The 144,179-nt window shown below is 41.4% G+C and overlaps 6 protein-coding genes across 15 annotated transcripts; 1 reads left to right on the top strand and 5 right to left on the bottom strand.

Moving 5' to 3' along the window:
• Positions 1–12,251: 12,251 nt before the first annotated feature.
• ddx54 (DEAD (Asp-Glu-Ala-Asp) box polypeptide 54) lies at positions 12,252–21,891 on the bottom strand. Its single transcript, XM_010877813.4, has 19 exons — positions 21,612–21,891; positions 21,155–21,284; positions 18,359–18,429; positions 18,086–18,274; positions 17,897–17,946; positions 17,763–17,804; positions 17,425–17,642; positions 17,259–17,320; positions 16,978–17,109; positions 16,689–16,899; positions 16,390–16,521; positions 16,080–16,301; positions 15,822–15,895; positions 15,515–15,721; positions 14,838–14,989; positions 14,591–14,704; positions 14,183–14,293; positions 13,940–14,040; positions 12,252–13,351 (listed from the first exon to the last, which is right to left on the bottom strand). The coding sequence occupies exons 1-19, from the start codon at positions 21,726–21,728 to the stop codon at positions 13,056–13,058; spliced, it is 2,631 nt and encodes an 876-aa protein (XP_010876115.2). The 5' UTR covers positions 21,729–21,891; the 3' UTR covers positions 12,252–13,055.
• Positions 21,892–37,384: 15,493 nt separating this feature from the next.
• Positions 37,385–54,648, top strand: rab14l (RAB14, member RAS oncogene family, like). The gene is made up of 8 exons (XM_010877812.5): positions 37,385–37,697; positions 46,234–46,292; positions 47,055–47,108; positions 50,105–50,282; positions 51,105–51,171; positions 52,742–52,829; positions 53,085–53,115; positions 53,216–54,648. The coding sequence occupies exons 2-8, from the start codon at positions 46,241–46,243 to the stop codon at positions 53,391–53,393; spliced, it is 648 nt and encodes a 215-aa protein (XP_010876114.1). The 5' UTR covers positions 37,385–37,697; positions 46,234–46,240; the 3' UTR covers positions 53,394–54,648.
• Positions 54,649–56,586: 1,938 nt separating this feature from the next.
• On the bottom strand, positions 56,587–90,616 carry abl1 (c-abl oncogene 1, non-receptor tyrosine kinase). 2 transcript variants are annotated; one of them, XM_029125302.2, is made up of 11 exons: positions 88,706–90,616; positions 65,954–66,118; positions 62,754–63,049; positions 60,785–61,057; positions 60,441–60,525; positions 60,187–60,364; positions 59,683–59,867; positions 59,403–59,555; positions 59,102–59,191; positions 58,775–58,900; positions 56,587–58,639 (listed from the first exon to the last, which is right to left on the bottom strand). In XM_029125302.2, the coding sequence occupies exons 1-11, from the start codon at positions 88,836–88,838 to the stop codon at positions 57,018–57,020; spliced, it is 3,306 nt and encodes a 1,101-aa protein (XP_028981135.1). In that variant the 5' UTR covers positions 88,839–90,616; the 3' UTR covers positions 56,587–57,017. The 2 variants fall into 2 exon arrangements, with proteins under 2 accessions (XP_028981135.1, XP_028981136.1); XM_029125303.2 differs by lacking the exon at positions 88,706–90,616 and adding an exon at positions 69,581–70,232.
• A 1,871-nt stretch (positions 90,617–92,487) lies between these two features.
• On the bottom strand, positions 92,488–96,947 carry exosc2 (exosome component 2). Its single transcript, XM_010877809.3, has 9 exons — positions 96,812–96,947; positions 96,266–96,367; positions 96,083–96,128; positions 95,900–95,989; positions 95,642–95,707; positions 95,433–95,501; positions 93,570–93,746; positions 93,234–93,362; positions 92,488–93,009 (listed from the first exon to the last, which is right to left on the bottom strand). Exons 1-9 carry the CDS (start codon positions 96,937–96,939, stop codon positions 92,929–92,931), a joined length of 888 nt encoding a protein of 295 aa, XP_010876111.1. The 5' UTR covers positions 96,940–96,947; the 3' UTR covers positions 92,488–92,928.
• A 3,513-nt stretch (positions 96,948–100,460) lies between these two features.
• On the bottom strand, positions 100,461–106,428 carry LOC105015014 (PR domain zinc finger protein 12). Of its 2 annotated transcripts, XM_020053184.3 has the most exons (6): positions 105,851–106,407; positions 105,640–105,758; positions 103,688–103,878; positions 102,565–102,720; positions 102,092–102,206; positions 100,461–101,755 (listed from the first exon to the last, which is right to left on the bottom strand). In XM_020053184.3, exons 2-6 carry the CDS (start codon positions 105,713–105,715, stop codon positions 101,307–101,309), a joined length of 987 nt encoding a protein of 328 aa, XP_019908743.1. In that variant the 5' UTR covers positions 105,716–105,758; positions 105,851–106,407; the 3' UTR covers positions 100,461–101,306. The 2 variants fall into 2 exon arrangements, with proteins under 2 accessions (XP_019908743.1, XP_010876109.1); XM_010877807.4 differs by having other exon boundaries at positions 105,640–106,428.
• A 4,316-nt stretch (positions 106,429–110,744) lies between these two features.
• Positions 110,745–143,040, bottom strand: fubp3 (far upstream element (FUSE) binding protein 3). 8 transcript variants are annotated; one of them, XM_010877799.4, is made up of 19 exons: positions 142,807–143,040; positions 136,859–136,970; positions 129,343–129,376; positions 124,980–125,029; positions 124,587–124,658; positions 124,209–124,266; positions 122,749–122,911; positions 122,249–122,347; positions 121,880–122,087; positions 121,573–121,697; positions 121,326–121,466; positions 120,870–121,011; positions 117,852–118,012; positions 117,527–117,600; positions 117,194–117,267; positions 116,540–116,608; positions 115,606–115,677; positions 112,442–112,575; positions 110,745–112,202 (listed from the first exon to the last, which is right to left on the bottom strand). In XM_010877799.4, the coding sequence occupies exons 1-19, from the start codon at positions 142,903–142,905 to the stop codon at positions 112,194–112,196; spliced, it is 1,896 nt and encodes a 631-aa protein (XP_010876101.1). In that variant the 5' UTR covers positions 142,906–143,040; the 3' UTR covers positions 110,745–112,193. The 8 variants fall into 8 exon arrangements, with proteins under 8 accessions (XP_010876101.1, XP_010876102.1, XP_010876103.1 ...); XM_010877800.5 differs by having other exon boundaries at positions 121,579–121,697; XM_010877801.4 differs by having other exon boundaries at positions 121,573–121,679.
• Between the last annotated feature and the right edge of the window lie 1,139 nt (positions 143,041–144,179).

Below are 144,179 nucleotides of genomic sequence, written 5' to 3'. Positions count from 1 at the left end.
AAATGCATTAGCATTACTACAGCTTATGTAAATGAACCCCTTGTCCTTTCAAACAGAAATCAACAACTTCATTTTAATGGCTATTTTAGATGCTTTTTCATTGCAGCGATACTCTATATTGAATGGCTATTGTGTATACAATTAAAGGATATGCCCGTGCAATACCTAGTCAATTATGTTTTTATTATATTATGTATCTCACAATCCAATCTTGTTTCAGTGTATTCGCTGAAAGTAAAAGTGCCCTTTAAATGTTTCATCTGTGTTGAAAAGTGATCTGGCATTCAACTTAAGGAGAGGACAGATGAAGATGGATCGATGCATCTGTGTCTCAGTGAAACATAAAGGGAAGTCTAGATAAGCAAGGAGCACCCCTTATTCATCAGCGGCCAGACTGACTGCCCATGAAGAGCTGTCATACACCAGGCAAACCGAAAGAGATGGTAGAGCCACTCACCAGAACACACGTAACTACACTTGCCTACCATAAACTGGAGTCACAACACAGAGGGCAACTCGGGCAAGTGTCTGTTTGTGTGTGTGTGTTGTAACTGTCTTCCAGTCTGTTTCTGAGTATGTACATCTCTGTTGTGTGTGTGTTGTAACTGTCTTCCAGTGTGTTTCTGAGTATGTACATCTCTGTTGTGTGTGCGTGCGTGTGCGTGTGTGTGTGTGTTGTAACCGTCTTCCAGTCTGTTTCTGAGTATGTGTATCTCTGTAGTGTCTGTGTGTCACGTCAGGGTCACAGCAATAACTGCAGTTGATCCCCCTCCCCTTCAGAGAAAGACAAATGAATAGTATTGTTATCTATGATGCATTTGTGTCTTTGATGTGGCCAACTCTGGCCCCTGAGTCATTGGACCCAGAGCACTGACTTTGGGTCCTGTCAGGAGCGCTGGAAGAGGAAGGAGGGGAGGAGCGGAGAAGGGATGGATTGACAGCTCGGCCTGGTCAATGTCTCCTAACATCCAGACCCGCACTACCCCACACATCCCTCCATCCCTCTCTCTCCTTTCCACTCCTCTCCTCAAGGGAGCAGCTTTTCTCCGGGCCCTCCCTGACATGAGCTGCAGAGCCTGTACTGTAGGTAACTCACAGCAGACCCCAAACCTTGTTCCAGTCTTTACGTTTATCCACCAATTCAGTCTCCATCGCGCTCTTTGTTCTTGCTGCATGCAGTCAATTGTCCATAAATCAACTGGCTCCTGGTGTTTGATGTCTCTGCTCTGGATATCATTCCATCCTGTTATTACAACCCTGGCAATACCTGCTGGCTCATGTACACACACATACACACACACACACACGCAAACAGAGTCTACTACTGATCAATCTATAGCTGGAATGTTGATAAATACATACAGTATAAAACCTACAGTACATTGAGCTTTATGGATTTATATAGCCCATAGGCTATACATCATATTAGGAAGTATAGGTTCAGACACCACACTTCTGAAGCCAGGCTGACTCTGAGACCAGAGAACTCAGTGGTAGTGCAGTTGTCATGTATCCTAACGTGTAGCAGGATGTATGGCTGGCAGAACCATGTATGGGAAATAGTGACTCTTTACTGCACACTCACAGTCTCATGAATGAATGATGCAGGAATAGCTGTGGGAGACGAGGCCGGCCCTGAGGAGTTAGAGGAGGACACATTAACAATGTCGCTAAGCGCTGGCTCCCTTCCGTAAGTGACAGTAGCCAAGGTGACAGAGAGAAAGGGAAAATCTCTTCCATATCTTGGTCCATTATTGTTTCAGCTGGATGTTTTTCCAAACGGATTCTTTTTGCTTTGCGGACGCCTGCTGTGAATATCTGACCCAATTTGCGGATCATTCATTAATGTAGTCTTCCATCTAAATCACAGTCAGAGTTTCATCTTGATGGGATTATAAAATTATTTGAGGAATAAACTGTGTGGTAGGGTATCATGCTTGGAATATTAACCATGCTTAGTACACTAATCAATCAATCAAATGTATTTATAAAGCCCTTTTTACATCAGCAGTTGTGACAAAGTGCTTTTAAAAAAGACCCAGCCTGAAAGCCCAAGGAGCAGCAACAGTGTTGGAGCACAGTAGCTAGGAAAAACTCCCAACAAGGGGCTAGAATACTAGAGAGGAACTAGGCTCGGAGGGATGACCAGTCCTCCTAGATAGATTCATACCCTAGTCCTATCAATACACTACACAGCCCTATTCGTACCCTAGTCCTCTTTATACTCTAGTCCTATTCATACCCCACGAGTCATATTCATACCTTAATCCTAGTCAAACCCAAAGGAGTCAAATTCATACCCTATTCCTATTTATACCCCACCCAGTCATATTCATACCCTAATCCTATTCATACCCCACCCAGTCATATTCATACCCTAATCCTATTCATACCCCACCCAGTCATATTCATACCCTAATCCTATTCATACCCAACCAGTCAAATTCATACCCTAATCCTATTCATACCCCACCCAGTCATATTCATACCCTAATCCTATTCATACCCAACCAGTCATAATCATACCCTAATCCTATTCATACCCAACCAGTCATATTCATACCCTAATCCTATTCATACCCCAACAAGTCATATTCATACCCTTATCCTATTCATACCCAACCAGGCATATTCATACCCTTATCCTATTCATATCCCAGCACCACTCAAGGGAAACAAGGTCCAGATGGCCTGCAGGTCCAGCGGTCTACCTCTTCCACTGGCCAGCTTATCTTCAGCTTCACTTCACTTCAAGGGATCAGTGACAGCCCTGTTAATTAACACCTTTAGCCTGGTTCCCATGAAGGACGGACAAACCTATAGCAGCCTAACAAAATACATCCAAATTCTGTCCACATGTGAAATATATCCAATCAGTGAAATATCAATTTCTTAACAAGGAATGCACTTCTGTATTCAGTTATTCTATCCTTCGTCATCCTCTTTACCATCATCATCAGTTCCAGGGAGATTTCCTCACAGCTGCGTGATAGCCCCACTGGGGTGACTCTAGCCTCGTTCTCTGCCCTCACCGGAACTGAGTTTCTGACCTTGTGGTCATTTGTCCAGGACCCTGCCTCCTTGTTCTGACCCTTTACAGCCCGGAGAAATGAGTCTGCCCTTTTGATCTACTCTGGGTTTGCAGTCAGTGGGAGTCATTTAGTCAGCCAAATAAATTGCAATGGTTTTCAAAAAAGAAATAAATAAGCAAGATGTCTGCCAATTACAGGTGGCTACACTGGACTTAGTTCACATTCTCCAATTACCCAGGAACAGAAAAAACGAATGGATGAAATACAATAGATTCAAAGTAGCAAGGTATCTACTTTAAATGATTTAAGAAACTCTGGAAATTGTGTCTTCAGCATAACATAACGTTGTCTGGATAAGATGAATGGAGGCTGAAGAGGATGTCTGCCTTTTGTAGCTTTCTACTTTTGTTCTTCTTCTAAATGGGTGCTTGGAATGCATGTATTGCTGGACCAGTAGGTCAACACTGAAATATAATGATAATGATTCATAAGATCACCAGGAATTGCCTCATTAAATCAAGGCCAAATAGGAAAATAAAATAAGTCACTGCCTTACATTTTTGCCTCTTCCTGGATCATTGATGTGGAGGGCCATGGGCGGGTCCAGGGTGTTTATTGATGGATCTTCACCCTATAGGGCAGTGTGCTGCGTCCGATAGGTCATGTTCTGTCCACTGCACACTTTCCGGACATGTCCGGCGTCTCTGCCCTCGCCCATGCGGTCTTGGCCTCCTCACCCCTCCGTCCAACACCCCCTCCTAGCCCCCTTGGCGCCATGCTGCACTGGTGGTCAGGGCCTGCGTGCCAAGAGGCGGAGTGGGGGAGGGGACAGTGGGGAGACGGGAAGAAGGGGCCAGTCCATTTGCTGCACTAAAGTTTTAAAGAACTTGAATTCTAGTTCCTTCAACTGCAGATACATGTGGCTGATGATATACCCCTCATTTACATAATGTAGTTTGCTTCCAATGCCTGATGCTGCCCACACAGGGCTACTACAAAATAACTGGACATGTTGCAGGGTTGAAATGAGTGCCTTTCGTAGCCATTTGATCAATAGAAATTGATATATATTAAATATAGTTTCCTCTAATATAAACCACATGGACTATTTTATATTTCAGATTGTGCAGAAATTAACTGCACAATGTATACATTTCTCCTGGTTTTTCCTAATTCTGTGAAGTTAACATATTTCATCAAAGAAGGTTTACAATATGTTGGACGTCATTCCTAAATTATTATTTAATCCTGTTATTTCGGATTAATTTAGTATGTCCCATTTTAAGTCAACCATGTTAGGTACGTGAATGTTTTTATTCTGAATAAATATTGCACACCAAATTGACAGATACTAGTTTGAAAACAAATAACCTGTCAGTTTACTCATGTTAGTATGGAAATATAAGTGTCAAACGTATAACATAAACCAAGTTATACAAACTTAAACAAGCTAGAAATTCATTGTACCTACATTTAATTTAGCTATTGGACTTCATTTTTAAGTTGAAACAAAAAGACAAAAAAAGGCCATTACTGTACTAATTTCAAAAAGCACCCAATTGGTTGAACGACGTAGCACTGCACAGAGTGGTTAAACATGTTGTTGATGTGACCTGGGGTTGTCCAGGTGTATAAGGTGGTATATGTATTGCTGCAGCATAGCTTTGAATCTGGCCCGCTGCTCTTTCAGCAAAAACCTCTACACTTTTCCACTTTCCTGTACATTACAGCTTAGGAAACGCCTGAAAAAATTTTGTTCACATCTTTTAATCCATGAAGAATGACACTTTTCCACTACAAATTGTTGCTCTGTCATCATTTATAGAACCAATTACAAACATCCAGAATCTGAAAACAAAGACACCAAAGAAAAGCTCACCAGTAGTCAACTTTCTCTTAGTGGGTTGAGGCAGAGCCAATGATTACAGCGCCACCACATGGAAACATTCACTGCAAGGCTGCATAGAAACCATGGCCTGAGGCAATAGTCAGGACAATAAGTGTTCCTTAGATAGACCTACATTATCGTACCTTAAGAGCACAGCGTTCCCTGGTCATCCTGATGAATTACCAAACGTACTACGTAACGTTCAAATAATACTGTACAACTGTAAATATAATTAAAGATGGTTTATCATTAGGGTTAGCTTTAGGACTACGACTAAGATATTTCATACATGACATCTGTAGAATGGTGACTATTTAAAAGTAAGGACTTTATGTTTGTTTATGTTAGAATGAAAGTTGCATAAACTCTGACTGATTTTAAAACTGATTTTAAAATTTAAATTGGTTAATGATGAGAAAAATATTCAAAGGATACAAAGAACCTCAACATCACTTATTCCTAGCAAACGCAAGATAAAATAGCAACTTGTTGTGCACCAAGATTCAATTTAATAAATGACTCTAAATCTTGAATTCATTTTTCTAGATTTTCTATTGCTATTTCATGTGCCTGGATGTATTGTTATCTTGGCTTGCTGTCTTTGTTGCGCTATGTGAGGTCAGTGATTATTTTGATTTTCAGTGCCTCTCTGATCCTGGAGAAGACAAATGAAGTGCCTAACCACGTAGAGGCAGGACGTTCTGAGAGGGTGAAAAGAGAGTGGGAAAACATTCCTCACACGGAAAGAAAGAAGGAACCATATTGACAAAATTTTTCTAACATGTGCAGATATGTGTAACATCAAACTGAGATTAATTATATTGTAAACATAAATAGATGGCACGCCATATATTTCTATCTACAGTGTGTGTTTATTTGATTCATTACAGATTTTTCGAAAATGACTTGTATTATGAAAGTGGGGAAGAGAAAAAATGGAGTGAGCAGCTTGACATCAACTATAAATACTCTTAGACTTTTGAGGGCCTTTTTCATAAATAGGATTTAATCAACTTTAATATCAAATAAATAAGAGGAGTATTGTCCTTGTGACATTTCGGTAATGTAATGAAAGAAACCTACATCTTTCATGCCACATAATCATGGGAACAAAGGGCTGGCATTAAAACTAATCACACACACACTGAATGTGTCCAACTAGGGGAAGATGTTTGAATATCTCAGTCGTAACAATGATTAGGACTTCCCAAACCCTGGAATCCCATTAACCTACCAGCTGCTCCTTGATATGGCCAAGCCAAAACACACTTGGGCTTTTATTTCTCATAAATAATACAAAACACATGAGGAAGAAGGTGGAGGGACCAATGGGGAAAGGGAACCTTGTTCATTTCTAAAGCACTCAAGTAGAACCCGATGTGTTAGGAGTGTTCGGGAAGCCAAAGGGTCGCTTTAGGAAGTCAGGGTCGGCTCTGCCGGAGAGGGGAGGAAGGTGTTGACTAGATGCAAACGAGTTGGGCTTGTGAATAGTGACAGTGGGACTGATAACCTACTTTCCACCCATTGAGTGGGACGTCTTTATATGGGCTTTCTGATCGGGCCTCAGGCACCTGAGCCTCCCCCCAAAATAACCCCCAGTGTATTGCATTGGTTCCCGTCCAGACTTGCCTTCACCTACTCCAGCAAAGACGCCACGTCTCTGTTCAACTGCACATGCAGCTCGACAGCTTCAAACTAGGTACAGGGGCCAATCAGCGTCAATGTTCAATAAATGTGAGAGCCGTGGAAGATTCGGATTCATTTTGGTTCCTTGTATGTTCAGTTATATTCAGTTATGTTCAGTTTCAGGTGATTATTTTCTGATCATGTTTTTAGTGATGTGGGCATCAATATATGCGGCAGGTCATATTTAAGCCATAAGACACGGGTGTGATATATGGCCTGGACAGAACTTAGCCAAGATGCATGGTTACTAATGCAATTAGAGCAGATAAAAGGGGATGCCAGGATTCAACCCTCTTGATTGATAATTGACCATCTATTGCATCATGTAATTTCTTTGCAGTTAAAATATTTATTTATTTCTAATTGGCTGCACTGTACCAAACATATTTTCCTTTTATATATGTGTTTATCCCTTTTCATTATGGATTCAATTCATCTTCAGCACTTTTATCTACCTTCTTGATCCTAACTAGTTTTCTCATGGCTCTACAGCAAACCTATAATATATGTATAAACAAACAATATCATATCTGTGTATAGAATAGAATAACACTATTAAACCCCAAGGGAAAATGCAGGTGTTAAAGCAGCAGCCACATTTACAATGAACATATCACTAAAATACAATATAACTAGATATGGATACAAATCATTTCAAACAGAAGAATAGCAGAAATAATTATATATTTAAAAGTGCCAATATACAGATGGAGAAATAGCACCTATTGTGTTTGGGGGATCACTGGCTGATGGTGGGGCTGGTGGTGGTATTACGGTCACTGGCTGATGGTGGGGCTTGTGGTGGTATTACGGTCACTGGCTGATGGTGGGGCTGGTGGTGGTATTACGGTCACTGGCTGATGGTGGGGCTGGTGGTGGTATTAGGGTAACTGGCTGATGGTGGGGCTGGTGGTGGTATTGGGGTAACTGGCTGATGGTGGGGCTGGTGGTGGTATTAGGGTAACTGGCTGATGGTGGGGCTGGTGGTGGTATTGGGGTAACTGGCTGATGGTGGGGCTGGTGGTGGTATTAGGGTAACTGGCTGATGGTGGGGCTGGTGGTGGTATTGGGGTAACTGGCTGTTGGTGGGGCTGGTGGTGGTATTAGGGTAACTGGCTGATGGTGGGGCTGGTGGTGGTATTGGGGTAACTGGCTGATGGTAGGGCTGGTGGTGGTATTAGGGTAACTGGCTGATGGTGGGGCTGGTGGTGGTATTGGGGTCATGGGTGCTGTCGTTGTACAATCTGATGGCTGTCATACAATACATATCATATCTGTACATTCATATAATAAAGTTTAATTCTTAATTGGAGCCATGACAATGTCATAAACAGTTTGATTAATAATAATAACATCTCACTCATCCACCTGCTGAGCAAATGTTCAAATTTGCCCAATAAAAGATTCACACTAATGGTCACAATGATGCAGCTGTACTGTCAGGCAATGAGTTAGACCACTGGCCCATTCAGCGCCTCAGTGATCATCATGGATAGTGATGTTTCTCCCCCTGATTTACTGTTCTGATGGGAGCAGATGACATGTATTCCAGAGAGATTTACTTGTCACCGGGGGTTAAAATATTTAGCTTGAAACATTATAAAGTTAGAGACACATTTGTAGGTAGAGAACAGAAACCATTCAGTTTAATTCAACCACAGTATGTGTCTTTCCAGTTCTTTGTACAAATTTTTTTATGAAAATGTATGCACAAACAATACAATGTACTGGATAAGAGGTAAATGACTTAAATATGAATCTTCTAAGAACCTTTGTTGTTCCAGTTTCTTTTGCAACCCCATTTTCAAATCAGGGTAGTCTCAGAAAAGTTGCTTTAGGAGATCCCATCCTAACCATAACTGTCCATTAAGAGGGTTTAAAAACGTTATCCCTCTCAGCAAATGAATACATAAAATAGACAAAGGAGGTAAAGAAGGAGAAAGGAGGTGCAAAATGAGCCCTAAATAGATCCCTTTGCATGCAAAGTCTTCTTCCCAGAACCAGCAGCAGCATATTTTGCTGCAGTATGGTGTAACTGATTGGCTCTGCTGAAAATACTCTTTCCTGTCGGTAAGAGAGTGCATTGAGATTTACTACATAGGGTCATTTCTACAGTAAGACCTCAGCCCATTGCTCCTAGATCACCGCCAAGTGGTTGTAGTGGTGCCAGGACAAAGGAGTTAGTTCCATTGTGCTTCATTAGAATGGATACGAAGCATCACACCACCATCAGACATAAGTCAGGGCCGTAGGAAGAAAAGAATGTATTAAGCATTTAAAGTAGCAATGTTACCAACACATTGGTGGGTTAATTCAACCAAACACAAATTGGAGTATTGACAGAGTATGCCTTTTTCCATGGCCAAAACAAAAGCTCATATTTGGTACTGTATATATACTGCCTTTATGCAGTACAGTACTACTCCCTGGAAACATCCCTCATAAGATAAAGAGGTCAATAGAACACACACCGTGGGGAATAAAACAGGGAAGGGGTCATTGGTGTACACTTCCTTTTAACTTCTTTTAACAGGCCCACAATGGAGTTACTGAATAATAACTTGAAAATGCCAATACATTGGCATGCAATGCTATGATATACAATTAAAATGACAAAATAATTAAGAAAAAGGCAAAATAGATGAAAATGTATGAAATAATAAAAGGGCTATCCTGACAGTTAAGGAGCACCTCTCAAGACCCATATTTGACCATATTGCTGTTTCCATGCTTGTTAATAATTTACATCTTTATTAAGAAATGACATACGTAACTTCAACCAGTTCCTGAATATCATTACGTATCACAGAAATAATTTCAACACCTCTGTGTTCCTCAGTGTAACAATGTTTTGTAAATGCAAATTATACCAGTGGAATCTCAAGTGTAATGGTCACTGAGCTAAAAACAGAAGTCACTATCATAAACATAGAAGGAGCTATGTACGTCAAAAGTGATAATGTCAACCTCACTCCAGAGGGTTGACCTTTTCACAGCATTGATCCGTTTCCTCTTTTGAATAAGAAGTGTGTAGGCAAGAGATGAACATATCTGAATGAAGACACATGGCATGGCGGGTTTGAATGAACCTGACTGGTCATCATTGGAAAGCCATTAGATGAATACGACAATCCTCCACACACACAACCCCTTCATCGAGCCTCTCAAACCGAGGTCAGTGTCCATTCAGGATTGATTGGCTCGGACAGTAGCCCATCAGTATGTTTACGAAATGGCATGGGACCTCACAATACAATATCATCACAATACTTAGATGCCAATTCCATATGTATCACAGTTCAGATGACTGTGCATGTATTGTGATTTGATATTGTGATTTTGTCTACCACAACTGAAATCCCCAGCTGGGACCTGAGGCCCTTAGTAGAGCCCAGTAAGGCACACCAACGGTGGCAGGGACCGATGAACTTCCAGGGCAAGACAGCAGATGAACTATGGGAGGTGGATACATTTGGGATATGCTTACCAGCATCCTTCAATATTACCTCTGAATGGTGTGAGGGGGGATGTTGTGATTTGGGGGAATAATGTCATTTGCCAGAAGAACTAGGACTACTCTATGCCTTCCTTGCTACATTTTATGTCCAACAGTGGATGTATCTTGCGGTTAAGAGTTAATTCAAGACCATTTTAAAGACCTGTGAAAAAGCTTGTGCCAAATGTGTTTTTACACTCCTATTTCTAACACACAGTCACCCTAATTACAACACAAAGTTAAACCAACCGAACACTGCAGCAACCGTAGAGAATACAGAAATATTCTACTCCAAAACAGTCCCCCCCTTACATAGGCCAATGTATAGGAATGTCCAGGGTTTATGGTTGAAAAGCTAACCATAATTTACCAAAGCTGATTGAAACTTAGTTGTTTTGTTAATAAACAGATAATTTAAGGCAACCTACGATATCTTTGGTCATGTATACTATGCAACGGTACCACTGGTAATACCCAAAGTCTGTGTTGTTTTCTATGTTGTAGATTCAAAGTGCTGAGGAAATGCTGTGCTAATGCCAGTCATATCTGTCTTGTCATTCCAGTAGCGCCCTTTGCCTTGTAAGTGATGAGAAAGGGCAGAGGATAGACAGCCCTTTAGGGTAGTCCATAGACTCAGGAGCATTAGGACAATGGGGAGGCTGTTTTGGTTCAAGAGTACGCATATTTACAAGAATACATTAACAGCTGTCAGATGAAAAGTGCACACAATATTAAAAACAGTTCCATGTCATACAAACATCTTTTTTATGGTGTTGATGAGAAAGACAGAACTGGGTGACAAAACTCTTCGTCCTTTTTTGACCAGACATACAGGGCTGGTTTCACAGACAAAGATTAAGCCTAGTCTTGTCCTCTTATTTTTAGTCCTAGAATAGGCTTAATCTTCATCTGTGAAGATTAAGATTAAGTCGGCAGATAACTAAAACCCTCGTAGACGAAAGCCGACTAAACCGTCTTCCTCCGTAATGGTAGGCGAGTGTTCCCATGGAAGTGGTTCGGTCGGCCAGCATCTGCCCCGGTCATCCCCATGCACCTAGTACCCAGGCCCTGGTGTGTCACATGACCTGGCGGGGCCTTCAGGCTTTAGTCTCTATGGACAGTCTCAAGTGGATGCTGTGTAAGGGGCCTGCGACACAGATAAGACTGCTGTTATTAGTCGTCTGTGTAGTCGCTGCTGTGGCGCACTGGTGCGGCCATCTGATAGGGCCGGTCTGTATCTCCACAGGATTACCTCCTATCACGGACACGATTCCCATCCCGCCCTGGAGCGGCCATCTGATAGGGCCGGTCTGTATCTCCACAGGATTACCTCCTATCATGGACATGATTCCCATCCAGCACCGGAGCAGCCGGCGGTGTCCTATGTCATACTGTATCGGCGCTATGCGTGCTGTTCAATCAAACAGGGAGGATCCTGGGTCTTCCAGGAAAGTCAGAAATAGTTTTCTTTGAGCCGGGCCAGAATGTATGTACAGTATGCACTGTCTGGTTTACTGCTGATTTCCTCTGGATACATTTAAAATGTTTGCTAAATAGGAGCCACATTTCAAATCTGTAAAACATTTAAAGCTACGTACATGTATATTACCAAGTGTATTTCCATTAATGCCCGTTTTAAATGTCTCAGCAATGATATATTGTCAATTAAAACCTAGCACCTTGAGTAAATTAACCAACAGAAACCACAAATGTTAATTCTGTTACAGTAGACCTCAAGATCATTTTGACCAGATAGCATGATAGCTTGAACACATATTAAACAACTTGCATCTAACCATATCCAGATGGACTATACTGTCTTTCCAAACACATGCAGCACAATGGCAGGACTTAAAACACAGCACAGTCAAACCTGTCTACTTACTTTTCATGAACCATAGAGTCACCACAGCTTCAGACATTTGTTTAACTTTGTTCACACATTCTGTATATCATTTATTCTAAATGCAGTTAACTGTCATTCAACAAACCGGATAGGGTAAAAAAAAAAAAAAGAGGGTACATATTGTTTTTATTTAACTAATTTAAATTCAGTTTTTACCAAACATTATGAAAACTTGGAGAAATGAAACTGCATAAATAGTTTTGATTATTACTTTGTGCTACAAAGACATCCAAACATGCCCCGTTTAGCATTCAGAAAACAGCCATTTTATTGTTGATCAATTGGGGTCAATAATGTGAGTAGAGACAGCTTTGCGGCTCTTTGCGGCTGTTTGCTGACAGAAACATCTCCTTAATTCTCCCTATTTTAGCAAACCTCCATCTTCACCACACCCTTGTCCCAAGGCAAATCCCTCTGGCTACACTGCTGTCAGCTGGATCAAATGAATACCGATCTCTAAAACGAAGTCACAAGTTCTTTTGGCTGACCTCTCTCTAGGCTTTACTGACACCTTGTGGTAAAGCTTGGCAGAAGTTTATTGTTTTCACTATGTGGGACATCGGTTTGACTTGCCATAGAAAGCACCGCTCATTGGGCAGCTTTGTATGACCTCCTGCTGTGACTATTTTTTGCCTAGTCATTACTAATGGAAAAAATGACAGTCACAGAAAATAATCACATTTGTATTTGCTTTGAATATTATACACAAACTAGTCACAAATCTATAAAACACAGAACTTTGTCTCTGCATTGAGGCGAGTGGCACAGAAAACGTAATTACAGATCTTCGGACAACATCACACTGCTGTGACATGCATGGAGCTCTGAGATCACCGTTTGGGATGTGGTGCAAATTAATAGCCTCCAGTTGTTTCTTCTTGTTGCTTTTATACGTCATCACAGCAAAACCAGTACAGATGGAGGACGGGTCTTCTGCAGGTACCCATGTACTCAACCCTCCAACTGGGCACCAAAAAAAGCCTCTCCAATTTGTTGGATTCTCTCACCAGATTCTTCTTCACTGCCTCCACCTGTTCTCTCCGAACCTTACAGTCTCTTCTTCATCTTGCCCTTCTTGTGGACACCTCGGCCAAAGCCAGACCTGCTTTGATCTTTGAGGCTCTGCTTGCCCTTGGTCCGGAGTTTCTTCAAGCCTCCGCTCTGCAGGAATCTCTGTTTCTCTGTCTTCTTGCGCTGCTTCAGGATCTGGTCACGGCTCTTCAGTTCTGACCGCGGGCCCCGGGAGCCTGTGCTACCACTCCTCTGATGTCCTGGGGGACCCAGGGGCGTATGGTTGGGGCCCCTGGATGGGCCACCTCGGCCACGGCCATGCCAGCCTCGTCCTACAAGAGAGGATACAGTGTTAAAAGTACAGAAAGACAGGCCAACATTTCAAACGGTCAGCATTATTTGAACAAACTGTATTATAATAAAACATGGAACTTTAGAAAACATATTTTGAGTGTTTTGGAATAGCACTTGGGTGGTAGAGCAAATGTAAATTATTGATGTCTGCTTGAACTTGGCTGCATTTAAACAGCCAGACCAGTAACGAAGATACACCCCCTTGGTCTTTTGACCAATTAGATAATCAGCTCTTAAAAACATCAGATACAAAAAAATCTTACCTGTGTACTATATTAAACAAGTTACTGGCAAATACATGTCAATTGGGCTGCCTGTTTAAAACCACAGCAGCATTTTCCTAAATGACTCCACAGACATTTGCATTGCAAACTATCCAAGTGGCCAAAAATAGCATTCCGTGTTGCTGAGTTCAAATGTGAATTTTGACTCATGAAGTCAGTGACTTGAAGTAACAAAAGTGGGGAAGAATCAAAAACGTGTGCATAGTCCTTGGAGGAGCACCTGAATGCCCCTTTAGATAACCATCACAACCAAACAAACACCTCTGATGATTCCACTCCTACCTCGGCCGCCTCCCCTGTGTCTGCCTCCACCTCGAGTCTCTTCATCAGAATCACCACCCCCTCCTTCATCCACCTTGTACTTCTTCTTCCACTCCTCATAGCTGAGACACAGTTAAGGACAAGCAACATCCTAATAACACAACACGTGTCATCTCCATGTACAGCTGGTGCACACAATAAGCCGAGGCTACTGAAAAGAAATAACCCATCACAACAGATCCACCTGAGATGGCAAAGGGATACAAGTTCTTCTTGTTTTTGTTATTGACCATCTGTCCACTCTCCGTTCTTATCTTATTCTTCTTGTCGGCTTCCTTCCCAGATTCTTTGACAAAACGCTTTCTCTTGCGATCCCTGCAAACAGATGGAGTAGTGAGTTCACCTGGCGTGTGATACAGGTCTAATGGTACGTGTGGGGTATATCTGTGTCCTCAACGATCAAAAAGCCTGACAAGTCACTCCCCAAGAGGAAAAAATTATATGTACTAAGACAATTGGGTTTAGCGTTAAAATTGGAGTTAGGTTTAAGGATTAGGTTTAGGTGCTGGGGTTAATTCAAACGAAGGCATAAAGTTTAGGTCATGGATGGGATTAGGGTATAAGGAACATGGATTTCTGATCAACACAAGATCAGAAAAACTATTCTCTTACCACTTCATCATGTGTTTGTGCTGATTGAGTCTTTCCCCTTCATCTCCCATTAGGTCCAGAACAGCAGTGGAAGCTTGCTGCTCGAACGCGGTTCCTTCAGCCCCCAGAGTCAGTCTGTAAACACCATACAAACGTCAGTGTGTTTTCACCATAACTCAAATAGACCATTCTCTGAGATTCACAGAAGTACTATTTGTGTTGTTCAAACTAAGCCAATTGGCCTCGGTAGTAAGCCTCCATTCCATACCCCCTCTCAGAGTTGAAGTCTTTGGGTCTGTAAGGGATGTAGTTCTCCTCATCGCGACCAGTCCGTTTGGTTTTCTTGCTGTCTGGCCTTTCATTCTCCCCATCCCCATGGGGTTTCCTCCTCTTCCCCCCCACCACCTCAGAGAACACTCCCTGGTGGAGAAATGACAAGTACAGCATGAGAGTCGTTAAGGTGTGCAGGCCCTTTAACCCAGGTTTAACAGGGTTATTGAAATATTCTAAACAAAGTTTACATTTGGGTACTTACGAAGTGCAACACAAACAAATAGGCCTGAAGATACTTTTTCTAAAAACATTTGAAATACCAATTTAAAGTGTTACATACGAGGATATAGCATGACATTTTAAATTAGCAATTTTAATTTAAGAACAGCCATAGAGCCCATATTTTATGACAATGACAGTGTACCCCCATCTGTTATGTAGTAGTACCGCGCTTGAAAACGTACACCAGGAACTTTTAACAACATGTATTTGGAATATCTGAGAAAAATACAAGATACCATTCAAGTAATTAAATCCTTTCCAAGACAATTTCTTTTTATGAAAACTCCAGTCCAATCAATACCAAATTTATTTGTCCAGCAAATTGAAATTCTATAAAGAAAACTGAGGGTTGCCACCTTTACACTAGGTGATTGTGGTGATAGTGCTAACCTGAAGGTCCTCCTCTTCGCTGTCCTCCTGGCCGGCCATGTGGTGCATGGAGGGCAGAGGAGTAACAGGAACATGACAGCTGCCCTCTGCAGCCTGAATTCCTCTCTTGTGTGTGAATTTGTCCACGAGCCGCGAGTCCCTGGAGCGCTTGGCTCGCATCACCACGCTGGCATTGGTCTTGCTGTTGGAGTTGATCTCAAAGATGGTCTGAAAATAGGTGCCGAGGTAGAATTCAGGATCACTACAGGTTATTCATGTATTAGAGCCAAAGCTTCCATGTCTCCATTCATTTCCCAACCAAACTCACAGCACGAGCCTTGTAGCCCTTAATGCAGTCCACCATTTGAAGGCGCTCCAGTTCCATTTTCTCCAAGCCAGACCCTGAAAATAGACCAAAGAAATGTGGGTCAAAGAGTAAGGTAGAGTCGTTGCAATTTTCACGACAGAACCTGATCTGAGGAAAATCCACTGAGACAGAAACAGCCCTGATTAATGACACATTTAAGGACCATCTGCAGCGTTCTGGAGAGTACCATACTGTGGTTAGCCGGGTCACCTCACTGACCTAGCAGGGGGTGGACAGCCATGCCGGGGAGCTCTGTGTTCTTCACACGTTTGATGGACTCTGGCGAGGGCATGGGACGGGACTTGATGTACTGCTTGTAGGCGTTGTCCGCAATGCGACGCAGGTTCTGCAGGTCATCAGAGGTCTCATGGGCTGTGATCAGCTGGGACTCCTCATCATCCAGGATGCTCTGGGGAACCCGACCAAACACACCGTCTGAATCTGGAGAGGAGGAAGAGGAGGAGAATGAGGCAGGAGGAAGGGACAGAAATGCATCCCTGATGGAGAAGGAAGTGCCCACAGCTGGTACCTGGATGGTGCTCGGGCGTGGCCAGCTGAAGGGGTCTCCCCAGGAAGAGATGAAGGTCATAGAGAAACGGTATCTCGTCTGTACACACAAGGCTGTAGGAGGCGCCACTCCGGCCTGCTCGCGCAACTCGACCTGATGTTGAAAAGGCACAGATTAGCCAACACCAAGCAAGATATTTCAATCAGTTGTTTGGGTTGTTGGCCTTTTCATTTCACATACACAAATGACTTGTCAATAAGTCAAGAAAACCAAACACTGAGCATAATTCTGGTCAAATCTCGCCCATTTTGGTTACCTACCAACTCTGTGCAGGAAGAGCTTGGCTTTTGAGGGGAAGTTGTAGTTAATGACGTTGTCCAGCAGGGGGATGTCTATGCCGCGAGCAGCCACGTCTGTCACGATCAATACCATGGCCTTGCGGTGAACAAATTTACCAATGTTGATCTTCCTGGCAGTCTGGTCCAGAGCGCTGTATATGTAGGCGCACTCAATGCCCTCAGAGGTCAGTAGCTAAACATAAGCCAACATAGAGTCAGACAAGAAACAAAGCAACCAAACCAAATTCCTGATTCATTACGCGCAACTCACCTCTTTGAGGTACTCCACATGGTGTTTGGTGGCAACAAAAACCACTGTCTGCTCCTGGGGCTTCACCACATTCCTTAGAAGGTGAAGCAGCAGAGCTGGCTTGTCATCCATCCTCAGGTGGAAGAATCCCAACTAGAAGAGAAGCCAATACAATGTAATGCTACAACTTTTATCCTCACCGAAACAAGCACAGGTCTCACATGTGGAGACGTCAAGGGATTCCAACAGGGAGTAGCTTCCAACTTTGTTAATATCGATTTTACAGAAACTTCTAGCTCTACCTTCAGCAGCTCACTCAGCTTGCTGTCCAGGTCCAGACGAATCAGTACTGGCTCAGTCAACCCTGAACAGAACACCAGTTTCAGATGGCTACACATTTTGCTGCTCAATATTATGATGGGTTGTGTGTGCTCAACACACCGCCTGAGACGTTTAGGACATGCTTACCAGCTCTAGCAAACTCCACCAGCAGTTTGGGCAGGGTGGCAGAGAACAACAGGGTCTGTCTGTTGTCTGGGAGCCTCCGGATGATCTCTTGGAGCTGGTCAGCAAAGCCCATCTCAAAGAGCCTGTCAGCCTCATCAAACACAACGTATTCCACACTCTGTAGCTTCAAGTTCATATCCATGACCACATGCATCAGACGACCTGGGGTACCAATGATTCTGCAGGCAGAAGAAATACATCTATCTCAGAGAACAAAAACAACTATAACCCTTGTTATGGTCTGAAAGGGAATTATGGCGAATCACACAGATACACGGTCAAGGCCAGAGTCTACCTACATGTCTGGGTTTTCATGAAGTGCAGCAAACTGATCATCCATCCTGAAAATAAATAACAGGTTCAGCGACCTAGTGATGCTTGAAAGCACAATTATTATTTGAAACATCAGACTGAAGAATAAATGAATGAATACCGGTCTCCGCCAAGGATTAAAGCTGTCTTAAGGCCAGTAAATTTTCCCAACTGAAACAATAAAAAGTATATTAACATGTGATGGTACATCCAAAAAACAAAAACATAAAAAATAGATGAGTTTGTTTAGGAACTAATGTATATTATATTGTAAAGTAATGGATGACTAATATTAAAAGACAATCCTGACCTCCTTGGTGAACTTCATGGTTTGTAGAGCCAATTCCCTGGTGGGGGTCAGAATGAGAGCCCTGGCCCCCGTCTGGGCCTGGGGGGCCTTCAGCTTTTCAAACATGGGCACCAAGAACGCCGCTGTCTTTCCACTGCCTGTCCTGGCCATGGCAACCACGTCCTTGCCATCTAGAATGACTGGGATAGTCTGGAAAGAGAATAGAGGTCTCCTAAACATATATGACAGACACACAGACCAGTGAAATGGAAAAATCCAGGGCCATTGGCATACCTTTCTCTGGATTGGAGTAGGGACTTTGTAGCCCTTCTTCATGACCCCTTTAAAAACAGGGTAACTGAGACCTGCAACCATCAACATACGGCGGTTAGGACACTCAGGTCATTATTGTAAAACAGGGTTTGTACACAATCCCACAACATCATTCTCTCTGGGGACATGAACTGTAACTCGGGCTGCATCAATTCACTTAAAGACAGTAACTCTAACAATTATGTCAAGTATCCAACGCACACTGTGCATTCACGTTTGCCCTCTGCGGCTGTGCTTTGCATTTGATTTCATCTATATTTATTAAACACAAATGAAATAAAATGTAATCATTATCTCAAACGCTAATGAAATGCAATTGGATCGTTTTTACCTATTTTGACCAAAAGGCCCTTTCAAGACCAAATAATTACAAACTATCACAACTCGAGTAAGCAGGGGTACAAGTGAAAGCCTGGAGCACCCAGTGGGACTCCTGTTCTTGTTATCCCCACAGTGAAGTGTGGCGCATCCAAGAGCTAAAGGTTATCAGAATTCAGGGCCTCTCACCAGAGACTGGGGTACACAGCAGGCTGGTAGAAAACCAAGTTGATTCAAAATGAGATTATCCTCCAATTCAAACTTCTACACATAAATATTCAAGGGTCCTAGCTAGTTGTTACCCAGATAAATATATCGGTTTCTTTGGATTAATGATCTTGATAACTGGTGAGAGAAGATGTCAGTCTCATTACGCATTAAGTATTTCATGTGGTACATGTCAAACACAAAAGACAGCAGGGTTTATAGATAAGCTCCAAATGTTCAGTAATTATCGACTAGTAGCATGGGAAGGTACTGGTTACACAGGGAGGACATTCATAAATGCTTGCTGGGCAGTGAATAAAGGATCAAATGTAACTTTACAGACATTACCTGTGGAATGTGGGGATTGGGGTGGAAAACATCTTGCTATACTGGGTTTTATGGCATTCAATATGCCAAGGCAACCGCCTTCCTGAAATCTTGCACAGCCTCTGTGTCAGCATGGTAAAGCATGATTTTGAGCTCATACATCAAAAACCTGCGAAAAACTGCAGCCAATGTGACGCCAGGAGGAACATTTTTCCATATTGGCAGTGTTGCCAGATGGGGACATTTCCTCCACAACTGGGATATATTTAATGGGCTTTTGCAGGTTTATTTTGGTATAGTCCGCGGGGGATATTGCAGTTTAGCCTAACGTAAAAAATCTGGCAACCTTGCATACAGGACCACACCGGTCCTGACATTGCAGAAATGAGTAACATCGGAAAAACAAGTGGATCCTATCTTTTACACCCAAGCATGTAAAAACATTTCAATAACTTCATTACCCTTAAACTCCATCCAAACCGCATTTTTAACATTTCAGATTACTTCTACTAGGCCAAGCCTATAATACAGATATTTTTTAAAGAGTGTTTGCGAGACAAACGAACATGACTGGTGAAAAGTCGATCAAATTAGGATACATTCTGTCCCCAAAAATACTACATATGCAATATACATTGTAAAATATTTACAATTAACATATTTAAGTCACTAACAATATAAACATATGAACGTGAAGACGCTGGATCAGTGCAAGCAACAGGGCCTATTACAGCAAAATGAAGCCGAGAGAGGAAGATAAACGATGTGGCATCAGGGCAACTACGATGAAAAAAACACCACGACAAGGCTGTAATATACACAGTCCGGTTGATGTTGTTTTTTACGCAAGTCTAATGAACAGGAACATTGCATAACAATGAAAATAAACAACAATAATATTGACTAAGATTAATTATAAAGCTGATGAGCAATTTCTTTTTTTAAATATGTTAAGAATAAATACAGTGCTTGTATTTGAGTCGCTATTAGGGAGGACATTGTAGCGCGCATTAGCTGCTTAAAAGGACATGGAAAAAATGGCAGATTTAATACTATAATAGTTGTCTTTTTCAATGGTGCAGCCAGATATTATATTAAGTATTTCTGAGAGGCATCTTGTAGAGCACGGGTTTGGGGTACCACCTTTACAGTTCTCTTTAAAGAGAAATGTTACTACTGATCTATTTTCCTTTACGGTACATGTCCAATAAAATAGTATTCACATATCACATGCAATCAAAATTGTGAATTTCCTCACGAGTACAAACCAGTGGGCCACCTATATTTCCTGGTTGTAAGCAAAATTCATAGGGATTTCTCAGTGATTTTCAAATCATTCTAAGTAGCAATCTCAAAAAGACTAGGGATCTACAGAGAACCTATAAAAACAAATACCCCATTTTGTAAAAAACAGACTTTGACAAGAAAGTAAAGCTTCTGTCAGAATGTAGTCTTTACAAAGCCAGATAAAATTAATGATGTCATTGTTTGACCTCTCCCATATTGACATAAAAAAAATAATCTGCTGTGGTGCATAAGAAGCCTATGTCCAAAATATCTCAGATCATTTATTAGTACCCCAAAGACACCCCAAATAGTGTCTAGCAGTGGAATTTCTACATTATTGCTGTAACAATTATTTCAAAATGTGTTGACAAAAATGTAATGCTGGGGTACTGACATATTCTATGTAGAAAATGTGTCTCTGAATAGCCCTGACACAAGTGAATCTCAATTTTTGAGAAAAAGTCAACGGTCAGTAGAATAAGTATATTGTCTGTTCAATTAAAACATATAAATTAATGTATCCATTCATGCAGCTACAGTGGCTAAACATTGGTACGAAGCAAGTGTTTGCTGCATATTGATAATGTTTGATGTATTGCACTCATGTTCAAATCTTACCCATGGACTGGAATCCCCCGGACTTCTTTTTCTTCTTATTCTGAGCTCTGACCAGCTCCCTGGTGTCTGGTTCCACATCAGACTGACACTCTGTTGAAGCAACTGGGAACCGGGGTAACTTTGTCCCAGCCTGAAAATACGTTCAAAGAGATGTGTAACTTAGTAGACTCATTTCCAGCTTCAGTCGATGTTACGCTCTTAATAACCCCCTCTTGTCTAGAGCGAATTTAACAGGTTTGTATGACTGGCGATACATACATCTAGGCCCAACTTTCACCCAGCCCCAGAAGTTGACACCCAATGATAATTGCTAAATAGTGTTACAGATAGCTAGGCAAGTACAATCATTTTATGCATACCATATCTCAAAATATTAGATCAAATAGTTTACCCAATAGTTTACAACAGGCTAGATAACGTTAATAGTAACAAATTGGTGATTGGTTGTTACACTTACAGAATCGTCATCCCGAATTGTAGCAGCAACTTCGAAGTCACCACCGTCCGAGTCGTCAGGGTCCCGGTGCCCAGTGTGTCTCTTTTTCTTCGTCAGCTTCTTCTTTCTTTGAGCCATTTTGATGAGTGTCGACGCAGTTTAAATATGAATCTCTATTCAACCGTGAACCGTGGGTTCACAATATTTATAGATCTAAATTAAATGAGTTACTCAACACACGACAACAACATAGAAAGCAGACATTTTGAAACACGTGTGATTCTACACGAAAGACTCCTGCGTCGGCGCATGATATGACGTCAACGCGTTTCTCCCATTTTTGGGGATTGCGTTTTTTTATTGCAGAAATATGCATACAAAATGTAATTGTACTGCTAAACTGACTAAATTATTACGATATAAAACAGACCAACACCAATCAATTAGAGAAAGAGAAAATATATGAAATAACATTGAACAAATATATTTTGAGTCTGCCAATGTCCATAAGTTCTCTTGCATTTTTCCATTCCTTATCTTCCAGTGTTGAGAAATTGTACATTCCTTTTTTGTTCATTTTTTGTTTCTACACTGTGTATCTGTATAAGCACAGAATGGCTTTTTGTTTTGGCTATGTCTCTGATTGATTTATCATTATAATTATGATGAATCTGCATCATGATGGCCATTAGCATTTTGGTCCTATTGTTGTCAGACAAAGACAAATGCAAGTGTAAAGCTTAACAGCAAGAATAAACCGTGACAGCTCTCTTATGCATGCCCCAACGTTGCAAGCAAATTAATCTGCCTAATAAGAAACAGTTGTGAAGTCATTGTCCAATAATAGTGGTAACTTGAAAAGGGGCTAGTATTTAAAAAACATGCTGTCATTTCTAAATGGTTCAGCCAGTATGAGCTCACAATCTGTACCTTAACACCATAGTCATTGTATTATTTAAAATCCCAAATGATGGAATACAGAACCCACATTTGTTTACCACTGTCCAAATACATGGATTTTCAGTGATGTACACATTTAGTTTCAAAATAGTCTATCATGACCTAAATACATTGATAGTTTTGATTGTTGTACAGTGCTATTTAGTTATCAGTTTGTACGTGGATGTGTTGAGATGGATGGTTGGTTGCTAAGGTCCAAAGCCCAGGGGAAGAAATCGTTCAGGTGGGGATATTTTTGTACCTAATCCAGTCCAAAATGGCGTTCCAGTACTTTTAATTTGAGGGAAACAGCATTCTGGTTCCTTTTTTAGGCAAAAGATCAAGCATTATTGAAACAAGTCTTATTAACACATACATTTTGATTAACAAAATGTGTGTTTTGGCAGTTCCTGCACTTTATCCCAAGTTAAGCGTTGTCCTAATCAACCCATTCTGAAAACCATACAATAAATTGTAGTTTACCTCTGCAACAGGTTGACACATACTTAAAGAGGAGAGGATGGATAGATCTATTTTTGTTTTCAACTGCCACATCTGCTGTTGTGCCTTCTTGGTGATTACTATGATGTTGTCCTTCCACCTGACGTTGTAGATGATTGTCTCTAGAAAATTTGAATGATTCAGTTGACTACAGCTGAGTTCTCAATTGAGAAAAAGCTCTGGTGGACATTCCTGCAGTCAGCATGCCAATTGCACGCTCCCTCAAAACTTGCAACATCTGTGGCATTGTGCTGTGTGATGGAACTGCACATTTTAGAGTGGCCTTTTATTGTGGCCAGCCTAAGGCACACCTGTGTAATAATCATGCTGTCTAATCAACATCTTGATATGCCACTCCTGTGAGGTGGATGCATTATCTGGGCAAAGGAGATGTGCTCACTAACACAGATTTAGACAGATTTGTGAACAATATTTGAGAGAAATAGGCCTTTTGTGTACATAGAGAAAGTCTTGGATCTTTGAGTTCAGCTCATGATAAATGGGAGCAAAAAGTGTTGTGTTTATAATTTTGCTGAGTGTAATAAACATGTGTATCAGGAATGTTGAAATCTGACTTCTCGATGGGGCCGCTGGGAATTTGTTCCTGGGCAAGACGTCAGTCAAACTGTAGTATTGTATTGCCCCTGGGTGCAGTGGAAAGTGAGCTCCAGACCGGAATCCTGGCCCTTTGGTCCCACTTCAGGCTTTGTGTTGTGTAATGATATCCAGGTATTCTACATCTGCTAACTGACCTTGGAACAGCTTTCCGACCCCCAGTTGTAGATTTAAATATCGCTGGGAAGAATGCTGCACTGGACCAAGATCACCATTTACAAATGTATTCACTGCCAGACCAGGTGCTCACAGACAGCTGTGCCAGACATCAAAAGCCCCATTGAAGCCCCATGGTTCCTTGCTCATTAGGATCTGCACAGGAAGACTACTTGCAAACACAAGGTTTTCTCCCTGTTCTCCATCTGGTGGACATGTTTTTGTTTGTTTTCTCTGAACGGCTATGGCAAACCAATTTGACAAATTGTTACAGTACAATAAGTCTTGGTTGACCTAGAAGTCAAGTGTTAATTTTTCAGATGTTCAATTTGTTCACATTGTCTGTCCAATACAGTTCGTAAAAGAAAATATAGAAATAATCTGTAATATCAAATGCAAAGGGAAAATATTTATTTGAAGACAACAGACTAAATGAGTTACCACCATGGCAACATCCAGGCCTTAATTCCATTAATATTTCATCACAGAGGGTTGGCTAGTGGTTGGACATTACCTAATACATTACCAGCCCTATGAGGGTGAAAAACAGTGCTGAGGACTAGCTTACTTATATACTACGGTGGAACTATTTTCAAAGCTGGAAATTATTCACATAAAAACTGTAATATGTTGGTATTTTACCTAACATACTGTAAGCTTAACATACTGCCTCTGTGTTTCCAGATTAATAAAACCAACCTAAAATACAATATGAATTAAATAGTTTTCCTTCCTAGTTTTTAAACTTACGTTTGTTAAAGAAATTGCTTTTCAATGTAGGAATGATGCTGGTGTACCCAAAACTTGATTGGTGTGGAGCATCTCAAAAAGAATGAAGGTAGACCATTTTTTACGCAGCCCATCCTTCTCTAGACTGCTGATAGGCCAATCAAAATATGTCTGATTGACAATGGTTACTATTTCCAATGATGTTCCTCAAAATCATCCCATAAACACATTTTAAATGGATTTTTTCCCCCATACAGGGACTGACACCCACAGCTCTACCATCAAAACCAGTCTCAATTCATTTCTGCCTGCACTCCTCACTCTGTTGTTGTTTTTGTTCTAATGATGATGTTCATTAATTATTCATGAGGCAGGTTTTCATGCTCCTGTGTGTCATACAGCCTACCACTAGGTGATGCAGCAACCAATGACGTGTCATCAAATGACAAATTGCTATAAGCAATTTAGCAGATTCACTTATCCAGCAGTGATTTCATACATTTTCATACTTTGTTGTCTTGTAACCCCCCCCCCCCTCCCCCAAGTTAGTCACACTTCTACATTAAAATCTATATTATCTGACTGATAATGGAGATAGATTGTAACATTAATATATGGGTTGTGGTTCACAATGTGGGTTGTGGTATACATTTCACTGTTGTGGCATGCATTTCACTGACTGACAGCTTTCATGAAAGTCATTAGCAAGACAGATGTCAGCATGTCTCCAGTTGCATCATTACGTTTTTTTTAATAATATGTTGTCAGGCAAGATGTGGTGCATGTGTTGAATGTACTCAACAAAATACACACTAATATTAATGTTAAGCCTGTGAATGGGTGTACTGGTTCAATAATCTTAAGCCGTATCTATGTCATTTTAAATTATTTAAAAATCAGTCCTTGCTTTCAGCTAACCTTTTTGAAAATAGGCCGAACATCTAATTAGTATTGAGAGCCATGCTTGTGGGTGAATCAAAGAAGCTTGTTTACTGGCAAGGCATTAGACACTGGTATGTATATATAATGGAGTTACTCACTCCAGTTCCTTAAAGTAAAATGACAACACTCTGACAGATACAAATTCCATAGCAGACACAAATATACAGCAGAACTTTTTTTAACCTTAAGTCCATCTGCAGTGGACTAGCTATGAACCTCTTCACAGCCCCAACCAAAAACACCCTGGGCTTCCCTCGACCCAAACAACCTATTTCTGCTTATCATCCTTTTCTTTATGGATCATACATCTTTAAATTGTGCATTAATGTTCAACATGTGATCAGAATGCATATTTAAGTATTGTTCAGCAACGTTTAAGTTACTGCTTCATACAAGAGCCAGAAAATATTTCAAGTAAAAAGCTTGTTTATTACTTGAAAATGCAGTGATTGACTAGCAAATAACAATTTCCAATTTTGAACTAGGTGTGTAATACATTGTTTTATTAACTGGGTGTGTAATACATATCCCAAAAAAGTAGAATTACTAGCATAAGTCTGAAAGCAAGTGGTTTTGATTATATGGGGCATAACATTTTCTTTATTGCATAATTAGTAAAAATACAAGCAGGTATAAAGTCTTTACATGATGTAGTACATCAATTTCGAGCACCCATTTTGGCTCATCAGCGCCGCTTGTAGAACTAGGTGCAAAAAATCTTTAAAATGTGCAGTTGATTTTGAGACAAACTTGAAAAAAGATATTTACAAGCTTACCTTTTATGTATTTATTTTCCATAGACACTATGGTAATAATAATGCATTTTATTGATTTTGTTGTTAGGATTGCATTGAACATCACTAATTTTAAGTTGCTCTGAATAGCAACATGTGCTAAATGACAAAAAATGAAATGTTAAATATAGGCCACTGTAGGCTATATCATAGAAATCAAAAGGTGAACATTTTATGGGATTTGCTCAATTGGTTTTGTTAGCAGAGCACACTGAAAGGCCTAGTATATTATGCTCAGAAAGATATGGTAGCCCATTGGCTCCTGTCTAAAGCTATGGCATCCAGTTGATAACGTCTTCTTTTTAACCACATAAGTCAATTGAAGACGAATTGTCATTAACAACGATTACCTAATCAAAGGCATTGAATTACAAGAGGACAAACACGTGCCAGAAATTGCACAGAATTCTGCAATTGTCAACAAATGTTTTAAAATGATCATGTAACTTCTCTGCAAAATCTCCAGAGCTGAGATGATTTTCTGCCCCATATATTTCAGATGTTGGTGGCAAGAATTCTGTGCAATCATTTCAACTGAAAAGCAGGAAGTGTTGAGGCTTACATTGTCTTATATGTCCTGGAAATGGAAATCTCTTTGCAGTCTACAGTATATGGCATGGTTTGCTAATGTCATCCTGGTTCTCAAATGAAACGGGTGTACTTGCCTATTTTTGTTTCTCCCCTCCCCGGCCCTTTAGTCTGGCATGGCAGCGTGAACGTGACAGTGCCACCCGACGTCAGGACAGATGGTGAGAGGTCCCCTGGCTTTACCCCCAGGCTCCCGGCCAAAACTCGGCCAAGCACAAGATATCTGGGCTGTGATTGGACCATGGCTCTCAGCCTCCCCGGGGCCAATAAGACGCTGTGAGAAGCAGCGAAAAACATGCTTGAGAACATGTGTAACTAACTATGTTGACCCTGTGGTTTCCATGCTCTTTCTACCCCCCTAGATGTCAGATAGGATGTATTACCATGGCTACAATATGTTAGTGCAGTGGGCTTGAATAAATAATAACCCTCATGGTGATCTGTATGCTTGGAATGTTCCATTGGCCGGTTTCACTAGTCCATTCATATGGTCCAAATTCTAAATTCTGAACAGTGTGCATTTCTCGATCTTAAGGAAGCTTTTAAATGGAATGTCCCCTTTGCTGAATAAGGAGATTTTGGATTTTAGGTGCCTTTTTTGTCAAAACTGCAGAGGCCCAAACATCCGATCAAAACTTTCAATTACTTCAAATTCCAGCGTCAAAAGGCAGTTTCCCTTCAAGCCACCAGCCTTTAATCTCACAGATAGTGCCAGCATTAAAGCGATCACGATGGCACGTGACAAAAGCACAAGAACTGTCCCTAGAGGACATTAGAGACAGACCTGAGAGGATTTCTTCCACCAGCAAAACCAGCTGTGAATTCCCCGTCACCCAAACTTAATATCACCCTCAGTACTCTACTGTAGGCTGTATGCAATTCATATAATTTTTTGATTCAAATGTGTTACACTTATTGTAAGTGATCAAACACTGTTGGATTAATGTTAATTAGCATTGCACTTTTTATACATGATTCTTAATGGCCATTTTCAGCCCCATCCTTTTTCCTGTTCTTGGGGATATCCAAGATGACAGATGCCCAGAATTAAAGCCTTAGAGCATAATTAACTTTTCATGCATTATGCCCTTCTTATCATTCCGATTGTTTTTGGAGGTGCTGCCTGCAGTTGCCAAGTCCTTACATCTTGCTCTCCCTCTGTGGTGCCTTTTTTAATTGCAATTTCATCAAGAATTTACAACAGCCAGCGCTCTCTATTTCTGTCACTGCCACTCGGCTTCCTTAAGGGACTTAGTGAATTTAAAGGGGCCATTGTGTGCCATTAGATAAGTCCGGAGCTGCTCGGGAGACTTGCTTTCATTGCCGTGGGACTACTGGACACTTTTCCCGCTCAGCTCTCAAAGCTTTATCACTCAAAGGCTCAAGCAGCTCACCAGAATACAAATTAGCAGTGACGGCAAGAGAGGAAAGGGACAGGGTGTAGAGGCGACATGACGCGCAAATCTGTACTTCTGTACATATTACATTTTTTATATGAAGAAACTTATTGGGGTTTTCTACGGTCATATTTGTTTTAACGATACTAATGTGTACATGCATTGAGTATTCATAACTCAATAGACTTGATTGTTTTGGCAATGTAGCCTTCCATGTAGCCTTCCATTTCAGCTCTGTAAATACCTGACAATACCTGATAGAGGCCAACATGGGGGCTTAATCTACTGACAGATAAATGACTCTGGGCTGGGAAGTGTCTACTGATTTCACACTGCACACATCTTAGGGGAATTTCGATGTTTACTATCAAACAGTGCCTCCTCTGAGATCTCCAAATGATTCTGCCAGGAACCTGACAGAGAGGATTTAGTCAGAGACACACTTTGACACACCGACAGCAACATATTTACACGCTGATACAGATTGAGGTACTTAGAACATTGAAGATCATTCCAAAGATGGACACACACACACCCACACAAAAACACACATACCAAGATTCTAGCACATTGGGAAGAGGGACAGTTTGCTCCAAATACCCATTGTAGTTTGTAAATAAACAATGAATGTGAAAATCTACTAGTCACACACTCAGTACGTCTCAATATGTGTGACAGCGTTGCTGGCAGTTGTCTATCAAGCCAGACCTTTGGGTGGGGAGGGAACAGAGGTTTACAGCAAAGCCTGCCTTATCCCAAGCATTACTGGCTCTAAGAAAGGATTTACTGTTTAATTCTTGATTAGACAGAATTTCTCCACAGAGCCACAGCACAGTGATACACTGACAAGAACCTGAGTGGACAGGGAAGTATTACGTGGCTCAGTAGCTACTTACTTTTCATGTGAACCGAGCAGGCCGACACTAAAAAACATTTCGTAGCACTGCTATTAGAAGCCATGGATTATCGATCAGGAGTGAATCCTACTCCAACGGAATGGCTACAGCCACTGCTTCTGATGAACTGTTGATGCAATGGGGAGGTGAGTCAGAGTGGTGAGTCAGGGTGGTGAGTCAGGGAGGGGAGTCAGGGAGTCAGGGAGGGGAGTTGAAGGTGTGGATCCAGTGCTCCCCACTGAACCACAATACCTACGACAACAGGTGTCTTGCTGTTGCTACTCATGCTCTGGACATGCAGACTGGTGAAGAAGACTGATTTATTTAGTTCCTTCGCTCATCTATTTTCCTCCCCCTTCTGCCTGCCTGACTGACTGGGGCTCACACTAACTGGGCTCGCAGCGAGTGAGGTTGTGTGCTGGTGTGTTTCTCACAGGCTGAAGTGGAGTGCGGCCACGCTGTGCAGGGCTTTGGAGTAGATCTGCACTGTTCCGTTCCTAGTGGAATATTGGATGAGAACGGGGGGGAGTCTTTCTTTCTTTCTTCCAAGGCCTGAATATAGACTGTCACCTGTGCTGCATCCATGACTTTTCATACGACGCTGGTGTATGGGATGGGATTTACTTTGATTTCTGCTTTCTTCATCACACAGGGTAAGTCTTGATATACTGAGGTCAGGTGCATAACTTATTTTTTATAGCCAAACGCTTACATTAGATATTGTGTGTGTGAAGGGGGAGGGGGTGGGGGGGTCTGCATACATGTAAAATAATGAATGGCAAGCATATGGTGAACAATCATATTTCCTTTCTGTGGCCAACAATTGATGTGGGGGAACAATCCATTAACCTGACAATGATACTATAACCAAAGGTGTGGAAATACATTTTACTGAAAGGGATGAATCTATTGACCTGCTGAAAAAAAGATTTTCCCTGATGATTTTTACCTGCCCATTCCTCTCACTCTCACAATGATTATAAAATAATCTCTTGGACAGATGACAGGTTAAGTATTAATATCTAGAGGAACACTCAACTTAGTGATGTGGTCAAAATCCTAGATGTGTATTTTCTTCCCAAATGTCAAGATTATCTAGGGAGTTTTTTCTATGTTCAAACACAACCCAGTTGTAACTAAAATCTTTCAGTTTTTCAACTAGTTCATTTCCATATAGACAGTATCACAGAACAGTGTCTCTCAAGGAATATGGTTTGAGAGCCATGGAGAAAAAAGTATACATTAGAGGAAAACAGTATGGTTTGATATAATGTTTTTGGAATAAAATGATACTGGACATATTGTATTACAAAGTACCAATTTAATGTGTATATATGCACTGGTAATATGTCATCATACATGCTAGAAGTGCTCTTACTTCATGAGCCTGATCAAATGGCGTGACTGCATATTTTCTGAATCAAGCAATGAGTCCGGAGGTAACACTAACTGAAGCTATATATTTAGCCTGATTTCTTCATTAATGTGATAGATGGCCACATAGAGGACCCTTCTCAATGTTTAATGAGTACAAGAAAAACAAAAACCAATCACGCAAGCTTAGTTCTGCAAATCAAATCGGCACCAAACAGCCATTGAGTATTTTACTGCCATTCATTCTCATTCCCAGCGCATTTACTCTGTGGATGAGGGCTTTCTCTTCACTAGTGTAATGTTACATGTTCTCTGACAGCTGGCATGTGTTTTCTGTCACTCCTGAGGCTTTACATTGATTTTTCAACAGATTTCTAAAGTGATTTGTGTAAGAGCATTTGCATGAGATTAGTTGCCTCCTGAAAGCTACATGAGAGCTTTTGGTTGGCTATTTAACAGAGGCAGAGCAGCATTACCTTACTGGTCCAGCTCTAAGCAGCACTAGACAAGGGGATGGTGATAAACAGGGGATTGCTGTCAGGCAAAGCTGATCACCCACCTTGTGTAGAGGATTTTGTAGGTCAGCTACAGAGGCACCAGGGTCCAGTCTCATGAACAATCCTCCAGGACTAATAGAGTTATACTTAAAAGCTGCACGACACATCTTACTGAACTTGAAAACAAGTGAAGCCATTTACGAGTTCAGAGTAGAGAATGGGAGGACATGACCTTGTGAACTCAGCATGTTAGTGACCAGAAGACATGATCTATATGTGGACATGTTTTTGGTAATCTGTTTGTAGTTCTCCGTTTGATGGACCTGTATCAATCAGGCATTTGAATTGCACAACCAGACAGTGATTACTATCTTTTTGCTTACTTTAATAGCTAACTCATAGGATAAAGTATGGACAGTAACAAGTCACAATTCTGTGATTAGTTACTGTCAACATGGCTGGCAGAAAAGGCCGTCCCACCAAAAGGTCATAGTAATTTATAACAATTGACTTTTGAGGACCTTTCTAGAATTAGTGCTGATTCCTAACAGTGTTAGACTTTTCTCCAGGGGTTTACTGAGGTATGGTCATCCAAGTTACAAGAGTGGGTAACACTCCATGTATGTCTTAGTATGACATTAAATGCTCATAGATGTCAATGCAAAATAATTATATGAAACTATATGAACATTGCATTGCACACTAATACATTGCATATCACTAGGTGCACTGCACACTAATACATTACATATCACTAGTGCACTGCACACTAATACATTGCATATCACTAGTGCACTGCACACTAATACATTACATATCACTAGGTGCACTGCACACTAATACATTACATTTCACTAGTGCACTGCACACTAATACATTACATATCACTAGTTCACTGCACACTAATACATTGCATTTCATTAGTGCACTGCACACTAATACATTGCATATCACTAGTGCACTGCACACTAATACATTACATATCACTAGGTGCACTGCACACTAATACATTACATTTCACTAGTGCACTGCACACTAATACATTACATTTCACTAGTGCACTGCACACTAATACATTGCATATCACTAGTGCACTGCACACTAATACATTGCATATCACTAGTGCACTGCACACTAATACATTACATTTCACTAGTGCACTGCACACTAATACATTACATATCACTTGTGCACTGCACACTAATACATTACATTTCACTAGTGCACTGCACACTAATACATTACATATCACTTGTGCACTGCACACTAACACCTTATACATACAGTATCTACCAGTCCACACTAACAAGAACACATATCTACTGATTCACACTAGCAAGGAAACATAGCAACCAGTTCACACTAACCAGTTTACATGCCTCCCTTTTCTCCCCTAGTCCATGGGCTGCAGTGCTATGGCTGCAATATCATCCAAGGCCAGAGGTATGTGGACATTGGCTGCTCCAACCCAGAAGTCATCACCTGCACCCACTCACACAAGGGCTTCAAGCATCGTTTCTGCATCAAGACTGAAAGCAGTGAGTGTTTTTCAAATGTTTGTGAACGGATGGCTGGCTCATCAACTTTCTTATCTGTTCGTTAATGAATGTGTATTTTTCAAACTGCCCCTTAATGTTTACGCTGTAGTGCCTATGACCAGATTCTCTGCATTCTTTAGTTATACAATATAAATATTATCGTCATTTGAAGATTCCATGGCATCTTACTATTTAACTACCAGAGCTTAATTCCACCAAATGTGTAATTCAACAGTCATTCATGTAGTCATTCCTGTAAAATCCAAAGACTGCGATACGTAACATTAAAGACTGCTTGATGACCAGTTAAAGAGTTCAGCTGACATCCATGCATGTTAGATCCAGCTGTTCTGCTGAAGACAGCTGAGTGAACGAGTCACGTAAAGGGCTGATGTGACACTGCTTTTCATTGGCTCAGGGAAATTACAGGGTCAGAGGAGACTGACAACAGCCTGTCACAAACACACAAGATGACAGGGCTGTGCTGAGATGGGACACAGAATCATTTTAAACAGCACCTTGGGGATCATCTAAACCTGTTCTTCACATTAATCCTGTGGGCACAGGTCCGACCGACGGCTGCTGTTTTATAACCAGCTTTGTTTCCCACTCCCCTCCCTTTGTCCCCAGCTGGGGAGATCTGTCTGGTACTGCTGTTCCACACCTGGACTGTATCCACTGTCCAGCTGTCTTTTTCTGATGACTGATGGGGAATGTATAGCTCTTGATGGACATAAAAGTGGTCTGCTTGGACTTAAAGAGTGCATTCAGGCGGCTGTTTTTTCTCAAGTGCTGTCGACAAAGTGTTATAGAGTGTTTGCTGGCTTAGATGGCTTAGCTGGAGGCCTCTACCTAGTTGTACAGCAACACATTTCGGTCAGGGGCCAAGTTTTTACTTTTTTTGCATTGACTTACCGACAGGTAGATTTTTCAATCTATTGTACACACATGATGTGTCCTCCTAACCAACCATCACATTCAGTCATTAAACACATTTGATCACAAAGGAAATACTAGGTATGCCATTCTGTTCTAGTACAGCATCCCTCCCACACACACCATCGACTCAACAATAAAACCAACACAAAAACAACCTGTTGTCCTTTCCTTCAACAGCCTCATTCCTGCTGACCTCACTATCTACTCGTCAGTCTTTTCTGACTCTGACTTCTGTCTTGGTCTTCCTGTCATTTCAGCGGCCCTTGGAATTGTCCTGACCAGCGGATGTGCCACATCAAGGCACTGCCAGCAACAAGAGCTGCCTGGCGTGCGCATCCACTGCTGTGCCGCAGACCTGTGTAACAGCCTCCCCTGCTGTCGAGCAGGCACACTGCATTACATCTGCGCTCTGGCTAGCCTGCTGCTGCTGAGGCTGTGGTTGTGATAGGGAGGTCAACTTGTACAGGGACTCAACAACCGGTCGAATGCACAAATGGAATACTGGACGAACTACCTACAAATCACACTTTACATGACTAGCTCTATGTGACTCCTCTCGGCTCCACGCGTCTTAAGGGTCCGCGACTAAGAGTGTTGTACAACATTGTCAGAGCAATGTGCAATAGCAGCTTTTGTGACAATGACTTTGTGCTGGTTTCCAATGTTAGAAACAAAAGCAAGTAACTAGTCTAATGTTATCTCATACATTATTGTAATTATGCTTTCATACAGTCAATAATTAGTTCCGTAAGTTTCCCAAACAATAAAATATTTGGTATGACAAAGGAGAAGAAAGGCTGTTGGCTAGAAAAGTATTAGAATAAGTAACATGGGAACTGAATTACAGCTATGACAATATGTATTTACTCAGTCAGTACAACTTTAGGGTTTTCAACCTGAAGAAAGCAGTTTCTGGTAAAGTGCGAATGTACTGTGAATCTAGGTCATGTTTCTTCAGGCTTGAATCCAACATAATTCAGTACAATAAGGTTTAGTATAAGCTGTTTTGTTTTTTCTTATGTTTTCTCTGATTCAACCTTAGCTTGGAGGTGCATGTTGCATGTGCCATTTATTTCAGATTGTAAGAAATAATGTACAGTGCAAGTACATAATGTTAAATATGTATTAAAGTGAAAGACTATGTTCTTTATCCTATAGCACACACATTTAGATTTGTTTATTTACAAATTTGGTATAAAAATGTCATAATATTGGCTTCAACATTTATTTAGCCCACAAAGTGGCTAAAAAGAAGAAAGATCAGTGGACACAATTAATCCTAGAAAAATAATCACCTCTTTGAGAAAGTTTTGCTTCTAGCACAGAGGAATACAATACACTGAAAAATACAAGTTAATGTAAAGTGTTTTCCCCATGTTTCATGAATTGAAATACAAGAGTCAAGAAATGTTCCATATGCATAAAAATGTATTTCTCTAGAAGTGTTTGAAAAAATGTGTTTGCCTCGTTAGTGAGTATAGATAACCGTGTCAAGATAGTATATCCACCTGACAAAGGTGGCATAAAGAAGCTGATTAAACAGCATGATAATTAGTCTGCTGCACCTGGTTCTGGGGCAAAATAACCACCTTTGAAATGTGCCTTTCCCTTTCTATAGTCACTTCGGTGCCACTAGGGGGGAAACGCAGGAGTCAATCACACAAGGGGGAAAAAATACAGACAAGACAGATAAGGCCCTACAGGTGTGTAGCAGCCGGTAGCCCCACTTCCAATGGTATAAATACCCAGCACACACATGCATTCATTGATTTACCCTTCCACATATAGTTCTGCCTTTGGCCATTCTCAATTCTGCTAGTATTCTTCTGGTAGAATAGGAAGGGTTTTTTCTTACCTTTCTAACTCTCTGCAATGTAACTGTCCATTCTGGGTCATATTCCCCCAGGTTTTGTGGTTTCTAATTTGTGACGGCAAGGTTACGTTCTGCACTCTGTTGATATCCAGAGACCGGGCTCTGTGGGTGGTAAGGTAATTGCTTCACTACTGCTGAAACAGGTAGTGCATGTTCTGTCCCAGGCTGAGGGTCTGTGCAAGTTGGTATATAGCAGTAACCTAAAAAGGTTAGGGCTCCTCACAGTGTTTACTACTATAGTCAATTCAGTGCACCGATTGGTGTACGTCTATCGGTTTGGAGGAAGTTTGCTTCCATGTGTCAATCTAACCCCCCCCACACCCTTCCTGGTCTTCCCTTTCAGCCTGTGCCTGACTTTCCTCTCCTTTCCCAAGGTGGTCGGATGAGCTCTGTGGGATCAGAATACGGGTTTGTTGGGCAATTGTCTGATTCCAGTAGAGTCACACCAGCAGGTGGCAGTGTACACTGCTCTTCTCTGATACATTTATTCTCTGGGGTTCTGAGTAAATTTGGAGAGTTGCTTGATTGCAACAAATTTGGGTTTTGGGTCTCAAGTTGATTTTTCGAAATTGTGCATTTACGTCCATTCACAGATGCTATTTGTTTGATTTCTCAATTCCATCTCTGGGTGTCAGTACACATTTGCAGCTGTCTTCGTCTACTGGGAATGATGGCCATCGTCCCTCCCAGTCTGTGATGGAAGTGGCCGGTAGAGTGTTGCTGTTGCCTGATCCATCCACGCCACCTTGATCAGTTTATAAAAGTTGTTTAACTTCTGCCTCAGGTCACTGGCACATTGGGGAGGTCCCTGTCTGTTTTTACAGAGGGCTCCATTGGACCAAGTCTTGCATAATAATATATTTAATTTCAATTGACTGATTTCCTTATATGAAATGTAATAACATTATTATTTTTTTCCCATCAATCTATAAATAATATCCTATAATGAGAAAACTGAAACTGAAATAGCTTGAGCATTCATTCCCGTTGACACTCCATATGAAGGTGAGATGTATCCTGTGTCCGATCATCTATGAGATGTCTATAGAACTTGACTGGAGTCAACCTGTGGCAAATTCGATTGGACATTTAGAAAGGCACACACCTACATTTCACAGTACATGTCAGTGCAAAAAGTCCATATATCTCGTAAATATTGGGCTGGGCTATTTATATAACATATAATCTATAAGTAGAATCACTATCATATAAGTAAGCCATGAAATTACAAGTTTAAAAAAGTGGTTTTGATGTAATGAGCAATAATCCGCACATACATGATACAGTACACACTTTTTGGTGAAAATTTTAGCTCGACGGAGCCACTTTAAAAATCAATGACGAGAAATTGCGGTCTGCATCTTTAAGTCGTGTTTAGTCAACTGAGGACAGTAAGAAATTCCATTAAGTTTCTGGTTATTACTCCACAACATTATGTCCCAATGTAATACAAAAAGTGGAAATTGTGTCTTTAGAACCATACGAAAACAACTTTCAAGTGCAAGCAGAAAACCATTTCAAGTGCAAGCAGATGAAATGCTCTCCATGGACTGGGAGCAATATGAAACGATGGGGTTAACTGTCTTAAATTATCAGTTATTAAAATAATAATAATTATTATTATTATAAAAATGAACATAATAAGCAGACTCAAACTTGCAGCAGCATGCCTTGACAATTTCATTTCCAATGAGAGGAATCAAATAAACAATATACTGTCCTCCAAAATTAAGGCAACCTTGGTAAAAAATTTGCTACGATCGGATATGAAACAAATATTGTTGCTGATCAGCTTGATCTGACACAAAAACTTAGGGAATGTTAACATTAAACTGAAGTAAAGTTCCACGGAAAATATAAAGACATAAATGAATGAAAGATACTTTTGGTGATAGATAGCCAATATATGGTATTTGAGACCGAATTTGTCCAATTGTTTTGACTTAACGTTTTTCAACTAAAACGTTTGTTTTTTGGAATGAATACACCCATGTACTAGAGGCCTTTTGAAGCAGCACGTCATCAAGGGTGACCAAAGCATCTCTGCACCAACCACTACAGTCAATTTCAGCGCACACAAAACGGAATCGGTTAAATATAATTCTCCTTTCAGTTAATTTAATGCATAAGGGTTTTAACTGTATTCACTTTGTTGCGCATTTCAAGTCAGTGAAAACACCGCAAGTCGTATCATATGAGCGTTGCCCTTTGTCCCAGCCCATTGTATACAACAGAGGAAACCCTGTGCGGTGCAAGCAGCCATCTTGGATATAGGCAGTCAAGGCAGGTCCCTTCTGAAGAGCTCAAGACATAAAACAGACAATTCCAGGTAAGAACATATACGTGGTCGTATTGACATATAACACATTTATAAAACTGTAAACATGCTGTCTTACAAATTACTGTAAGCTAACACTTAACGTTAATGTTGCTCGCCTTTAACTAGATAGCTAGCTACTACTAGTGCTACGCTAAGGGACTAAGTTAGCTGTCAGTGTCAAGCCTATTACAGTAGTAGCGAGCCAGCAGTGGTAGTGTTGTAGCTGTAATATATTACTGCATCTTGCTACTACTGTATATTGTTAAACACATGCCGTGGTTTAGTAACATCGTGCTTTCACAAACAGAAACTCATTTGCTTAAGAAACACCGCAGTGATACTGTTTAGCCACGGCACTGTGGTTTTGTGTATACAGTCAGCACATTACAGAATACCAAACAACAGTGATGTAAAATATTTAGTTAGCTAATTATCTTTTTGGGGTAACAGGCTGTACTAGATTTTAACAGGCTTGCTTGCTGATACACGCCGTCTGTATATGTAGTAGTCAGAATGTACTGTACAGTATAGGTAAGGCAGCTACGTTACTGTAACGTAGTAGCTTAACTACATTGGATGGTATTTAACTTAGCAAGGTTATCGTACTGTCTGTAGTATCACTATCAGGCCGATTACTGTGGTTAACGTGACCTAACTAGCTGACCGTAACTATGTAGACTATAATTGAAATAGTTTGACCCCAATATTTCACACACAAGTCAGAATTTAGTTGCTTATTACGCCTCACTGTACTTGACTGCGTCGCACAAAACAATAGCTATTTTGCACAAAACAATTTGACACTTTAATTATGATTAGTTTGATAGACAACTAGAGTGTATTGTATCTATGCAGATTAATGTGTCATGTTTTTATCTTGTTGGTTATCTTGCTAGATACAGTGCTTTGGGTTCGTGAAGAAAGCTAACCAGCTAGCCGCGTCTAGGCCCGGTGTTTTGCCGGACATGACATAGATGTAGCCAGTTAGCTAAAGTTACAGTAACTGCTGTTACATTAACTAAAGCTACAAATCCATATATTTCTACACTTTACAATACACTTATTTTAGTTAGCCAAGTTTACGTCCCAACTGAAAACCAAGCATAGAGATGTAAACAAATTACGTTAGCTAATTTGTTAAAAGAGACCATCTTATGATGATGCCATCGTTTTTGTAGATAGCATCTCGTTAGCACCAGTTAGCCTGATGTCCTAGTTCGTCTGACTGGCTTTGTGATGACTATTTCGGAGTGTCACAAACTAAACAAACCGTTGTCCAGTGTCGTTCCGTTTGATCGCTAAATTTAGAAATAATCCCTAAACGAAAAACAGTTTTCCTCTTCACAAACATAGAAATTGCGTTGCAGATTACAGTTGTCAAAACACTTTGTAAATTATAGCCTGACAAGGCAATACTCTTGTCATTGAATGTATAATACAAATAAAAACCGTTAAGGTGCATTTTAGGGTTGTTTTGGGGAAGACATTTCCAGATTATCAAAACATTCCAAATCATTAGCATGTTCCCACCACCTCTTCTCTGGCTCACCTGTTAACCAATGAGTTATTGGCTTGTTGCTTGATGACGTTGTGTGAGCAAGTCAATCAATTGTGAAGTACAGCTTTAGATTACTATTAGATGGGATGAGACAGCGTGGCTGATCTGTCTCTTGCCCTACCCTCTTTCTTCCTCCCTAACTTGGTAAGAAATATTCTTATCTCTTCCTCTTTTGTTGACAATACCATCTATATATTTACATTTTTCTCATTTCCGCAATTTGTTGAATCCAATTGTAATTACTACCCTGTCTCATTGCCACCGTGATGAGAAGGCACCATAGATGGATGCTCACTCTACCAGGACCCAGCTGACAGTACTTTTGGCTGGTAGTACTTTGTTTTTACTCTAAGACGGTAACACGTTATCCTTGCATGGGTTTGCTTCAGGCTGTTTTTGTTGAAGCCATTGGACCAAGACATTGGAGATGTTCATCGTTGTGCTTGAATGCTAATAGTTGTTGCAGAAATTGAACCATTATAAAGCCTACTTTCTGCATCAGTGAAGAGATTGGAACAAAAACCAAAGAGCTCCACCTCTTTAAAAATTACAAGCTATTCAGTGGACTAAGTGTGCCCTTAATGTATATATTTGTAGAACCCAACAAAGTTGAATGAGATGCCACATTTTTCTATGAATAGGATTTATTCAAATTCAGTTGTTTTAACATGTTCTCTAGAAAATTCCTCAGGCTATGGTGTAATATAAGCAAGAGCAGAGACTAAAAACATGGATTGGCCATACAGTAAATGTACAACTCTTGGCAAAAGTGACATCTATCTTTTATTACCGACTGTTAATGTTCTCATTATTGTACTTTAGTGAACTCTTAATGCACCATTTTGCTTACTAGTGCACAACTAACATTTTGATAAACTTATAGTTGAACAAACCATTTAGTAGGCATTACTTTCAAAAGTGTTCTCTCATGAGTACTGTGATATATTTTATATTATCCTACTATAACATAAGCATTTAAATAATACAATACTTAATTATTCTTTGTTAGAAGTGTAGTTCTATGCAGGGCAACACATTAATGGCTTATGTTATCTGGCACACCTGTTAAAAAAGTAATAATGTTGCTAGCACAAGCAGGGATGAAGCGTGTATGACAATGTGATTATGTCACGCCGTCCCGCTTTGAAGACAGCACTGTGGACAGTTAACCTGCCTTAGAGCTGGTTAGTTCAGACTATACATTGTCATTGAAAAAAACTGGTTAAATGGTCAGTGCTTTTGTTGCACCAGTTATCTCCAGTTGTACTGAAACCTGTTTTGTTGTATAGGGCTCTGGTCTTCAATTAAAACAGGAAATACCTGTGGCAGGTGATAAGGATTGCCTTATCTATCATCTGATAGATTCTTGTCTCCTCTTTATGACAACCTCAGAGGCATTTATAAAAATTTTTTGCTTTGAAATCATGTTCAAAATTCATTGAATCCATCTTTTGCAGGTGTTTTGTTCAGTACATTTTTTTCCTTATGGTATTTTTGAATACAATGAGTCAGAGAAAACCAGCAGGGTCCATGTGTAACACTGATTATATTTGTTTAACAACAGGAAATGGATGTGGTAAACGTGGTGCCAGCGCTCTGTTTTATGAATCAGTGTGAGGGTATGAAGAAGTGCTGAGACTGCAGTCTGGTCACAAGCCACTCTCAGTGGCCCTCTCTTTTGATGGATAGCTCCCATTTTTCCCTTACAAGAAAGGTATTCTCCCCCCATAATCCCCCAAAGATCTAGTACACTGTGTGTGTATGTGTGTGTGTCAAATAGACCTATAGTGTTTGCCTTGTGGATCACCTCTCGCTCATGAGGTCTGGAGGCACCACATGACAGGGTCATGTGAGGGGAAGCAGGCAGTCAGGCTTTAAGACACCAGACAGTGACCAGGGTTACCAGCAGTGGTTTTACAAGCACCCAACTAAAGTTTCCTTAGAAAAGGAGTCAGGCCAGGTCATGACCTGTGTATCGAATCCCTCACCGGAGCTTATACCACATGCTAAGTACATTACCCACAATTTCCCCTACCTCAGCTCCTTGTTTACTCCACTACATCTCTACTTGGTCTGAACTTGTTTTCCAAGCAGATAGCACTACCACAGGGAGTGGTCTGCAGGGTTGTCTAGTGCCCGAGAGTCACTGACCAAACCCATTCAGAGAGGAAAAGGCTTATGTGCCTTGTTAGCCAAATATAAACCATCAGCTGATTAGCATTGGTGTTCATTTCTTTTGTAAATATTGCCACAAAAATACTGAACAGCTATTTTTCTCTGGTGATTTATGAGACAAAATTGTTTATTTGCTATCTTTACATTTTAATGAAATGATGACTTAATGATTTAATTTTTTCTTAATGTATTCAATCATTTGAATGCATGACAACTTTAACATTAAATGTAACAAATCGTTTAGGTGCTCATCTTCACAGTCCAGCTTGCCCTAGATGTCAGGGATGTCAGTGTTTTGGACAGACACATTTAAATTACTGTATATTCCAGAAGTCTGTGACCAGTCACAGTTGAGTTGATAAAAAATATTAATATGTTGTTGGATTAGTCTTTAACAACCATGAAGCCATGTCTTCACCAAGTTTTTGAATCTTACAACCGCCACTTTCAATTTAGGTAATAGCATACTGTACATAACCTGTTGGCTGGCTCCAATTTCTCAAACTTGTATGAGCTTAGTTCAGTTAGTTTAGGCAGGAGGAGAAAAATGATCAAATATGAAGCTGGGGATCCCTGGGGCAGAGAAGGAAAATAAAAGGTGTTATGTTACTGCCAAATGATTGAAAATAAAATGTGACTAAGAAAATAATTATTAAATTAGACCCATTTCATGATTTCTCATCTCCTGAAAGCAGACTAAAGCTGAGGAAAGATTCTGCCTTGAAATGTTCCCTTTGTCTAGTATGTCTGCCTCTGTACTGTGTCACAGAGCATCCCTAATTCACCCCTATAACTTAAATGTCTCTTTCTTTTTATGTATGTACTACCATCTCTCAGCCCACTCTAGCTGTAAAGGGCCGGAACATTTCTGAGTTATTTTACCTGGTAGTTAACTGCCTTCCCCTTACGTCCCAGTTCTGAGTTATCTGCTGATTAGAACGATACAGGACTCAGATAGTTTAGCCCCGGACGCTGTAGACAAGTGTTTTTGCATAAAGCGTGTTATGTATTTGACCTGATGAAATAGGATGTGAACTTCTAGTTGGTCCAACAGCTAGGAGGAGGACCTGCACTGAAGTAAGAGAGGGCGGGGATTGTTGTGTGTTGAAAGCAGCCTCAAGAGGAGAAGGGAAAACCTGGAGTGAACTATACAACTGACATTGTGTGCGTTTCCAAATATTGCTTTTCCATGCCGTATGAATATTGCGCATGTCAGTATTTAGATGTGAATTTGGTTAAATATGGTACTGTACGTAGTGCTGCCCTGTAATGTACTCTGTTGTATCAGTTTGTGGGTGAGGGTTCTGGTTACAGGATGAACACCATACTGTCAGCAATTAAAAATGCCTTTGTGTACAGCCCAAACCTAGAGGGAAACGTTTTCTGGTATTTGTTCAGTCAGATCCCATTGTTTCCCTTGTCTTTTGCTTAAACTGCGTCAGGTCTCAGATGCTACACTGTGAGACAGCATTATTTTGCAATGAGATCAGTTCTTGTTAGAATGCCGTCATCTTTTGCTGAATTGTTAATTCTGTGATGTGATTAAGTCACATCATGTTTTCATAAACAAGATTGACTTAAACTTCAGAACAGTTTTGTCAGTCAATGTTCTCGATCAAAGACCCCCTTTTTGAGGACAGCGTTCTTCAGATGTGCATGACTGTGCGTCTGTGCATTTCTTGTAGTCAACCATGTCTATTGAAGATATTCCCATTTGAGCATCAATGGATAATGTTTCAGAAAGGTGTTTGTGCCAGAAATAGCAAGTAGCTTCTAATGGTGATGCTCTGCTTGTGTAGGTATGTGTTTGAGCCTTTCCGTCTTTGTGTAGGTGTAGTACGTTATAATTCAAACCCATATCAAATTTGCTTAGGTGCTGCTTCGCAGTAAAACAGCGTCATGGTGGCCAGAGGTTCCTGTTGTGGCATACCAAAGATGCCTGGGGCGTAAAGAGGCCCAATCTGCCACGGCACTTCCCCTTCGGGCTGGATAGTTGGATGGGACTGTCTTGACACATAGCTCTCTAGCGACTGCTTGTGTGTAGGTCGGATGCCTGCGAATGTTTGTGTTAAGGTTGAAGTCCATTGTGTATGTGTAGTTGGGGAATGTGTGGCCTTGGTGTATGTGTACCAATTAAAGGTTTCCGGACTGAGTGAGTGTTGTGATAACTATCAGAATGGCTTGGCAAGATCTACTTTGAGGAAGTACAGTCATATGACAAACACAGTGTTTGGACAAATGGATGTTTGAGTTAATTCCATTATTTGAGCAAAACTATATTGGCCTATTTTATTTCAAACCTCAATGTACTGTTACATGTAAAGCCCTGTCTATGCTACCAAAATGTATCTACACAATACTTTGGGTTAGCCTATATAATTAATATGATTTATAGATATTTATTGATTGTTTCTTTTGTAACAAGTTTTTGTAGTGTAACTATATAGTGCTTTATTTTTGCGTGTATTCCTTCCAGTTTACCCCCTCTGTGTGCACATGTTATGGTGGGTTGAATAAACCCTGCTGGGGTGAGGCCTGATCATAGTCTTTCCACCAGGTTCATTCCAGTAATATCCCCTTTCTGTAGGAGAGTACGCCCGTAACCTTGACTAGTTCCCCCCAAGCTGAAAATATGTCATTGATGTAAGCATGGGTTAGAGGAAGTTTACCCCATCTTTATTGTAATGGTCATTTTCTTTCCAAACAATGAAGGTCAGTGAACAAGTTCACATGTTTGTCGGGATGTAAAGATAATTGGGACTTCGAAAGCAACGGTTGGCAGAGAGTTGACTTCCTCATACTTATTTTGACAGCAGTTGAGTTAGGCCCTTTAGGTTAATGTGATATAGATATTGTAGTTACAACTGTGTTGGCTTTGTACGTGGGTAGATGCATTACTATCAGATGGTTACAGATCCCAGTTTGTTTGAATCTTATCTATTGATTAGGGTTTTATTTCAATAGACACTTGGAACAGAGGTTTTATGTTGCTGCCTAAAACATCATATCCATATGAATAACATACAATATAGTTGCTAGCAAGATGGATGTGACTCAAGTCCTTTATTCTCACTGAAACCAATTCAAAGGTTTTGCCTGTAGACTTGTGATGTTTTGGCATGTGAGATTTGAAGTTTGCTTTATGGCAAGTGGCAACCTGGCAGCTGGTTATAACATTGAGCTGTTCTGTACAACATTGTTTTTATACTCCATGGTTTCATTTTCTTTGCCATCATTCTACTAATGATCGAGTGGCCAGAAATTGAACAGGGCTACGGACTTTACATTTTCAGATTTAGTAGAACACGACATTACCATTTTCGCCGTGTCAAAATGTCACAACGCTACTTTAGTATCAAGGACGATTGTTTACTTTGGTGCCACACTCAAGTAGGGTGCGAGCTAATCTAATTGCTAGATGGGTATGTTCACTATAATTCTGGTGGCTAGCTAACCACCTGAAATTAACGAAAATGTGATAAGGACGTCTTTCTTGAAGTGTACTTTTTAAGCTTGTTGAAAAAAGCCACTCGATGTCCAACAGCCATGGGTGCATCCACTCACATTGTGATGTATGTTCACTGAGCATCCCGTGGAGCGTGGTCTTGAAACCATTAAAAAAACCAGAAAAGGAACCAGGCAAGCCTAGTTCAGCTGGCCCGTAATTAAAAGGGGTTAAACGTTGTTGCCCTCTTTGGGTTTTAACCCGGGTCTCCCATGTGAGAGGCTGCGTATTTAACCACTACGTCGCGGTGCTATACATTCGCCCAGTCGCTAGACACCATCAAGCATTGTGTTAAACTGACTAAAGTTTCTTATTTAGTTTACATCATCTAGGAACTGTATGGTTTTTGCCAATTGTCAATTTTAACAGCTTATTAGCCAGTAACTGTCTGTCAAGAGAAAAGACGAGAGAATCGTGGAAACCCCTACTCTTTTACTGCCCAAGGGGTTTTGATCTAGCCTATATTACCACCAAAAGCATGCACAGATACGTACTTCGAAAAGAAATAGTTGCAATACTATATAACTGTAAACAGTTTTATTTTGGGCTTACTATAATTTAGCTGCTGAAGTTTGTATCCAGCGAAGTGTTTGTCTGTCCTGAACAATCCTAATGCATAATTTGTTTTGACTTGGAGGAGATTCGAACGTGGGACCTATAGTTTGCAGGTCCGCTTCTCTTAACCACTACGCTATTTAACAAGGGGTAGTCAGTCAGTCAGTCAGTCAGTCAGTCAGTCAGTCAGTCAGTCAGTCAGTCAGTCAGTCAGTCAGTCAGTCAGTCAGTCAGTCAGTCAGTCAGTCAGTCAGTCAGTCAGTCAGTCAGTCAGTCAGTCAGTCAGTCAGTCAGTCAGTCAGTCAGTCAGTCAGTCAGTCACTCACTCACTCACTCACTCACTCACTCACTCACTCACTCACTCACTCACTCACTCACTCACTCACTCACTCACTCACTCACTCACTCACTCACTCACTCACTCACTCACTCACTCACTCACTCACTCACTCACTCACTCACTCACTCACTCACTCACTCACTCACTCACTCACTCACTCACTCACTCACTCACTCACTCACTCACTCACTCACTCACTCACTCACTCACTCACTCACTCACTCACTGAATTGGTCAGGCTGTAAATGAGACTGTGAGACCAAATTGAATGTCTGTTTTCAACATGATGTCCAGATAAGTGATTCATAAACTTAGAGGCACAACCCTGATTCATCCAAAAGACAGGGAATTGACACTGATTCTGATTCTTTCAGTGACTGAATGATCTCTAACCTATTTCTCTTTCTTCTAGAGCCACGATGGCCACGGCACCGTACAACTATTCCTACATTTTCAAATACATCATTATAGGTAAGTTAGCTGTAAGCAAGGTGTGCTGACTGGTGGAATGGCCTGGATAAGTGTGTGTGCATGTGTGTGTTTGGACAGTGCTGTATGTGGGTCACCTAATGGGTGCAGTTAGAATACAGCTCATTGAAATGCTGCTGCTTGCTTTCTTAACACAAGGCTTCAAAGCAGCATCCATCATAAGAACCAAATCCCTGCCCGGGAGTTTTTACCTGTCAGTAAATGCCTTAAGCCATACCTGAGACCCTATCTCTGTGAATTCCTGATTAACTGATTTGCACTGAACCTGTCAAACCTAATATTTTAATGAATTAATTAAACTATTTGAAGCCAAGCAAAATTTCAGGAAAAATAAAATCAACATTTAGGATTGTTTTATAACCCGTATACCACAGGTATGACTCATCATGTTTTACTGCTCCATTTGCATTGATAATTGGTTCATTGGAGCAATAAGGATTCTCTGGGGGTTTGTGATATATTGCCATTATACCACGACAAAGCACTCTGCAATATGTTGTGCCTAAGGGGAGCTCTTAGCCGTGTTATATTAGCCATATTCTAGGTTCCCTTCTGCCTTACTGCTGACACTTATCTTCAGGATTCAGTGTTCAAACCACTACTGGTTTATAATACTCTGGGATTCTCTGAAATAAGTACCGTGGCAGCAAGATGTTTTTCCCCCCTCGCCACTGTATTTTAGGTTGATTTGAACATCCATCCTAACCCCTCTCTCTCTCTCTCTCTCTCCTACTTAATTCGTAGGGGATATGGGGGTAGGGAAGTCATGTTTGCTTCACCAGTTCACAGAGAAGAAATGTAAGTACATCCCTGGCTCTCAAACTAACTCCAGACTGACACAACCTTCTTTCCCACATTGTAAAAATGCAGTGTCTGACTACACGCATTGGAACGAATGCACAACTCTAAATCCTTCAAGATAGATCTTTATGGTCCCTGTAGCTATTAACGTAATTAGTATACATTTACCAACTTCATGAAGCAGTTGCCTGTCAGCTACCATTAATCAGTGACGGGGTGTTAGCCTGCTAGTCAGCAAGCTGTTACTTGTTACTGGGGTTGTTACAGTCTATAATTGTAATTACATTACAATCAAGACTAGGCAAGACCGGTTCATTGTGCATACACTAATAGTGAAAACAAACATGCCTGCATATTGAGAGACAACCGTGAAGCCTGTTGTCCAAATACTTTTGGTCCCCTTAAATGGGGGGGAGGGGAGGACTTTGTACAAAACGTTGTTTTTCAAAATAATTAATCCGATAAGGATGAAACTTAAAATAGCTTTACTTTTAGTTTATCATTGATAAAGCGTGTTGGCCATTAGCCAATCCTACATCCCAACCCAAGTTCTATGCCTTCTCTATTCTCTAAAACATGAAAGATGTTGAGTTTGTACTTACACTACCAAAGTATGTTCTGTGCACAATTAAATGACTTAAGCTGTGAAAGGGGTAATATTAAAAAGGTGAAGTTATTTTTTGCTGCTCTGAAACACTTTCTTTGTGAGTGAAACCTCAAAATGCTTTTAACTTAGTTCTTGTGAGTAGGGAGGCGCTTTGGGTGGGTGTAAATTGGAAGATGCACAGAGAAGCACAGGCGACAAGACCAGGAAGCGGCATGTAACTCAAGCAGGCATCACCTAATAAAGGCTTGGAAAACAGAAAAAAAGTGATTCATCCTGCACCAACATACAGTGAGATAAATGTGATGTAATACCCAGCCCTACCCCTACACATGCCATCCCCACTCAGCCCAGTCAAAGCTCTTCTCTCTCCTGGCACCCCAGTCCTACCTTTTCCTCAAACAGCCTGGGACAAAAACTACAACCCCGTTTCCAGAAATGTTGGGACACTGCTTAAAATGTTATTCAAAACAGAATGCAATGATGTGCAAATAATTTTAAACCTATATTCAATGGAAAATATTACAAAGACAACATATCAAATGTTGAAACTGAGACATTTTGTTTGTTGAAAAATAGTGTGGATGGGGAGGAGTTCACCACTATGAAAGACTGTGTGGGCAAATAGTGCAACAATTCAAGAATATCATTTCAAAGAGTTGTCATCTACGGTACATATATTATTAAAAGATTCAGAGAATCCGGAGAAATCTTTGTATGCAAGGTACAAGGCCAAAAAACTGTTTTGGATGTCCATGATCTTCAGGGCCTCAGGCAGCACTGCATTAAAAACAGACAGGATTCTGTAGTGGAAATCACTGCATGGGCTCAGGAACACTTCTGAAACCCACTGTCTCTGAACACAGTACGTCCCAGCATCCACAAATGAAAGATAAGTATGATATGTTGTCTTGGTACTATTTTCTGTTAAATAGAGGGATAAATGATTTGCACTGCATTTTGTCTTTATTTGCATTTTACGTAGCATTCCATTTTTAGGAAACAGGGTTGCACTAACAAAAAGACAACCTAAGTAAACAAGATGTTGCCATAACATTTTGTGTTAGAGGTTTGGCTGGACTGCGTACTTTGAAGATACGCATCACGTCCAATTACAGACAAACAATGAATGTCAAAGCAGAGTGAATCCATTGTGTCTAATCATTCTAAACCCATCGCTAGTACACAGAAGGTAAGACAGTCTCACTAGTATAGAGCAGACCATCCTTGATATTTGTCCTCCCAAACAATGAATCCCCAGAAGCATCTAGACATATTCACACCACTGAAGGCCAGCCACATACACCACAGTATATCCACGTAACTATAACAGTCCTAATAATCAACACGATACATCCTCATTTCCGTCTCTAATTCTGCATCAGCGTTTAAATATCAGGTGGATTGTGCGTAGAGCCCGTGACGCCAAAGGAAGTTCCTAGATAGAGAATTTCTAAAATGGTAACAATATGATGGGCTTAACACCCAGGCTTTTTAGTGGCAGGGATGGCAGTTTTAGGGACAGCGTGTGCGGATGCTCTGCATCTCATTCATCGGTGTAGCATCACATCCTGCATGGCTCATCCACAGTCCTGTAAGTGGCCCATAGACGTGGCTCTGAACAGGCAGCTGCTGTGTCAATGCTAAGCCCTGTCTGTGGTTAATATTGAAATGTGGGCGGTAAAACTCAACCGGCATGCTGATCTGCCAGTCTGAATCTGATACTCAAACCCACCTGCTCTGTTTGTTTGCTCAGAATAGTGACGGCGGCGTGTGTATACATGGATGTCCCTTTGTGTGGGATTTTGTAGGGATATGCATGTCTTATGCACTGCGTATTGCTGCCGTTTTTTACATATTCAGACCTGTGCCAATGGAAGGCTCCTCTGTGTTGTAGAAAGAGCAGGGGAAGGAGGTGTAGCTACAGAGCCATCAGATGAATCACTGTGGAGGCGATCGAGTAGTTAGGGAGTGGAGCCGGAGTGGAAGAGTGGAGGAAGTCATCTGATGGGATCATTTTCAGTATTTAGAAATAAAAAAAATCCATTGACTATGTTTACAAGGAAAACAAAATACATTTATTTTCCTCTATTGTGTGAGAATTGTTTGGGAGTGCAACCAAGTCACCAAATCATGTTCTGGTGCCACCAGCTGAAAGACTCACCAGTGGAAAGGGTTAGTTTGGTGCCCTGCCATATTCCATCCTCCTAGTTCAGTTACACGGTGTGGTTATGGACACATGGAAACCAGCTGATGTTTTTGACTTGGTCTGGAATGAAGCTTCTTGATAAGTGGCAGTGCACTGTTTGATTCAATACCAATCTGAGTGATTAAGAGAAATGTTCCCTCAGATTGGACACAGCTGTTCTAATGACCCGTTGTTCTCCAGTCATGGCAGACTGCCCCCACACGATCGGCGTGGAGTTTGGCACTCGGATAATCGAGGTGAGCGGCCAGAAGATCAAGCTGCAGATCTGGGACACGGCAGGCCAGGAGCGCTTCAGGGCCGTCACACGCAGCTACTACAGGGGAGCCGCGGGGGCACTGATGGTCTATGACATCACCAGGTACACACAAACACAGTCTGTCAAACTGGAACTGTACACGGGGGGGGGGGGTACAGTAGCTACAGTATTTCTGTCTAGAGAATGCCATAGGATTTGCTAAATAACCACTGTAACTTACAGCCTTTACATACATACATCCTTGGTGTTCCCACAAGGTAACACTTCCTCAAAATGAATGACCTTTCTATTCAAAATAGAGTGGTTTGTGAGACAACTGTGACGTCATTTATGCCAACATGTTTCTACTGGAGCCGTGACATCGGGCCTTAAAAGGGCAGTAGAAGGTGTTGTCACCTGATCACTCCGGTTATTTAGGGAACATTGTTTTAGTGAGAATGGGAAACTCTACTTTTTTTTCATTGACTATTAGTAATTTCATATAATTGAAACACAACTTTTATTGTGTTGTTAGTTTTATGTGCTTCAGTTAAGAAAATCTTGTGCTTCAGTATTTTAAAGAAAATACTGCTTAATCAAAACGGTCTAACTTGTAGCAGGGCTTCATACCCATTCATTTCCCAGTCTCTCAGTTGCTTCTGGTTGCTTTTTTGTGCTACAGCTTATCCCCTTTTCACAAATAACATTGATCGGTTTTATACCTGTTCCCTAGCAACCTTTTACTGCTGCATATTGACACCTCAACGTCAGACTGTAAGAACAGCTGTCAGAGCTGAAGACGAGTCAGTACACAAAATGTCAGTGCAGCTTCTTTGATCCCACTTAGGATGTGACACAATGTTTTGTCCCTGCATGTCGCCATAGAAACTAACTCCCTCTTGTGTGTGGTGTGGTTTATGTGTGTGGTGGGTGTGTGGTCCACAGGAGAAGCACATACAACCACCTCAGTAGCTGGCTGACTGATGCCAGAAACCTCACCAACCCCAATACTGTGAGTATGGTTTCACACTGCTACTCCCTGGCTGGATAACACAATCTGTCTAACAGTGTCTTTGTGTTTGTTTGTTTGTCTGTCTAATAGTGTGTACTGTAGGTCTGGCTGTTTCTGTCTGTCTAACACTGTGTGTGTGTCTGTCTGTCTAACACAGTGTGTCTGGCTGTTTCTGTCTGTCTAACACTGTGTGTGTCTGTCTGGCTGTCTAACACAGTGTGTCTGGCTGTTTCTGTCTGTCTAACACTGTGTGTGTCTGTCTGTCTGTCTAACACAGTGTGTCTGGCTGTTTCTGTCTGTCTAACACATTGTGTCTGGCTGTTTCTGTCTGTCTAACACAGTGTGTCTGGCTGTTTCTGTTTGTCTAGCACACTGCGTCTGTCTTGCTGTTCGACTGACAGTGTGGCTGGCTGGCGGTTTTTGCTGTTTGTCTGGCTGTCCGTCCGACACAGTGCATGCGTCTGTCCATCCAACACAGTGTATCCGTCCATCTGACAGACTGCTTTCATTCATTGAGCAGAATATGCTTTTAGGTTGTTGAAACAAAGGCAGCATCTTAAACTCACCAGACAGTTTACTTGCTTGTTCTCAGACAACTGAGTGTCACAGTGAAATTGCTTTGCCCTGGTGAATATAAGGCTGTACTTTCATATCTACATCTTACATAATCTCATGGAAATAGTGCATGTATTAAGGAATCTGTTTATCTCAGTGGTGAGTTTTAGGATGAATTTTTGCATAGGTCTATTTTCATTTTGATAGGGAGTTGTATGGACAGCTACCTATGTAGCTGTCCTGAAATGATAATGGAAATTATTTGATAAGATAATCAGTGTGTTTAGTGTTATTTAGAAAAATGTTTTGCTTATTCCTTACTGCTTTGCTTATTTTGTATCTAAAAGATGAGTACAAAAATATTCATTTTTATTTTGTTTGAGGGGGAAAATTAGCCTTATTTTATTTTTTTCCCACAGCGCACTGTGCTTTGTCTTACTGTTGTAGATCAGCCTGTGTGTGTCCTAGAGCAAAACCAAAACCACCTACTTCCAGACATTCTACTGAATACAGAACATATTTTAATTATTTTGTCAGCTCATAATTGATGAGGAATTCTGCACCCGATGAGGGAGATTTTGCACTGACTCCTTAGCTTAGCTTTAAGTGGACTGCATGGTTTGTGGGTTTACAGCAGAACACATTTCATCCATGTGTTCCAGAGAATCCTGTTTCAATTGGAGTTACTTATGAGTTAGGGTTAGGGTTGACCAGCACGTTCCCCCGGCTCTCCCCTTTTGATTGATTTATATCACGGTTCACTATTTACCAATGTCTTAGTGATGTCTGTGTAGTTAGGGCGCCCCACCTCCACAAAAAGATGAAATGAAGCATTCTGGTAATGCATTTACCCTTTGCCTTATATCACCTTGTTCTCAAGATTCTGTTAAACACAAACAACGGAATCAGGCCACACACAGTGACATGACCATATTCATTCACACCCACATTATACAGACGTACAGATTAATGTCTGGTACCTGGAGGACTGACTGAATCGTTGTATCCTCCCCAGGTCATCATCCTCATAGGAAACAAAGCAGACCTGGAAGCCCAGAGGGATGTCACATATGAGGAGGCCAAACAGTTTGCTGAGGAGAACGGTGAGCCTGAACACCCTCAGATGCAACACAGGTTGAGAGAAAGGGCCGACTGAGTGCGATGGAGGAGTCGCAACTGGTTTCTGACATTGGGGAAAGAGGTCAAAGTACAAGTCCTATTCATTCTGGAATCAAGGCAGCGGGCGACACCGGTGACACATTCATAAAGAGTGTGAGGGAGGGAGACGTATGAGTGAGAACTGTGTTTTTCCAGTGCTGTAGTCTGACTCTATCTTGGGTTCCATCCTTGTGTAACAGGTCTCTTATTCCTGGAAGCCAGTGCAAAAACGTAAGTAAACTGACCTCCGTCCAAAATGTCCTTGAAGGCTCTGATTTTTCTCTGTGACTTACTGAGTCTTTGTGGGTGACTGGCTGTGTCTTCTGTCCAGGGGTGAGAACGTGGAGGACGCCTTCCTGGAGGCGGCCAAGAAGATTTACCAGAACATCCAGGACGGCAGTCTGGACCTGAATGCTGCGGAGTCGGGCGTCCAGCACAAGCCCTCCGCTCCCCAGGGAGGCCGGCTAACCAGCGAACCACAGCCCCAGAGGGAAGGCTGTGGCTGCTAATAACCAACGCCTCTGTCCTCCTCCACCCCCAATTTCTGTCTCTCTGCCTCTCTCCCCATCCTCCCTCCATCAACCCTGCCCCAGCCCCCTCCACTAGGGCTGCATGAGTGTGGGGCATGGGTGGAGGGAGGGAACGAGAGATGGGCTGGCTGGACTGGGTCGTGTTATAGTGTCTACATCCTTCGGCCTCCTGTTTGTCTGTTTATTATTTTATTTTTTTCTCGTTTTCATTTCAGGCCTCCTCTTCCTCATTTTCACATTGTCTTCTTCTGACTCGTTCCCTCTCCTTCTCTTCATCTCTTCCTCCTCCTCCTGCACCATTTAGTCCAGCAAACTTTGGGATCACACACATTGACATATAAAGACATGGGCTACTGAAACATACGGCCGATGTTCGTAACAAAACCAGAATAAATGCTTTTTTAACGTTTCCTTTTTATAGCTTCTACTAAATAAACACCCGTCAAGTTTCATCCAAAGTCGATAACCCTCACTGAGGTTGCACTGTCGAGACCCCCACCCCACCGCTCCTGCATGGTTTCCTGATCTAGGACTATTTTAATTGAATTACATTTGTATGATCCTAGTTGTTCCTTGATGGTTTGAGCTCTTCCACTCGAGGAGGTTAGTGGAAACCCTAACGTCTGCTCTAGTTCCTGGTTCTTAACAGTGTCATGGCAGGTGTGTGGCTTGGTCCCGTGGCCTGCTCTATAACAGGTTTCCATGCTCTACCTAAAGCTTTCCCCCAGTCATATGGTAATGCTCTGATGGCTGGCAGAGGTCAAAGATGGTGTCATGTAGTTCACCTAAGGTTGGCAACACTAGTCAAGTAGAGAGAGACACTTTAAAGCCCCAGAGACCTCCCAGAAACCCCTCCCCCTTCTTGGCGCTTCCTTTCTAGGTGATGTCACAGGAAAGGCTCTGGGGGTTATCCTGTGTGTGTGTTTGTGTTTGTTTGTGTGTCTGTGTCTGAGGCAGGAATTGCTCAACTAAGTTAATGATTCATGAAAAAAATTAAACCCAGTATCCTTAATGGGAAGGATTCTTTCAGATCATTCACTGCACAAACCTCCCTTCTTTTCCTCTCACCAGCCCTGGACCATAGCAGTAATGTCTGTCCTTACAAGCATCTTTGTCTTTTGTTGCCTTATTGTTATGATTATTGTGAATATTATTACTGTTTAATCTTTGCTGCGCTTACTCCGCATACTGATGTTGGACTACATTCTTGTCAAATAAACAAAATGTTTTACAGTCTGGTTCTTTTTCTGTGGAGAACATGGGAACTGGTGTTACATGATGGTGTAGGTGAAAAGCTGTTTGGGAAAGACTGGTAGCAGTCCACATCTAGGATCTGTGTACCCTATTCTAGTCATTACATTAACTCCAGTCATTACATTATGAAATGAGGAATTCAACACAAGATCAACACTAAGGGTGGCGCAGACAGGTCTACTGTAGGGCTGGACAGGAACACCTAGCAGAATGCCCCACCTTAACTCACCCAAATGGAACCCATTTCTGTAACATATGAATTATTCCCCCAATTTGGCAGCTGTACATTGCTTATCTATTGGTAACCGCTAGTTGAAGGATGGGGAAATCCTGCTGGCTTTGTAGAGATATGTACAGTTGTGTTTGTGGGACGCTTGTTTTTCATGCTTGGGAATTCTGTAACATAGTTTGTGTGAATAAATGTGTATGGACAGGCTCAGCAGATACCTGGTGGCTTTCTCTCTTATTTGTTCACTCTGTTTAAAGGATCGGAAGGGTAGTTTTTTGAAAAGGAGAGGGGAACTGTCTTGCAAGCTCTGTCCATGAATCTCATGAACTTTCATTTGTATGAGAAGTGGAGAATGTCACTGTCTTAGTATTTGTTTTTTTATTCTCTAAATGTATTATCAACCATGTCATGGTTCCTCCAGAGGAAGGGGCCTGTGTTGTGGTCTTCATTTTGGGGAGGGGGGATCGGTTGGTTCAGCGGTGGGCCCTCCTGTGTCCTGCCGGTCTGCTATCGGAGTGACCACTTTTTGCTTTCTGTCCACAAGTTATAAAACGTACATATGTATACATTTTGAAGGAGCTATGCTAACATTTAAGTGCATTCTTGCGTGTATATGATTTAAAAATTATTTTTTTCGATTTTAATAATAATAAAATGCTCTAGACAGGAAAAATCTGCTTGTTATTGTCCTGTGTATTTTTGCATACTTTGTCAATACTGTGCATGTACAAGTAGCACAGCACCCTCTGTCCCACTGCTGGTTTGCCTCTGAAGCGGGTTGGTCTCTGCACTGCTGACATTGATGTAGGGGGTACTCGTCCTTCTGTTCAGATTACATTTAAATGATCCCAGGGCAGTGAAGGGGACATTGCCCTGCGTAGGATGTCATCTTTCATCTTTTCAGGGTGTCCTCACTCTCTGGCCATTTAAGATCCTGTGGCACGGACTGAAGGGGTGTTAAAATTGGTGTTCAGGCATTTCTAAACATGGACACTAATCACCAGCTTTAATGTGTCAAATGCCTGCAATCACATTTCTATCAGTATGTATAAGTTACTATGGATATGAGCATCAGCTACATGAACAAATGTAAAGAGCAGGGGCAACTGGTGGGTTTCAAGTAGCAAAATTGCTTTGTATTTTAATGCAACAGAAATTGCACTATGGTTACACAGAGGAACAAATAAAGAAAATGTATTTACAAAGAAGAGCAAAATTAGTGAAATATGTGACATGGCTCGGATAAAGTAGAAAATAGTGGCATGATTTTTATGGGGGGGGGGGTGGGAGTAGGTAAAACAATTTAAGTCAACATTAAACAGTACCATGTTGAAATAAAGACAGCTTGTAGGTCCTGAGGGCAGTTCAGTGCCCCCAAGACCATGTCCTTAGTGAAGACGGGTTGGACATCGCAGTCAGACGGCAAAGGTGTGGAACAGCACAAACTAACACTGAAAACAAATGTATCGTTTCAACAAGAGAAGTTGAAAAAACACTACAACTCCTAAGTCACCCCTTGACTACACAGTGGAATTCCATTGGTTTGAATCACTGAATTCTAGAGACAATGTGCACTTCAGACACTGTTTCTGACTCTAGTGCTAGAAGGCTTCCTCACACATGAGGCTTTAGGTTTGTGGCACATTGGTAACACTGCCAGAATGCAAAACCCTGGCAGTAAAGTGAAAAATGGAAATGCTTCTTTCTACAATACCATAATAAAAAGAAAAAACAGGATCCTTTCTAAAAGACAGGATCCTTTAGAAAATGATTGATGAAGAAGGCACGTGATGTAGAATAGGGCCATGGACTTTCCCGTTAAGGTAGGAACTAGCATTCATAGTAAAGGCTTTTAACAGACAATGTTCCTTTGATTCTTAGCAAAGTAACCAATGTTTAGTGTTCAAAGTGTCCTCTGACATCCTGTAAGGCTGCATAAAGTATACTTCTCAGAGGTGTTCATTATGCTCAAACTGTCCTGTAGCACATCTGCTTCCACCTCAATGTGAGTTCAGCATGACCACGACTGAGGAGACACAACCGTGGACCATTTCATGCAGTGAGAGGATGGGGTGAGGTTAATTAAGCTTCATTTCCCAGTCAGGGTGGCCTTTTCTCCGCTACCTCTGAACAATGTCACTGATCTCTTTGACGGACGAGAGCAGCTTGCTGAAGTCCTGTTGTGCTCCGCTGGCGCCCCCGGTGGCAGCCGGGCAGATCTGCAGCTCTCGCAAGCTGCTCTCCAGCTTGTTGATGGCTTCGCGGAAGGCGAACTTGTTCCTCATCTGCTGGATGGACTCCACGTAGCTCATGCAGTACTTGGACAGGTTCTTCCCCGCCTCCAGGACTGCGCTGTGGCTACCCGTCTGCTCCGAGTTGCGTCCAATGGCAGTGCGCAGCAGCTCCGTGCCCTCCAGGACCATGTCCCTAGTGATGGCGGAGTTGGGCTGGCGCTCCGGGGGCGCGCGTGTCTTCCTCAGGGAGCGGCGGGTGTTCATGAGGGGGATGAAGGCTGTGGGAGAGGACTGGTCTCCTGGGGAGGTGAGGGAAGAGAAGCCCAGGGGGCTGGATGTGGAGCCCGACATTGAGGAAGAGGAGGAGGAAGAGGAGGTGGAGGTCTTGGAAGGCTGCGGTTTAGAGGAGGTGCTGAGTTTCTTGAGACCCTCCAGGGGAGAGCGGGTTGGGTCACAGGGGCTGGATGGCTCTGAAGCCTTGGCTCTGTTGTCAGTGGGAGAGGCCAGCTCCTGAGTGGGGCTGCGTGAGACCTTGCCCGTCTTGGTGCTGGAGACGGGGGGAGGAGGGGGAGCCGGCTTGGGCTTCTGGAACTTGGCTCTCTCCCTGGCACTGGATTGGTCCGGGTTGTGTTTGTGTCGGCGGGCCCTGCACTCGTCCCCGGCTGCCCCCAGAGCAGGAAAAACATTTGGCTTCAGCAACTCGGCCTGCAGAGCGTTGGTTTTGGAGCTGTCTGGTCCCTGCCCCAGAGGCCTCCTCTCTGCCTCTTTAAACACCTCCGCATCCTTGAACACCTCATCTGACTGGTCCTCTGACTTCTTGGGCAGGCGGGGTGGGGGGGTGAGGGTCTCCATACGAGGGGTGCTGATCTCTGGCTTCTCATTGGCCCTCTTGCGGGGCAGGGCGGGCTTACCAAAGGTGCTAGAGTCAAAGTGGCCTTTGTGCAGGTCCCGGGGCAGCGTGACGGACTTCCACTCTGTGCGCTCCGAGCCCGGGGGCATGACGGAGGCCGACGAGGAACGCAGAAAGCGTTTGGAGTTGGACACTACGTCCTCCTCACTGGGCGGAGTGGTGGCCATCTTCCCTGCCACACTGGGCACCACTGGCGCCCCCTTCTTCCTGGCATGCTGAGAGGGGAACAGGAGGCCCGGGTAAGTGGGGGCCCCGTTGGTAATACCGGCTGCCCCGTTGTTGTTGGCGCCCGGAAACTTGCTGAGATCGTTGTGCGTTTCATTGAAGGCTGTGGGGCCGTTGTTGAAGTCGTTGTCTCTGTGGTCAGGCGCCAGGCCTCGTCTCTCCGGGAGCACGTCCGTCTCTCGGAAAGAGCTGCTGCGTTTGGGCGGCGTGGGCGCCAGCTTCTTCTTCTTCTTGATGAGGTTGAAGAGGCTGGTGCGAGACTTGTCCTTGTCTTTGGGCAGGAGGCGGTCGTCCTCGTTCAGGTTGTTGTCCAGGAAGGGGCGCTCCTTCCTGGGAAGCATGGGCGACACGGCCACCTCCGGTTCCACGGTGTCTGAGTGAACACAAACGAATGCCTCAGTTGTCTGAACAACACTCAACACACCAGAAATGATCACACAATCATTTGGGGGGGGGGGGGGGCGACACTTTGCGGGTGCAGTGCATTAGAGAGGTGGGGGAATCTGACCAGGGTTGTCTCCGTCTCGGTCCACAGCTCTCCGGAGGGTCCGGGTCTTGGTGGGTAACTGTGGAGCCTGCTGGGTGGGGCCCTGCAACCCCTTCCTCCCTTTCTTGCCCAGCTCCTTCTCCACCTCTGTCACACAACACACACGCACATCCTTCTAAACTACCCGAAACACTATCACCCAGATCCTGTCAGGGTTTTATAAAGCCCTTTTTTTCCACATCAGCTATTATCCCGAAGTGCTTACACCGGCACTCAGCCTGCAAACACACAGCGCAATAACAAGCCTTCTAGTTGTCTTTCAGCCAGAAAATGTCATTGTGTCCCCACCGTCGGAGATGCTGGATTCCTGGAACATGGTCTCAAATGCCTGGTGGGTCTCAGCAAATGACGGCCTCTCTGCGGGGTTCCACTTCCAGCCTGGGGAAAAGAACTACAATGGATGTTTGGCACCAATAAAAACAAGCCGTTCATGACATTGATTTCTTGTAATGGCACATTCAGGGGATTTTTTAAATTAAACGGGTGCTTTGTAACTGAGCACTGAATGATTTCATTCCACAGAAACGGGATCATTTCGGAACTGGCTTGCAAATGCAATTTAGCCATTCTAAGGTTTATGTCTACTCACAGGCCCTCATAAGCTGGTAGACCTTCTCTGGGCATCCCTCGGGCCGATCCATGCGGTAGTCCTTCTCCAGGAGCTCATACACCTGGGACAGGTCTATGCCCGGGTATGGAGACATGCCATAGGTGGCGATCTCCCATAGCAACACTCCGAATGCTGGACGTTTGGGATAAAGTAGAGAGATAAGTTAACTGGTCTACCAAAACATGACTACATACATGTTTCGCGCGTCGCTGAAAATACCAACAACGCACTTGTAGTCGGGTGCCGTGAACAAACTCACCCCAGACGTCTGACTTGATGGAAAACTTGTTGTAGGCCAGGCTTTCGGGGGCCGTCCACTTGATGGGGAACTTGGCTCCGGCGTGCGCCGTGTACGTGTCGCCCGTCATCAGCCTGCTCAGCCCGAAGTCTGCCACCTTCACCAGGTGGTTCTCCCCCACCAGGCAGTTACGGGCGGCCAGGTCCCTGGAGCACGCGGACACAGGAGGGGCGAGGTGTCAAAGGAAGCACTGTGTTGGTCTCTTGGAGGGCAATTCCCCTTCAAATATCTGTCTAAGTGTCGGCTGTTGCGTGTGCACTTAAGCTAGGAGCCGCGTCTCGACAAGCAGATTGGGAAATCAACTGGAGGACGCAAAACAATTTCACCTTCTAGGCCAACGTTAAACATGCTGGGGCAAAGATCTGCTCTCTGGGGAGGGGAGAACTAGTGATGAAAGAGACAGGGCAGGGAAAGCTGAGTGACTAAGGAGGGGAAAGAGAGGAGCAGCTCATGTCACGTGTTAACCTGTGGATGAAGTTCTTCCTCTCCAGGTACTCCATAGCGGAGGAGATTTGCGTGGCCATGTAGAGCAGCACCACGGCGTTGACCTCCTCCCTGTTACACTCCCTCAGGTAGTCCAGCAGGTTGCCGTGGGTCATGAACTCCGTGATGATGTAGAACGGGGGCTCCCTCGTGCACACGCCTGCCAGAGAGACAGTTGTTTACAGCAACGACAGCGTCTCGGACCCCGCTAAGACTTAGGTGGCTCAACCACTCACCCAGCAGCTGGACCAGGTTGGGGTGTTTGATCTCCTTCATGACAGCGGCCTCCTTCAGGAACTCCTCCACCTCCATGGTGTCCTCCTGGAGGGGTAAGGACAAGGGGTGGGGAGGTCAACGACACACATTCCAAAACAGGGTCACATCTAGGTGACACACAGCCACCCATACACGGCTTCTACAGACTTTACCACAGAAGGTCCTACCAGGGGTCCTCTGCTCTACCCTAATAGGCCACCAGGTGGGGGCCAACACAGGAACTCCTCTGTGTTCCCATCACATCTTCTGAAATCCATCCCAGCCCCTAATTCCCAAGCAACCCCCTCACACCTACTCCGTGTACCTTGAGTGTCTTGACGGCCACGGTGAGGTTGTACTTCTTCCAGACCCCCTCGTAGACCTCCCCGTACTGGCCCCCGCCCAGCTTGTGCTTCATGGTGATGTCGGTGCGCTCCATCTCCCACTTGTCGTAGTTGGGCGACACGCCGTAGATGGTGGGCTTGTTGCGTTTGGGCGCCGGGTAGTGGAGCGTGGTGATCAGGCCGTCGGCCACCGTGGAGTGGTGGTGCACCAGCTCGGCCAGCGTGTTGAAGCGACTCTCAGAAGACACGTAGAGCTGGAGGGAGACGTTACATAGGTCACTGAAGGTGTCGGATGAGTGAGCAGCGTATCTTTATGCTGCAGGAATGATTGAACATTTAGAAAAGAGGATTCGGGAACCAACTGAACTGGCAGTATAATGCGGGGGGAAAAACAGCACTCTGTAAGAAACGAGAAAAGCAAACTTCTTTCTCCTAAGGTATGGAAGACTAATGCTCCAACTTCACTCCTCAGATAGCCAAGGCCTGCCTCAGTAAAAACTGTCCCAGCAGGAGATCTTTTTCATTTATCTCAGCTAGTCAGAAAACCACTCACCGCCCATGGTATGTTGTGTGGGGATGTTGTAACCACAGAGGCATGGCTGAGCATGTCCCCCCCCTGGGGTTACTGTAGAGAAGGTCAAAGGCTTCAAGGCCCCCTGCATTACGGAGGACCAACCACACAGACACCACTGAATTATGGTCCAACCACACAGACACCGTGGTCATGCAGCTATAGACATGTCCCTGAGGATCTCCAGATGCCTCCTGACTCCCAGGTTGTATCACTGCCCGCTAGTGCTCCACAACGCCACCTGCCTTCCAGGACATTTACTCCACAAGGTGGCAAAGAAAAGCCACCAAGGTCATCACAGACCTCAGCTAGCCACAGACTCTTACCTCTGGTACAGACAAAAGCGGTTCAGGAGCCATACAGCCGGGACAGGACACCCACACACTTGCATTCACACACACACACTCACCTAGCACATAAGCGCACACACTCCATAGCTATACTGTCTCTCTCACTTAAATACATACACACACACACACATATTTATATTCAGCCAACCACATACACACATTGAGTCCATGCTGCAGTCTCCTGTTCATTGTGAACACTGCTGTTGAACCGGTCAGATGTCAGAATAACTTTCTTTAATCAGCTGCAGTAAAGAAGACAGGTTGTGGTATTGGGAAGTCTGCATTCCAGACAGCTGAATGTGTGCACAGTAGGAGATAGGAGACCTACAGGGGGTAACGATGGAGAGAGATTGGACATCTTTGTGTACGTTAAAGTATGAGTATGTGTGTGTCATAATGCCCGTCTGTTTATGTGTGAGCTCTGTCCTTGTCTTTAGGGAAACTGTTTGGTGTTTCTCTCACGCCTGCCCTTCCACTCACTCACATTGGTGCAGTGAGGAATGCTGGGATGCGGACGATATATAAAAGACAGCACCTCTCCTGCGATGAACAGTGATGATCTCAGCTGGATCACGACAGGGGAGACGAGGCTGTGGCCTGACTGAACCCTACCACCAACACCCTTCCTGTCCTCATGACCACTAACAAAGCTTAGGATAGAACACTAAAGGGAGTGTCCAAACAGACCCCATTTAAACAGTCCAGAAAGACTGTGTTTAATAATGCATTTCACCTTGATTTGGTCACCAACATCCTTCCGGCAATAATTACGGTCAGTGATCATGAAGGAGATGAGGCCATTTCTGAGTGTTTAGAACATGGGCCTGTAATCTTAACCAGCTCCAGACCTGTTCAATCTAAAGAAGCCTTTCCTCCCAGAGGGGTTGGATTAAGCCACTCTGAGGACGGCTACGTCTGCCTCAGCTAGAGTGTATGGAGCTGTACAACAACATTCCTCAGAGCGACCATCAGACCGCCACTGGGTGTTGAGGTTGGGGAGTGTGTTGTCGGTGTGCCCTGTCTCCTCACCTTCCCGTCAGACGCCGTGTTGATCCTATAGTGGTAAACGCGGCCCTCGTAGCGCAGCGAGATTGACCTCTGACCCGGGCTGCTCTCGCTCTCCCGGACCAGGAAGCTGCCGTTGATCCCCGAGCTGAGCAGATACTCGGCGGCGTTGCGCGACACGGGCCCATGGTACCAGCTGTGCTTCTCCAAACTGTTGACCGGGGTGATGTAGTTACTGGGCACCCAGCCCTGGCCGTTCTTGGTCTGCGCTTCGCACCACTCCCCATTATGGTTGTAACCCAGGACTCGTAGCTTCTCTCCTGCAGCACGGGGGGGGACATGCCATCAGGGTGAAATCAGGGGGAACTACAACGAGACCTTTTATGAGTAGGCAGGCGATTTGTATAGACACCATTCCGAGGATATTTCATTTTGTTCCAGGAAAAAGGGTGCGAGTAAAATAGACTTGTTATACCAATGTTGGAGACTTGCTACAAGTAACCAACTAGTATAGCGACTATACTCTAGAAATGTCTTGTATTACACACAGTTGAGGATATGCTTACGAGGAGCATGCGATTCCTGTTTCCAGTTGCGTCATAGACAAACATGAAAGTGTTGTTAGTCTGAGGTGACAGACATTATGCCACATACTCACTATTCCGAGTGGTCAATCATTAACTCAGACATGCAGGAATCCACTGTATCTAATGCAATGTTTACTCAGATTGTGACACTGGGTTTTTTTTCATTGGTCATGGGTTAGCGGGGTTGACATCATCGTCTGCTCTCAGTTTTAGACTGAAGTTTACATAGCAAAAAAGCATGCAGATGAGAGGACATTTTAATGCTATAGAGTTCAATAATGTTTATGTATATTACATAAATTACTTTAACTCACAGAACCTCTGAATTTTGGAAGAATGAGGCCAGTTGCTTGTTTTTCAGTTTAAAGTATTATTTTATAGGCTACTAAACAATGGATATAAAAAGTCTACACACCCCTGTTAAAATGCCAGGTTTTTGTGATGTAAAAGAATGAAACTAAGATAAATCTTGTCAGAACTTTTTCCACTTTTAATGTGACCTATAATGTGAACAATTTAATTGAAAAACAAACAAATCTTCGAGGGGGAAAATGAAAAATAAAAACCTTACAATAACCTGGTTGCATAAGTGTGCACACCCTCTTAAAACTGGGGATGTGGCTGTGTTCAGAATTAACCAATCACATTCAAACTCATGTTAAATAGAAGTCATTACACACCTGCCATCATTTAAAGTGACTCTGAAAACAAACATCAAGTCTCCCAAAAGCACGTGGGAAAATGTGTTATGGTCTGATGAAAACAAGGTTGAACTTTTTGGCCATAATTCCAAAAGGTATGTTTGGCGCAATAACAACACTGCACATCACCCAAAGAACACCATACCCACAGTAAAGCATGCTGGTGGCAGCATCATGCTTTGGGGCTGTTTTTCTTTAGCAGGAACCAGGGCCTTAGTCAGGGTGGAGGGAATTATGAACAGTTCTAAATACCAGGCAATTTTGGCACAAAACCTTTAGGTGTCCGTTAGAAAGATGAAGATCACCTTTCAGCACGACAACGACCCAAAGCACACATCCAAAACCACAAAAGAAGATTAACGTTTTGGAATGGCCCAGCCAGAGCCCAGACCTGAATCCAATTGAACATCTGTGGGATGATCTGAAAAGGGCTGTGCACAGGAGATGTCATCGCAATCTGAAAGATTTTGAGCACTTAAGAGTGGGCAAATATTGCCACGTCAAGATGTGCCATGTTAATAGACTGCAGGAATCAAATTTAAAGTTGCTTCAACAAAGTATTAGCTTAAAGGTGCAACCAGGTTATTGTGAGTTTTTTATTTTTCCCCCTTAAAGATTTCAGTTTGTTTTTCAAATGAATTGTTCACGTTATAGGTCACATTAAAGGTGGAAAAAGTTCTGACATGATTTATCTTTGTCTTATTCTTTTACATCACAAGAACCTGGCATTTTAACAGGGCTGTGTAGAATTGTTATATCCACTGTAACTAGCAATATTTTTACATAGCCTACTATCACTATTAATATTGTTTAACAGCCTACTATAATTAGCAATGTTGATTTATTACCCATATACAGTGTTTGAGACACAAATGAATTACATTTCGTTATTACACAAAAATATATAAATAAGAATTGTAGTCTAGAAGCACTAAAAGAGTGAGGCCAGATGTAAGGAGGTAACCATGAAAAGAGCTGTGTCAACCATTACAGGCTTAAGACAAACGCCTTGTATTGTATAAAGTAGGGTCTGAGTTTCAGATTTAAACACTCTCCGCCGGCTAAGAAGACAGTGTGCACAGTGTTTCTCAAGTCGCACATGAATATAACAGCACCAGGAGCTCAATAACCTTAACAACAGCGTTGTAACTTCGATTATCTATATATAACAAGGAAATGCAATTCAAGTGTCCAACAAAAAGTTAATGTCACAGATGGTAATTTTTCTCACTGTGGCATGTATGGTTTTGCCATGCCGGAGCAACATGGTAAAGTGAACGCAGCAGAAAACGCTGGAAAGCACAAGTGGTCTGAAATATCAGGAAGATTTAAAGCTACCGATACCTGGCCAACATATAGGTGCATCCCTAAATTTAACATTAAAACCTGTCAGCTGGAGCTACTGGATCTTCTGCATTGTTTACCAAACGCTCCAGAGGAAAGAAGTCACATGTGACCTAACAGCCAAGCGATACACACAGAGATAGGAGAACGGACCCAAGCGTGTTGGTTTCCAGTCAGCCATGTCCCATTGTGAAGCTCCAACTCCCCTGGGAGGACATTGCCTATCTCAGCAGTCACAACAGGAAGGAACACTACCACCATGCATGGCACACAGCCACTGGCAGTAATGGGGTTAAGTGTTGACCAGTGACCCCATGACCACTGACTGATCCTGGATAATTGGAACCCTGAAGTGGGTTCGTACGCCGCCTGTTGATGCTCTGGTTTATGGAGGACAATTTTATTGGTATTAGTTTCAGAGGAAAATGGTTCCCAGACAGCTGTCCGGGTGAATGTGTGCTCCCAGAGAGCGACTCGCAGCCCTGATCTAAGGACAGTTCAAGTCACATCATAGTGCACATATTATATAGTATTCCCAATTCCCAACTCTCTGTCACGTGCATGTATGTGTGCACAACTAGGTTTCCCTTACCTTTAGTTATGCTGAGTGTGTTATCCCCACTGGCCACAAAGTCATAGAGGGCAACAAACAGGTTGGGGTCATTCTCGCTGGGTCCAGCTAAAAGATTCTCTTTGGAGTTCCAGCGTGCCGCTTCTGGCAGACCCTGGGGCTCAATGTCTGGTCTCTGGAGAGCTTCTGGAAAACAACAGACAGTTTCAACATTAGAACAAACCTCTTTCTACTGAATAATTCGAAGAACAGTGACTCTCATCGGTGGTGAATCCATCTGGCGTGTATTCATTACATTTTAGTGGGGAAAAGTTTAACCAAACAACATTTCTAATGGACAAAATATGGTATCTTCAGGCTATACCATGAAAGACAAGCAGACACTAACAGTTATTTTCAGTTGTGTCCTTTATTCTTAAATTACCTTCGGAGAACCAATTGACCTACAAAGGAAAATTTTCCCAGAAAAGTTTCACGGTTGCACTACTGACCTGCCATGCACAGTGGCTGTGCTTTTAACTATAGTATAAAAGCCAGCTAAGGTACTGTGCAAAAGTATTAGGCACCTGAAATTCTAACTAAATTCATTTATTTGGATAGCAAGTGTTTATATGTAAAACAATAATAATATATATTATATTAATGTATTTATATGTATATATTTTTTTATTAAAACACATACTACCCAAATAAATGGCTTTAGTTCAACTTTCAGGTGCCTAAGACTTTTGCACAGTACTGTATATGAACTAAGATTTTTAATAAAGACAAATCCAATAACATCGTCCATCTCGGCCCAACTTGCAGCCTTCATTTCCTGCAGCACTGCAGTTTGGCTTTACATTTTAAGACTTTGCTCACAATAACAATATGCCCATAAGTTGGTGAATCATCGCCTTTTGCATTTTGTAGTGAAAGAGACATTTCTATTTTCGATAACCTTTCAATTGATTACAGTCATCCAGAACTACAAATGATTGTTGTTTACTGATATAATGGACATTTGAGAGATGCTACACTATAAAGAAAAAAACTAAAAGTTTGGAGGGGGGCGAAAGGATCCTTCGGTCTCCAGTAACCGTTTGTTACCAGAACTAGAGATTGTTGAAATTAGAACAGAACAGAGACAGTTAGGGAAGTTAAACTGCAGCCCAGCCAACACATGGACAACATTGTGACCATATCAGCTGTCAGCACGTGTTTCAACACTTCCTCAGCTTGGATTTAAGGAATCCAGGAAGACCTTAGATCATTGATTGTTCTGTGATTTTCTTCTTATGTCAAACCACAACAATGAATAGGTGAGAAAAGATGTTCGATCAACTGTTCCCTGAGTGATCTACTGTGAAACCGCTGCACAGGGATCATCTGGTGAGGGAGATCCACTGACATGAGTTCACCACGCACCTGACAGGTGGGACGTTGAACGGTAACTAGGTGCTGGACAGAGATTCGAGTCGTTCATGATTATGACTCCTGATTATGACTCATCTGAACACATTCTGCTACGCACCAATGATGTAGACTGGAGAACAACAACTCAACATTCTGACAACCATTAGAAGGGAAGTCTCTCACTTTTATAACAATTATCAACATTTCAGTATGATCTCAACAAAACCTTTCAAACAATAGTACCTTTATCTTTCAAAATTATAAGTTACATGTGTGGAATGACAGCTTGATATCCGAAATTCATGATCAAACAGATTGTGTAGGGCAAATACTGTATATTTTAGCCCGATGCCCTGGCTGAAGACAGAGGAGGGTGGAGGGTTAGATCATCACAACTGTGGGCGCTAGAAGAGCCCACCCCCGACACATATGTCCACTTTGCGGACCACAAATACCTCTGCTCTTAGTGAGGAGTGACAGCAGACTGATACACGCTACATGACAGCAGACAGCCACGCTACATGACAGCAGACAGAGACACGCTACATGACAGCAGACAGAGACACGCTACATGACAGCAGACAGAGACACGCTACATGACAGCAGAAAGAGACACACTACATGACAGCAGACAGAGACACACTACATGACAGCAGACAGATACACACTACATTTCAGCAGACAGAGACACACTACATGACAGCAGACTGAAACATACTACATGACAGCAGACTAAGACACTACATGACAGCACAGAGAGACCGAGAAATGGAATAAGACTGAAGGCAACAGAGAAATACCCTGAGCACTAATGGGGAGGCTGGGATTACAGCACATCCTGGCTGCATCACTGGGGAGCCAAATCCACCCAGCAGTGATTAAATGTGTGTGGAAGCCATGAGGCACCCTGACAGCTATGACAAAGTTAGAATGAGTAATATGGATGAACGGAAACTAGCCGCAAGCTGACACAACATGGGACACAAGGACTGACCATACCAAGATGATCACCTCAAATCACAAATACTAGGTCCAGAAAAATCGATTCCAAACTATAGGCAAGTTTTATGATGTAGAGTCAAGCCATCTGAGGCAAAGTTGGAGGGGAGGAGAATCACTCGCTCTTGGCCGGTTCGGTTGCATCACCTGGCTGTCGACACCAGAGATGGGTTACTAAATGAGCTTGGTACCGTATCAAGCCTGAGATCTGGAGGTCTAGCCAGTGTTTGGAGATTCTGTGTGGGTCTGGGGCCCAGAGCAGCTGTAGGCTAGTTAGCACCCCAGCTCTACTGTGATTAGCTAAAACATGAGGACGAGTGAAATTGCCACACAGACAGTGACAGGTGAAAGCAGATAGGCTTCATTGACTGCAAAAGTATTTACCAGACATACAGCTATTAGTACATCATGCTGAAAGATTACTTTCCTCTTGCTAAAGCATTAAGTGGATATTCTTTTGAGAAAATGGCTTTTCCTCTAAAACACATTCATACTTTTATATAGTGGTGGTTACATAGCCAAAGACTACGATCGATCAAATAAGAAGAATAACTTGAGTTTGAGTTCTATTAACCACAAAAATAGTTAAAAGTTACAAATGTTTTTTCTATTAAATCAATTTGTTGTGCAATCTTTGGCACATGGTGCATTCCACTGTCTTCCATTACAAATCAATTCCACAGTTGAAACGCAACATACCCTGGATTTCCCAGAATTTCATTAATCTTTGATTCAGGTTAATCTACTTAGCTCATCTTTGTTTAAAGTAGAGCGGGGCATAGATTTGGAAAATAAGTACAATGGTCCACTTTATCAGGCCTATAGGCCTTTTCTTTTCTCTCAGTTATATAGAAATGTAACAAGACTGTAAAACAAAGAGTAAATACTGAAAAAGAAATCACAGATTGAGATTAGATCCTCTCTCCACATCAACAAAAGTATAATAGGCCCAGCCAGAAATCCGATTTCCTTGTCCTCCTCCCTCTCTTTTCCCCCTTTCCTCTGCAGAGAGCCAGTGTGTCTGGCTTCACTCTCCCTCCCTCTCCCCCTTCTCCACTTTCCAGAGCCCAGGAAGGACAGAGGCCTCACACAGAGATAGCTGATATTCACAGTCTCTACCTTCTTGTCCCCTGCCCAGCAAAACTAACTCCTCTACTGTGTCTCCTCCTATCTTTCTGCCATCATCTTAGTCCTTCTCTGAACACCCAGTCCCCCCCCCCCCCCCCCCCCCGAATCTGCTCCTCAAATTCTTACCTTCCAGGTAGCAGCTGGAGGAGGACGACAGGCCTTTCTTAGATTTACACCCCACCAATTTTAGACAAATCTCCAACATTTTCATTTGCTTTCTTTCACTTCCACCTGAAAAATCTTGTTAGTTTGTCGGCCCAGTGTCTGATCCGTTTCTTTTTTGACTACAGATCAACAGGGGGAAAAAGTTAGAAAAGGTTTCCTGGTCTGTCATGAAAAGGCAAAATAACGTTCAGAAAATAAGACAAACGTAAACTCTTCTCTCCTCTCAGAATCGTTGGCGGCGTTTCCTTTTCCCTATCCTCTCTTCTTCCACCAACCAGAAAAGTGATGCAGAAAACTCTACCAACGCTTTAGTCCAACCGACTCCATCTTTTTTTCCCTTCTGGTTTTGGTTAACTCATCTCCGGGAGGACAGAAATGACCCAAAAGTGCGCCCGTCCCGGCCAGAAGCGTGCTGGACATGTAGATGTGTCAGTTGAGTGGGCAGCAGGGCAGTCCGAACGGTGCCATTCCCTCTCCTGTCCCCCGAGTCTGTGTGTGTGTTCGTTAGCAGGAGAAGCGCAGGGACTCGCTCGTGCTACAGGCTGCCAACAAAGGGCCTCTTTCAGGCTCTGCCTGCTGCACTGGATGACATCAGCTGCCTGGGCCCTCCCACCTCCCCCAACACACACTCAAAAGAGAGAACCACTACATATATGCACACACGCACACATGCAGACACACACACACACACCAAGAGGAAAACAAACAGAGAAAAAAAACCATTGTTTTAAAAAAGAATAATAATACTACTTTCTAAAGACTGATGAAAACACTGTTGACAACTTTCAGTTGAAGTTAAAACTGTAAAAAGTACATTCTGAGACGTTTCTTTGTCTTTCAGTTTCAGAGTCACAAGACACTTTTTCCAAAGCTCCTCCTACAAACCCCCACCCTCACTTCTCCCCCTCTTCTCTCTTTTCCTCTACCTCGACACTCCTTTCTCTTGTTCCGTTCTAAAATGTTTACAGGTTAAAGAATGGGGTCTGGAGGCAGGCTGGCTGTGTAAAAGCACAGTAGTTTAATCATGTTTTAGAAAGCAATTCTGTAGTCAAGATAAGAGAAAAATGTCAGCTCTTTGCACCCTGTTTACTTGGAACACCATTCAAATAAGGTTTCATTTCCCCAGGCTGTTTCAACTGAAGGTGAACTGCAATAATTGTGAAAGCTAATATGTCTCAACAGAGAAAACAAAGACATTAATCTAAAAAAAAACATTCAGGGCCATATGGTTTTAGGGTGCATATTTTCATATTTTTGTGAGGAACAAAAGACAACTTGGCAGTACTGAAGCACTAGCGACATGCCTTTGTCTAGCTAGGCTGTCTTCCCCCAGTTATCTTTTCAGAGCAGCAATACCGAACTGATGTGTAGCATCTTTAGCTTCTGATGCCATGAAAACATTATCAACAAGAGTTTCTCTCTATAGTTAACAAACAGTATGTTTAATTAAATTAAATAAACGTTGTGCTCTGACATGCTTTAAAAGAGCATTGCATTATGAAATGTCACACCAATGATTAAAGGTGCCTTATTATAATTATAACATTGCAATTACAATTGGATTTGTAATTCATTTACAACCATTTGTTGATGTTTTAGTTGGACTGTTATAATAATGTAACCTAGATATAATTTGTATGTGGTTGGCCTTCAGTGGTAGGGGCAGACTAGAGGACTTTGTGTATTAGTTGTTTGGGAGATTCAACAACGAAAGGCACCAGCCCTGTAGAAGGAAAGTTGTGCTTGTACTAGAAAGAATGCTTTGTTTTATTACTAAAATCAATTAGGAATTGAATGACGCGTGTACAATGACTAGACAACGTTGATATACTTGGCTGTGACTGTTTTCCTGTCTCTGTCGTCGAACTTCCAACAGACGTTGGCGTTTCTTACTACACTATGCGCTTCGGAATTCACTGAGTGCCATGAGTATTAAATGATTCACTTTGATAATGTGCAACTTCATAACCTTGCGTCACAAACAGGATCTCATTCATTTTGAAGTTTCTACTGGAGAAATAGAGCTTGATTAAGGGAACCATCCCAGCAAGATAGGATTGTGAGAAGGAAAGGGGTTCAAGGCCAACACAAGAGCATTTGTTGTTCGCAGATCGAGTCCATCTTACCAAAATTAAGGGGACAGTGCCAGAAGGTTAGGGTCCTTAGGAGGTAAGGGGACAGTGCCAGAAGGTTAGGGTCCTGAGGAGGTAAGGGGATAGTGCCAGAAGGTTAGGGTCCTGAGGAGGTAAGGGGACAGTGCCAGAAGGACAGGGTCCTGAGGAGGTAAGGGGACAGTGCCAGAAGGACAGGGTCCTGAGGAGGTAAGGGGACAGTGCCAGAAGGATAAGGTCCTGAGGAGGTAAAGGGACAGTGCCAGAAGGATATGGTCCTAAAGTGGTAAGGGGACAGTGCCAGAAGGACAGGGTCCTGAGGAGATAAGGGGACAGTGCCAGAAGGATAAGGTCCTTAAGAGGGAAAGGGACAGTGCCAGAAGGATATGGTCCTAAAGTGGTAAGGGGACAGTGCCAGAAGGACAGGGTCCGGAGGAGGTAAGGGGACAGTGCCAGAAGGATAAGGTCCTGAGGAGGTAAGGTGCCAGAAGGATAGGGTCCTGAGGAAGTAAGGGGACAGTGCCAGAAGGATAGGGTCCTGAGGAGGTAAGGGGACAGTGCCAGAAGGACAGGGTCCTGAGGAGGTAAGGGGACAGTGCAAGAAGGATAAGGTCCTGAGGAGGTAAGGGGACAGTGCCAGAAGGATAGGGTCCCGAGGAGGTAAGGGGACAGTGCCAGAAGGTTAGGGTCCTGAGGAGGTAAGGGGACAGTGCCAGAAGGACAGGGTCCTGAGGAGGTAAGGGGACAGTGCCAAAAGGACAGGGTCCTGAGGAGGTAAGGGGACAGTGCCAAAAGGACAGGGTCCTGAGGAGGTAAGGGGACAGTGTTCTCTTTTAAGACCAAGACCCAGTGGAGAATAACGGTTTAGACCAAGGCTTCTGATAGGGGCATAGCCCCTAATTTGGGGGGAGCATTTTGTAACCTAGGGGTGACTTAGGAACAACAGATGGGTTATATAGTCCAGTGCAGGCAAGCTAGAACCCATCAACAAAGCAGTCTAATTCTCTGGAGCAACGTCGTACAGTGAAGGCAGAAAGAGTGAGAGCATGTGTGTGTCATTGTGTGTGTCATTGTGTGTGTGTGTGTGTGTGTGTGTGTGTGTGTGTGTGTGTGTGTGCATATACAACAGAAGGGATGAATACATGTAGATGTTTAGAAGAGTGAAGGGTGAATCTATCACCGTAGTGTCAAATGAGTTTAACCATCATTAAATAGGTTGGATTAAATAAGTTAGGCATAAAGTTGAAGGATGGGTACCAGATAGGATACTCCATCAGTTCATTTAAAATTGATTTCATTGAAGGAATGGTATTACAACTATCTTTTCTCCTCCGGGAAAGACAGGACAGAGACTACGATGTCATCAAGAGGACACTTTTGGGAACAGATAAAAGCGAGAGAAGACTAACACGCAAAAGAAGCAAATAAACTGTAATACATTTTGAACATATTTTATTTTTTCTAAAGCCTTGACAAGGTGTGCTCACATGGGGATAAAGTTTAACAGATTTAGCTTTTGGCCTCATATGACCTTAGTGGCCTTAGAAATAATTAGGTTTTCTTTACTTTTAAATCAAAGCTGAGAGTAGAAGCAGGAAGTTTTGAGTAAGAGGTAGGGTTATTGACCCTAGGAATAAAATAAGAATAAATCAAACATTAAGCACTTTGGTTTTAGCAATTGGATAGGATTTGGAGTAATTTCAGAATTCACAGAAATGTTTTAGTTTGACTAGGATTGGGAAATGATCCCTATGGAGCACATCATTGTTTTGGGATTGTTTTGGGCCCTATGTAATATTTGTGGAAAAATGTTTAACCCTTAATCACACTTGGGTTTTAGAAGCCATCTGCCATCAGTGCTTAACACAGTCCCATTGTTGTGTGGGTGATCAAAGTTGGTCTTTATAGTCAAATGTAAAGGAGGAATGACTCTTAGTGAGCCCTCTAAAAGTAATATCAAGGATCAATCACATTTTTACCTTAATTCAATCTTATAGTCAATATGTTCACCTGTAGTTAGCATTAAAAAAAGACAAGAGACACGAGAAACATTTGTAAGACTAGTTGTCCTTTCAGTTAGCAAAACAAGAAATGGTAAACATTTCCAGGGGCACTTAATGTCTTCCTGGGAAGATAGCATTAGCCATCTGCCACATCTAATACAGTTGTAGGGAAATGTACTCTTCAGTTTGTTTGAAACTGGGGTTGCTTAATAAAAAACTATTTTAGATTTTTTACTTTATGGAGGACTACATTTTTGTATCTATGAAAGTAGGCATGAATCATGCATCACTGACACTTGTCCAATGGAGGGATCCCTCGCATGTGGTTCAGCAAAAGATAAGTAGCGCTTTGGGCTCAGAGAGAGTATAAGACACTGATGGTTTCCGCTCTATGAAGGCAGGGGGAGACGCTGGGACAGACCATGCCATGTGCACTTCCAGCGTCCATTTCATCCAAGGATCTGATCTCCATGCACTACAGAGGCCTGTTTGGAATTGTATAGTCCTGATAACGACCAAGACGCACTTCAATTCTGAACCAGCACATCAAATATATTCAATAGTCTGCAAAGGTTATAGCTAGCTTTCTGTAAATTACGTGCAACATGTATTTGACCCTATCCAATTTTAGAACCACTGTCCTAGTGAGGTCGCGACCACCACAATAAATAAGCCCACTGACACAGGTTATACAACGATATGCACAGTTGTTGGATGGACTGGGTGTCAGTCAAACATAGTAGCCTATCCCTTAAAATAGCAGATTTGCTTTCCCTGCATTCATCCAGATAAGTTACTGTGTGGGTAACAAGGATGTAGTACATCTGCACAGATCAGAGGCACTTTTCAGCCGTTCAGAAACTTAGATCTGTCGCTCCGCGTTCCAGAGGCCCGAAGGCTGGATAACATGCCCACTTGAATTTCCAATCATAAGGAGGAAAAATAGTACTGAAAATAGGCCAGGCACCGGTTGCTGTAGTCATGACCATTCACGAGATGCGAGGGCAGCAGCGATAATATGCAAACACACAAGACAATTGAGTTCAAGCTACTGAGAGTTCAGGGCTGTTGTTTACGACTATAAAGTTCCTGAAATACGATGGAAATCCATTCTTCAATCTCTTAGACATCAAGGCCTACTTAATGAACTGGGTATAAAAAGCAATATGGACCATCTTTATCATTCCAGTTATTGTCGTAAGCAGGATTAAAGGGGATGACATCTTTATCATTCCAGTTACTGTTGTTAGCCGGATTAACAGGGATGACATCTTTATCATTCCAGTTACTGTTGTTAGCCGGATTAACGGGGATGACGTCCATATCCTTCCAGTTACTGAGCTAAACTGTATTAAAGGGGATGACTTCAAGGTATCTGTAGTGTGGAGCAACCAACCAGTCACACGACGATATCATCTCAGCCTGGCAAACACGTGTCCTCTTATCCGCGCACTGCGGCCGGTTCACCAATCAAAGAGAAACAAAAAGGCTTCCTCCATTGCCCCGAAACCCCATTAACTCACCACAGTCACAGAGCAGAGAGACGATGAAGAGAGATGGAGAGGCTGGGGGGGTACAGATGGAGAAACATGAAGCACATTGTTTGGTGATGAGCTCATAGGAGAATCACTCCATTGCGTTTTATATAATCTGGCTCTCAGTATGTTAACAGTTAGCTGATGTACACAGGACGGTTTTCGGGCCTCTTCTATTTTGCTTCGTCGCTTTCTTTTTCCAAACCCTTCAGCACAGGAGAGCTGGGGCCTAAACTAAACAAAGCAACAATGTGATTGGAATACTTTAGAGACAAAATAATTGTGAAAACTGAAAACCATTGTGATTACACGGAATAAACAAAATATTCAGAGTGTCTGGATAGTTACCCAGATAGGAAATTTGGACAATTATCCTGAAAATTGACTAGTTTACTGCTTGTCCGTCTAGCGAACATCAAAATGGAATCGGTTTGAACAAGATTAAGTGGTGGCTGTGGGGAAAAGATCCCAAAGCTCCTGCACATGTAGATATTCTCTATATGTACTTCACATAGGTGCTGACTGTTGCTTAACCCCTCCCTACAGTTTTTTTATACAAGTTTTTCTCATGCATTTAAATGCTTTATTGGACTGGAAAGTGGGGAATGAGTGGATCGTTTTTGCTGAAAAGAGCATTGGACTTGATTCAAAGCAATGTAGACCAGAGTCCCAACTGGAACATTCCTTTACTTCTCTAAGGTACAGAGCAGTCCAGGAGTATCGGACAGTGACACAAGTTTTCTTGTTTTGGCCTCTTTTTTTTACTCCTACACTGGATTTGAAATGAAACCATGACTAAGAGGTCATGTGAAGACTGTCAGCTTTGAGGGTATTTACATCCACAAAACCTTGTAGAAACTATAGACATTGATATTCAGTCCCTCCACCCTCAACGAAAGAGTCGAAGAAAAGTAGAATTGGTGCCACTCAGAGAAAATTATGAGAGACTAAATTGGTAATCAGTACAGATCTATAAAACATTTGCCTTCGTCACACCAGCAACTCCAGGTAGAGTTAAACGCCTGCAAGCTCAATAGTGGTTGTTGGCCAAGGACAAGTCAAAAATTGGGAGGGCGGAGTATATGTCCAAAAAGGTAAAAAAGAAAAGTTTAAGGGGGTGCACTTACCTCAAAGCACTGCAGACCTGCTTTAATTCATGTGCCACCAACAAGATACTTATTTGGCACAGTGTTTCTGTAGCACAAACCCTACTGCCAAGTCTAAATTACAGTCAACAACTGAAAAGGTTTTCGGGCTTCACAATGTGTTAGACAAACATCTCTCAAGGTCTAAGTAATGTATGCTTAACGTTAAACACAGACATACGTTCCACATACAGTACACCAGGAGAAACCAGACACTGTCTAACAATGTCAAAAATGTTGGCCATGCAAAGCTTGGCACTTGTCCTGCCCACCTTGGTGAGAGAACGTGAGGCATTGGACCTAGAATTCAAATAACAGAAAATGGAGAGAGAGAAGCCTAGATATCAGAATTTGCAGAGTTATTGCACCATACTAGGCTTTCCATCCTATTTCTGTGCCTGACCAGCCTAGCAACGACAGTGTTACGACTTCTGCAGCTTCCCTTTCAGTGTGGAACCAGGACTGTGTGTGTGTGTGTTTACTCATGGCCACTAGAGAATGCAGCCTGGGTGTCTGCCTTGCAGGCCTGGGGATGTGGAGTGGGGTTTTGAGTTCCAAATGTCCCCCATCGGCATGGCACAGCTTGGGTGGGAGATTGGGCATTTGGGGTAGGGCACGGAATATTAGGTTTTTGGACCGGTGTTATGTACATGCATGTGTACATACTTCTGCACGGATAATTTAACCACATCATATTCCCACTGCCATATGGTACCTGTCCCTGATATAGGATCTAGTTAGAGACCTGACACAAAAACAGCCTCTCACGTCAGCACGGCTCCATTGGCCCTTGATACAGGCAGTTCAGACCTACTGGGCACAGCACCTGTGTGAATGGTGGATGAGGCCCTTTATCACAATGGCCAGACCATACAGACCTTCAGCATTGTCTGAGAACCACTCAGGGGGTGCGATGGTGAGGAAACAGCGCCTGTGCTAATGGCACTGGAATGCCAGAGGCCAAGACAGGAATGAACTTAAATGTGTACATATAGTATGTATTATACAGTAGACCTTAGATTACAAATTGACGTGCCCGTACGCACGCACACACGCACACACAAACTTTAAAGGCTTTTGAACACACCCCAAAACTAAAAGTCTGAAGTCATGCAATAACTGAATCTAAGGACTGTCCAAATGTTCCTTTCCCACAGTAGGGTGGTGGAGGATAGCGTGACCTGAACACATCTAATGGATCCCAGTGTCCCTTGTTTTTATGAAGAATCAGCTGTAATGTATGGTAATGGTGGCAGACTCACGTTCCTTCAACCAAACCCAGGACAGCTGTGCAAAGTAAGTCCAGACACAGCCCACAGAGCGCCATGCAGTAAACCACTCCACTCTTTTTTACAGATTATCAACATTAACGAGACGTCCTGCAGATGTTTCTATGTCTGGGGGGGGGGGGGGGATTTGGCCAATGCTGAGAGGGACAGAGAGACAGAGGGTTTGGCCAATGCTGAGAGGGACAGAGAGACAGAGGGTTTGGCCAATGCTGAGAGGGACAGAGAGACAGAGGGTTTGGCCAATGCTGAGAGGGACAGAGAGACAGAGGGTTTGGCCAATGCTGAGAGGGACAGAGAGACAGAGGGTTTGGCCAATGCTGAGAGGGACAGAGAGACAGAGGGTTTGGCCAATGCTGAGAGGGACAGAGACCGAGGGTTTGGCCAATGCTGAGAGGGACAGAGACAGAGGGTTTGGCCAATGCTGAGAGTCGGGGAGCATGCAGTGGAGGAGTAACTGGTCGGTTTTCTTTGTGTTTAAGTGGATCCAGATGCAGCCAGCAGAGCGGCCGTTCATAATGCTTTGCTGCTGCTGGGGGACGGATAGGACGTTCTTCGAATGCAAAGAACAGGGTGGCTCCTGTAGACTCATTGGGATGAGATCATTTGTTTTGAAATTCTATGAATTGTTTGAAGGATGTATACTGCTCCGTCATGAAGTAGAATAGACTAAGCATTTCAAATCTACTCAGGTTGCCTAGAAAAAAAATTGAATGGACACTGCAGAATTATCAAATAATGTCTAGAAAGACAGCAATATGTACCAGTCAAAAAAAATTACAATAGATTCCAAACACCTACAGAAAACTAAGCAGACAACTTCCAAGGTCTTCTTTGTGAAAAAATTACCTTACATTTCCTAAGAATTCTGGAAGCCACACACAAAACCTCCTTCTGCAGCTGTAGCATTTAGTTTGGGGACAGAGGCTTTAGAAAAACCAAGCTGTGAATGAACGACATCTATATCACGAGATGGAATTTGCATCATTGGGAACAGGTTGTCTGTCCACAGGGAAAACAACAGCTGTGCTGCTAGCCTAGGCCTGGGCTGGCTGGACCAGAGGGGTCTTTGTCAGCCAGAACAGGGGGGAGGCCGAGTGGCAGGGAAAGCAAAGCCCCCACAGCGCATTCCTGCCCGTGTGCATTAGCTACCATAATCTGGGGCACCAGAGGGAGGAAGAGATGGGGGTGAGGAGGAGATAAGGGTATAGGAATAGAGGGCTCAGAAGAAGGAGACGGTGTGGGTGCAGGATCCTGTCACTTTAAATCCTCCCTTCGCTCGGGCTGACTCCGAGATGGGCTGATGACTGCTTTTTGTCTCTGGGTTCGGTTGTTGTTTTAACTGCTCTCCAGAGGGCCACTGCTGCCTGGTCCGTTAGCACAGCGATGATGAAACACGCTCCTCTGAGAACATTTCTAGCAAAGCTTAAACAAACTCCTGGACACTGGAGCCAGGCTGCTGATCAGGTACCCGCCCCTCAGCTCTCCCCCTCATCTGGCCCGCCTACGCCAGATAGCATTTATACAGAGGAGCAGAAAATGACAGTAACTATGGAGATACACGACCACATTAAAACATCAACACAAATGCATACATGAAGTGGTATAGCCTACCTGGAAGTTGGAATGATACAACAATTTATAAGTACGTTCCAAAGAACTGAATCTTAAGTTATGGTTTTGATATTTCAGGCATGCATAATTAACCCTTGGCAGTCCTCTTACAGTAGGAAAGTCCTTACATGTTTACAACACATAATGTGGTGTGCAAGACATGCTCTCAGTTATGTCATGTTGTGAGCAGTGGTCTTCCTAGCTTAGATATTATGCAAACAACATGAATACATAAAACAAAAGGATCCATGCAAGTTAAACTTTTCTTTGGAGAGGATACATGAGAGGAACTAGAAACCAAGTTAAAAATGGTGCAACATTTTAGCCTGACAAATACATACGATAATTTGAAGACAGTTGTTGACCCAATCAATGACAATTATGCTCACAGCCTGTACATCCTAAATGGTGTCACTGGTGTATTCGTTATATTGTATGCAATAGTTGAAAGTTTTTATAAAGAAAATGTTACCCTTAATTTATCAGGTAAGTTGACTGAATACACAATATTATTTACAGCAACTACATGGAAGCAATTAGGGTTCACCATCTTGATCAGGGAGAAAACATTTTCAGCTGTAGAATATGAATACATTATCAAATGTACATGCAATTTGCTATGCACAGCTGATGAACATGCAAAACTACCAAACATGATTCAGAATGTTGACTGGCATATGGGATGATGTCCAATGGCTTTCCAAATTAAAATAGAAGTCCGGAATAAATTTGGCACAGCCATGTCCAATAGGTTGTAGATTGAGCCAAGAACCATAATGTTTTTGTGCACAGGGCTTGAGAACAATTCATTTTTTAATACTCTAGACAACTTCCACGGAATTAGGCTATTAAGCTCTTCTATCAGAACTACTGGCAAAAAAATATGAAATTGTTGTGAAACGTCTGTTTAATAAGTACAAGACACAGACCTAGGCTAATCTGTGGCAGTCTACAAAAACATGTAGGCCTACTACATGACCCAATGATGAAAGCTTTCCTGATGATTCATACTTCTGGAGTCCTCAAGCAAGGTAAAGTCTCATCTGCACTGAGGCCTTCATTAGGTACCAAGAGGACCACATAGAATGAAAAGCCAAACATTTCACCATTTCACATTCAATTAAACTTGACACTATACAATATAACAGAATAGGTTACCGCAAACTAATGAAGATTTTCTCATATCCGTTATGACTGCAGTACCACAAAAGCATGTAAATGTTATAATCATCTTCCAGCCCAGTCTAGCTGTATTCTATGTTAGCTTTGGCTAACAGCTTTACTAATAGTTTGCTTATCTATAATGTTACTAAGATTAGGAAAGTATTCCAAAAGAGTGCAGCCACACAGCAATTCCATTCCAATACGAGTATATTTTTCCAAAGCTATATTGTTTTCCCGTCCTCTGTAATTTTAAGCAGCAGATGTACTGTTTATCTGGTCCAATCTCTCTGGTACTAGCCCTGTGCCATCGCGATGACAGTGACTGTGTGACTATATTGCTAGCTCTTTGGTGCCTTATATAAAGAACAATGCTTAAGAATGCATAAAGAAGAGGTCATTCATTTAAAATGTCCCAAAGTGGTTATTTAACACTTTGTTGTGTAAAGTCATGTGATGAAATCCCCAGTATCTTGTTGGTGCAGCTCTCAACCATAGGCAAGCAACTGATATAAAATCCAAATTGCTTGCTGCTGTTTATGGACCCATTCTGTGCTCAACCTGTGACCATCTTTCGATATACACAATTCACATGGATGGCCTATTTGGAGATAAAAAACGGCAAAAACTAAAAAAGGTTTGCAAGCCTGAATGAAATAAGAGCAGGATAGAGAAACCAGAGAGCAGTGCAGGAGCAAAAGAGACAGAAAGAGAAAAGGAGAGGGAGAGAAAGAGAGAGAGAGAGAAAGAGAAGGGGAATTGCACGAGATATTTGAGAGAGGAATGCAGAAGAGGTCACATTCCTGACTCCACTGCTGTGGCTTGCCCTAAGTTCAACTCTCTATGAAAAATATGCAATATTGATCTACCTCTAGACTAACACATACTTCCTTTACACTGGGCCAATGAATGAAGACCATGCAGAGGTGGAGGGTGTCTACAGATTGGACTGGCATATAGAACACAAATGAAGAAAGAAATGTATGACATGTAAAAACATACCATTGTTAAAAATGCAAAACAAGCAACTGCTGACATACTTTTATTTGAATATTCTAAAATCTGTATACACCCATTTCCCCCATAATTTGCCACAATTGATAATTAGCCACAACAGTTCAAAAATGATACTGGTCTTGGCATATGTGCTCTAGCCAAGTGGTTCTCAAACATTTTGGGGCCAGGGACCTTCAGTAACAACATATGTATCAAATACCCCATAATAATGAGAACATAATTTGTCAGATAAATAACATAGTTGTGTTAAGTCTTGGACCTTGTGAAGGAACATTTTAAATTACGATCTCTAGGCCCAAAACATTTTTTTGGTTCTCAGGCTAATTTCATGCGATCCTACACATTTTGCCATGAAGCAGCAAGATAATCTAAAGCCAACATTTTTAAACTGTAATAATTACATAATGGCATTTATATGCCATTACATAATTCTACAACATATTTATATTAAAAGTTACTGAGTATTGTAATACACCCTCTAAACTTATTCACCAGATCCCATGGACAAAATCAGTTGAATCGTTTGTTATTAGACCAGATAAGCAAGTTTCTAAATAAAACTGTAAAATGCCATTTTCAAATTAGTTGTCAAATTTAGGTTCAGTCCATGTAGGTAATGCATGTAGCTCATGGCCCCATAGCCCCAGGTTTAAACATTATTAGCCTACATAAACTAATGCGACAATGATAAACATTTGTTTTGCCACAATCCTTATTTAGCTTTTCGTTTCATTCAACAACAACAGATGAAACAGATTGTGTTAAATCTATCCATTGTACAACATATATTTACATTCAAATATATGCTGGAAAAGAAAACTAGGAAAGGAGTGTTGGGACACACAACCTTAAGAGGGGATGTCAAGCTGTCAGGATTCCTCTTCTGTCTTCATACACACACCTGCTTTAGCTAGTCATCAGCTGGCCGGGTACTAAAGTGGCTTTGCTGACAACTCCTTTCCAGGTGGTCAAAGCTTTATCTGAGTAGAAAACATACAGTGAGGATTTTTTTTTTTTTATCCCCTGCTGATTTTGTACAATTGCCCACTGAAAAAGAAATTATCAGTCTATTATTTTAATTGTAGGTTTATTTGAACAGTGAGAGACAGAATAACAACAAAATAATCCAGAAAAACGATTGTCAAAAAAGTTATAAATTGATTTGCATTTTAATGAGTGAAATAAGTATTCGACCCCTCTGCAAAACATGACTTAGTACTTGTTGGCAAAACAGATGGTTCTTGTAGTTGGCCACCAGGTTTGCACACATCTCAGGAGGGATTTTGTCCCACTCCACTTTGCAGATCTTCTCCAAGTAATTAAGGATTCAAGGCTGACGTTTGGCAACTCTAACCTTCAGCTCCCTCCACAGATTTTTTATTGGATTAATGTCTGGAAACTGGCTAGGCCACTCCAGGACCTTAATGTGCTTCTTCTGGAGCCACTCCTTTGTTGCCTTGGCCGTGTTTTCTGGGTCATTGTCATGCTGGAATACCCATCCACGACCCATTTTTAATGCTCTGGCTGAGGGAACGAGGTTTTCACCTATGATTTGACGTTACATGGCCCCGTCCATCGTCCCTTTGATGCGATGAAGTTGTCCTGTCCCATTAACCGTGCATAATGTTTCCACCTCCATGTTTGATGCTGGGGATGGTGTTCTTGGGGTCATAGGCAGCATTCCTCCTCTTCCAAACACGGTGAGTTGAGTTGATGCCAAAGAGCTTGATTTTGGTCTCATCTGACCACAACACTTTCACCCTGTTCTCTTCTGAATCATTCAGATGTTCACTGGCAAACTTCAGACGGGCCTGTACATGTGCTTTCTTGAGAAGGGGGACCTTGCGGGCGCTGCAGGATTTCAGATCTTCACAGCGTAGTGTGTTACCAATTGTTTTCTTGGTGACTATGGTCCCAGCTGCCTTGAGATCATTGACAAGATCCTCCCGTATAGTTCTGAGCTGATTCCTCACCGTTCTCATGATCATTGCAACTCCACAAGGTGAGATCTTGCATGGAGCCCCAGATCGAGGGAGATTGACAGTTCTTTTGTGTTTCTTCCATTTGCGAATAATCCCACCAATTGTTGCCACCTTCTTACCAAGCTGCTTGTCGGGGGTCTTGTAGCACATTCCAGCCTTGTGTAGGTCTACAATCTTGTCCCTGACATCCTTGGACAGCTCTTTGGTCTTGGCCATGGTGGAGAGTTTGGAATCTGATTGATTGCTTCTGTCGGCAGGTGTCTTTTATACAGGTAACAAGCTGAGATTAGGAGCACTCCCTTTAAAATAATAGACTGATCATTTCTTTGTCAGTGGGCAAACGTACAAAATCAGCAGGGGATCAAATACTAAGTGAGAAAATCTAGTCTGGAAAATGAACACATTTCCTTGTTACTATGGCTGGGTGATAAAACGTTGTAAATAATTATAGAATATTTTGATTCCATAACAAAAATATGCACGCATTTATTATGATACAGCTTGTTGTGAAGCAGAAAAAAAGAACTCAATAGTTTTTTTCCAGTATTGGGGTCACTTATGCCCATCCAGGCTTTCTGAAGAGGCAATGTGGGAATTTCTGTCTGTGAGTGAATATGCAAATATGCAAGCATCTTTGATAGATACTACATTAGTGTGTCCATGGAATGTATCCAAACATATTTTAATACATTTTTGATGTTGTAAAATGGTTTAATTCCACTTTGAATCTAAGGTTAAGAAATGATATCAGCAGCTCAAACAGGCCCTAGGGAGAGGTCGCTATATGCTGAGCATCTGTGAGTGACGAGGAGAGCAGGAGATAGCAACTAAACTTATTGTTACCGCTTTATCATCACATTTGATGACACAGTACCTGTCCAGTGTGCATTAAATGCAAAGATGCTAGTTTAACTAGCTAGCAATTTTCCTCCTACCCAGTGTGATGTATCACATACAACATCTGCGTTTTACATTTCTCTTAATGTAATAACAACAACAACAAAACTGATGACAAAGTTAAACAGTTAAATCATTGAAATGGGAACTGGTTACATTTGTAATCTATCTGGAACTGTCTAACAGTAACTAGCCTAGTCCAGACCAATTAGCCTAGCCTACATCATACACAAAGGCAGTTTCTTAAACACAGATTAAACGTAACATAAGGACAAACAGACAGTCTTGAATGGTGAACATACAATTTCATTTCCATTGTGAGCCAAATCCATATATTTTCTAGACAAATTAAAATGTTGCCATCAATTAAATAAACAAAAGACCAGTAAAAAAGAAAAATAGGACGGCGGTGGCATAGCATAAACGCTGGCATCTAGTGGTCAAAATGCAGTACTTTCAGAGAACATAATGCCAACAACGGACATTAATGACATTGAATGGGTAAAAAATTATTACCAGATGTAATACATAATAAAGTATTGATAAGTAATAGTCCGAACCAAATCTTTATTCTATTTATTATTAAAATACTCAATATTATCATGTTTTATTGTTACACAAGCCCTTCTTCAGTGCGCATATAAGACAGTGGCAAAGCCATTCTGTGGATGGACATTTTATTTTACATTGTGACTATCATTCTTGGTCAACCCTAGACACGGTTGTGTTAGCAAACCCCAGGTTGTCGGCCGTTTGTGACACTGAAACGGTGTGTCTGGCACCAACGCACGGAACATCCTCAAGGTTGATTTGATCACTTGTTTAGCTTATTCTAATATTAACTGAATCCCACAATGTTATAGATGGACATAACATGTGACTCACAGTCTCTATGAGCAATACATGTTTGCAAATGTAATAAACGGGTAACGGAACGTCATACATAAATATTAAATGATAGCTGTGTGCAATAGTCCGGAAAGCCAGCCAGGACGGAACGTGGGAGGCTGGCCTCATCACTTTCCTTACATCACCCGACAATCTCCATCCTAGACCCATGCCGAGGTCATCCTTCCTGTTCCAGGCTTGCTTTTTTTTCAAGCGGACAAAAAGGGAAAAAACAAAGCATCTCCTTATCTGTACTTAAGTCATATTTAACTGCCCTTCTATTTCCAAAAACTCCCACTAAAACATAACAGCAGGCATCCATCATGCCCTGGCAATATTATACAACATTTAAAGAAGACTATCCACCCGTGACTCTCTAATATACCAGCTCTGATGTTGTTGATGGGTCAGAGCATGCACACATGGTACAGCACACATGGTACAGCGCACAGTGGTGCAGATAGTAGACAGGTCTTTGCTTGCCCCGCTCTGCCTCGCTGTCTCTTGCGAAGTTCTAAACATGCCCGGTGACTAACGCTCCACCCGGCAGAAACAGAGCATGGTAGGTGATTGACATTGCCATCCTCTCACTACATGACTCACATCCCCTTGTAATTTATACGACTCATCGGAGGAAGAAAAAACACACAAAAATAATCCAACCACGGACCAGTTGCCAGACAAAGGGGGAAAAAAGTTGCCCTCATGGGGAAACAAACATAACGAAAGCAATTATGAGCAGATTCAACTGAACAGGCACTGAGATAAGATGTGATTCAATACTGATTTCTTAAATTGGTCAACTCTAAAGTGGAAAAGTAACAATACATTTCTTAATCAACGTTTATTTAAAACTACTAAAATGAATGAAAAAAAACAACAGAAGTCATAATAATCAAATGTACTAAGGATGCACTGATAATTATTAATTCACTGTCAATTCCGAGTACTGAACATTGAGTACCTGCTGATAAAGTGTACACAGATCCAATTTTCATTTTGTTGACATCTGCTATGATTGCCATAATTCGTGTCCATGACTAAAATGTGTGATACAACTTTACAAATGATTAACCCTATAATTTAAAATTAAACTTACACCCTTTTCAAAACATATTCAAATATGTGCAAATACAGCCAATGGACACTCCAAAACAGGGCTCTACACTGGGATTTTTTAAAAGGAGTTGGGACCAAAGTTGGGACCGTGTAAATGAATGAGCACACACAACAAAAGCAGATGATAGCTTTAGTTCCCACCACCCGCGTTGCGACTTCTCATTACTGAAATATTTTCAATCAATTTAGATATTTCTGTTCCTCTGAGGTAATTCCAGCCTCTAACTAAGCTAGGTGGGGGGGTGTTATCAGCCAAACAGGTGGGCTTGTTATTTAGCTGTGAACCTCAATTGATTTGGAGATTAAGTGTTGGATTCTTAAGTAGCCTGGCGTCAGCTAACTAGCTTGCTAACGCTTGGCTGCTGTCACCCCATGAAATACTACCAGTTTTACTAATGGCTGTTTCAAAAGGAAAGTAATTCCAGACTGCAGACATTATTGTGGATTTTGTTGAGTTCATAGCCTTCATGTCTTAATAGTTTACCAAACATGTTTAGGACAATCTGTTTTGTGGTATCAGCTCATTACATAGATTCGCTGTGGCCTATTACTGATGTTTTTGGCCAGTATCTGACAAATTTCCGATGTAACGGATCGGTACATCCCAAATGATTTGGACATTGAGAAAAAAGAACTGGCCAGCACGTAAGGCATCTTGCATAATACAAAACAGTGTATATCAATTCTATACCCTGAATTTAAAGTTGAGAAACTAGCAATATCATACTTTTTTTTACCTTGAAAATGTTGAAATATTGTGACCAACAATATTTCAGCAGAGGCAACCTGGTTTTTGAAATGTCCTGATAATTGGTAGAGTTCATGATGCTGTTGACCTTAACAAGAAACCTATAACTGGTTACAAAGTGAGTCAAGGGGCCAGGTCGTCGAATGATGAAGGACACCAAAGCACATTAATTTGAACCCAGTGTGAGGGCCGACCTATCCATAGCCACAGAGGCATCGTTTGAGAGATTTTTTAAAGAATGCAGCACAACAAAGCCAGTCACGTTTCAGAAACCTAAGCCTTTGGTTTGGGTAACGTCAGCCGCTACCTGACAACATTGTATCATGATGGACCAACATCCCTGTGAAACGATATTGACATCTTGTAGAATCCATGCCAGAAATAATGTAGGCGGTTCCGGATAAAACGAGGCATCTGTCTGACCCAGCACTGAATGGGTATACCTGATAACCTGGCCACTATCAGTGGTTAACGTTAGTTTCCTTTCCGTGTTTACTAACCGTGTTAGTTGTTTGAGAACAAATATTCATTTTCAATGATGACCTGGCCAAAGGCATTGAGTTGTAAGACGACAGAACACAAAACTATAGAAATACTGTAACAATAATGATACAAATGAACTAATAAACACTATATACTAAACAGAAAATAAACATTAAAATAACACAATACAGCAAACAAACATACAGATGGGTATATAATGAATCAGCAGGTGCAAATGTCTTGTTTTGGGGGTTCGCGCACCATACCAAGAACATTGTTATGTAGGCTAGAAGGAATGAGAAATTATACTGACACAACCTAAACATCCTTTCTACCTTGAGAAATAAGCTCAATTGCTTGCTGTTAAATTAAAATATGCAAATAGGATATATGCATATAAAATATGAATATAGCCTATGTAGGATCACTATTATCATATACGTTTTTGCAAAAAAGCATTCTGACATGTAAGTCAACTGATGCAATGGCATAGGTTTGACTATCAGAATATATCCTATTAGGATAACCGTTAGCTGGATATGTTACCTAGTTATCTTATTTATACATTTTATATTCAGGTGTTCAGGTGCCTGAACACACACAGTAAATATATTGAAGGCCTAATTGGTGTAACAAGTAAATTAAACAGCTGTTTTCTGAAGATTGCAATATGAATTGTTGTACATTGACTGCTTGTCAGAATGCAAAATGTTCTCCTTATGTCACGCACAACTTAAAAGCCCCTTAATACAGAAGTTGTATTTCGCTTAGAAACCATAAGGCAATCAGGTGAACTATTCTATTACGGCGTCGTCAGATTCTTTTTGTATTGATTACTAGTTTTATTTGCAGAGGGAAATTAAATGCGAACAGCATCTTCAAATGTGCCTCAGCTGAATATTTTTACAAAATGATTGGTGGCAATCATTTTGCAGCGGTGCTGCATCCTAAAGATAAATGCAGCAGTCACCAGTAGACAACCAATAATTCTATATTATATATGACAAAGGGATGTCGAGATAAAAAAAAAAAAGGATAATAATCTGACCAAAAGAAGACCAGGAAAGACAGGTAGGTACCAAACAGTGTGTTCTTACCGTGCACAGTGAAGACATTACAGGGAATGTTTCCATGTCTTGGTGGCTCCCTCTTCACCCCCTTGATGAAGTGCAGTGCTGGCAGACTAGGTCTCCTCTGGTCCCCAACAAACTTCCCCGGCTGCTGCCCCATAAGGGCAGGGTGCCAGGCCACAGCAGGGTCTCCAAACTGGGCTTTCTTACCGCCTCGGTTTGGTAGATTTGATAGGCAGGAGATGGAGATCGGGAACCGCCTTTGCGGTGTGATTTTCCTTAATCAGTATGTCCTCTCCTGGTGTGCTGATGACTGGAAAGTGGAGCAGGTGGAACAGGCTCACTTCTGCATCCCACTGCAGACACCAATCCAGGAGTTTTGGATGAAATAGGTGAATGCAGCAACCAACAGGTCGGCTGGTTCTTCTCACTCCAATTCTTGTCTCTTTCTCATGCATTGACTACTTTGGTGGAGTCTGTTAGTGTTAATTGAGATCAGACCTAATAGCCCTTTATGGTTTATTTGCCACAGATTTTTATTTTCTTTGCCAGAGCAGGATTCTGGAGGCACATTCATGAAGACCATTTGATGAAGACCCAAGGCCTAGTTATGATTAAATGTATTCACTGAATGAACATATGAACATTGTTCATCCAGAATGAAGTAATAGAATGTAGGCCCTAAACTGCTTTTGTGGTCCATATCATGGTTAATTTAAAAGTATGATGACTTAGAACAGCAGAGAAAACTACCATCAAATTTTACAAATAAGTTATAGAAAAGGCAGAATAACAAATACATTTATCAGCTGAGCTGCAAAACCTTAGTTCCATATTTGTTAAAACAGTTCATATAGTTAGCAACCATGACTATCTGCTACACACAACCATTCTGGTGGTCCCTGTACAGTATTTCAGCAGACACCTGCCTAGTCAAATACTGGCTAGACTGTTGTACAACAGATTTGATCATGTCAATACTGCACATAGAAATGTAGCAACTTTATATACCATCTAACATACTTTCTGGCTGATCCCTTTAACAAACAGATTGATGTTCAGCACCAATCAATCCACTCATTGGCCATGCCTAATTGGTTGTATATTGGACATTCAGTAAATGTTTTGCTGTCATCTGTGGTCTTTCATCTTTTCAGGCCACACTATGGCATGACAAAAGACACTAGCAGCAGCATTGGCTAAAATGTATGGAAACCATGGAAAACTAGTAACCAGCCAGCAGGCTAACGTTAGCATTACTCAGATGATAGCCAGTGCCGTTACCAGAAAGATAATTTAAAAGGTTTAAATGCTCTGTGTATCATAACAATCTCTCTGACAACGCTACATCGTTTATTTAGTAACTATAAATACGCAGAAGTGGTTATGAGACACTTTGTTGGAATACTACGAACTAAAGCCAACGGAAGGGCTAGCTTTGCTGCCTATATGCTGTTGGTTGTGGAGGTGGTATGCAGCGCAATACCCTGTAAATGCACATCCAAAGAGTCAACAGTTGGTTAGTTAGACAACTAAATTGATAATAACCAGTGATAGCTTCTTACTGAGTACTTTTTTTTCTCTTGATTGATTCAGTATTCACAACATGAATAAAGATTTAGCGCAATGCCCACCCGACCCTTTGGTATTCAATTGACTTCAAACTTCCGTGTCCACTCTTTCCGTTCTGCGCCGAGTTTCTCTCCCGTACTGTCTGTACACTCCGACCCAGGCACTTGCGCAAACTCCAAACTTTTTATGCCAGCCAGTGTGTTGCCAGGGCGTTTTCCCAGCTCCTTTTCAACATGTGCAATTAACAACTTTGTTGTTGTTATCTCCCTGGTTTCTATACGTATTCATTGCTTTTTCGATATAATATGAGCAATAAACTTCGGTCGAATAGTCTTCGATGAGGCCGCCATATTTCCGTAAGCAAGGTGGTTTACTAAAATATGGGGGTGGGGATATATTTTACGTCAGAGCATGCGTGCATGCGTGGGCTAGATGGGGATGGGGCCGCACACACTCATAGATAGAGAAGGGACACTACTGTGAGACATACTGTACTCCCTTTGGAGTTTTCATATTGGAGGATGTGTTCGAAAATAATTTGAGAGAAGTCTTGTATAGTCTTATTGGATTGTTTCCTATCAAAGCTATAAGAAAAGCCCTGACAGAATCCCATAGGTTTGTCTCCAAACGTTTTTACTAGTGTGTTACTGTGATAATATGGCAAAAGTCTGACTTAAATATACAGTCTCTGACTATTGTGAATAATAAAAAAATTTAGCCTCCGATTTTTTGTCTATTTGTGCAAAGGTGTTTATGTTTAATCTATAAGCAGGATCACTATCATATCAATTCCAAGTTTGAAAGCGAGTGGTTTCAATCTCATGTGGGCACATAATCAACACACGATAATACACACATTGTTGGGTCCAATTTTAGCTTGACAGTGCCACAATGTCCTGGAATGCATCTTAAAACTGCAAATATTTTCAACTGTTGATCAACATAGCAATTCCATTGAAGCTAACTTGCTTGCATTAGCCATTTTTATCACTAATGCTAATAATAAATTATATTCTGCCATAGTACATGAGTTCAGATGCACACTGTGCAAAAGTATTAGGCCACCTGAGAAAATTGTTTAAAGTCATTTATTGCAGACATCTGTGTTTAGTTAAATAAAGAAAATACACTGATGTATACAATGAGTGAGGAGTTAAACATTTAAAGTAACTATAACTTGTAGCAATAACATGTATGCCAGGCATACAATGCAAAAATGAATCATTCCCTTTGGACTGTATCATTTAAGTAATCCTGTGGTAAATTTCTTCCATGCTTGCAGGATTTGCCATTACTCTTATTTTTTGCCAAAAACAAAATTCGCTGTGTGATCCCACACATCTTCATTTATGCTGAGGTCAGGGTTCAAAGTAGTTCTTAATCAAGTTTGAGGTCATTATCTTGCTGAAACAATGTTTTTGCCAATTAAAGATGGCCATTTCTTGTAAGACCTCACAAAAACACAGGAAACTGTTAATTTTGATTGTATTTTTTGTCTGTGTTAATATTTATTAACAGTGTTTCAAGAGCAAATAAACACTAATTGGCCAGATAAGTACAATAGCATTAAACCATTGTCTCAAATGCCCTAAGACCTTTGCCCAGTACAGAACATCTAAACATGCATAATGTTTTGGAGGAATGTCATCTCCCCTCCCTGATTTAAGGAGATTCTGACTTCTTGAAAACATATATCTCTAACAAATACAAGAAACTACTAAAACCCTAAAGCATAAGTGGGTACATTTCAGTATGTGGTAAATTTGAGTATAAACAGATATAAACCTTATCTGGGAGATCATAAATGGGAAAAGTGTTTTTGCATCAATGTGAGAACCAGCTTGCTGTTGTTCAAATTGTCTCTGCATGTTGCAGAAGTGAACACAAAGATTAAGCTGGGTGTCAGGGATTGATCATAGGTATTTTAGTACAGGGGATTGTGTATTGAAGTTGGATCCCTGTAGTAGAGTGAGGCCTGAAGTAAAGTTGGTTTCATGAATCAGTAGGTTTGGTAGGATTGCAAGCCGGTGTGTACTTTATATTTTGACCTTAATTAATCTTTGGGAAATAAGAGCAGAAAAATAGTGAGGAAAACACTTCTTGGGATGGACACATGAAGGCTAAGATTCGACCATCAAGATCAGCAAAATCCTCAGCACATGTTCTTTCTAGTCAAATAATTGGGTAACCTTTAAAAAACACACTACGTCCGAGAATAAGATCAAGATTTTAAACACTGAAGGTTTGAGGCATTAATAGCCTTGAGTATTTATTTCTTACAAGTTCACATAAAAAACAATGACATTATCAACAGTCCTCTATTCAAGTTGTCTATTAAACAATCACTAAGAAATGAAGAAACGGTTGCATCCTTGACTGCAGAATGCAAAAACATTCTAATCCAGTAAATCCATGACTGTTCCTCTCCAACATAGGTATTTATTGAGAAACATTTAGTTGGCTTCATACACTAAACAGGAGAGGCATGCATTTCCTGATCAAACCAGAAGCTGTATCAAAATTGGGATATGCAAGTCACCGGTATCTTCTTAACAGACGAGTTGAAACATTTGTCTGAAGTTCAGTCCACAACGCAGTTAAGGTCTTGGTGCCTAGACTTGGAATGCAGAGACCACAAACTTTCCATTGCAATAAAGTTCCAGGTTCCATTTTGTTCCCTAACCCTCTTGTTCCACCAGTTTCTGCCGTGTCACCATCACAATCTCCTCCATCACCTCTGGTTTTAAGATATCCTTGATCTAGAAAGAAAAAGAAGACGACAACTCCATATCCTGTTTGAATTTGAAGTCTGATGAAACTAGCTAAACATCCATCTCATTAATGTAATCACGTGAATGTCTTTAATGGCTATAGATTGTGTCAAACCAAACGTCTTGCATACCATCCCTTTTAATAGAATTACCACAATAATAGTGGAACGTATGCTTTTGTCTTCCCATTAGCCAGACCCCTGCAGACTTACCTGGTGTGGGAGTGATGATTCGTAGCAGTAGAGCACACTGGTATCATACAGCAGCACCTTGTGTGCCGCAAGGGCCAGCAAGCAGTTCCTTAACCGCGATATCACCTCCCGGTCTGAGAGTGAGACAGGCTGAGGTGGCATGGTGAATAGAGGTAGCAGTTATAGTAAGGTCAGTAGAATAACAAAGGTTAAAAAGAGAACGAGAAAGGTCTTGGTAGACAATATAGTAATCAGTTATAAGTGGTTGAAATATGCGTACGTCATTATGTCTACAGTATATAGAGGCTGGATCTACTTGTAAGTGTAAACTGTGTGACCACAGGCAGTTTTCCAGACCTCCAGACTAGTGTAGTATCCTCCTGCCTCCTCATCCTGCTGTCCTGGGGTGGGGTACAGCCACACAAAGCCGTTGTTACCCAGGATGATAGAGGTCCCACACGGCAGGTTGTGGAAGTGGGTTTTCTGTCTCTTAATCAAAGATGGAGATAACTGCACAAGGACCCCTTGCCCCAGCTGATGTGATGTGGGTGCAAATGAAAAGAGTAAATGTAGGTAAATGGTTTACATTCTCAATCACCTAAATGTTTTACATGAGATATTCCACTATGTAATATGGGTGAATTGCATGGACGTAATGCTTCATTTAAAACAAATACATTTTTTGACAACAGCATGAGACAACAATGCCACAGTGCGAAATAAGCAAATATCACAACTCTGACAGGTAATTAATACTATGAAACATCATTCAAATATTAATGCAGATATACTTTAAACATGTTCTGCAATTAAAATAACATTGTTTTTACCAACTGTGCAGCACAATTGTATAATGTATGTATAATATATATACAGTATCTCACAAAAGTGAGTACACCCCTCACATTATTGTAAATATTTGATTATATATTTTCTTGTGACAACACTGAAGAAAGGACACTTTGCTACAATGTAAAGTAGTGAGTGTACAGCTTATAGAAGTGTAAATTTGCTGTCCCCTCAAAATAACAACACAGCCATTAATGTTTAAACCGCTGGCAACAAAAGTGAGTCCACCCCTAAGTGAAAATGTCCAAATTTGGGCCCAAAGTGTCAATATTTTGTGGCCACCATCGTTTTCCAGCACTGCCTTAACCCTCTTGGGCATGGAGTTCACCAGAGCTTGACAGGTTCCCACTGGAGTTCTCTTCCACTCCTCCATGACAACATCACGGTGGTGGTTGTTTAGAGACCTTGCGCTCCTCCACCTTCCATTTGAGGATGCCCCACAGATGCTCAATAGGGTTTAGGTCAGGAGACATGCTTGGCCAGTCCATCACCTTTACCCTCAGCTTCTTTAGCAAGGCAGTGGCAAGGCACTTGTCTTTGTACTCCTCACCTGGTTGCCACCACACACGCTTGACACCATCTGAACCAAATACATTTATCTTGGTCTCACCAGACCACAGGACATGGTTCCAGTAATCCATGTCCTTAGTCTGCTTGTCTTCAGCAAACTGTTTGCGGGCTTTCTTGTGCATCATCTTTAATAGAGGCTTCCTTCTGGGATGACAGCCATGCTGACCAATTTGATGCAGCGTGCGGCATATGGTCTGAGCACTGACAGGCTGACCCCCCCCCCCCCCCCTTCAACCTCTGCAGCAATTGTGGCAGCACCCATGTCCGGTTAAACCGCTGTATGGTCTTGGCCACCGTGCTGCAGCTCAGTTTCAGGGTCTTGGCAATCTTCTTATAGCCTATGCCATCTTTATGTAGAGCAACAATAATTTTTTTCAGATCCTCAGAGAGCTCTTTGCCATGAGATGCCATGTTGAACTTCCAGTGACCAGTATGAGGAAGTGTGAGAGTGATAACACCAGATTTAACACATCTGCTCCCCATTCACACCTGAGAACTTGTTACACTAACGAGTCATAAGACACCGGGGAGGCAAAATGGCTAACTGGGCCCAATTTGGATGTTTTCACTTAGGGGTGGACTCACTTTTGTTGCCAGCGATTTAGACATTAATGGCTGTGTGTTGAGTTATTTTGAGGGGACAGCAAATGTACACTGTTATATAAGCTGTACACTCACTACTTTACATTGTAGCAAAATCATTTCTTCAGTGTTGTCACATGAAAAGATATAATCTATTTGCATAAATGTGAGGGGTGTACTCACTTTTGTGAGATACTGTATGTAAAAAATATATCCTACCTTTCCATACTTCAGACTGCGAGTGTGAAGAGAAAGAGCTCCATCAGAGAAAACGGACTGCACCTCTGCCTAAGAATATACTTGTTCAAGGAGAATTCTGACCATAGTCACCAAATGCAATGCTTAATCAGAGAGAGTATGACACTGGTGCCAGTAGAGCCAACAATGGGACCTAACGATGACAGGTTCTAAAAAGGTTCAGAGGATACACTTATGAGGTCCCCCTCCTGGAGGTAGTCTCTCATGGTGAGCTCATCTTCTGCTGATCTTCTCCTCTACAACAGACAGATACATAAATAGGTTACATTTCAAGATGGATAGAAAAAGACAATCCTGTAAATCAGAAGTTTCACCAAACGTGTTTGAAGAACATGCTTACATACCGTGTCCAAGGCAAGAGATGACAGAGCACACCTGACTAAATTATACATACAAAATCCCAGATGTATTCAGACTATTGTACTCACGAGCTCTCCTCCAGGCAGATTGACAGAGGACAGCAGCAACACAGAGTCCAGCCTGGAGTTTGTCTCCACCTTCCAGCGCTTCTGTTGAACCTGCCAACATCAGAAAAACATGCTCAAAACTGGACAAATACATATTGGAGATATTTACTATTTACTGATGGCCTTGATACAGAAACAACTCACCTCTGTGATCCTTCCGACCACCACATCTCCAACTTCCCCATTGAACCTTGTAATCAGAACAGATAAATGTCTATTTTCTTTTCTTACACAGACTATGGTTCAATAACAGCAGATGCAACACCATAAATAAATACGTCAACATGGTAAACGTACCACTGAGGTTAATCTTAATACATTACTTACCTGGTCTTGAGCGGCCGTACACAGATGAGCTTGTTCACCCTTTCCACCTCTCCAGCCACAGAAGCAGTAAGTTTTTCTTCATCCAGGTAAGTCCCATGACCCCTAGAATGAAAAGCAGTGTGGTCTAATGTTTTTTTTTGGCTTCTATATACCCACTTTCAGGGAATATACACGTGTAATTTTCAACATACCTCCAATTAACTTGGAAGAAATTGTATGATTCAGTGAACTGAATATTTGAAATGTGGAACAGATATTAACAGTAGAAAGGTAAGTTAGGTAGGCTGCAGGGACATGGATGTCGTTTAGCTAAAAGTATATTACGCTCACCTACCATTAACAAGTGAGAACTTATATATTTAGCTTGGAAACTTGATTTTGACTATCTAAATGACTAAGAAAGTAGGTAAAACAAGACGCATATTGGACTGATTTACATTAAGGACCTAAACCTCAGACTCAAAAATGTATGAGACTTGAAGAATCTTTTCACGGTTTGTTTACAGTACTAGATATCTTGATGTTCATACAGGCTTGTAGACGTACCTCATAAACCCTGTGTCTGATGTGATCACATCACCGGGAACCACTAAATCCTTTCCATCCAAAGCTGACAGAGAGTTTGATAATGATACTTGTTTCCGAGTAGTTGGTAATCTCATGTCCGCAGCCATGCTTTCAATTTTCTAAATGGCGCTTGTTTTTGACGTCATAGGATACTTAGACAAATATAGCGAATCATTTTTCCATTCATTACTTAATGAATAAATATATTTTACAATATTTCAAATTAAAATAATATTCAATAGACAATGTAATGCGTTGGAAACAAACATTGTTAACATAACATTGCGAAAGTTATTTGGTGTCTTGCGCCATCTGGTGAATTTGAAGCTGTACCCTACCAAGGCTTTTGCGAGAGTATTTTTACCACTATTGGTTTGTTCTTTTTTTATCTCAAAATCTAATTATTTGTCTTATTGTTCATTCAATGCTTGGTTGGGACCATAATGGAAATACATATTTTTTGTGATCCATGTTTTTAAAAACTGTAAAATAACAGTTATTGAAACCAACAAAAGGTTTCACTGGTACTGTAATTTGTGGAGTTATTCTGTAATGTTCACCTGATGTTTGAGTGTCCAATTTTAACTTGGAGGTGAACATTCTACGTTAAACTACATTTGCAAACATCTTCTGAGAACATTTAAAACATATTTTAGCATTAGAGTTAGGAGAACATTCCCTTAATGTAAAACAAAATATTATCAGAATGTTATACAGAATGTTATTAGTTCAAATTTGAATAATATAGCTGACACTTATCCAGAGGGCTTGCATATATTATTGATTGCACACATTTACATATAGCACTTTAAATATATTTCTTTTATTTTGTTTCAAATGGAGCCCATGATTAAAACTGTCATTGGGGCACTGGTTTAACATCTCAACAAACAGACAGTACCATTTGTAGAGTAATGTCGACATCACTGCTCCTTATCCCAGAGAGAAGAGTGCCCTCCAACACTACACACATCTGTTTTCCCATCCAGGGACTGACCATGTCCAACCCTGCTAAGCTTAGATGAACCAGAAGTGGGATGGGGGTTGCTATGCTGGTTATACTGGAATATGTTTAACAGATTCAGAATATACTATATAAATGTTCTATCAATCAATCAAATTTATTTATAAAGCCCTTTTTACAACAGCAGTTGTCACAAAGTGCTTTACAGAGACACCCGGCCTTAAACCCCAAGGAGCAAACAACAGTAGTGTTGAATTTCAGTGGCTAGGAAAAACTCCCTAAGAAGGTCGAATTTTAGGAAGAAACCTAGAGAGTCCTCTTCTGGCTGTGCCAGGTGAGATATTAAGAGTCCAATTGGAATAATAAATACATTTCTCTGGGCTAAATCCAGAGTCTATTTGATTTTAGACTAGGTCAGAAGTATGACCAGGTGGACAAGGACAGGGACAGCAACGGGCCCCCCAAACCAGGTAATCCGCAGGTGTGGACCAGGACCTCATCTCCTCCTAAAATGTAAAACTGGAGGAGACTGAGAAAAGTTAGTAGTGCATTCCTCATATCCCCCAGCACAATAACATAGCAGCGTAACACCTTAACGGGGGTCCGGTGACACTGTGGCCCTACCCGGGGGAGGCCCCGGACAGGGCCCAACAGGCAGGAAATCAGATGTAGACATGTTCCATGAAAAATTTAAGCTAACCCTAACTCAGAACACTTGTGTCGAGTCTTGTAGAATATAACACCACAACAAATATTATTATAGAATATTACAGAATATTAAACCACAACAAATGTCATCACTACAAAAACATACACAGAAAATGGCTTCTAAATTCTCTGAAAATTAGATGTTAGTTGCAGTTACGTGCAGTTTTGATGACCTGGGGCACACACAAGCATATACCATGCATTAAACAGTAATACTCAATTTTCAAATACCTTATTTAACTGGACATTACCATTTTCAAAACCAGAAATACCAGAATCCACCTTTAGGGAATGTTTTTGAACAAAGAAATGAAAATCCCAAACACTGGTCGTTTTCAAAAAAGTCTTCCAAGCAAAAACTTTGTGGCAGAATATATAAAGGTCAACTGGTCATTATGGTGGTGCTTAACATTACATAAGTCAGGGGAAAAATAGACCAAAGCAGTTTTACCTTATTCTGAATAAGCCAAAAGTATATCTAGGACTAGCCAGTCTTGAGAACGCATTTGATAACTGCGGATTTTCCTATTTATTTTTTTAAACATGGCACTATGGAAATTTTTGCATTTCAACCTTACGTGTATATACACTCACCTAAAGGATTATTAGGAACACCTGTTCAATTTCTCATTAATGCAATTATCTAATCAACCAATCACATGGCAGTTGCTTCAATGCATTTAGGGGTGTGATCCTGGTCAAGACAATCTCCTGAACTCCAAACTGAATGTCAGAATGGGAAAGAAAGGTGATTTAAGCAGTTTTGAGTGTGGCATGGTTGTTGGTGCCAGACGGGCCAGTCTGAGTATTTCACAATCTGCTCAGTTACTGGGATTTCCACACACAACCATTTCTAGGGTTTACAAAGAATGGTGTGAAAAGGGAAAAACATCCAGTATGCGGCAGTCCTGTGGGGGCGAAAATGCCTTGTTGATACTAGAGGTCAGAGGAGAATGGGCCGACTGATTCAAGCTGATAGAAGAGCAACTTTGACTGAAATAACCACTTGTTACAACCGAGGTATGCAGCAAAGCATTAGTGAATCCACAACACGCACAACCTTGAGGCGGATGGGGTACAACAGCAGAAGACCCCACCAGGTACCACTCATCTCCACTACAAATAGGAAAAAGAGGCTACAATTTGCACGAGCTCACCAGAATTGGACAGTTGAAGACTGGAAGAATGTTGCTTGGTCTGATGAGTCTCGATTTCTGTTGAGACATTCAGATGGTAGTCAGAATTTGGCGTAAACAGAATGAGAACATGGATCCATCATGCCTTGTTACCACTGTGCAGGCTGGTGGTGGTGGTGTAATGGTGTGGGGGATGTTTTCTTGGCACACTTTAGGCCCCTTAGTGCTATTTTGTTAAATTAAAAAATGCGCTATTAAGGGTCTGTAATCAGCACAAGTGATTTCATTGCTTCTTAATATAATTGAAATGACATGTTTAGTGATATATTGGATGGGAGAAATTATAGTTTTCCCCAGAATGGGGGGGGGGGGGGGGGGGGGGGGGTCATGTCCCCCCGTCCCCCTCGGGAATCCTGCCTATGAATCTCCCTGATGACATGTTCCCACTTCCAGGTTTGTCGGGAGGATGGTGCTGGTTTGTCCCCCCCAGATGGACCCCCCTCCAGACGGACCTGCTCCACAACCCAGGCACCCACCACTAGAGCTTCCACCACATGAACAAGAAAATCCTTATTCGCTTTTTTCTACCACCCCTGACAGAGTAAAACCACACACAAACACCTGTTTACAAGCCGTCCCTGTCTGTCAAAACAGATCTAGTGAGAGGTGCCAAGAGTAGTAGTAAGGAGCAACTGCCCTCCCAAAAATTATTCCACCATTATATCCACTCTTTCATTGTATTTCCACACCTAACATTCACAGCATGTTAGGAGTCTTCATAGTAGGCTACCACACGCTCCAAAAAGACCACTACAAAGACTCAATATCATTATTTATTCAAAATGTATGGAGAGCGCACATATTTACATTCACATACAGTTCTGAGTTACACAATGCTATACATTAATATACTGTACAGTGATAAAGTGACTATTTCACAGTGTAAAATTGGTAGGGCTGAAAGGAATGTACATGGCTGCTCTGCATTTTTCAATATTGTACATTTCATTAGAATTTTTCTTTGTAACCTTACTATTTAAAAAACCTTCACCCTGAGTTGGTATGACTACGGTGAAAGAGTGAAGAGTGATGAGAAATAAACAAACGGAACCACTCAACTAAGACTTATGGTCAACAACAACAGAAAATCTGGAATAGAGACTACTTATTTGACCAGTAGTATTCCTAGTAGAGCTAGTAAACTATTTCATTTGATCTGCTGCATATAAGATCTAAGAGATATGGGGAGTTAATCTATGAAAAAACAAACAAAAAAAAATAAATATATATTTTGAAAACCACATTCCATCCATCTTAGTTTAGCTTCTTTGTAAAGGTGGTAACAGAACCGTTGATGACACTACTAGACCTGTTTAAGAGAATTTCAAACAAAACATGTCTAAGCGGACCACATGTAAAAAAATATATATATTTCTATATAATAAATCAGTTAAACGTGTGAGAACGACCGTCAGTTCAGCCCTACATACATCCAGCCAGACAATCTGGCCCAACACAACGTCTATACCTGCCACACCAGCCAACAACAGCTGCCCGTCCTCTCTGACAACGGGAGAAAGGGAAGTGAGAGCCACATATGACCCAGGTGTGCAGGCGTAAAGTGCAGAGTTGGTTGCATTAGCCAGTGCCTGTCTCCTCTCTGCTATCATAGCACCATGGTGGGGATGTGGTGAACTATTGGCCTCTGGTGCTGGGACAGGCTGCTGATCTGGTTGGGCGATGAGACTTGGGAGGCAGTGTCTGTGTCCGTGGCCCCTGGCCTGTGCCTGGCACTCTTCTGGTGTGCCCGGAGCCCCGCCAGTTGGGAGTAGGCGCTCTGGCAGACGTGGCACTTGTAGGGGCGCTCTCCGGTATGCAGTCGCACATGATTGCGCAGGGTGGACGACTGGCTGAAGCGCCTGTTGCAGAAGCGACAGACAAAGGGCTTGTCCAGGGTGTGGATGCGCATGTGTGAGCGAAGGTTGCTGCGAGAGTTGAAGCCCCGGTGGCAGATGACGCAGCGCATGCGGCTGGTGGTGGATGACGAGGAGGTAGAGGAAGAACAGGAGGAGGAGGGGGAGCAAGATGAAGAGCCGTCAGATGAGTGCGAGTCGTCTGTCAGGGGAAAGGTAGGGAGGAATTGTGAGTGGTTCAATTTACAAACTATGTGGCTGACATTGAGGACATGGAATAGAATTAGTCTTTCACTTTGAAATAAGGTGGATGTTAAATCTATTGGTGGCAGTGGAGCCCACCAACAAAAGTGTTGCCACAAACAAAAGAGCCTGGGTCAAAACAATTATGATATGGTCCTAAAAATACTCAGTAGACCATAGCCATATTAGCCAGCTCTAAAGAGGCCATATTGCTGCTCTAAATGACAGTCTTTCTAAAGTCTAATGGTCATGAGAAAAGCCCCCCCAGCTTTAATCCGAGGAAAGAAGGTCTCACCATTCCGCGCCTTTTTCGGATGTTCGTCCTCGGTACTGGGAACGCCAGGAATACCAAGGAAGGTGTTGTGGGAGTTTCCGTACCATACCAGCAGCTCCTGATCTGGAGGGATGGTCTGTTTAGAACAAGCATTAGAGGGAGCATGTTGAAGAACATATTGAATGAGGTGATAACAGTTCTGAGATTTTCCAAAGATCATCTTTGCCCACTCTGCTTTGCACATCTAAAATTCACTTCTCAGCCAGAAGGATGTGCTGTTCAGCAGCCAAAAATAGGTTTCCTTAAAGCATGGGCAGACTTAACCATTAGACAGCTAGACTATGGACTTGCCAACAACAAAGAACGCCTCAAAATAATTTGGCTAAACTGCAAATTGTCCTCCTCTCAACCTCATCATCAAAGGCTGTGTCAGAGGGTGACATGTCAGGGGCTTCATGTCAGTTCAGAATGAAAGCATCCGGCTGGGTTCTCACCTCCAAAGCTCTGTAAAATATGCTGCTGCCTATCTGCACCACCTCCAGGTTCTGCTCCTGCTCGTTGCGGGCGCATTTGATGTAGGTCATCCAGCTGCGATGGTCCTCCTGGCTGGCATCGATGAAGTAGCGCACCGTACTGTCCTCATTGAACACCTAAAAACAGCAGAAATATGTTCAGTGTTTGGTACAATATCAATATCCGTTTTTACATGTGAGAAACGGCTTCTACACACTGATGTCCGCCTTTGACCTGTGATGCCTCCCTGGGGTGAAAATCTGATATCAAGTTTGGAGGGGACAATTACATCAACATTTCTCAAAAGCAATTTTTGAGGAGGACACCAAAAGTTGTGCTGTATTACTGGTTTAGATGGCACCATCGTTTTGATCGCTACTGTAGCTCTGCAAATTCAGCTATTGTGTGCGAACCCTAAAACAAATTTACTGGATTAGTCTCACGTTAGCTACGTGCATTGAGTGCCTTTCAGATGGTAGACACAAACACTGACACCTTGCCAGCTAAGGAACATTACACTGCAAGCTTCTCTCATTAACTCGAATTCAAACAGCTGCAAAAGCTGGGTGATGTTACTGTTGCTTGCTAGCAAACATCAGCTAACCGCTAGCCAACAAAGTGTGACCTGTAATTCAAAGCAGAGAAAATTAAAGGCTGGTAACGGTTAGAATTGTAATTTTATTGTATTGTATTGAATGGTAGTAGTTTTGTTGGACCTACTTACTTAAAGTCAACCACCAATGACAGACAGTCAGATTCCCACTCACGCACTGTACCTGCACAATGCGCCACCGCTGGGGGTCAGTGGATCAAACCATTGTGAGGCAGGGAGTATCGCCCTTAAACCCGCTATTTAGTGTCTATCATCAGCACAAGTGCTTTCATTGTGTCTTATTACTATTATTGAAATTACATAGTTATGTTTACATTTATATATTGGGGGGACAAATTATAGTTACCCCCAGGATAGGGGGGTCATGTCCCCCCCCGCCTATGATGCCTCCACAAAAACATGACAATTAAAGAAATTCATTGCACTTGTTACTTTCATTATTTGTCTTAATCAGGAGAGCAGACTCGTTCCTAGAAACAGTAGTTTCTTACCTCCCACATGAGATTATTGTTTTTAAGTAGGTCCACATGTTCAGGGGAGATGACGCTTCCCGTGAATGGACCCATCTCTGTGCCTGCCTTGATCCAGGTCTTGGAGAAAATTCCCAGGCCCTCACCAGGGATAGAGCTCTGGGCAATGATCACTTCGCTGGGAAGCACCAAGCTGGACAGTTTCTGGACCTCTGCAAGGAACAACAAAACAGTCATACTGCTGTATAGAGTTAAGTGAATTTGTTTAACCCATGCATTAAAAAAAACATTAAAATAACGTGCATTAAATAGCGCACATAACTAATTTTCTTTTAGGCAAACCGGTTAAGAAAAGTTTAGGTCAGACATTGGTATTAGGGCAAACTGGATTTATTAATTTTGATAGTTTAAAATGACGTACTTTATTTCAGCTTTTAGGAAAATCAAGTGAGGGTTTCTTTTACAGTTTAGAACTGAATTACAGCAATAATAAAAACATAATACAATTAAATATTTAATAGAATGCGTAGAAAAACATTTGCTAAATCTTCATCAATAAAACAATTCTTAAACGGGTGGTCTAATTTAACCGTTATGGATTTACGTTTTGTAATTGCCAACGGAGCATTTTGGGCCACGAAATACTATAAGACTACATCAGCACGCCGTTTAATACGATTAAACTGATGAATTTAAAGTTACTATGGAAAGGGAAAAAAACTCGGAAAGCAGTTTCAACCTCATTCAAAAACGTAAAAAGAAAACTCCTGGGATTCTTTAATGCTAGAATCAAAGAAATTTTTTTTGAGACTGCGAAAAGACGGCCCGAATAGAGGTTAAATGGTCTTCTATTGCCCAGGGTCCAGCAATTTGTCATGCTTCAGATGTGATATTCATTATACCCTACTGGAAAGAAATGGCTAATTCCAAATTCATTATCCTTTTAAGAACTTTGTAGCAATACATTTGCGCTGAATGAAATTAAGACTTGTTTAAAAGACCCAGGAATTTCTCAAACAAAAAAATGGAAAGGCGATTAGGTGGTTGACATGGTATGAATGGCAATAGAATTAGCCTTCACGGTGCATTATCTGAGGAACAGCAATCTTTTAAGGCGAGAGAAAGAGAAAAGCGCCGGAGCCCAATAGCTGCCAAAGGAGGAAAAGGGACTGTCCGGAGATTGATGAATGCGGGATAAAACCCGGGACATCTCAAAGAAAGGAAACCTTTCTCTCCACTTGGTTTAAGTGGAAACTTTCTCAGGTCAAGCACAAAGTTAACCAAATGAATTTAATACCCTTCGTCTTTCAGTCAGCAACAGTTACACGCCTAACAAGCTTCTAAATGCAAGGTCTCTCAAAGCACTAAGTGGGTTAATGCGTTTAATGGGTGGAAATAAAAGGGGCAAAGAAGGAAAATACCGAACAACAGTAATGAGAAAGTCACAGAGACCTTGGGAAGAAATCTAGAACAGAGAAGATGTGAAGGTTCCCATTTTCCTTAGTTAACTCTCAATGACAAGATGAAACCTCGTGGAGGTTCTTCTGTTGAAAATATGTCAAAAGCGTATTTTTCTAATTTTAGTCAATTATTGTAAAAAGGAGAGACGTTTTTGCTCTGTCTATAATAGCAAAGATGGTAAACATGTAAACGAAATAGACTACTGAGATAGCAAGTTCAGGGTAGGCGTGTACTCTCGTAAATGCATTCGTTAATTAAGTGGCCACACAAAAAGGTTAAGACTAAAACAATCTCCATCATCATCCTCCTGTGTGTCAATATTAGGCTCCTTAATAATAATTTGTTTATAATTTGACATTTTAAAAACATAAAACCTGTTTCCAATAATTTGGTTAGAAATTGGGCAATAGACAAACTTTGTTTGCACAACAATAGACAAACTTTGCTATGCACAAACTTTGGCTTGCTGCCCGAACAGACATAATTGGAAGAAATCCAAAAGTGCAACTTACCTCCAGCGAAGGACTGGGCGAGGACCTCAGCAGTGAATGCCGTTTTGGGACTGATGCTGTTCTGCCTCTCCTCCATCAGATGCTCCCCGATCACATTTCTCCAACGTCCGTACAGGAAACTGTGAAGAATGTCGGAGGTAATAATATCAGACAAAGACCGACTCTGACATTTAAATCCAGACTTAAGTGGTAAAGCCTCTGCTGGTAATACCGAGCCCATCTCGCAAACTATAGTACACCGAGTTCAGATATGAAAGCCTTTAAATGCAAAGTGGATATTCCTTCCTGTGAGACCGCTGGATGGAAACTGTTCCGTCCTCCTGCAGTGAGAGTCCTCTTTATAAGTGGCTAGTCTGACCCCTCTCTAATTTGTTATTAATGACACTCCCCCTTATGCTATGGACCTGCTCCAGCAGAAGAAAGGACGCCTCTATTAGGTGGTCCTCCCCTTTCAGAGAGAAAAGAGAGACGGACTGAGATTGTGGGGTGTTGTAGCGTGTGTGTGAGAGAGTGTAAGTGAGTGAGAGAGAAAGAAATAAAGAAAGGGCGAGCGAAAGAGGGAAATGGAGGGACAACAAAGTTGCCTAACCCGATGCTTCTCAGCAATAGGCTAATCTCTTTACTGCAGACATGCACGTCTTTGCGCATCTGATAAACAGGCCTTAACGACCAAAAGTCATTTAGGAACTATGACACATTTAGTATCATTCAGCATCCTTCACATAGCAATTAGACTCGAGTTTCAGATGTCATTGACGGCCGCCCATAAAACGAATATCAAAAATCCAACCTCATAGCTTTACCTGTATATAAATATATTTTACATTTTAAAATGTTACATAGACCATACTCATAAATAATGTGGCTCCTGTCCTATAATATAGGGATAAACAGGCAAGACGTCTGTTTTCATATGCCAATCAAATGGTTTATAGTCTACATCACAATGTAGGTAGGCCATTGATTCGCACTATTATTTAACAGAATGAAAATGCTGTCAACTTTTTATTGGTTCAACAATTAGTTCAATTTTTGGTCCGTCTTCAAAATTAGGTCATCGGGTCTGGGAGTTGCTAAAACGTTCTTTCTCAGGCATTCCGTATTCATGTGTTCGGCAATATTAATTTTCTTCCATGGAGTTATAGTGCCGGAATAATAGAATAGACACAAGCTCAACGTGCTTTACTGCATTGTTCCCATGCAAAAAATGCAAAGCTGCTTTGACGTGGTTCACTTCTCTAGCCCTTGTTGAAGTAAGCGTTTTAATATTCATGGATGTTCATAGCCCTTCAGTATATTGTGACAGCGTTTAGATGAGTATATACAGCCCCTTTCTTCTCAATATCCACAGTTCTGTTTTTCCTCTCTATTTTTCGGGCTTGATGGACTGGGGGTGAATTAGCAGTTTTCCTTCTCTTCCAGCAGAGAGAACATCTTTATTCCATCCCCGGCTCGCGGGTTTCCTATTCAGTTCATCTCGCAGTAATGTCAAGGGGCTGAAAAGTGCTCCAAATCAATCTTTCATGGTATTTTGAGGCTAGTTTGACACCCATGCAGTCCGTCTCTCTTTCCAACAGTTACAAGGGGATGGTCCGAAAAGCTAGTCAAGTTGGTCTCTGCCGAAAATGGACTTGCTAGTCATATCGAATGGAGAAGACATGGATTCGAAATATAAAGTATAGAACGGGACGTTTTGAACACAGTGGAAATAAAAGGTGAGTGACAAGCACGAAAAAATATTTCTGTGAAAACTGCTTTTTATTGGAGCCCCCACCCCCTCTTGTCGCGTCTCACAGAATAAGTGTCCCGCTCTCTAAATTGATTTACATTTAGGCTACTGCATTTCAGCATACATTGAACTAAGAGGCTTCAATTTCAAGTCAACGGACAAGGCCAGGGGGGAGGGACAAGTATTAAAGAGGAATTAAATTAAACTGAATGAGGTAAGGCATGGGGTTCATTTGCTTATCTATGCATTCGTCTTATGCGTCAAAGGACTGATGAAGAAAAAAACAAAACATTAACAGTCGGTTGAAATGTTTTTACTAAACAAGTGGAAATCAATTGCTTATGTCTTGCAACAAGAGAAACCACCAAAGTATTCTAAGTGTATAAAATAAATCTAGAGCGATAATATGCATTCTTAGATTAAATTAAATAAAATTTTATCTAGATAATAAATTTGGATGAGTATCATTGCTACCAAGTACACTTATAAAAATACACATTTTTGTCTTAAAAACGGTTTGCAATATGCATTCACATAGGCTCCCCCAGACTGAGGCTGAGGTCTTTAATGGCTGAGGTGACAAGTTGGTTTTCAACTATAAACGGTAAACGCTTAGGCGTTTTAATATTTCCCCAAAAGTACATAATTTATGATTAAAGTATAGATATAAACAGACTGATTTTATATATGACGTTAGGCCTACAAATATTTAACGTGCTTTCAACCCTTAAACCCATAAAAAATATTTTCCACCTAATAGCACACCTGTAAATTGGCTTAAATGGAAGTCAGAAAATAAAAACGTAAAGAATTTCCTTTCCTTCCATAACATCCAAAAAGGTAACAGCCACCCGTTAAATAAGCATTCGGCATGAATAAATCATATAGGCCTACTAAAAACACGGAGCTCTTTTGAAATTAACAAAGCATTTCCAAACGGATAACAAACCGAGGTCTAAAAGGATAATTCTCACAAAAATGCTGCTTGTTCACTTTTTTTTCGGACTTGCAATGATTTCGCGGATACCTACTAAGGTAACATTTTATTATTAATGGGTTGTCCCATCTAGCCACAGTATATTAAAATAAACAAACAGAAATTAGCTCTGCATAAGATTTTTTTTTTAGCTAAACGCTAAAATGTCAAATGTAACAGAGTCATCAAGGGAAAGGCAGACTGGGTTACACCTTGGGGCTATTAAAAAGAGATTATGGTAGATACCGCAGCATGGTGAATACAGTAGATCTGCTTATCTGAAAGAAAGGTGAGAGGTCTAGAACTCCTCATGAAGGATTTCCCTGGGATGGGGGTTGGACACCTGCTTAATGAAACAGGAGATTTAGGGGGGGGCAAAAAAAAAAAATGCAGTTGTGCGTTTAAAAGCAAGAGCCCCACCTCAGATAGAACACCATTATAACCATTCAAATATCAAATCAAAGCCTTCCTAATACAGCAATTACAACTATCATACTTCTTAGAAGGTCCAAATCAATTATATAGATAATAATAAAATGTCTGCATGACATCAAAATTTGTCTCATTGTGGTATTACTCAGGCTGGTGAAAACAGAGTGCATCATATGTAATTTTCTATGGACAGTCCTGCATAAATCAATAAAAGCATATTGAATAAACTGGTGATTGCTGTACAGGGCTGCTATTCTGGACAACTGCCTTGAACACAGAACAAACAATACACTGTCCACATTAAATTCTGGATTAGGATTCGATTTCAAATACAGCAGCATATTCTAATTGAATGGGCTGCCACCATAATCATGGATGTCCAACCCAGTTCGGGCAAGATCAGCAGAACTACTAAATGACGCTTTAACAATGGACCACCAGGTCAGAGACCATCCACAGGGATGTCATTAAAAATTAAGAGGATAAAAATCATTGGTGGGATTTGAAAACAGCTGCACAGTATGAATGGGGAGAAAAAGGGTCCGAGCAGAGCACGGAAAAATGTTGGATGAAGAAGCTGCTTAATAATGGTGCTCTAGGGAAACTCCTGTTGACAGTTTCCAACAGGGAGAAGGACAAAGTAAGGAGTCAGAGACCATAAAATAAATTACAAAGAACAAATTCTTATGCAAGAAAGCCTATAAAACTGTTGAGTGCACAGCAATTCAGGCATATACTGGGGTTTCAGTATTAAATGGAAGTTATTAGTGCAGCTTCTGTAGAAATACCCAGTGTTTTGGGAGAACTCAGGATATTTAGCATTTAAGTGTTTTGCCACACAAGCAAAAATAAGAGGGGTTACATTCACTTCGGATGAACTAAAAACACCTATAAAATGAAAAACACCAAAGATCCTTAACCCACAGTCACAGAAGAACATGTTCTCGCATTTGTTTTATTACAATGGGATAAACAGAGGCGCTTATCAATAGATTTATTGTCAGATAGACAATGTGACTATTTAAAAACCAGCCTGTATGTTTTCAAAAACAATTTACAAATATTAGCTTAAGTCAGCAGCAATCTCAGAGGACATTATGGAGAAAAATTATCTGGGTATATGGAAACCCTTAGGGTATAGATAGACAGCACTGAGTTTGAACAGAAACCTACTTAAGACCATCTTATAGTGCTACATTTGTTTCTTGGCCACCTTCAATGCAAACCTGTTCCAAACCAGACAGAATTCCCATTTTAGCAGAGCAAATCAACAACTACACTGGAGTTGTTAATCATACATACACAATGAATGTTCCCAAGGCCAGGTTAGTTTCGATGCAAATTAGCTTGAAAATGTCAAGACCTTACAATTGCAGTACAGTCAACTCCACATCCTTGAATTTGGAGACTAAATGCGCAAGAGTAAATGCACAAAAAACACAATCCAAGGGTGAAAAGCTCTTACCCAAGGAGTTCCTGATATGTATTGAGAGGGTACACACACACACACACACACACACTTCAAAAATCAAGGTATAACCCCCCAACACGAACACACAAATTTGCTATATTTTGTAGAAGTATCCCCCAATTTAAATTGCAACACAAGGGGTTGTTTATTGTCTCAAAGTATGGGTGCCAATCATTGGAAAGAAAAAAGGAAAAATGTTAGGGAGAAAAAATGTTAATATGGGTTAATATGACAGTATGGAATATTATATTACAACCACAAGAGAATTGTGGAAAATTTGAACTGTCCAACTGGCAAACTTATTGACAAAACATCTCTAAATAAAAGAATTTGACCTTTTTATAAACTCAGTGTATACTATATATGCTCCTCTGTTAGTCTTACAATAGAGCTCTGAGAAAGGTTACGTTCAAACGGAATATTAAGACAAATACATACTGAAATGTCAAAAACAAAGCTTTCAAATGAAAAAGAAAATTTTAACAGAATACAATAAAGGTAGTCTTTTGACGTTTTTAATACACGGTTACCTGTACACATGAGGGGGGAAAACACACTAAAATTAAACATTTCGAAATTATAATATCCCTTTTCATTAAGCAATGAAGTTAATACTAGATTCATTTCTTAACTAATCAATCATACATATATTAGATCACACAAAGTAGAAAGAAAAATCAAGAATTAAAAAGTTATTAGCATTGGACTGTACACTAGTCCACAGTGTGTACTGGATGGGGTGTTAGGGAAACTGGGTGGTACCAAATAAGACAATTTTGATCGTAATACTTAGAATATAAAAAACTACAATTAATTATTACACAGGTAGAATCCAGAGGCTTAGCAGTCTTGAATGATTTAGGTACAGAACATACATAAAAACCTATCATTTCTCATTTTTGTCCATAGCAAGATGCAAAATCAAATTTCAAATTACACATTCACGATCTTTGAACATTTTCAGTATGAAAACAGAATAGAAAAACAGGGACAGTTTTCCTGTGATAATGACTCCATGAAAAAAAAATCTTTGATTTAATTATATATATATATTTTTTTAAATAAAGTATTTAGTCAAGTATCTGAGCATACATACATAGTTTTACAAGATAGCAAAGGCAAAAAAACTCACAATATGCAACATCCCCTTTTCCCATATCAGATCATTGTAATAAAAAAATTATCCATTACATTTTCATATGCCTAAAAAAAATAAATCTAAGAACTACAAGTTAAACGTCTGTCAAAATATTAGAGAATCCATCTTTGTTTCAAAAATGAAATAAGATATTGCACCTTTTTTAAACCAGAGTACAATAAAATGACAATGAAAAACAGAATACAAAGCACATCAGGAATTAAATTAGGAATTGACTGTCATTTGCCAACATCACTCCTTGTATTTTGTAACAAAAGAATACATTATCCTGTAACAAAACATCACAGTTTCATCTCACTGAATTAAAATGCTTTATGTAAAAGGAAAAGAAAACATTTTTTACACATTCTTAAAACATCTTATGACAAAACAAAACAAAAATGTATTCAAGACTGCTAAGCCCATAATTACGATTTTATTGCAACAGAACTAGAAAAAATAGATTATATTGCGTTTGCTGAAATGTTACAACTCCGGGGTTCATTTTGGCGATGTCATTTGAATCAAAAAGGAAAAAATAGAAAACAGAAACAGCTCTCATAAGTCCAAAAGGGATCCCGGAAATTGTCCATTCAAAATAATGGTGTACACAATTTAGTAACAATTAAATGTTCCTGATTTAGAAATTCTTTTTTTTGTTTTTTAAATCGTATAAGTCATTCTACAGCTAGTGTTTCTCACTAAGAAAAAAGTAAGTCTTCAAGGCGTTGCAAATCTAGAAACCTCTGTTACAAAAGGTTTGTTTTCATCCTCAGTGATTCAAAAATCTTCAACTAAAGGGCATCCTCTAATGATCCTGTAAAACATAGGTTCACATCAGTAAAACAGCAATACATTAAACATTCACAAAAACAATTATACGTTACATGTAAAAGCATTCTGGAAATAATTTAGGTTGACGGACTGAACCGTGTAATTGATGCCAGAATGGTTCTCATATTTAAATTAAATCCAGTCTTTAATCCATTAAGCATTCGTAGAGACTTCCTGGGGCATCAACAAGGGCTGGTGGGTTGGAGAGGACTTGGTTCTCACCTGAAGGCCCGGGGTCTGTGTTTGCTGTGCACCCTGGCCATAGTAATGTTGACCCTGCTGTCTATAATACTCCACCCAAGCGGCACTGTAGTCCGAAGGGGGGCTCTGCTGGGAGCCAGGACCTGCTGCCTGACCTGGGGAAATGGACAGGGCATATTAGGAGAACAGGAAGATTCTCACAGGTCATGTAATCAAATGAGCAGTCAATCGGGGGAGAGCGATATGCTATTGGCAATATCAAAAAGCACAGAATTACCCCAAAATGTTTTAATTAGCAGAGATATAGGCGATCCATAATATGAGCTATTGACATTACTGGGCTGTACCAGCTAATAGGCTGGATGTGCAAACCTGTTTCCAAAAAAGTTGGGACGCGGTTTAAAATGCAAATAAAAACAGAATGCGATGTGCAAATAATTTACTCCTATACTTAATTGGAAAGGGTACAAAAGACAACATCAAATGTTAACTGAAAATGTTATTGTTTTTGGAAAAATACAAGCCCATTTTTTATTTCATGCCAGCAACAAGTTTGGGACAGGGGCATGTTTACCACTGTGTTGCATCACCGCTTTCAACAATACTGGAAGTGTTTGGGAACTGAGACCAGTTGTTGTAGTTATGAAAGTGAAATGTCCCATTCTTGCATGATAAAGGATTTCAGCTGCTCAACAGTTTGGGGTCTCCTTCACTGTATTTTGTTTCATGATGTGCCAGATGTTTTCAAAGGGTGCTAAACAGGCCTGTCTGCAGCCCCGATCGGTCACCCAGACTTTTCTTACTACAGAACCATGCTGTTGTGATACCTGCAGAATGTGGTTTGGCATAGTCTTGCTAAAATAAGCAATGCCTTCCCTGGAAAAGACGTTGCCTGGATGGCAGCATGTTGCTCAAAAACCTGTACATATTTTTCAGCATTTATGGTGTTTCCAAAGGTGTGCAAGTCACCCATGCCATGTGCACTAAGGCACCCCCATACCACCACAGACACGGGCTTGTGAATTGTGCACTGATAAGCCGGATGGCCCTTCCTCTTTAATCCGGAGGACAGGGCATCCAAGATCCCCCAAAATAATTTCAAATTCTGATTCAGACCACCGGAGTTTTCCACTTTGCCTCAGTCCATATTAAATGAGTTTGGGCCCAGAAGGCAATGGCGGTTCTGGATCTTTCTATATCGTTTCTTCTTTGCATGGTAGAGTTTTAACTTGCATTTGGGGATGCAGTGACATACTGTGTTCACAGACAATGGTTTTCTGAAGTGTTCCTGAGCCCATGCAATGATGTCAACTACAGAATTGTGCTGCCTGAGGTCCTAAAGATAATGGCCATCATGGCTTTGAGACTCCTCCTCTCAGGGATGCTCTTTTTATACCCAATCATGTTACTGACCTGTTGCCAATTAAGCAATTAGTTGACATTCCACCAGGTTGTTTTTTTAGCATTACACAAATCTTCAAGTCTCTTGTGGCCCCGTCCAAGCTTTTTTGAAACTTGTTGCTGGCATATCCCAAGTGAGCATATTTTTCAAGAAACAATAACATTTCAGTTTTCGCATTTCATCTTGTCCTCGTACTATTTATTGAATATAGGGTTTAAATGATTTGCACATGACGGCATTTTTTTCCTTCACATTTTACACAGCATTCCACCTTTTTTGGAAATCAGGTTCTAGTTTGAAGACAAAGGCCAGAGAAAGTTTACCTTTTAAAAACGGGACACTATTCAGACATAAATACGTGATCTTTTCAGGGATTTTTGTCAAAAGTATCCTAAATCACATTTAGAAAAAAAATATCCATAGAAAGATAACTGTCCCATGATTCTCCAAACATATGCCCTATTATGGGAACTGGCATCTGGAGGATGATGCCAGAAAAACATGGGGTCTTCAAAGGTCAAAACAGGAATAACTGAAAATGCAATCCAAAAAGAGTAGTAACATAGCACAATTCGGATCAATAGGTATCAATTGTTGGGACATAAAAATAGTATTATTAAATGGAAGTAGTACTAAGAAATGAATTGCATTGAAGACGCAGTTGTAGAGCATTTTGTGACGCATGCACTGGATTCATGGAACGTATGCATCAGGTTACATGCGTCATCAGCTTGAATGCTGATGTTATGCTGAGTTATGGCATTATTTTAACAAACATTCTAGTTTCTAAAATAACTAATTTCATGTTTTATTTTCTCATTGTCAGTCAATTGTTCAATAGCTGCATTTAAACTGAATCAGAGGAAGGTTTCTAAGTATCCCAAGAGCTCCCCTCAAAGGTATTCAATGAACTGTTCATCCGCACAATTAAACCTTTTAAATTAAAGCATTTAAAGGATTTTAGGTTTAAAGGCTTAGAGACACACATACCTAATCTTGCACACCCGAAAATGGTAAGGCTACTGATCTTAAAGCAAGAATGAGCTGACACTTGCACTTTCTCTAGCAATGTTTAGTCTTATAGGACACAAAACTACTCAGGACAACTAGCAGAGAAAATACAAATCAATAGAAATACCAATAATATGTATAAATACTATATTAATTCAGATTTTTATTATGCATTGTTGATGGCACCTCGACTCTGCTTGAAGACCCACCGGTTTTCAATATAAACAAGGAATATTTGAAGATACTACTGTAAATGACTGCCCTACAAAGGGGGGGAGGGGGGAATGTAGTAACTAGGTAAACAAGAAAGAATATCTGGCAAAAATCTGACTCCAAACACCAATATCTAATCAACTGTCTTGTTTTCGTGATAGGGAACTAAACATGAGAATATACCTTTCCATTACACAATACCTAAGATGTCAGTATATTTTGCTGTCAGACGCAGACATCTGCCAAGAACGGCCAACTGTATTTCACTGAGACTATACGTGAGTGGCCTTGATCAAACACGGCTAACAAAGAGGTAGGCTACAGACCTCCAAGCAGCAAATGCTGAGTGTTAATAACGTGACAGATGTTTCTCATCCAATAAGTGGGCCTTGTCTAATGCATCCACAAAGCACAGTGATTATTTCAAATAATCTGCAGGACAAGAACAGTACTCATCACAAAATTGTCTGTCTGCCCGCTCTTATCTGTGGCACAGAAAACACAGACTGCGCTATAATCACCCAGCAACCGTAATACAGCCACATGAGTGCAGTCTTACTCTGTTTCTTGTAGTACTCCTCCCAGGCTTTACTATAGTCAGGACCACTGCTCTGGGCTTGGCTCTGCTGACCTGTACACAGGACAAAAACAAGGGTCAATACATAGCCTGTTTACTATTTAAAAAAAAATGTTTCAACTAATATATTAATTTATTCAAATAAAAAAAAAAGTGGCTGATCAACTGAAGAATGTGCCTTGATACTAAGCAATCCAGCTGAACAACCAAATCCTTTTTTATCAAGTGAGTGAAACAAAGCAAAAACAAGCAAAATGTCTTCTGCAGACGGTTTTGAAGTCTAATATAGAGACACGTCCAGGACACAGGTGGTTGGGGACATCAAGGCAGAAACTAGAGGACAGCGGTCAGCGCAGACAAGTATTTGACAAGTGGATGACCGAAGGCCCTCCAATGGCCTTCCAAACCAACCAGGAAAAGATACCCAGACAAATGAACGTTGGCCTGGACAATTTGTTTTTCAAAATGTATGAGCTTGAAGTGAAATAACTGCTGCTCTATTTCCCTATACATGTCCAATAACATAGCATTAACATAATGAGACAAACCTGTGAATTTCCTTATGGGACAGAAATACAAAGATTTCTGCATTTCACTTGGAGAAATGGGCCATCAACATTTCCCAGTTGTAAGCAATCTACAATATCCTGAATTCCTAGCAACTCCTAAAAGATCTGGAATATCTACCCACCTACTTGTACGATCGAGCAAACAGCAAAACACAAGGCCACAATAGTTGCTACGAAATATCGAAGACCAAAAAAGACAGCAAAGTGTCTAGTGACAGATTCGGGTATTAGGCCCTCAAAAAAGAAATGAAAGTGAGACTTAAGGAGTTACACAAAACAAAGAACAAGGGGTTATATGTCAGTATTAAGTGCCCTTCACTTTTCTTCCAAAGAAGACTGACACTTGCCTATCTTTTTATAATACTGCTCCCATGCTTTGGAATAGTCCACCTGGCCAGTCTGGGATCCATTGAGACCTGCAACCAGACACAGATAAACCTGTTGGAGGACAGAGTTACTGCATGAGGGCCTTTCAGGAGAGGCTGTGGCTTACCATCCAGACATGGCCCAATGTGTCCTACTGGTTTTGGCTTCTACCACATAACCCTACCACATCCCCATGCATAACTAAGACCTCCATGGAGGGACAAAGATCCTTGAAAATGCGCACTATTTGGCTCTTGCAGAGCGAGGAAGGTTTCTCACATTCAGTCCAGATCTAGGCAGTTAACCACATCTTCAACCGGCCACATTCAGCCCATATCCAGACAGTTAACCACATCTTCAACCTGCCAACAGGAGTGCCAATACCTGTATGAACTAGCCCTGAACACAACTCATTCCTCATACCCTACCAAATTACTACTGAAGTGTCTGTTAAAGAACAGTGTAGCTTCAGACAGCAGAAACTATGATACAAGGCTAGTTGAAATTCTGCAATTACTGTCCATTTTCTCACCTAAAAACCCTTTGGGAAGGACATACACATATTGGAACTGAGACATTGATAGAATTGTTATTGGATTCCCATTTGTACATTGGAATCAGGAAGGTGGACTTACTGGGGTCCTGCTGGCCCTGAGGCCACGTTTGATATGTTGTGCCCCATCCTCCTGTCAGGAATGTCTGGGGGCCACTGCCACCACAAAGAAAAAAGATGCTTGTTAATTCCAGAGTCCGTTTCACATATGATGTTATAAATTGGTTACATTCATTATTTTACTTTGGTCGGGTGTTAAAGAAGCATTCTGGAATTGTCGGCCACAGGTTGTAAGAGCGGCGGTTAAGATGTAAAGACTTACTTGTAATATGACCAAAAGTTATGACCGAGGCTTCTAGCCACAAGAGTAGGAAATAGAAAGACAGTAAAATGTGGAGAAAAAGCAGCTACTCACTTTTGATGAGGGGTGGCTTGTCCTTGGCCAAAGGGGTTCACACTAAAACTGCTGCTGCCCCCCATTCCCGAGGCCTAGACAAAAGGGGGGAGGAGATACAGACCACACCTGTGGTTAAATGGAGAGCAAGGCCAAAGAGCATGGCTGGCCGCTGACACTCCATTAAGTCCATCTGATGGATGCTTCATGTTTAACCCCAGGAGACATACTGGGGAACGGTACAGCCACAGGAACCAGTCACAACTCGCATCGGACATGCGCCCTCATGAATATCAGGCCAAACAAGAGATTCAGGGGAGAGAAGAGGGCATGAAAGACCACCTACCCCGATCTTCTCATCGATCAGCTGACGAGCCATCTCCATCTGCTGGGGGGTGCCACGGATGGAGAAGATGCGCACGTTGGGGTCAGTGTTGGGAGGGGGGTTTCTCTGCAGCTCCACATGCGCTCCAGACTGCTGGTTAATGTTCTTGATGGTTTCTCCACCTTCAAAAAGTAGGTAATTAGTGAATTTTACCTTTAATGATGTATTGAAAAGCTCACGCAGTGGCTCTGCGGCTGTCTGAGTGGACCCTTCATGCTTAAAGTGTACCTAAATCCATGTGACTGGGGTATTCAGAGCAGTAGTGATACCTACAGAGACCATGGCATGTGTCCTAGGGCTATATAACCATTCTATATTAACATCCGTGCTAATCAGAAACAAAGGCTGACAACACTTCCTCACGCAGGCTGTCAAATCTGATCGCAGCTTCCTGAAGTGTGGAGCTGATCAATTACACCAGTAGGAAGAAACAGCTGGGGGAGAAAGAGGAAATTAAAGCGTATCCTCTTTTTGGGATATCATTTGTCTCATTTTGCCCTTTTCTTGCCTGACTCCATGGGGTGATGTGTGGCGAGGAGGGAGTATACTACCCCCCCCCCCCCCCCCCCCATCCCAGTGAAAGGACCTCAGAAGCTTCCCAAGGGGACACCAGGGATGTCCCAACATCAATTACACATTTGTTCACTGGTGGCTGACATTGTACTGACCCCGGCTGACCTCGCCGTGAAAATGCTCATCGAAACCTCTTCACCTCCAGTAGCCTCCTCCCTGATGCCAATAGACTACACATGGGCCATTAACTCATTGTCAACCAAATTAAACTTCTGCCTTAATGAAGCCATTATGAGGTCCCCCCCAGTCAGACAGCAGAGGGAATGAAGAGCCAAACCATTCAATCCATGGACCGGGCCTCTGCAGGGCCACATCATACAGCTGGTTTAGTGAGCAGCACAAAAAGGAAGGGACACAGTGCAACTGGTAAGGGTTAGGGGTGAGGGACCGGACCAGTTGGCCACCAGTATGGTAAAATCAACAATGCACTGACGTTTTAAGTGAGAAGACCTCATTGTAAAGGAGAGGCCAATGTGTGGGCACTCCAGGAATGCTTAATTAAAAGCCAATTTGACTGGGCTCCGTGAGGGCGCGGCAGTCTAAGGCACTCCAGTGTAATGTCCAGTTCCAGCCACCATGGGGGGGGTGGGGGGTGTAGTCGCCTGCAAATTCTGCTGCGTCATTGGCCGGAGGAATTCTCAAGACATGACAGTTTTGGCATAACTAGTTGAGGGAGCAGTGTGGTAAGAATCAAAATGTCAGACCTCGGGTTCAACTCATCAGGCTTGGGTGAGACCTGACGTACATTTGGAATTGTGCTACCGGTCTATGAACTTATACTGGCAGAGGTTCCCACCATGCCCCCCAAATCCCAACCATGCAACAGACTGATTTAACTTCTTTTGCACCAGAACCAACAGCTAATAATACATAACACTTTACAGGGAAAAAATTACGTTGGGCATTTAATAGTCAGGTAAAATCGATAAATGCAGAGAGCAGGGTGTTGTACTGTGGTATATAAAAAATAACTATAGTTTAGAGCAATAAACAGTTGTGATCAATTCCACTAGAAAGCAAAGCAAGTTAAAAGCTGAGAAGCGGGAGGGTCGTGGTGGGTGGGTGAGTCTCAACAGTGTGTACTGGAGGCGGGTGGGGGGGTCAAGCAGCTGCATAAAGGCATCGTAAAGATATTAATCACCTTAGGCTGACAGGGCCCAGACCCACAGACATATTGGACCAGTTCATATGCTAATGAAGGAGGGGGAAGCTACGCCCAGGTTTATTTGCCCACCCCTCACAAAAGGGCACTTGGCATTTCGATTGGCTCGTTTCTATTATAGGTAGCGCCCCCCCCCCCCACGAACGACACCCACTGTGGCACACAAACATCCATAGGACAGGCACACAGCTCAGGGCTCCACCAAAGCGCAATGGTCAATGACTTTTAAATAGCTGGCAATGGAGTGAGCATGAATAGCCAATAAGCTAATTTGTCTCATTCTTCCCCTCACTCCACTGGGCTGAAAGGGCCTCATTAGATGCATGGCAACCTTCCACTTGATTGAGGGCTGATATTATGAACCTTTAACAATTAATGTCACATTACATTCATTATCCCCTTCATTATTACTCATTATCCCCATCATTAAGCCTTTAGGGAAGGGGACAGAATGCCACTTGTGCTATGAGTTTAGTCAGTTGGGGGAAGTGCCATTGAGAAACCGCTACCAGGGGGTGTGAGCTTTAACACATTAAAAAGACTGTGACATCCTTAACATTAACAAAAATACCTTAAAAAATTAATTCACAAAATGAAAACAGTACAGTAATCACCTAACATGTTCCCGTGAAAAAAACGACCGAATGTGTCAATGCTGTAATGTCTAATGAACTGTACTGTAGCCACTTAATCAGCTGGAGCTGCATCACACATGCATACAGACAGAAGCAGGAATGTTCATAGTTATGAGAAACCAGAGACAGTACGCCTGATATGAACTTGTTGCAATCTATTGTCTATTCTAATTACTTAGTAGTTGTAACCGCATCAAACTGAGAAAAGCCACAGTCCATTAACGCTAGCTTGGAATAATTGACAATTTCAAACTTTCAGCTGTTTTTCCAACTTGTTTGGTGCTTTAGCCTGTCCTCATTTTATCATTTAGTTATATAAACTCCTAATAACTTATATTATTGTGCTGGGGGATATGAGGGATGTACTACTAACTTTTCTCAGTCTCCTCCAGTTTAAAATTTTAGGAGGAGATGAGGTCCTGTAAAAAGGGCTTTATAAATAAATTTGATTGAAATTTGATTATTACCTTACAGAGCCTATTATACTTTAATTGGTTATTGAATGGATAAATCTATCCAAATAATGACTAAATGTTATTGTATGTTAAAGACCTTGAAAGCAGACAAGTTAAACAAGTGAAATCATTTCCATGGCACATGCATTCTCACCTTTCCCAATCACCAGGCCACACTTGTCAGCAGGTATCGTATATGTCACTTCCTGCAGCCCCCCGGGCGTGCCCATATTCCAGTCCCCACGACCTCTGCCCCGGCCTCTGGGACCTACGGGACCCCCAAAGCCATCCCGCTCCTGTAAAGAAACAACGAGTGACTACAAGTCCTTGAAGAGCTCAAACACTTGACACATGACATTTTACACAGTTAACTTGCACACGCCCATATCACCAGTGCGGCCATGTCTGACATGGCTTCATTATCACAATAGTCTCTTATTGTCAATTACTCCATTGTGGGCCCAACAGAAAACTGGGTGCCACCCTGTGGAGGACTAATTAGGCCACAAAGCTGAAGACGAGGCCCACCCTTCCAGTGTAGGTTCTGTGCTCAGGGGCAATGGGTCAGGTGACAGAGGGTGATTAGGCAAAGACCCACTGCCCCCATTACCTGTCTGTACACCTGTCTCAGGAGGTCTTCCCCACCTCCACCTCCACCCAGCCACAGGGCCAAGGGTTCCAGGGAGGTCTGAGTGGAGGCCAGGCTGGCCCTATCCAGGAGCCAGCCGGCAAGGGACTGGGCGGGGGACTGCTACACGAGCAACAAGGGAGTTTAAGGGGGCATGGTTGACTTCAGAAAGACAGCTAACCCTGTTGGTGAAATGAAACAATGACAGTGGTGGTCTGCAGTGCTGTACCTGTACCTGTGCCGTGTGGACCAGCTCGTTGATGAGATGCACTGCATGCTGGCAGCGATCTGGCTGGCCCATCACTTGGGCGATCCGGTCAGGGCTGATGCCATCATCTGAATGAGAGGGAGACACTAGTCAGAAAGGTTACATTAAAGACCACGCGTTTAGCCAGGTCAGGGTATCCCAATCACACACAGTAATATCAGCAGGCATCAAGACCACCTTGTGTGTGGTCGAGTCCAATTAGAGGAGGCCATTTGATTAATCACCTTGGATTACAGAAACAGCTTTTAGTGACTACAGGGCATCTCACCTGGTTTGAACTGGATTCTGACTCCAGCATCGTTCTGGATCTTCTTGATCATCTCTCCGTTCCGGCCGATGACGATGCCCACAGCAAACCTGGGGACTGCCACGTCCAGGCTGCTTCCCCCCAATCTGGAGCCAAAATCCCCCCTGGCGGCCCGGAAATCTCCCTGGTCCTTGTCCCGAATGATCTCCACCACCAGCTCTCGTGCTTGCTGCAGAACAAGAAGGTTTCATATGGTGAAATACAAGAACGCAAATGCCTTGAATCCTCCATCGTTGCCTCCTTGAAATGCATTTTCCTACAAGGCATCCTTAGATGCATTCCCATATGAGGCAGAGGAACAGACACAAGAGCCAGGTTTGAGTGACTGACCTGTACTTTGTAGGGATCCCCAGTGATTCTCAGGGGTTTGTCTGCCCCAGTGGGCATGGGGCCATCCTGGATCATTATCATCTTTACTCCTGTTCGTTCCTATGGAACATCAAAAGAGAATAATCAATTTAAAGATGGCATAAATTCAACCAGGAATGAACTCATAAGCGCTGTGTATTGAATGCAGCCTAGAGAAGGTAGCTGGCTAAGCATGTCATCAATAGCAAGGCTAATTCACTTAACGTGCAGGCTGTAGCCTACTTTCTCCAAAAGCATTCAGTTTCAACAGCCAGGTTATTCCTGGGTTGCTTGTTGTAGCCTACTCATTTGCCAATGTAATCTGAAAGTAATGTGATTGCAAAGCAACACACCCGTCTCCTTATACTGCATAAGACTAAGACTTGTTTTTAAAGTACAATATAATTAAGAAAGGAGCATGTTCATAACACACATGCGCATTATCCAGCCAACAGAATGTCCAGGCCCCCCTGCCACCCTACCTGCAACTGTTTAATGGTGTCCCCTCCCTTGCCAATGACTAGGCCCACTTTGCTGGCAGGGATTAAGATCTCCTGGATTGCACTGTTGCCGTCCATCTCGCTGTGAAAGCCTGGGCCATTCCGACACCGGTCCACGATCTGGCTCAGCAACCTCTTGGCCTGCCTGGTCAGAGAATGGGGACACAGTCCACTAATTTCTATGCTCATGACCAGATGAACCAAGCATACAAACAACAAACGTCAAGTTCCTTAAACAATATATTAAATAGTCAAGGGGCCATCAGCTATCAACACAAACGTACATCTGATAGTGATTATGGTTAAGTAGAGAAGGGCGAAACAGTCTGATGATTAAACTATCATTTAGATCAGAGATGATTCATTACCTGGCTTACTCTAATATACATGTCTCACTTTTCAGCTTAAATGACAAGATAATTCTGCTATATCGATAGAAAATGCATACACTTTAGACCAGGGAAAAAGTACTTCTGCAAAAATTCCACAATAATCACATTCTTGAATGTTGTCAAGCTCTTGTTTGAGACCACAAATCTGCTAAACTGATTAAAATATATCAGTAATAGATGAAAATATATAGAAAATACTGATTGAGTTAGAAAAGCACAACCGGTTACATAAGCTCCCATACAAGTCCAAGGAACTCTGGAGAAGGTAATAAAGTTGCTAAAGCACTGGAAGTACCCATGAAAACAGTGGGAAAACAGTGGGCTCTATCATTGGAAAACAGAACATATTTGGAACCCTGCTACCTCCCTAGAGATAGCAGTCCAGCCAAACTAAGTAACCGGGCAAGAAGGGCCTTGGTCAGGGAAGAGACCAACAACTTGGACACTAGTAAAGCTCCAGACCTTTTCTGCAGAGATAGGAGAACATGCCAAAAGGACAACCATCTCCACAGCACACATTCAAACGTATGGTAGGTAGCTAGGCAAAATAAATTCCTGTATAAAAGGCATATAACATGATGCTTTGAGTTTGCACCAAAATTTAAGTTTGAGGCCTGAATTACAAGTGCTACATCCGGCAAAAAGAAGCTACTGCTCATCACCTGGCCAATACCATCTATTGTGAAGCACGGTAGTGGGACCATCATGCTATGGGGATGCTTCTGAGCAGCAGGGATTGGAAGACTGATCAGGAATGAGGGAAGGATGAAGAGGGAATACAGATAGGTCTGACAAGAACCGGATACACAGCGCAAAGGACCTCCAATTTGGGCTGTCATCTTTCAACACAAAACAGACAAGCCTGTAGCTTTGGACAAGTCAGTGAATGTCCTCGGGTGTAGATAGATGGCAAAAATATAACTGATCAATTATATAATTCAGTTTACAATAACAATGTGGAGAAAGTTAAGGAGTTTGAATAATTTCCAAAGAATGCACCCATCTACTAGCTTGTTTCCAAGTGCTGGTGGGGAATGCAGTGTAACTTACTCAATGTTCTCTGGGCTTCCAGTCAGGGTACATGGCCTGTCCATCATGCCACCGCTGTCTGTTAATCACAAAATATAGGTCCAATTTCCATACTTTCCATACTCATACTAATTGCTAAAATGCCACATTACAAATTTTTGGTTTTTATGTTCATGAAGTGGCATGGTGATTTCACTAAATGTCAAAATGTACTGCATATTTAAATGTTTTTCACAAGCATAACCTGTTGAGCATGTTAGGTGATGCCACAAATTCAGGGTAGTTTGGGACCTTTTGGAAACATGACCACCACCAACAGAAACTACCATACTAGCTACACAGTCAAGCATCTATCGGACTCAAGAACAATGGTCGACAGTTTCTTTATGCAGCACTAACCTGCAGCAATCTGGATCTTGCAGCCTGACTCCAACTGAATTCTGGTGATCTGCTCTCCTCCTCTTCCAATGACTGAGCGTGGGGGAGATTAGTATTAAACAGACCTGGTGATTTGAGCGCTTTATGCCGATTGGCTGAACGATGTATTTGATTAACCACAGGTAAGACAAAATATTCTAATTACTTTGATAACCAGTTTATAGCAACAAGGCACCTCAGAGGCTACTCATATTATTAGCCATATACAAATTACACCCCCTCAGGCAATATTCTTTAAATATCCCAGCCATTGTTAGTTAATAAAGACACCAAACAGTAAATGCAAAGAACAGAAGTTGTAGAAAATACTCCCATATACATTATGACCATCAACAGCTAAATAGCTTAACTTACTGAATCCAACCATCTTATCAGGCACTTTGAAGTCTTCTGTCATAATAGCCCTGTAAGAGAAAATGACAGATGCTTCAGTACAAATTCACTGTCTGTGACGTAGCATGGCCCACTTAATTACAGCTCATACACAGATAAGGCCTGAAGGGACTGGTCACAGGGCGAGGCTTCTATTAACTCACTCTATGCCCTTCTATACACCTAAAATAAACTCTGTTGAATACATGCTGTGAAACAGTTACCTCATAGGTTATATATTATGGACATTCTCTGATATTACAAACGCAAAAACTCAAAGCGCCTTCAACTGGTTCAAGTATTGATCAACTAAATGATGGTCCCATGTTAGCATACTAGGTAGCATGTCGGGCAGTCACCAACTAAATTTTTTTTATCCTTGACTGAATTAAACACATTTCTAAATGTCATTTAATGTTAAAAAACACAGGGTGCTTAGATGCTTTAAACGACTGTTTGATGAAATAAGAAAATAGTCACGAGGAGAATTGCCAAGACAACCAGAAATAAAAATATTTTTTTCCGGCAGCTGCTGGCCTTCCCAGATTCAACCACTATAACATTACTTCCAATGATTATCCTAATGTTGCTGAATGCTGATAGGCTACAAAAATGCCCCTGTTGTAACTGAGAAGTGAAATCAAAGTAATGTACAAATGAACAATTTTTTTACCTGCACACCAGCAGAGTGCATCAATTAAATGGCACACACTGGAAAGTAACCTATATTTCTGAACCGCTGATATCCACCACAGGAAAATGGTCTTATTGAAGATTAAGTTCAGCATGTTACACTATAGAATGCACCAGTACAACACCTGGAAGATGAGGGGCAAACTGCACGCTACAGAGAGGTGTGGCATGGCAGGAGAAGGTTCTCGGACTGAGAATGCCATTGGATTTTGATGGGTTTATTTCATCTCCTTTAAAATGGGAATTTTAAAAGGAAAAACCTTGAACCTGGCTTCAAGTACGATTATACACCACATCACTGTATATTTGAAAAGAACCAGATAAGCTGAAGGGCTTAATTCTTGGTAAAATCCTAAAACCAGACTTAGTAAGGCCAAAGCCCAAACTTAAGCGCACAAATAGCCCATCTCTTAAATAGGCCTGCTACCTATGACTACTTTCAAGGCCCCATTCTTTGTCCGGCATTAGTATATCTGCACACAATCTTGCTTGGGATATAGTCAGGTATTATGATTAGTACATGTATATGCTGGGATTGTCCACAACTCTTCCAAATCTATTCAAAATTGTCTGCAACATGATTCTCTACCATTTCTATGGTCTCCCGCACAAGAGGCCGCAGTTACCCGACAATGAAAAATAAAGTAGGCTAACCTACTGTAAACTGATTTTTGCGGAGTTTGCATTAAAGTGATGGAGTGCTTCCATACCACAGATTTGTCAGACTTTTAGTCTGAAGGTCAGATAAGACTCTCACAAAGTATAGCTACATTTGAAGGGAGTCAAATCAATGGCTACAATTGAACTGAAGTTAATTTATTCTGCAAAACAGGCAATGCCTCATTACAATAATTTTGGAAAATAATATTAAATAATTTTATTACCGTGGCCTCATCTGCCTGAACACTAACATAACAATACAGAATTTTAGCAGCATGTTTTAGCAACAGACTAAGCCATTTAGCCAGGCGGATGCGACCACTTGACTACACAGTGAAGAGTTCTGCAACTGAGTAGTAGAATTGGGACTAGGGCTGTCACTATCAGTTTCACTACACGATTGTGGCCAAAATAATTAACGGTAACAATATTATCGCAGTATCTATAGACAGTCTAATGGGTTTTTTCTTATTCCCCTTTTTTGGCAAATGAATTACACTCAAAATACGAGTGTATGGAGGTGGAGAGCCTGTAACCATAACGGTACAAATAAAAAAGCGTACAAAAAGAACAATCACACTTAGGTAGTGAAAAGGCAACGAGACGAACAGATTAACAAAAGATCCACAAGGCCTAACACCGAGAGGAGTTTTTGGAATAATACAAAACATTTTAGTCTAATGAATAGGCTACGAAAAGGCATTAATTCAAACGCTAGGTCCAGACACGTCCAAATATATAGGTCCAGACACCTAGTTTAAGCACAGGCATCGTTTGTCCATGAATAAGCTATGGAAAAACCGAGAGGAGTCTTTAGAAAAATACAACATCCTTTTTCCCATGTAAATAGGCTAAAAAAACAGCATGCCTTTGCGGATCTCTCTGGCAATTGAGTGGGGCTAACAAGTTGATTTCAACACCTGCACATAGTTCGTCTTCTTGTTTAAGCAGTTTGTTTATAGCTGACATAAGCTATAGAAAAACCAAAAGGCGTTTCGAGGAAAATACATCAGTTATGCCTAGCGAATACGATATTATCTTGTGTAAGTAACTTGACTTAAACAAGTGTCAAACAATAAGTTGGGGTCAATTTGGTTTCCATTCTTAGGAATGGTTAAGATTTGGAGCTTAGTTTTCATCACCATTGCCAGGGACCCCCCCCCCCCCCACCCACCTGTGCATAACATCTATCACTACCTGATTTCCAACATCCAATGTATACAGTGCCTATGGAAAGTCGTCAAAAACCTTTTTATAGACTGCAAAATAATGCAGTTCAATCATTTTAAAATTCAATCTACAAACAATACCCCATAATGACAAAGATCAACAGGTTTTGAGGTGTCGATTTAATGAAAATCATACGGAGACCTTTAATACAGTACTTTGCAGAAGTGTCAGCAATCAGAGCTTCAACTAATTGAATACCAGGATTTCTCCAATTCCTCCTGGTAAAACCGCTAAAGTGGTCAGACTGGATGAGGAGTAAGTGAACTGCAATCTTCAGGTCTCACTATAGATTTTGAACAAGGTTAAAGTCCGGGCTTTGGCTGGACCACAAAAGGACATTGACAGACTGGGCACTGAATCAGATTCTTTAAGGGCCACTATTTTCTGTTTATGCTTCTTTTGATCCTGATGAGTATCCAAGTACCTGACATTGAGAAGCAGCCACACAACATGCTTCCATCACAAAGATTTACCGTAGGGATGGTATAAGCCTGGAGCAGTACCATGATTGTGAGAAGTAACGCTTGGTACTGAGGCCTCAAATGTCGTTCTCATCCTTTAGGCAGAATGTCAAATGCCTTTTACTCAGGAGTGACTTCCATCTAGTCAGTCTACCATACAGGATTGATTGAGGGCACGCTGCAGATACGGTTGCCCTTCTGGCGGGTTCTACCATCTCTGCAGAGAAACTCTGAAGGTCTTGGTTTGGATGGACAGCCAGCACTAGGAAAAATCTTGGTGGTCCTGAACTTCTTTGATTACACAATGATGGAGTAAAATATTTTTTGGGGGGCACAGCTCAACACAAGTCTTCTGTCCACTGAGAGTTCTTTGGACTTAATGGCTTTTCACTCTGACATGCATAGGGTGTACGGACAGGTGCGCCTCTTCCACAGGTAGATTCCAAAGATCTAGAAACATTAACATCAATTTTGAAAACAATTTGCTTTGTCATTATGGAGTATTTTCTGTAGGTTAGTGACAGCCTTTCAAAATCAATAATAAAAATGTGTCTATAACAAAATCTGGAGATTGTAATGTAGTCTGAATACTTTCTTAGCACTGCAGACTATTGAGTTTTAATGCCATTTCCAATCAAGTCTTTCCCAACCAAGTCCTATATTCCATGAAGAGAAATGTGTACCTCAATTTAGGCCTCACTGCAGTGAGACCCAGATCATAATCTTCCCTCCCTCTCTCACTTGACCCTGCCATGCTGCTGCCGTCATTGCAACCATTTGTAGACCTACCCAACTAACATCAGGCCTATCAATCCTTGTATGCTGCTGCAGCACAACAACTTTAATAAAGATATGTCAAGGGCACATGATTTTATTGCTTTTCATTTAGATCAGCAAACATCTACATACCATTTTGGTTACGTTTGGTTAGCTAGTCATCTATCATAGATGACATTTCTTGCCAACTACCTGACTACATCTGATGTTAAACCCTATCAGGTGCAGACTTGTTAATTTTAAAAAGGCATTATGGAAAAATGAAACAAATACAGGAGTAAATAATATCAATGTCAAAACACAGATTTTCTAATCTAAATATTTAGCATACAAATCAGATATATATTCGGCCTGCAATCATTTTTTATTCGATTACACTTGTTTATATTTACATTCAAATTGCTGACTGAGACTGAATTGACCCCAACCCAGACCAAGGCAGTAATGAGGTTGACAACATGATTGACCTACTGTTAATTTAAATCTACTCACACCCAACAAAACAAAGTCATGAGAAGGCCTACCTTTGATGTACCATTCCTCCGAGCTGGTTACCTACTGAGAAACGATAAGATGGAGAAAAGGGCAAAACAATTCACTTTGAGATAAAATAAACCCCAGCTGAATAATATGAAATAAAAACCACTGCAGGATTTATTCAGTGAGGACTGGATACAAACGGATGGATGGCTCGACACAGCAGGAGGGTGCGCTGCTATGGAAATGAAGCGTGTGCATGGTTCAAATGTAGTAGCCAGGTCACTGCTCATCAGCATTGACTTGCATTTTGAAAGGTTGCAATGATATGAAGTTCACTCAATTTTATGGTTGTTTTCACATTTAGTTGCTGGAAATGCAGTGGGATAAAGAAATGAAATAGAATGCCTATCATGAATATAAAGTAGGTATTGTGTGTCAATTCACACAAAGACATGGCTCTGTGGTGGACGAGCGCTCGGCCAGCTCAGGGCTCTGCAACCCAGTTCCTATGGAGCTACCTTAACATACATGTTTTCAATCCACCCATAGCAGTATAAAACATTGAATTACACAAACTAGGTACTGTAATAAAGTTTGGAGACAGGACAGTAGCTCTTCAGGAACAAGGTTGAAGTGCCAGTTTAAAGTGTTAGACCATACATGTAACAAAAAAGATTATAAGATTAAGGACTAACAAGGATATGTACGGATATTATATATAGTGTAACAAAGCCAGTCAAAGATCCACCAGAATTGCACTGTTCAGCTATGCATTCAAAGCAAAAATATAAAAAGGAGCAAGACGAAATACATACATTTTGGTACATATGGTTACAAGCTTCTTTCCAACATTGTGCAAAACTCTGCCACGCAAGAAATTAAAGACTCCCCCTTTGTAGACATTTACTATTGGTTGCCTGATTGGCTCAGGTCATAATTAGCATCTAAGCAAGGCTAAGCACTAACTGTCGGTAGTCAGGTGAGTTAGCCATCGAAAGTAACTGCAAAGGCCAAGTGTTTGCAAGTCCAACAATCACTGCAGAGTACACCCACCTTGAGGCTACAGCTAGCCAGTCTACAACTGTTTGGATTGAAGACCTCAAGTGCACGTGACTATTATCAGTATGTGAAAAGGGATGTGTAACCACCACTCACCGTTAACATTAGAGAACCAAGTTATGGTTGTGGATGAAATCAAGGTAGCGGTTTGGTCCCACCCTTATAGTGAAACATGTAAATATATTGAGTAGATGCTCTTATCCAGGACAACTTGCAGAAATACATTTAAACTACCCTATATAGGTTTAAAAACAATCATATTAGTATGATTCATATTCACTAAAAGATTTCATTTATTGCTTGTGGCTTTTGTAATCACTGTTTCTTTGTGTCATTCCTTCAAAATTCACTCTGCGCTCACCCTTTAAAAAATTCCAATAAGCATTATATAACAGATGTGAAAGGAGCGTTAATTAATAAAAGAAAACAATTGTCTCATGACAAAAACGTCTCATGTAGCAGCAGCTGCTGTTTCCCCTGTTGCTATTGCACAGACATCTGCCTAGTGTAGTCTACGACTCCACACTTAGCAGAACTTTATTTTGATAACATGCAAAAGTTACTGACTGGTCAGATGGTAGCACTGTCACAAGCAAGTCAGAAATCCATCCACCTGGTTGACCCTAAGCGATTAAACTCAATACAGGTTACTCTCCTGACATGGAACAAAAGTGCCCCGAGCAGCAATAACTACCCTGATTCATTTTCCATAATTTAACATCTTGTAAAAAAGAGAAGTATACTGCTACTCAGGCATGGAATGACACATCTAACCAAAACGTATGGACAAAAACAGAATAAAATAAGAGTAGCAAATAAATCTAATATTGTTTGAACTTTGTATAAACCTTATTGTATTAAATCAACAAAATTAGAAACTATGACAATTAATTTTCCTATAGGCCTCCAATTGAAGCAATGCAAATGCATCTCTTTCTTGATCATTCAACATGCAACAGGCCTGGATTCATTAGGCCGGGCGCTTCACATTTGCACCACAAAACAGACAAAGGATGCATGCACGGGAGCTTAATTGCCTAGCCATTACAGAGACGTATTAGTGCAGGATTCTGCATTTTTCCAAGCAGAAAAATGTCCTGCATTCTAAAAACACAGGCTCATTGTCCATGAGACTCAATTACAAAATAAAATTCCAACTTAAATGTTTAGAGCTACACAGACTGTACATGCTCCTTTTGCATTATGTCTTATCTGACTTTCTGCACAGTGAGTTGAGAGTGTGTGTGTCAGTGTGTGTGTGCGTGTGTCTGTGTGTCAGGAGAAATGAGCAGCATTTTAATTGCTAGCTTGCGTCCATGTCATTAGTTAACATTGGGGTACTTTCGTCCCGCTCATCTCTTCAATTACTTTTTCTGGATAACACCAACTGGACTAGCTAACATTGATATTTGAAACCTAGGCTCTCAATTAGTCACTAGATGGGTTAAGAAACATCACAACTCAGTGAAACACTTTAGAGGCAAACCAGGTTGACTATTTGCACAGAGGTGGTCATCATTATCAACGTGCTTAATATACCATATTCCAACCACTGTGACAAGTTAAATAAAAAATTCAGGGTTCCATAATTGGTGCAAAACAAATGACAACAAAAAGAATGCTATGCAAATAAATAATGATTAACATGTTTCATGAGGCAGAGAAAATGGATTAATCCTTGCATACATATAGAACAGTTCTGGGTGGAGGGAACTATGATAGGCCATCTACCAATTCTTGATAATGTTATCCTTCTTGGTATGCGCGTGTCATCACAAAACTGTCATATCACCCTGTGAGACAAAGAAATGTATAGATTTATACTACCTATGACAGGGTTGGGTACATTTAGATCCTCTGGTCAAAACTTGTAGGTGAACATGCATTGAGCAATAAGCTCGCCTCAACTTGCACTGAACCTAGTAAATGCAACGCCCACTAACATTCAAGCCCAGAGAACTGCCACGATTATGGAGAAATTGGCCGCAAAATAGGTACTTCCCACTCAACGACAGATCTGAGCAAGTAATAAATATATAATCATTAGCCCATTTTAAACACGTTGAGTTTTAGCATGCCACAGCGAAAGGTATTTACTAAAATAGATAAACCAAATCTATAGTTCTCCAAGATGATTGCTGTAAATAAGAATGTTTTCTTGGAATACCAGGTAAAATTGTAAAAGCTCTAAAGGTGCAGGCATGATCACATTCTTAAAAAAAACAGATCGATATCCCAATGGCATCAGCCTAATCAGATTTGAGGGACAGCATTCTAAAGATTCAGTTTAATTAAATGTTAATCTACATCCAGATAAACAAAGATGACAAATATTTGGGGTGCTACGAAACAATGTTCTGGTGCCACCAACAAAGACACAGTGCTCCCATTGGAATAGTTTGTGTGGAGCTTGGTCAACCATCTCCACTCCATCATAGAGATATAGCTAATTATAAATTCGCTACATAATTAACTTGTAAACATTTGTCAGCATTAAGAGATTTGCAGATTATACATTTTTTAAATGTGCACATTTTTAAATAACAGGTTTGAAATTAGGCTGGGGAATGCGCTTTCCTCAGGCAAGCATGTGCAGACGAGTACTTTGATTAAGCAAGCAGTGGGATAAGCAAAAGAGCTTCGCGAAATCTTCAACTTTCCTGAATCTGCTGAGAAGTTGTTGCGATGAGGCAATTAATCATCTGAGGGAAAACTCATTTCAAAAAAGTACATCAACTGGAAAGTTGTCATTTCCACATAATTGGACAGATTTGAGCTAAATTCAAACTGATTAATAAACATGACCCTACTTAACAAATCACACTTTGCGACCACTTACATAATTATAATACAAAATGTTGGTAAACCCAACCTTTACTGTCACTCAAAACTGTACATTTTAATCAGGTGCCCCAAAACAGTTGCCAATGATTAGAAAACAATTAGAGGGTAACAGAAGGGTGTAACCTTGAGTTCAGAAACTTGGTCTGGCGTGGTCTTAACCATATAGGTACGTTGTAATATCAGGCAAAGATCTTCACAAGGCCCTCCGAAGATTAATTGATGATTATTAGTCTGGAAAGGTATACAGCCATTTCCAAAGGCAATGTCAAGGACATCATTCCACTGTCTGACAGGTGATCAGTGGCAGTCTACAGAGGACAAGTAATCTCACCTAATTCAGCCCAAGACCTGACATCCAAGAACCACAGGGTAACATCAAGGGATCTACAGGTCTCATCTGCCACAATCAATGTCAAAGTGCTTGAGTAAACAGTCAGAAAGACTGCACAAACTTCACCAACAAGGGAGGCCAGGAAGGAAGAAGCATCTGCTCTAAATCCCAAAAGTACAGGAACAATGTGGTCAAGACAAATGAATCAGTGGGAATTGTTTAGCCACAACGCCTGACTTCCTTTAAATAACAAGAACTTAAGGGGGTGTACTTTGTGACATGACTATATCAGGATAGTAATTTATTATATAAAATGGGCACAAGACAAGTTATGACATTTGGCTACAGACACAGTTCAGAGAAGTTCCTGCATAGCACTTAAGTTAGGGATTCAGGGCTCTAAAGATCAAGTTTTGCACTCCCATTTGCAACAAAAAATGGATAGGTGCGAACCAGAAAAAATATTTACAAGCACAGTGCGCGAGAGTGAGGATTACAGCCTAACGTAATTAATTTTTCCCCCTGCTGCTAATTGTTTAAAAACTACAAGTCCCTCATTCCACAAGCGGCATGCGCCAACCACAGTAGAGTTCTGTTATGACACAGGCCAGTCAGTGAGAGAAAGGTGACCAACACCAGAAAAAAGTTTTGCCTATAAGTTAACATGTCGTTAAAAATGAAGCCCCTTCAATTATATTTTAAGCAAAAGAGATGAGAAAGAGGAATACAGCAAGGGGGATTTGTGAGGTTCAACCAACAAAGCCTCTTCACAAGGTTTACCTGAGGCAGCTAACGTTAGGGATGCTGAGAACGTTAGCAAAGATACCGTGACCCCCGCTGTCACTTCAACGTCCACTGCAGCCGGTGGAGGGAGAACATATAGATTGATATGGATTAGGGCTGTCAAAATTAATGCGTTGATGCATGCGATTAATAACAGTATGCACTGCTCCATGATGGAAATTGGAATACCTACAAGAACAGCCGTGCCTCTCCAAGCCTTTTTAAAAAGCTGATCCCTTGACGCTGTGCGCACAAATCCACTTGTTAAACTAGCTTTTAGCATGCTAAGTTATTATATTACATTGAAAGTCTGAACTAGACATTAAGATTGTCGCCCAGTCACATTTCCACTAAAACATTATAAATCGCTTAACTAACAACTTTTATGCAGAGCATAAATAAATGACATATCTGATCCTGAGTAATGTTAGTGGATAAATATCTCTGGCTACCTTGCCTACCTTTTACTGTTGCATATTTAAGTGATCTACCTAATGGTATTTGGAAATCATTTAATAAAGAGACATATTTGGCTGTGACCAAACACCTATCAAAAAAAGTTACTTGTTTCTAGGCCCTGACCTGAACCCAATTCAAACCACACTCGAAGAGCACAACGGTAGAATATGGTAGAGCTACTGGATCAAAGACCAGCAACTTTCTATTTAGATTCACATGGGATACCAATAGATCCTGCCAGTCATTGTAATAATTTGAGGGGATAAATGTATGGGCCATGACATGGCAAGACATTGCTTGATTTCAAATCAAATAACCAAACAGGTCTGTCTGTTCAAACATGTCCACAGCTTACAATAAAAAATCTTTAACAATGCACTGCTTTTTTTGAACACTTTCTAAAATCGGAATTAACTACAGACATTTATGCGATTAATTATTTTAAATTGTTTGACAGCACAAATATTGATCTTTTGCATCTAGTAGGCCTGGGTCAATGTGTAATTTTGGCAGTACGTGCTTTTGCGCAGAAGTGACAATTAGCAGTGAAGCACACACGCAGTATAAATATGTATGTAATAAACTGTTTAATAAACTAACTTTACGGTCACATTTTTCACTGGCCTCCTAAATTTGTGTGCACTGACATGTTTTCCATTTAGGAGCACATGTAGCTTAGAGCCCTCGGATGGCACAACAGCAGATCATATACTGCAAGCCTGTGGTCTTGGATCTTGGTGTCAGCAAACTGAGCCATTGCTGGGGTCCGGGAAGAGATTATGGAATGCGCAGTGGCAAGTGGATGATACATCACTGATATGAATTTGACAAACAGTCAGGTGATTCAGCACACTTTACATTAGTAAGGGCACAACTTCCTACTATGATTTTCTTACGCTGTATGGGAATCAAACCCACATCCATGGCATTCTAAGGGCCATGCTGAATGATCCAAACATCAAGACATTACACTGAACCCTGTGCTGGATTTACTTTAATAAGTCTAAAGTTAAACAGACTCTGGATTTAGCCCACATGCATTTATTAATTATTCCAATTGGACTCTTAATATCTCACCCGGCACAGCCTGAAGAGGACTGGTCACCCCTCTGAGCCTGGGTCCTCTCTAGGTTTCTTCCTATAATTCAGCCTTCTTAGGAAGTTTTTCCTAGCCACTGAAATTCAACACTACTATTGTTTGCTCCTTGGGGTTTAAGGCCGGGTGTTTCTGTAAAAGCACTTTGTGACAACTGCTGTTGTAAAAAGGGCTTTATAAATAAATTTGATTGATTGATAGCAGGTGGGCCCTTAAAGCAACCAGCATTTATCATATGTAGCAGCTAAAGCATTGTATTCTAAGCAAAAAAATCTTGATGGCCTTTCAGTCATCAGCTCCTGTTCTTTCTGTCGAAATGGAGGTACAAACATTGAGCAAAAACTTAACTCTTGAATAGAGTTGAATATGAAAAGACTTGAATATGGTCCCCACTTCAACATTTGCACTCCCATTTCCCAAGTCCAGATGCTAACCAGCCTACTTCCAGTACAATGCTAATCTCACTCATAACTCAAAAGCTTTTCTTTCCAGAGGGCACCATTACTAAACCCTTCCACAAATAGGCTAGACTACGTTAACATTTTATAACACTTGTTTAGGTACAGTATATTCCCCTTATTTAAGGCGGTCACAAGCGATCTCTTGATTTGGGGTCACTAGTCAACCAGGCCATTTGGCTACACTCGGGTCTCATGACAACCCAGCTGATATATCAAGGGTATTTAAGAGGCTAAGGAGGACAAAGCTGTTATGTAATGTAGTTTGCAACGGCTCACCTGACAACAGTGTTTGATTTAAACTAACACAGTGCTGTACTAGTCCTCATGTAGTATGGTAGGAGAGCATCGAATCACAAAGATACACGCACGTGCCTCACATTTTCAGAGCTTTTTAGAGTGTATCCAGATCAGTGCACTTCAACAGGGATAAGTGTTAGGGCTTATGTTAAGTCAGAGGACTTTTGTATGGAGGTGGACCACCTGCATGGTGTATGTGGGATAGCGGAGAGATCCCGTTGTCAACTTACCGCCATCATCCAATGAGCGTTTCTGGCTTCCATAACCGTAGAGAGATGGGTCTACAACTGGAGAGGAGTTGTTCATGTGGGTCATCTGGTCACTCCCCATCTTAGCCGCAATCTGAGGAGAAAAGCCAAAGGAAACAGAAACCAGTTCAGAGCAAATCCCAACATACTTCAACTATCTGGGACAGGTCGTTACAAAGGATTAAATACAACTTTAGGTCTAAATGTTTGCTACATTTTTATAGCAAAAGAGCATTTTACATTAGTGTACTATAGCCAAATACGCGTGAAAGAGTCAAATCCTAAATTATGAAATGGCTATAACACCACAACATAACATGAACAATTCACAAAACACTGCCTGCAACACCAAAACGTGTCACTTGCCAAAGCCAATTAACTACATGTATTCTCCAGAGTTTGACATTCAAATCTGAACACTGCACAAAAGCATTAAGGCCCATTTCTCCCAAACCTCTCATCCTCAACCAACTCTCCCGACTCAGAAAGTATAGTTTCAGAAAATTACAGAAAATTGATGCCATTTCTGCTGTATGAAAATACAATGTGGCCAATTAGAAGCTAACGATTAGAGCTTCTACACAAGTAATTATCTACCACCAAGGCAACAGACCAAGCTGCCTGTTGCTGAAATTGAGAGGGGAGGAGCTAAAACTAAAAGCCATCCAACAGTTTCTGATCCCAATGAGGGCTAGGCTGAACTCAGTACTGGCAAACAATAGTCTGAGTAAGGGCAACACCGCTGCCACACAACTAAACCCTTCGGCGATGGTTGTGGGAGGTGGCAGCATGTCAGCAATGCAACCGGCACATGAATGAAACACCCAGGGCAAAGCTCGGGCTTAGTAGTGCACAAGGTAAACAGTACTCACAGGACAACAAGGAGTTTGTTATGGGGCTGGTTCGGGGCAAGTCAAATCCAAAAAGGAATACTTGCTCTGAACATAGAAAATACTCTGATGTGATGAGTAAGGGCCAAGGGAAATTCAACCAATGTCTCAATACACTATGGGCATGTTGCTTTAAAGGGGCCCTATGCAAGTTCTTATGCCACTTATTGGCAAAGAGTTGAATATCAGTTCTATAAATCCATTAGGGCCTGACACTACCATTCCAAACAACAAGCATATTGACGGGTCTGAAGCAGTGTAACCCCCAACTGTACGATGGCGCAATGAACACAGACTGGGTTTTAGATTGGGTCGAAGTTGATGGGTCCTTTTCATAACTACGGAACACAGAATAAACAAAGTAAACAAACGGCTAAACAAATCAAAACTTCTGGACTATCTATTGTTTTAAATGCATTGCCATATTGCAGAAACTCGACGATGGGTAGCTAGCAAACATGAGACCATATTTGTGCTAGCTAGCACGTGCATTTTGACCAGTTCGCCTTTTAGCTTGATTTAGCCTTGTGCAATGTAATTGCTTCTTCTGACCAATAGTCACTTATGTATTAGGGTTGGTTAAACAACCAACAATCCATGCTAGTTTATCTTTGAAGAGAACACCAGGTTGCAACATGATTTCCCCTGCAGCAAATGGAATCAAGGAGTGTCTGTTTGGACAACTTAGCTAAATGTTAGCGTATCGTCTCAACAAAAGACTGGAGAAACCTTAAAATGTATCTGCACTCATACAAATAAAAGAAACAAGAACATTAAATGACTTTCTCCTAGCTTTCCGTAACCATCTAGCCAACTAGCTTAATGAGGTATAAAGTAACCTTACTAAACAAGTAGAAAAGTGGCCAACTCTGCATCACTGTTCATACAAACTTCAGCTCTAGCCATCAAATAATTGCCAAATTCATCCGTTTTACTCCATGCAGCATTTGAGGCGCACATCTCTTCAGTATAATTTCGTTACTGGAGCGCTCGGAGTAGGCTACATGAACCCAGACAAAGCTAGTCATTGGCCTTCACCTCACACACCTTCAGGGAAGTACATGTACTACTTGTTAAAAGTAAACATTTTAACAAGTAGTACATTTACCTGTAGAATGGAACCATTTGTTCCATAGATGTAGAAAATAACATACAGAGTACAGAGCAAGGATTAGACTGACTATTTGATAAGCCCCAATGATCATTATTTTCATGCTGGATTAGAAACAGAAAACCCCATTTAGCATCACTGAATTCCAATACTGTGCTGCCTCAATTTACCACAATGCTAACAATAATTAGACAAGCAGTTTCAAGAACGCATTTCCCAAGGGTTTAGATATTGGGTCATCTATTTTCAGAATATTGTGAAAAATAATTTCATAGTATAGCTAAATGGAAAATTCTTTATTCTCAGTAGTTATTCACAAAAATATAGAAATCTGTCTCTCTTTGTTATGATCCAATTTCTGAATCGGTCATAAGAGTGAAGTTCAACATTATATCCCAAGTCCTATCATGCAATGGCAGCCAAGGATGTCGGATCAGTACGATAAGGTGAAAAACAGGGCTATTGTAAAGGAATCGGAAATATGTAAAACTTCCAATAACACCGGAAATAGATCACAGCTGACGGTGAGGGGACAAGATTACATTAAAAGTGCTCGGGAGGGCAGTTCATATGGTTGTCCTAGCCAATCAGACGTGCCTTTATCCATCTACATCTGTGCAGACGCCAGGTCATTTGTACCTAAGAAATTCTACATAAAAACAAATAAATAAAAGATTTAGCAGAAAAGGGGGAATTTTGGAGATACACAGACCCTCATTCCAAAACATTTTGCATGGATATAAAGTATGCATTGTCCATTTTGGATACATTTTGGTCTGAAACATACCCAACAAGGTAATTCAGGCACAATTTTACTTATGATATATTACGTAAGTCTCCAACCCCACAAGAAAACCATACACCTTTCCCTTATGTTAATAGATACATTTTAAACTTCGCTCAATGCCAAATCACACCTATAATATATGAGTCAAATCTGATAAAGGGGAACTATTCTGTTCTCTCAAAACATTTTAATTATTTCTGTAAAACAGACTGTAACCCTCAGAACAAGCTGCATTTTATAGAAGGTAATCGTCCGTTCCCTAATCAAGAAGCACCTGCACTAGAATACTCAGTCTTTTGCCACAAAGTAATCCCCACAGATAGAGATTTGTATTACCTAAACTTTCACTACTTTTCAATCTGGCAACCAAACCTCTTATCATTGACTGCTATTTTATTTACAGTCATGTCATTTTGGCTTGATTAAACAAGAAACCCCTTCGCACCTTCTAACAACGATGGTACCTTTTTGCAATGGAATCCTTGGGTCTCTCCATATGTACGACATGTATAAAAGGCAGCTTTATGAGTTGCAGGGAAAAACATAAGCTACATAGAAATAACTTCCAGATATACACAGGTAAACAAAAACAAAAATCCCAGCGTTAGGAAATCTTTGCTTGAAAGATGCTTCAAAATGAGCACTACATCAACCATACTTTTGTCGCATTTGACATTCCAATCTGTCAAACAACCCTCAACATACAATGAGGGCACGATTGGAGAAGGTGCAGGGAAATTATTTATATATATATCATTATACATAAAAAAATACACCCTAAGTCACACCAGGGGTGAGCGTTCCACTGTACAGTATCGAAAATGCATGCACTCACGAGTAAATTGCTCTCATTAAAAAAAGTGTGCTAAATGTGGATGTAAATCGGTTTGTAAATGTGGATGTATTTCACTGAATCCTCTCCTGGGGACTGCAAGACAATTTGTTGTACCCCTGAACAAGCTTACCTGAGTCAACTAGTTAAAGGCTTAATAATTAATAGACAAGTCGATTCAGGAGTATTAGCTTAGGAATACATCCAATAAATGGAATGGTTGTGGGTCCAGATGAGACATTTTTGAACCACTGTAGACCTGATCGGCCAGAGCACTCACCAGAAATGGCAAATAAAATGTTCTGACTACTGGAAGACAGACTATGTAAAATATGTAACCATGCAGCTGATTACAGGCAAAATGCAGGGTTTTTTCCTTACAGCCACAATCATCCTTGATAACAGCACAAAAAAAACAATGCCCATTGGAAACCACATTTTACAATTTGATCTATCATCTACCAGCAAGGATGCACAGTCCTGTTTCATTGAAGCATTTGGTGGATTAATTTGCAGGCTATTATTTGTTTTACCAAAATTCACTTGCTTTGTTTAAAGCATTCATTTTCAGAATCACATGAGTTTGCAGCACCTGTCAAACTGACTTATTCTTAACACAGAAGAACATCTTGGGGTTCTCTTTTGAACAAGTAGCATCACAGTACCTCAGAAGTAGACTTGACTTCACACCAAATTATCTAACGCCTCCAGTCTTCAATACATTAGGAAAAATATAATTAGTCCCCAAGTTATAACCATTTAAATTGTACAGAACAAGCAATTTATACTTTTAAATTGACTTAAAGGTCCAAAGCTGCTCTAGTTTGTCACCTTCTCCAAACATTCCCAGAAGTCTTGTATTGTTCGATCATGGCCTAAAACCCCTGTGACTTACAAGTACATTTAGGAGTTCATGCAACTGTATAAAAGTCAGCAGAATATTGCAAGGTGAGAACAGGCCTGTTTTAGCTTAGTGAGCCCAGGCTCCACAAAAACTTGTCCCAGATTTACTGTTTGCCATAGCATGTTTCCTGAAGTTGTAAATTATAAGGATTCTCAGGAAACGTTTACTATGTCCCTTGAAGTGGCATTCCAGTATTATAATGTATAACTAAATGTGTTTAGATGTCCTATTATAAAATGTTAGGCTCGTTTAACAAATCATAGTACGGTAATGAATTAGATTTAAACATTTGTCGAAGGCCCTTTGATGTGTCAATAAGTTGGGGGAAACAAGCTAGAGAAGTACAGTAACATTACTCCATGTCATTAGCTACGTAGAAAACGTTAGCGAGATATGGTTAGCATCCAAGCTTATGAGTTGCTGTCGCATGACTGAGTAATGCTGTAGCTAACAACCTTAAACTACGTTAAGAAGCTAGCTAGCAGCTACCGAGTGATAAAGTGCAATAAACTACACATGCTAGAGTTGCATTTTTTTCTGGAAGAATACACAGTATCACCCAATATAGCAGCAGGTTAGCGAACACCCTGTTGAGAAAAAGTTCAGTTCTCACATTTGTAAGCTCACGTTGTTAGGTAGCAAGCTAGTTAACGTAATTAGATGTTGACGTTGCGATGCTAGCTACGGTTTCCAGTGGATGTTTGCTAACTGGCTTAACTTGTATAATCGAAGCTAGCTAGCTAGCTAGCATTCGTAGCAAAACGAGTCACTTATAGCTACTACCTAACCACTGAAATAATCTATTGACATTCAGCAGTGAAGCGAACTTATTTTCCGTAGAACAAATGTGCCAGTGGGTGCGATCCAATCTAGTAACACATTAAGTTTACGTTTTCTACCAGCTAGCTAACTTTTGACAGCGCGTGGCTAAAATCAGCTGATATTCTGGCTCCACCATGAAACTAGGCCACAACCAGTTGGTCGATGCTGGTGGTAGTGAGAAAAAAACGTCGCTAACTAACTAGCTTTAACTTCTATGGATTTACAACAGGTTGCAGTTTGTTGCTTATGCCTCGTTTTAAAGTTACTCACTTCAGTTTGATGCTAGTTCTTTAGTAGCAAACTTAATTGCGTAAATATTTCCCTAATTCATTTGCTTTTTCTTTGACTTTGGCATGTTTATTTGGCATGTTTTGCCTGCATTATCTTTATCTGCACGCACAGCCATGCAGTCTTAGACTTGGACCTTATATAGCTAGTTAGCTAGCTGTGCATACAGGGGTGGTTTATGGGTGTGAAGAGGGGGTATGCTGGTTGAAAAAAAAGTGCACTCTTCCACCACAACGAATGGTCTTGGTTGTTTTTCGTCTGAAATAAATTGGTTTCTTCTCTTTGAAATGAATTACCTGTCGGGCCCGGTGTAAAGCGTCGGCGAAGCCATCTGCTTTCGTTCCAGGCTGAGACACCGAGGCCTGTCCCTGTACCAGCTCCGCCATCATCATCATCCCTACCACAGCAGCTCTCAGCAACACACCAAAAAAAATAGTTGGACTGGCGAACAAATCAAGCAGAGCAGCACACACGCGCCGACCCCAGGAAGTGAAAGCTGAGGCCCCTTCTAACCAACACCGCGATATTCAGAAGCAGCCATTTGGGAAAGCTGTTTTTAATGAAATCACGCGCTACTTGACTTGTAGCGTGGCTAAGTTAACCGGAAGAAGTAAAGATGAAAGTCAGGTGGTTGTGTTTTTTTAAAAGCATTTATCATTTCGTAGAAGTTAATATAAAATAGTCTCTCATTCGACCTCTTCTCCTGCGTGACTCGAAAACCTATAAGTGATAAGTGTTTGAGAACACACAATTTATTTAGGTATAACCATAACGTTGTCCGAGTTCCAGGAATTAAATGTCTGCCAAAGCATTACCATATATGGACATGTGAATGTGACGCGCAAGAACTGTAGGTGTACACTCATTGGTCCTAACGATTTGTTTACTTTATCTTTATATTTTGCTATCTATCTTGCTTTTTAACTTTTTATGAGATTAATGACTTCACAAATATAAGCAGATCAGTATAAATATATAGGGTTCCTCCTATTTGTGTGATATTTACTGGACAACACATTATATATTTGACATTAAATTAAATAACTGAATCGTCAATAAACCTTGATGTATTCCAATAATTATCTGGACCTTATTATACACTGTTTCATAAGCTATAAAATCGACTTTATTTGGTCTTTTTATTTAAGAATTTTTTTTTTCAATGCATTGCTATGGGTTTCAGCACACTAAATAATATTAAAATATTGCATATCATATGAGTTTATAAAGAAGCAATGAACAATCTTTGGCCTCTAAGATATTGAGAAAAGAAGAATATATAATGCCCTCTATCATTTTCTAAGAGATTTTTTTCAAATTGGTCACTTTCAATGCATTTGGCTGGGGGTTTCAATACAATATATAAATCATTCACATTAAATTAGTTAATGACATGCCATTAACAAAGATGTAATAAACAACTGTTGGGATCTAAGATATTTGTTTGTTTGTGCAACGGTGTCCTCACAAAGATTTTAATCCCAGATGTGAAACATTGCAAGGCTTCTGGGAAATCTTTGTATACATTGCCATAGTGATGCAAGAGTCGAGGTGGGAGAAAGAAAGGCTTGATATGGAGGGTACAGAAGTTACCCAGGATTCTACCGCCTTGACCCATTCCTTCTAAACCACAACATTATGGCCTCCCTGAAAATGATACAGCCACCCC

Source organism: Esox lucius, chromosome 14, assembly GCF_011004845.1.
Source record: "Esox lucius isolate fEsoLuc1 chromosome 14, fEsoLuc1.pri, whole genome shotgun sequence".
Classification (NCBI taxonomy): domain Eukaryota; kingdom Metazoa; phylum Chordata; class Actinopteri; order Esociformes; family Esocidae; genus Esox; species Esox lucius.
Note: the sequence above shows the minus strand (reverse complement) of the source record. Positions and strands in the feature narration are given on the sequence as shown.

What these genes read in the sequence shown, in the direction of transcription:
- abl1 (XM_029125302.2), bottom strand. Translation starts at nt 88,838, where the DNA reads ATGGGGCAGCAGCCGGGGAAGTTTGTTGGGGACCAGAGGAGACCTAGT. An exon ending in CAACCTGGTCCAGCTGCTGG is followed by an intron (nt 60,365 to 60,440) that starts GTGAGTGGTTGA and finishes TCTCTCTGGCAG; the next exon opens with GCGTGTGCACGAGGGAGCCC. An exon ending in GGAATCCAGCATCTCCGACG is followed by an intron (nt 58,901 to 59,101) that starts GTGGGGACACAA and finishes GTTGTGTGACAG; the next exon opens with AGGTGGAGAAGGAGCTGGGC.
- LOC105015014 (XM_010877807.4), bottom strand. Translation starts at nt 105,859, where the DNA reads ATGGGCTCGGTATTACCAGCAGAGGCTTTACCACTTAAGTCTGGATTT. An exon ending in ACAATAATCTCATGTGGGAG is followed by an intron (nt 102,721 to 103,687) that starts GTAAGAAACTAC and finishes TGCTGTTTTTAG; the next exon opens with GTGTTCAATGAGGACAGTAC. An exon ending in TCCGAAAAAGGCGCGGAATG is followed by an intron (nt 101,756 to 102,091) that starts GTGAGACCTTCT and finishes TTCCCCTGACAG; the next exon opens with ACGACTCGCACTCATCTGAC.
- rab14l (XM_010877812.5), top strand. Translation starts at nt 46,241, where the DNA reads ATGGCCACGGCACCGTACAACTATTCCTACATTTTCAAATACATCATT. An exon ending in TTTCAAATACATCATTATAG is followed by an intron (nt 46,293 to 47,054) that starts GTAAGTTAGCTG and finishes CTTAATTCGTAG; the next exon opens with GGGATATGGGGGTAGGGAAG. An exon ending in CTGGAAGCCAGTGCAAAAAC is followed by an intron (nt 53,116 to 53,215) that starts GTAAGTAAACTG and finishes TCTTCTGTCCAG; the next exon opens with GGGTGAGAACGTGGAGGACG.
- exosc2 (XM_010877809.3), bottom strand. Translation starts at nt 96,939, where the DNA reads ATGGCTGCGGACATGAGATTACCAACTACTCGGAAACAAGTATCATTA. An exon ending in GTACGGCCGCTCAAGACCAG is followed by an intron (nt 96,129 to 96,265) that starts GTAAGTAATGTA and finishes TCTGATTACAAG; the next exon opens with GTTCAATGGGGAAGTTGGAG. An exon ending in GCAGTCTGAAGTATGGAAAG is followed by an intron (nt 93,747 to 95,432) that starts GTAGGATATATT and finishes ACATCACATCAG; the next exon opens with CTGGGGCAAGGGGTCCTTGT.
- ddx54 (XM_010877813.4), bottom strand. Translation starts at nt 21,728, where the DNA reads ATGGCTCAAAGAAAGAAGAAGCTGACGAAGAAAAAGAGACACACTGGG. An exon ending in GGTGGAGTTTGCTAGAGCTG is followed by an intron (nt 17,321 to 17,424) that starts GTAAGCATGTCC and finishes TGTTCTGTTCAG; the next exon opens with GGTTGACTGAGCCAGTACTG. An exon ending in CACGCCCGAGCACCATCCAG is followed by an intron (nt 16,302 to 16,389) that starts GTACCAGCTGTG and finishes CCTCCTCTCCAG; the next exon opens with ATTCAGACGGTGTGTTTGGT.
- fubp3 (XM_010877799.4), bottom strand. Translation starts at nt 142,905, where the DNA reads ATGATGATGATGGCGGAGCTGGTACAGGGACAGGCCTCGGTGTCTCAG. An exon ending in GGAAGCCCAGAGAACATTGA is followed by an intron (nt 122,912 to 124,208) that starts GTAAGTTACACT and finishes TTCTCTGACCAG; the next exon opens with GCAGGCCAAGAGGTTGCTGA. An exon ending in TCCACACGGCACAGGTACAG is followed by an intron (nt 121,467 to 121,572) that starts GTACAGCACTGC and finishes TTGCTCGTGTAG; the next exon opens with CAGTCCCCCGCCCAGTCCCT.